The sequence below is a fragment of the Bubalus kerabau genome, chromosome 4, assembly GCF_029407905.1.
Source record: "Bubalus kerabau isolate K-KA32 ecotype Philippines breed swamp buffalo chromosome 4, PCC_UOA_SB_1v2, whole genome shotgun sequence".
Taxonomy (NCBI): domain Eukaryota; kingdom Metazoa; phylum Chordata; class Mammalia; order Artiodactyla; family Bovidae; genus Bubalus; species Bubalus kerabau.
Window position 1 is genome coordinate 182,188,526 of NC_073627.1, and position 143,397 is coordinate 182,331,922.

The 143,397-nt window shown below is 49.2% G+C and overlaps 1 protein-coding gene and 2 long non-coding RNA genes across 3 annotated transcripts; 2 read left to right on the forward strand and 1 right to left on the reverse strand.

Moving 5' to 3' along the window:
• The first annotated feature begins 26,607 nt into the window (after positions 1-26,607).
• On the forward strand, positions 26,608-32,864 carry TMEM18 (transmembrane protein 18). Its single transcript, XM_055579555.1, has 5 exons — positions 26,608-26,745; positions 27,844-27,964; positions 29,136-29,190; positions 30,343-30,436; positions 30,520-32,864. Exons 1-5 carry the CDS (start codon positions 26,689-26,691, stop codon positions 30,616-30,618), a joined length of 426 nt encoding a protein of 141 aa, XP_055435530.1. The 5' UTR covers positions 26,608-26,688; the 3' UTR covers positions 30,619-32,864.
• Positions 32,865-42,519: 9,655 nt separating this feature from the next.
• On the forward strand, positions 42,520-57,195 carry LOC129651804 (uncharacterized). The gene is made up of 3 exons (XR_008714324.1): positions 42,520-42,791; positions 56,105-56,270; positions 56,795-57,195. It is a non-coding gene; the product is annotated as an uncharacterized LOC129651804 (long non-coding RNA).
• Positions 57,196-81,381: 24,186 nt separating this feature from the next.
• On the reverse strand, positions 81,382-83,846 carry LOC129651805 (uncharacterized). The gene is made up of 3 exons (XR_008714325.1): positions 83,781-83,846; positions 82,871-83,119; positions 81,382-81,664 (listed from the first exon to the last, which is right to left on the reverse strand). It is a non-coding gene; the product is annotated as an uncharacterized LOC129651805 (long non-coding RNA).
• Positions 83,847-143,397: the final 59,551 nt, after the last annotated feature.

Below are 143,397 nucleotides of genomic sequence, written 5' to 3' on the forward strand. Positions count from 1 at the left end.
GAGGCATCGTGTTCCGATCCTCTGAAATAATTTAAGATGCGATAATATAAGCATTTTGTTTTCAAAAATATTCCCTGGTACTTATGCCCGGAATTCCCTGCCAGCGTCCTCAAGGTCCCTGTTTATTCGTTTCCCCTTCGGGGATGTGACTGGAATACAGATCATAGTTTAGACAGTCTGTGAATATGCAAGGTAATTTTCTGTTCGTTGCCACCCGGCACTGCTGAGACACACAGCCTTCCGGCTCTCACTGGAGTCCGCAGGGCCCCCAGGACCACCTCTCTCCATTGCCCGGGCGCAGATGCGAAGGGCTGGGGTCCTCCTGCTTCCAGGCCGCAGGCTCTGGGGCAGGGCGGCTCCTCCCTACCTCCGGGGTCAGCCGTCCGTGTCTGTCCCCAAGTGACCCCTCCTCAGCCCTTGTCCTGCCCGGGGTTGGGAAGCTTGGCCCCTCTGAGAACCTGCCCCCTTGGTTCCTGGTTTCTCCCTATGAGGGGCCTCCCAGGGTTTGTCCACCAGGTCCTGCTCGCGCTGCTGAGACCAGGCTTACCCTCTGCTCTGGTTAGCGGCCTCCACGACCCTCAGGGATCCTGTCCCTGCTGGAACCCCGCAGGGTCCATGGCCCGGACCTCCCAGGAGGGTGAGCCTTCGGGGTCACGCTTGGAGTCAGCGCTAGCCGCCCACCCCTCCATCACAGAGGAGCGGAGAGGCCCGGGTCTGGGCGTCTCGGCAAGGCCTTGGCCAACTCTCCCAGGAGGCTTCTCACCCCGTGGTGAGCGCGGCCGCGCGGCGGGGCGGGGGCGACGAGGCTGCTCGGAGGCCCGCGGAGCACCGGGGTTTTCAGCGCCCTCCTCCCGCACCCACCTCAGGCCTGCGCGGTGTCCGCAGCGTCCGGAGCATCGGCCGAACTTCGCGTCCCAGTCCTGCCCGGGGAACCCTGGGCATGGGCAGGACGGGGACCTCACGAGGCCCCTCAGCGAGGAGCTGACCCAGGGCGGCGGGCAGTCACTGCATGGCCGGCCTCGAGAGTCACTGGAGGACCCCTCAGGACGGGGTGAGGGCGGGGAGGACCCCTCAGGACGGGGTGAGGAGGGGGGGAACCCTCAGGACGGGGTGAGGGTGGGGAGGACCCCTCAGGATGATGTGAGGGTGGGGAGGACCTCTCAGGATGGAGTGAGGGTGGGGAGGACCCCTCAGGATGGAGTGAGGGTGGGGAGGACCCCTCAGGATGGAGTGAGGGTGGGGAGGACCCTTCAGGATGGGGTCATGGTGGGGAGGACCCTTCGGGATGGGGTGAGGGCGGGGGGAACCCTCGGGATGGGGTGAGGGCAGGAAGGACCCTTTAGGTGGGGGTGATGGCAGGGAGGACCCCTCAGGACAGGTTGAGGGTGGGAAGGACCCCTCAGGATGGAGTGAGGGTGGGGGGGGACCCCTCAGGATGGGGTGAGAGCGGGGAGGATCCCTCAGGATGGAGTGAGGGTGGAAGGACCCCTCAGGATGGAGTGAGGGCAGGGAGGACCCCTCAGGACGGGGTGAGGGCGGGGAGGACCCTTGGGGATGGGGTGAGGCCGCCAGGGGTGACTGGAGCAGCCCTCCGGGAGGACCGCGACCACTGGGAGATGAGAGGACCTGGGCACCGCGCAGGGATCGGGCCCCCATGTCCCCCACCCCAGCGGATCGCGGGTGCTCTGGAGGAGCCAGTGTTTTTAGCCTCCTGTGTCTTAGACCTAATGGATTTTAACATCAACACAGCGGATATTACTGGATTCTGCGTCTATTATGTAAAATCCATGGCTGATTATTTAGGCTACAGTTGGTGTGATTTACATTTACCCTCATAAGGCTCAGCCTCTGTGATAATTAGGTCTGAGGAGCCCTGCTGTGCTTTATTTCCGTTTTTTGTTTTCTTTTTTTTTTTAATCAGACCTCGGGGTCTGATAAACAGTGAATTTGAAGGCCCACATTCCCATCGAGAATATTCGCATCGCTCTAAGGCCTGGAGCTTTCCTGCCTCCTTCGTGATTGATTTCTGATCACCACAGCGCCGTGGGGGGGAGCCAGGCCGCAATCTGTACCCCACACGGGCTAATGTTTAGGTAGAATAGTGACTGTGTGTCCAGGGCTCAGGTGACTGGCCAGCTCAGCCTGCAGAGAGTCTGATGAAAAGCAAGGGGTGTTTGGGAAAGAGGCAGTCGGGACCACGGATGAGAAAGGCCCTGCTGATGGGGAGCTGTCCATGAGGCTGAAGGAGGCCTGGGAGGGTGGCTGGCATGAGCACCACTGACCATCGGTGCATGATGGGCACTGCCTTCCATTACGTCACCTTATCAGACGCATCCCCACTAGGGTCCCCAACTGGCTGCTGCCCCCAGACCCTCGGGGAGGGGTCACGCCTTAACAGCTCAGCAGGAAGAAGCCCCTGGGCTTGGAGGACTCGAAGCACTTGAGGCATCAGGAAAGGCTCTGTTTTTGTTATCTGGAGGCTTAAATTTGATTTCAAGGGAGATTTTCAGTGATGTGATGTTTTAGCTTGGCTTGGAAGGATAAAAAGGACTTTTCAAAGGCAAAAAAAAAGTGCGCAAGAATTTTTAAGGATGAGTGAAAGCAGGAAAACGAAAGTGGATGTTTATAAACACATCTCCCTTCCGTGTCCCCAGCCGGGGGCTCCACGCAAATGGGCTGCCAACCCCACTTCGCGCGACGCCCACCGCTCCGCTCCGTCCTGTCCCTCACGCCCCACACGCATTCTTCTGGGGCCTCTGCCCCTGCTGGTCACTCCTCCTGGTTCCCAGCGTCCCCCCACGTCCTCACCCAGCATCACGAGGAGGTCATGGGAGAAATGAGGCCTCGTTCTCACCAGAATTTCTCCAGCTCCAGCCTGGATCTGAGGCTTCCAGAAACAGCACATTGGCAGACCTGTGGATGTCGAAGCAAATATTAGGATGATAAACAAACTTATTCCCGTTGCTTTAGGTAAGTGATTTGGTAAAATGAGCCCTAAAACTGAAGCCTATTATTGTTACATGAGCCTCGACACCTGGGAAACCAGGAGGCATCCCGTGACCTGAGCCCCCTCCCAGCTCTGCTCCTGGGTGAGGCCCCAAGTTAGCCCCTCATCCCGGGATCAGCCGTGGGGCCTGCATGTCGCTGGGTAGCAGCTCGGGCTCCCCGCCCATCCTGGGATCACTCAGACAAGCCCCCACGTCCTCCTGCAGCAAAGCCTCCCCTCGGCCTGTGCCCAGGGCACCCCACATGGCCCTGCGCCCGAGACCACACCCTGCTGCCCATCTCAGCTGCCTGGGGCTGGCAGTGTGCTCAGCGCCCCCGAAATGCTGGGATGGGACCCCCACCCCCGGGGTGGAGAGGAGCCAGGACAGACCCTCCACGACTCGCAAGCAGATGTGAGCGGTCAGCGCCCAGCCTGAACCTGCGAAGCCTCCCCACCCACCCAGGGGGAGGAGAGGAGACCACACGCCTCCCCACCGTCTCTTTCTCAGTTCAAGGCTCAGCGTCAGAGCAGGTCTCAGCACCAACCTCACAGGCCGGGGCGTGGCACCCAGCCGATCTCTCTTCCCATGGTTCAGGTGAGCGTGTAAAGGGCACTCTTCCCACAGCTCAGGTGAGCGTGTAACGGGCGCTCTTCCCACGGCTCAGGTGAGCGTGTAACGGGCGCTCTTCCCACGGCTCAGGTGAGCGTGTAACGGGCGCTCTTCCCACGGCTCAGGTGAGCGTGTAACGGGCGCTCTTCCCACGGCTCAGGTGAGCGTGTAACGGGCGCTCTTCCCACGGCTCAGGTGAGCGTGTAACGGGCGCTCTTCCCACGGCTCAGGTGAGCGTGTAACGGGCGCTCTTCCCACGGCTCAGGTGAGCGTGTAACGGGTGCCCCGCACGTGTGACTGCCACTGGAGCTGTGACCAGAAATTAAGGGGCCCTCAGTTGACTCATCAATGTTCCTGGCCTAATACAGGGTCTGGTGTTTTACAAAGTCATGGTGAATACTTGTTTCATAAATAAACATCTACAAGAAAGGAGTGAATCAGTAAGAAGTTGTGCAGGAGATAGGGCTGGGCTGCAGGGGTCCCTCACCACCCCACTGTGTGTGTGGTTGGTGGCAAGCTATTCCTGCTCGCTAGGCTCCTGACCCTCCTGCTCAGCAGAGGAAGAAGGCAGGCTCAGTGTACAGGAGGCAGACCTGGCTAGACAGCACCAGGAGCCCGAGAAGAGAGGACCAACTGCCTGCGTGGGTCCGATTTTTTCTCACTTCCATTTAAAAAATCATCCAAAAACAATAAGAACCTGTGATGCATTTTCAGCTAAGTGGGTCTGTGTCAGATGGGCTGGATCATAGCCCTGACCGCATAGATGCTGTCTCTGTGCTACAGGATAGAGAAATGTAAAACTGATTTTCTTTAATGTAGAAAGAAACCTTTTTTTTTTCCCCTCAAATGAGTTTAGTTAAACATGAGAAAAAGACAAGCATGTACATTCAGGATGGCCCTGACGGCTGCCCCAGGTAGCACCCCAGTGCCCATGGAACAGGAGCAGGGCATCTCTTGGGGAGACACGGGAGGACGCCCGCAGTGGTGAACCTGGGGGGCTCTCACCTGTGAGCAGTGGACTGAGCAGGCTTCCTCGGGGGACAGGACAAGGCAGGTGAGGTAGCCCCGAGCTGACCACTGCGGCCACTGTGTCCTGGCCCCAGGAGCCACATCAGAGGATGTGGCAATGCCTGCCCATCACCATGGCAACAGGAAGACCTGACCACAGTGGGTAAAGGATGGGGAAATTCAGGTAAGATCTGGAAACATAAAAGGAACCAAATTGGATTTCTAGAGGTAAAAAAATCAAGTATCAGATATTAAAAATTCCTTGGATGGAATTAGAAAAACATTGAGCAAGAGAAAAAAGAAAATTTGTAAAAACTGAGACCTATCTGTAATCACTACCCAAGCTGAAACAGAAAAAAATGAGAAAAAGGAACAAAGCTTCAATCCCCTGTGGAAGTGACAGTGTGAACAATTCAAACATGCAGGTAACTTTAAGGTGCAGAAAAAATATCAATGAAAATCTTCAGTTCAGTTCAGTCACTCAGTCGTGTCCAACTCTTTGTGACCCCATGGACTGCAGCACGCCAGGCCTCCCTGTCCTTTACCAACTCGCAGAGCTCGCTCAAACTCATGTCCATCAAGTCAGTGATGGCACCCAATCATCTCATCCTCTGTTGTTCCCTCTCCTCCCGCCTTCGATCTTTCCCAACATCAGGGTCTTCTCAAATGAGCTCTTCACATCAGGTAGCCAAAGTACTGGAGTTTCAAGTTCAGCATCAGTCTTTCCAATGAATACTCAGGACTGATTTCCTTTAGGATGGGCTGGTAATATCTCCTTGCAGTCCAGGGGACTCTCAAGAGTCTTCTCCAACACCACAGTTCAAAAGCATCAATTCTTCGGCGCTCAGCTTTCTTCACAGTCCAACTCTCACATCCATACATGACCACTGGAAAAACCATAGCTTTGACTAGACTGACCTATGTGGGCAAAGTAATGTCTCTGCTTTTTAATATGCTGTCTAGGTTGGTCATAGCTTTTCTTCCAAGGAGCAAGTATCTTTTATTTTCATGGCTGTATTCACCATCTACGGCGATTTTGTAGCCCCCTAAAATAAAGTCTCTCACTGTTTCCATTGTTTCCCTATCTATTTTCCATGAAGTGATAGGACCAGATGCCATGGTCTTAGTTTTCTGAATGTTGAGTTTTAAGCCAACTTTTTCACTCCCCTCTTTCACTTTCATCAAGAGGCTCTTTAGTTCCTCTTCACTTTCTGCCAGAAGGGTGGTGTCATCTGCATATCTGAGGTTATTGATATTTCTCCCAGCAATCTTGATTCCAGCTTGTGCTTCATCCAGACCAGTGTTTCTCATGATGTACTCTGCATATAAGTTAAATAAGCAGGGTGACAATATACAGCCTTGACTTACTCCTTTCCCGATTTGGAACCAGTCTGTTGTTCCATGTCCGGTGTGAACTGTTGCTTCCTGACCTGCATACAGATTTCTCAGGAGGCAGGTCAGGTCAGGTGGGCTGGTATTCCCATCTCTTTAAAAATTTTCACAGTTTATTGTGATCCACACAGTCAAAGGCTTTGGCATAGTCAATAAAGCAGAAATAGATGTTTTTCTGGAGCTCTCTTGCTTTATTGATGATTCAAAGGATGTTGGCAATTTGATCTCTGGTTCCTCTGCCTCTAAATCCAGTTTGAACATCTGGAAGTTCATGGTTTACGTACTGTTGAGCCTGGCTTGGAGACTTTTGAGCATTACTTTGCCAGGATGTGAAATGAGTGCAATTGTATGGTAGTTTGAGCATTCTTTGGCATTGCCTTTCTTTGGGATTGGAATGAACGCTGACCTTTTCTAGTCCTGTGGCTACTTCTGAGTTTTCCAAATATGCTGGCATATTGAGTGCAGCACTTTCACAGCATCATCTTTTAGGATTTGAAATAGCTCAACTGGAATTCCATCACCTCCACTAGCTTTGTTCGTAGTGATGCTTCCTAAGGCCCACTTGACTTCATATTCCAGGATGTCTGGCTCTAGGTGAGTGATCACACCATCGTGATTATCTGGGTCGTGAAGATCTTTTTTGTATAGTTCTCTGTATTCTTGCCACCTCTTTTTAATATCTTCTGCTTCTGTTAGGTCCATACCATTTCTTTCCTTTATTGAGCCCATCTTTGCATGAAATGTTCCCTTGGTATCTCTAATTTTCTTGAAGAGATCTCTAGTCTTTCCCATTCTGTTGTTTTCCTCTATTTCTTTGCACTGATCCCTGAGGAAGGCTTTCTTATCTCTCCTTGCTATTCTTTGGAACTCTGCATTCAAATGGGTATATCTTTCCTTTTCTCTTTTGCCTAGGAATGGACCAAAAATATATCGGAAGCAACTATTAGCAGAATATAACCCGAATTATCTGAAACAGCAATCTGCAGATCCAGAAAGCACAGCAAACCCTGAACAGGAGAATCACAAGGAAAGCCACCCGAGGCCCCTGGAACAAGTTGCTAAAAACCAAAGATAAAAAAGCAGCCAGATGCAGAAAGAGATTTATTCCATGTCGGGAGCAATGATAAAACTCACAGAGGATATTTTGTCACAGAAATAATGATTGGCGGCAGAAGAAATTGAAGCTGAATAAAAAGTCTGCCAAATTAGGAATGCTTCTAGCAAAATCATCTTTCAAACATTAAGGATAAAGAAAGACATTTTAAGGTGAATTAAAGCTGAATAAATGTGTTCCCAGCTGATCTGCACCCTGAGGAATGATGAAGGAAGTTCTTCAGGCTGAAGAGAGATTTTATCAGAAAGAAACGTGGTGTCCAGAAGTAATAACAAACACTGGGAAGAGTAAAGATGAAGATGGATAAAAGCGGTGTTTCCCTTTCCTCTGCCTCATTCTTCACAAGTTGACTATTTAAGACAACAAAACACAAAACACGGTGAGATTACCACACGAAACTTAAGCGGAAGGGAGTAGACAAGACAGGAGAGGCTGGGGGTGGCTTTACTGTCATGAAGGTCTTTATATGACAGAGACGGATGAGACTGTGTCAGAGTAAACCATAGAAAGATAAAGATGAAAATGGTGATTTTGAGGGAAACCTCTGAAAGATAAATAATAGAGACAAAAGTCAACAGAGGAACAGGTTGGATCATGAACATTCACCCGTTCAAGCCAAAATAGAATATAGCAAAAGAAGAAAAAAGGGACCCAAAGAGGATAAATTGACAAAGACTCGTAAGATGGTACACCGAAACCCAGCCCGAGGGCGCTCACGGGAAGAGGTCAGCCGTCCGGGCTGTGCCCCAGCGGGGCCCAGGGCCGGGCTCGTCTCCGTCGCGGGCGGCGGGCCATGCTCGCCGCTTGGAGACGTCAGCGGTCTGCAGCTTGTCTGTAAGCAGGAGCGCTGCCGTGAAAGCTCTGTGCTTCTCCCTGCGGTCGTGCCGCTGCTCCTGAGGTGCGTTTCTGAGCACACGTCTATATCCACACGTGTAGACACGTGACACGGAACCGTTCTCCTCACCTCACGGAGAAGCCGCCAGCTCCCAGTTAGTTCACGTCCGTGGCTGAGCCCTAGAAGCAGTCTTTGAAGAAATTACCAATACATTTTGAAACTTGAGATATATCGTTGACTTCTTTTCTCTCTTAAAATCTATGTGTTGGAGACACTGAGACGTTGGTCTTCCAGAAGCCCCACCAGCTGGTGCTGACGACTGCATCCCTGACGTGTAAATTTGAAAGTATTTTCATCAGCTCCCAGTATTTTCTGTAAATTGATCCTTAGATCAAGATGCTTCACCAACTTCATGGTGTTGATCCACGTTTTTGGTGAGACTGTTCCCCTGGTGATACTGTGCCCCGTGACCAAGACGTATCTAGGGTCTGGTCACCGCTTTCTCTCTCTCCCTCACTAACTGGCATTAACCGTCACCACCCAGGCTTATTAATGTATTAAGGGTAGCAAAGTCATGATATTTTAACATTACCGTTCTTTTCTTATTAGCTGAAATATTTCTACACAGAGAAACCTCCCTTTATCAACTATTTGGTTACTCTGAGGTACAGTTTTTATATGAAAGGCCGGATCAATGCTTTATTCTTTCTCTTTCTTTCCATTTTCAAAATTACCAGTTGTATGTCTAGTATTTCCCAAGAGTGATCACAGATTCCTTTGATTTTCTTGTTGAGAACCATCAATAATTCATGGAATTTTATGTAATAATAGGTGCTTCCATCCCTAACAGGTATCATTTCTGATGCTAAAACTGTCCCGTCCTTTTCCAGGAAAAGCCTGTTGTGTTGTATCCTGAGTGTTTTCAAGAAAGTTCAGTAAGTGAGAGCATTATACAGACAGGTGCACGTTCCCTGGCGCAGAGAACGTTTGCAAACCTCACGGGCGCCCGGACCAGCCCGGGAGAGGGGCTCTAGCACCCCAGAATCCCCTCCCCAAGCCCTGGAATTCCAAGCAGCTGAATAATTTATAAGAATTAGTAAACAGCAAAATAGGGTGCTTTCCTTTCACCAGGCTTCTCTCCACAGCTCAGCTCTTTGGACATGGGAATAACACCAGCAGTGACTGTAAATGGGTACACACCAGGACTTAGATGTCAATTTTAAAAGCAAAATAATGCATTTTCATTAAGTATCAGAGAACTCCAGTGCTCTGGGGCTGTACACCTGCCCCATGGAGCAGGCACAGGAGCTTCCTTCCTGGTTGAACATTTCTGGTGTAACTCAGGCCTGTAGACACTCTTGGCAAATCCTACCTGTTTCCAAGGAGCCAAGGGACCTGAAAGGCACATGCCCCATCTCCAAGCAGCGTTACAAGTCACCTTTTCATCACACCCCATTTTCTTCGAGTGTTTTCTATGTTTTGTTGACTTCTAATCATTTTCTTCAAATAAAAGTCACTTCTCTTAGTGCTTTCTCATATTCTACTGAGTTGTAAACATTATCCCGTTTTCAACTGCTTTGTAGAAGACACCTGAACAGAAATAAAAACTTAAATATTATCCTTCTCATTTTCAAAATTAACAAAAGTTAATGGCGAAAGATACCAGTTGACCCGCTGCCCCCAGAACCTGCTTCTCACTTTTAAGAAAAAGGAAAAGAAGGATGTGAGGAGGAGAAGGTGAGGAGCTCAGCGCGGGCGCTGGAGGAGCGGGCCCTAAGGCCCGGTGGTTAGCGTGAGCCGGGCGCGCTCACTGGACTCCGCTGCGGGCGCTGCGCCGGGAGACGTGCCCGGAGACCCCGCCGCCCGCGGGCAGGTGAGGGGCCCAGGCCGCTGGCCCAGGGGGCCCCGCAGGACGCGTGCGGCCCCGCAGACCGGAGCCTTCAGTCACAGTTCCCTTAACCGGTTCCAAGGGAGACGCGTGTGGCTATTCCATCGGAACGAGGCCGCCGGGTCAGGTGAGTCCAGAACCGAGATCGCGCTGGGTGCGGAGTGAGGGGAGGCGGCCCAGCGCCCACTGGGCAGCAGACCCCCGTGCGGACCCCTTGGGAAGCTCCAGGTCACCAGGACCTCAGCGAGCCAGTGCTGCCGAGAAGCGCGTCCCCCTCCCCTTTCTCCAACACGGGCGCCGTTTCCAGACCAAACCTGCCCTCGGGTCAGCAGGACGACCACTGCATCTCCCAGCAGGCAGGAGGGCGCGAGGTGCTGTGTGGAATTCAGCTCACGCGGTCCCCAGCGGAGCTGCACGGGAAAGCTCTTGCTGCTTTTCGGGACCCCTTCTCGAGACGGCTGGAAGCTCTGGAACCTTCCCTGTGGCTCAGGCCCCCTGCGCAGCCTGTCAGCTGCTGCACGCGCACCCTGTCCCTGCCGCGGCACCTGCCCCGCACCCCGTCTCTCTTTGGCCCCCACTCTAATCGCTCTGAAAAGGTCCCCGCCTCTCTAACGACTAAAATCCCACATCTGGGCCCCCGTGTTCTTATTGGGGAGCCAGCACCTCTGTCTGGCGTCGTGGGAAACGCTGGCCGTGCTCACTCACGATGACAAAGGGCGGGAATGTTCCCACGGAGCAGGCTCCCAGAAGCTTGCTGCCCAGCCTGCGGCGAGGCCCGTCCTGTCTGTGTCCAGCTCCTCCTTTCCTTTCGGGTTTAGTTCTGAGAACAACTCTTTTCCAGGGAAACGCTGCAGCTGTCCGCCAGCCCTGGGGCTTTGCTCCAGGAGGAGGTGGGGGGAACCCCCGAAAGGCAGGAAGACCACCCCACGTTCATGTGGCCCCGGCTTGACCCCGGGGAGCCTCGGAGAGCCCTCCCCCGCGTCCCGGGAGCTGCGGGGACCCTTGTGGGCGAGTCCTTAGGTTGGTCCAGCAGGGCCGGGCGGGCCTCTGGTCTCCAGTCGGCTCCTGCTAGACGCTGACTGCACACGGCGGTCCCTTTTCACGCCTGGGGTTGGGGCTGAAAGATTGAGGGCAGGAGGAGAAGGGGACGACAGAGGATGGGATGGTTGGATGGCATCACCGACTCAATGGATATGAGTTTGGGTAGACTCCGGGAGTTGGTGATGGACAGGGAGGCCTGGCGTGCTGCGGTTCATGGGGTCACAAAGAGTCGGACACGACTGAGCGAGTGAACTGAACTGAACTGAGAGAGAAGGATTCCTGCCTGAAACAGCTTTGAGCTGCTTCTAAACAGCGCTGACCTGGAGCAATCATCTGGGGTGATGACTTCCAGATCCCCTTCCCAGACCAGGGCTATTTATAAAAGGCGTAAAACAAGACGGTGAGGCGGTGCGTCAGCGCCCCCGCACACCGGCTCGCGTCCCAGCGGCGTGGCTCTGTCTTCAGCCCCTCCGCACAGGCGTGCTCCGGGCGGAGGCTGGACTGCATCACCACGTGCGGACCCAGCACGGCGGGCCAAGCGCCGGACTAGGCTGTGGTAACTTAACAGACACCTAATATTTTTATCAAATGGGCCTATTTGAATAATAATCTGGCCTTGGGGTTAAATGAAGGCACAGACAGTTTCAAGTATGACTAAATGGATAATAAAAGTGCTATAAAAATTCACTTTTCCAGGAACAGAGAGGAAAAAGAGATGCAGAAGCCAGAATAGGACTCTGATTAAGGCTGAGCACCGAAGAATTGATGCTTTTGAACTGTGGCAGTACTGGAGTGGGTTGTCATTTCCTTCTCCAGGGGATCTTCCCGACCCAGGGATCAAACCCGGGTCTCCTGCATTGTAGGCGGACGCTTTACCGTCTCAGCCACCAGAGGTAACTTATTACTTTATCTTTATTGGAGAAGACTCTTGAGAGTCCCTTGGACTGCAAGGAGATCCAACCAGTCCATCCTAAAGGAAATCAGTCCTGAATATTCATTGGAAGGACTGATGCTGAAGCTGAAACTCCAAAACTTTGGCACCTGATGCGAAGAACTGACTCATTGGAAAAGACCCAGATGCTGGGAAAGACTGAAGGCGGGAGAAGGGGATGACAGAGGGTGAGATGGTTGGATGGCATCACCGACTCGATGGACATGAGTTTGAGCAAACTCTGGGAGTTGGTGATGGACAGGGAGGCATGGCGTGCTGCTGTCCATGGGGTCACTGAGAGACAACTGAACTGAACTGAACTGAACTGAACACAGACCTGCAGAAGCAAGAGGAAAGTGGGCAGGTGTCCACCTAGTGGTCACACTCGGTAATACATGCTCTCCTCTCCAGGTTTCAGCAAAGATCCCTGGTGATGCTCAGGGATCCTGACATCACTGTGAGTAATGAACAGGCCTGGTTCACTCCTGCTATTATTAAGACAGGAATAGTTAAAAAAAGATGGCTAAGTTGAAAAGAAAACACAGATGATCAAAGGGAAATCCTTTATTCCTTTGTGTTGCTGCTGCTGCTGCTAAGTCACTTCAGTCGTGTCCAACTCTGTGCAACCCCATAGATGGCAGCCCACCAGGCTCACCGTCCCTGGGATTCTCCAGGCAAGAACACTGGAGTGGGTTGCCATTTCCTTCTCCAATGCATGAAAGTGAAAAGTGAAAGTGAAGTCGCTCAGTCGTGTCAGACTCCCAGCGACCCATGGACTGCAGCCTACCAGGCTCCTCCGTCCATGGGATTTTCCAGGCAAGAGTGCTGGAGTGGGGTGCCACTGACTTCTCTGATTCCTTTGTGTTACATGCTCTTTATACAATTTTGTTGTTGCCTTTGAAATTACTGAAGGCTTCCCTGGTGGCTCAGACAGTAAAGTGTCTGCCTGCAGTGCAGGACACCCGGGTTCGATCCCTGGGTTGGGAAGATCCCTTGGAGAAGGAAATGGCAACCCACTCCGGTACTCTTGCCTGGAAAATTCCATGGACTGAGAGGCTCCTCAGAGCCTGGTAGGCTACAATCCATGGTGTTGCAAAGAGTTGGACACGACTGAGCAACTTCACTTCACTTTGAAATTACTAATGCCAGACTGGGGGGCCTTCTGCTGAGTGCGTCACATGAGTGATCACCCTGTGTTGTGTGGTGATCGGCTTACGAGTGAGCCAGCCGACAGGAGTGGGCGCCTCAAGCCCAGGTTCTGGGGTCCAGGGCCTCTCCGCCTTCACACCCTCTGCCTCCAGGCATAGCTGGCCGTCCCGCCAAGGTCTCAGGGCTCCTGAGGGGCCGTGGGCCCTTGGGCCAGGGGCTTCCTGGTGTATCAGGCAGCGCGTCTGTGCGAGCCCTTCTTACACACGTGTCACTGGAAACTGTTGCCCCTTTCCCAAGCAAAGGAAGCTGAGGCTTGAACTCATGGAGCTCACCCGGGCTCAGATGAAGGGTGACGGAGCTGGGCCTGAGCACACGCAAGGCCCTGGCTGCGTCCAGCTCTGGCATGTGATGCTTTAAGGCCGCGGTTCCCAGCCTTTTTGGCACCAGGGACTGGTTTTGTGGAAGACACCTTTTCCATGGATGGGGGTGGGGGGTTGGGGGGATGGTTTCAGGGTGATTCTCATAAGGAGCTCGCAGCCTGGACCCCTCACATGCACAGTCCACGTAGGGTCTGTGCTCCTATGAATATCTAATGCCCCCAGTGGCCTGACAGGAGGCGGGGCTCAGGTGGATATGTAAGCGATGGAGAGTGGCTATAAATACAGACGAAGCTTGTTCACGTAGCCACCACTCATTTCCTGCTGTGGATCCAGCTCCTAACAGGCTATGGACAGGTGTCGGTTGATGTGGCCTGGGGGTTGGGAACCATTGCTTTAAGAGATAAAGCAAGTTGAATTTATCTGTTTTGCTTAATGTGACTGCAAACCAAGAAGTAGGCTGGGGGCTCCTATCCTCTCGGGGCAGGAGGACAGGCACTAGTGAGGAGGGGAGCAAAGGACACAGGAAGGGGAGGAGCAAGAGTGAAGCCACACGAGAGGAAGCTTCGGGAGCTGGAGGGGGAATGTTGATCTGGGTCGAGAAAGCAACCAAGAGCAGCTATCGGACGGCGGAGGGAGGGAGTTGGTTAGAAAGCCCTGGTGGAGCTGGAGTGACTTTGCAGATTGCCTGCTGTTCTGATTCTTCAACATTTGTCCCTGATGCTCATTAGCTAGTAAATTATACAAAAGCCTGTTGGGATAAAGAGTTTTCAAGCCAGTCATCTATTGTTTCACAAAGATGAGACCGAGACACACACTAAGCAAAGTCTACAAAGAAACAAATCAGATCAAAGTTAAGCAACTGAACGTGGTCAACAGTTAGGGACCAGTTGTGGGTAAGCTGATATTCAAAAGCGGTGGTCATTCCACAAAAACTACTTAGTGAAGTCATGTTATGTGCACAGAAACTAGCATTAACAACAGTTACATTTTAGTGAGCCTTCGCTTGTCTCGAAATTAAAAAAGACGTGTGTGTCTCCTTCAAACAACAGACAGCAGAAGACTCCTTCTTTGCATGGCTACAACATGAAATGGGGAATCTTAAAAACTAAATTATATTTGGAGTTTCTTGAGCAAAACATCTGAAAAATTGCCAGGAATTGGGCAGGTTATTATAGGTTATTACCTGGTTATTACCAGGAAGGGCATCAGGTTAACGGGCCTGATGCAGCCGTCAGCACGGTGTGGCTAACGAGCTGGACTGGCTACTCTGGGCACGTGTGCTGCATGTGTGTGTGTGTGTGCTGCGTACATGTGTGCACACATTTAACACTCATGAGAACGCCAGTGGGAGATCACTGTGACAAGGACGCTTATCCTCAGAGAACCCCGTCATTTGTCCAGGATAACTTGCATTCATAAGTTGCAGGAATGAGATTCAAACCCAGGTCCGAAGATCAAATCCTGTGTTAAGACCCTAAACCAAGAGCTGAGCCTGTGGTGTCTCCTCCGCTGTTTCCCAGTAATCTGAGAGCCCGTGACCCGAGGACAGAGAGCTTTAACAGAGGCCAGCGGACAGGGGCTGCTGCAGGGGACCTCTGTGTGTATTTATTAATTACATGTATTTAAATGCATGTGCACAAACACCCTTAACTGTGATTGATTTATTGCTTCATTATCAGGTATGTAATAGATTTAGGTTATATGTTTTCATAATAATTTCATGAAGTTTATTTTATATTGTTTTTATGGTTAGGAATGAAAATGTCACACTAGCCTTTTAAAGTGCTTTGAACTGAACTGAACTGAAAGTTGCTCAGTCGTGTCCGACTCTTTGCGATCTCATGGACTATACAGTCCACGGAATTCTCCAGGCCAGAATACTGGAGTGGGTAGCCTTTCCCTTCTCCAGGGGATCTTCCCAACCCAGGGATCGAACCCAGGTTTCCCGCATTGCAGGCAGATTCTTTACCAGCTGAGCCACAAAGGAAGCCCTTTAAAGTGCTTTGGGCAACACCAAAGACAATTACTTCTGTAACCCGCCCAGGTCCTCAAGGTGCTCAGGGCGGGAAGGCCTGGGGGGTTTCCGGGTGCTCGCATCATACTGGCTCCCCCACCACAGGCGGCCTGACCTGGAGCCTGAAGCTAAAGAGCTCAATCTTTAGCTTTTCAGCAGACAACCTCCTTCAAAAGCATTTGAAGGTTCGGTGCATATTGAATTTCAGATGCTTCTCAAAACTAAGTGTTTGAAAACTAAATCTGTTTTCCCGTGATAAGATTCAGCTGGTGATTCGTAAATAGCATTCCAGGGACTGAATCCCTGGCACATCAAACACGGTGTTTGTCTATCTAGAATGCCTTTAAGGAAGTCTAGTATCAGTTTATAAATTTCTTCCTAGTGAAAGACTAGCACATTCAAAGGCCCTTCACAGTGAAGAGAGAAGCTGTCGAGTGTGATTGAGTTCAGAAGGTACTTGTCACTTCAGATCAAGTGCCTTCTCAGTAAGTATGGAAAAGTGAAAATCTGGTGGCTTGAAGGAGTTAATCTATAACAGTAATGGAAAAGAAAATTGAAAAGAATTCATATTTTCTGCATGGGGTGAAAAAAAAGTGACTTTAATTACCAAAGATGAAGACAGAGAAGGAGACAGGGACCCCTGCAGGCCCCCAGGGACCAATGGGCAGGTCCACCAGGTTGGGTGCTCCCTCTGGACCAGGAGGCAGGGGGCTGGGGGTGAGGAGGGGGCTGGGGGCAGGCTGTGTGGGGACCAACTGCCCAGAGATTGTTCCTGGAAGATGAGCAGAGGTCACGGTGACAGGAGGGGCAGCTCCTCAGATACCCAGACCTCAGCTCCTCAGTAGGGGAGCGACACCTCCCTCTCACATGCTGGTGGGGACCCACGCCTTGCTGCACTGACCGCCTCCCTGGTGGTGAGATGCCCTGGGCCACGTCGGTGCGAGGCCACAGCACGGGGCCTCAGCAGGGCCTGCTGGAGCCTGGGGTCTCTGCCGACGTGACCAGTCAAGGCGGGGTCACCGTGGGCCACTTCGGTGCGAGGCCACAGCACGGGGCCTCAGCAGGGCCTGCTGGAGCCTGGGGTTCCTGCCGACGTGACCAGTCAAGGCGGGGTCACCGTGGGCCACGTCGGTGCGAGGCCACAGCACAGGGCCTCGGGAAGGCCTGCTGGAGCCTGGGGTCCCTGCCGATGTGACCAGTCAAGGCGAGGTGACCCTGGGCCAGGTGGGCCCTAATCCAGCACAGTCGTGTCCTTATTCATAAGGAGACTGGGCCAGACACGCGCACACAGAGATCGCAGTGGCCTGGTGCTGCTTCAGGCCGAGGAACGTGAAGCCTCACCCCGCGGAGCCGGAGGGGCCTGTTCATTGATGGTTTACAATGTGAAAGAAAGGAAAGTAGAAAGTGAAGTTGCTCAGTCGTGTCCGACTCTTTGCTATCCCATGGACTGTAGCCTACCAGGCTCCTCTGTCCTTGGGATTTTTCAGGCAAGGGTACTGGAGTGGGTTGCCATTTCCTCCTCCAGGAGATCTTCCCAACCCAGGGATCGAACCCAGGTCTCCCACATTGTAGGCAGACGCTTTACTGTCTGAGCCACCGGGGAAGTTCTTTACAATGAGTCAGTTATAAATAAAACTGGCAAAAACACAGGCACCTATGCACGCATTTCTGTAGGCTGTATAGCAGTAGTAGAAATGCTGAGTTTTGTGATGTGTGTACACCCAGATTCTAAGATAAACGGCAGTTTCCCACAGTGGTTACACCAGTTGACACCAGCCAGCTCGAGGAGTTCAGCTGCTTAGTCACCAACGGTCATGGAATCAGTGACACAGAAATGAGCATTTCAAGTACACGGTGGTGGTGGTTCACGCTGTTATGTAATTGTGGTAGGACCACAGTACTGAGATCCACCCTTTGTACAGATTTCTGCTGCACAGCGGGTCTCCACAACTTACCTGCAGAACTGGCATTTAACCCTTGACCTTCCCTCTCTGCCCCCCCCACCCCTAGTCCCAGACCACCACCATCCATTCTATGCTTCTGACGACTCTAAGTATCTCCTCGTATGAGTGGACTCGTGCTGTGATGGCTTACTCCATTAACACAATGTCTCCAGTTCGTCCAGGTTGTCCAAACAGCAGGAGTGCCTTCTTCCAGGCTGAGTAATATTCCACTGTGTGTACACACTACATGCTCCTGACTCATTCAGCCATGGATGAACATTGACGGTGTTGCTGTATAGAGTGCCTGATGAACTATGGAATGAGGTTTGTGACATTGTACAGGAGACAGGGATCAAGACCATTCCGATAGAAAAGAAATGCAAAAAAGCAAAATGGCTGTCTGCGGAGGCCTTACAAATAGCTGTGAAAAGAAGAGAAGCGAAAAGCAAAGGAGAAAAGGAAAGATATAAACATCTGAATGCAGAGTTCCAAAGAATAGCAAGAAGAGATAAGAAAGCCTTCTTCAGGATCAAGGCAAAGAAATAGAGGAAAACAACAGAATAGGAAAGACTAGGGATCTCTTCAAGAAAATGAGAGATACCAAAGGAACATTTCATGCAAAGATGAGCTCGATAAAGGACAGAAATGATATGGACCTAACAGAAGCAGAAGATATTAAGAAGAGATGGCAAGAATACACAGAAAAACTGTACAAACAAGATCTTCAGGACCCAGATACTCACGCTGGTGTGATCACTCACCTAGAGCCCGACACCCTGGAATGTGAAGTCCAGTGGGCCTTAGAAAGCATCACTATGAACAAAGCTAGTGGAGGTGATGGAATTCCAGTTGAGCTATTCCAAATCCTGAAAGATGATGCTGTGAAAGTGCTGTACTCAATATGCCAGCAAATTTGGGAAACTCAGCAGTGGCCACAGGACTGGGAAAGGTAAGCTTTCATTCCAATCCCAAAGAAAGGCAATGCCAAAGAATGCTCAAACTACTGCACAATTGCACTCATCTCACACACTAGTAAAGTAATGCTCAAAATTCTCCAAGCCAGGCTTCAGCAATATGTGAACCGTGAACTTCCAGATGTTCAAGCTGGTTTTAGAAAAGGCAGAGGAACCAGAGATCAAATTGCCAACATCCTTTGAATCATCAAAAAAGCAAGAGAGTTCCAGAAAACCATCTATTTCTGCTTTATTGACTATACCAAAGCCTTTGACTGTGTGGATCACAATCAACTGTGGAAAATTCTGAAAGAGATGGGAATACCAGACCACCTGATCTGCCTCTTGAGAAATTTGTATGCAGGTCAGGAAGCAACAGTTAAAACTGGACATGGAACAACAGACTGGTTCCAAATATGAAAAGGAGTACATCAAGGCTGTATATTGTCACCCTGCTTATTTAACTTCTATGCAGAGTACATCATGAGAAACGCTGGACTGGAAGAAGCACATGCTGGAATCAAGATTGCTGGGAAAAATATCAATAACTTCAGATATGCAGATGACACCACCCTTATGGCAGAAAGGGAAGAGGAACTAAAAAGCCTCTTGATGAAAGTGACAGTGGAGAGTGAAAAAGTTGGCTTAAAGCTCAACATTCAGAAAACGAAGATCGTGGCATCTGGTCCCACCACTTCATGGGAAATAGATGGGGAAACAGTGGAAACAGTGTCAGACTTTATTTTTGGGGGCTCCAAAATCACTGCAGATGGTGACTGCAGCCATGAAATTAAAAGACGCTTACTCCTTGGAAGGAAAGTTATGACCAACCTAGATAGCATATTCAAAAGCAGAGACATTACTTTGCCAACAAAGGTTCGTCTAGTCAAGGCTGTGGTTTTTCCTGTGGTCATGTATGGATGTGAGAGTTGGACTGTGAAGAAGGCTGAGTGCCGAAGAATTGATGCTTTTGAACTGTGGTGTTGGAGAAGACTCTTGAGAGTCCCTTGGACTGCAAGGAGGTCCAACCAGTCCATTCTGAAGGAGATCAGCCCTGGGATTTCTTTGGAAGGAATGATGCTAAAGCTGAAACTCCAGTACTTTGGCCCCCTCATGCGAAGAGTTGACTTATTGGAAAAGACTCTGATGCTGGGAGGGATTGGGGGCAGGAGGAGAAGGGGACGACAGAGGATGAGATGGCTGGATGGCATCACTGACTCGATGGACGTGAGTGTGGGTGAACTCCGGGAGTTGGTGATGGACAGGGAGGCCTGGCGTGCTGCAATTCATGGGGTCACAAAGAGTCGGACACGACTGAGCGACTGATCTGATCTGAGTTGCTGTGAATAATGCTGCAATGAATGATGTAAGGTGTTCAGGCAGCTCTTCAAGATCTTGATTTTAATTCTTTTTGATACCTGTCCCCACGTGGGATTGTGGCTCTATTTTAACTTCTTGAAGAACCGCCATGCTCTTTTTCATAGTGGCGGCACCATTTATATCCCTACTGAGTGCACAGGGTTTGCTTTTCCCCACTCCCCACATTCTTGTTCACACTTAGCTTTATTTTTTATAATAGCCATCCTAGTAGGCACGAGGTGGTGTCCCATTGTGATTTTGATTTGCATTTCCCTGGTGATTAATGATGTTAAGCGATTCAGACGCCAGAGCCTCTGGAGTCTACCTTCCCACCCTCTGATGGTGTTAGAAAATGGTAAGATAAAGAATCTATAAAAATGGGTAAACTTTTGTGATAGATTTCCAAGAGAAAAATGGGAATTATATTAGAAAACTGGAGCTGACAAGAGGGAAGATCTGACAAAATTCTAAATTAACCTTCTTTTTATGCCTAAGTGAATGTAAAGTAGATACATAAACCTCAGTTCATGTATACTACTCAGTGAAAAGAAAGTATGTCAATGAAATAAGTATTACTGTTGCATAAATAATTTGATTTCCATTACAAATTAAGATATAACAGACTAGAGAAGGAAAAGAAGCTTGGTTCTTCCCTTAAAATAAACAGAGCGGTTGTGGGGAACGCGGCTCCTGTGACACAGAAGGAGCAAGTCGTCGCTCTGGCAGGAAAGGAAGATGCGACTTAAGGTTATTGCTGCAGGTAACGCTTCCATAAAACAGTTTCATGCATCGGTTTTTATAAACATGCTCTGTGGCTCTGTGCAGGAGATAGTTTCAGGACGGGCTGGACTCTTTAAAGTGATGAGACTGAGTTCAGTGTAAAGTTATAGACAATAAAGAAAATAAAAATATGTTCTCATAAGTCATATGTGACAGAGTAATTTTAAAATCAAGAGAAAGACAAACTCTTAACTTTCTCAGGTCTGAGCTGCTCAGTTTCAGACTCTCTTGGGAAAAGTGAGTATTAGAGAAGTGAAAAGCAAAGGAGAAAAGGAAAGATATAAGCATCTGAATGCAGAGTTCCAAAGAATAGCAAGAAGAGATAAGAAAGCCTTCTTCAGCAATCAATGCAAAGAAATAGAGGAAAACAACAGAATGGGAAAGACTAGAGATCTCTTCAAGAAAATTAGAGATACCAAGGGAACATTTCATGCAAAGATGGGCTCGATAAAGGACAGAAATGGTATGGACCTAACAGAAGCAGAAGATATTAAGAAGAGATGGCAAGAATACACAGAAAAACTGTACAAAAAAGATCTTCAGGACCCAGATACTCACGCTGGTGTGATCACTCACCTAGAGCCAGACATCCTGGAATGTGAAGTCAAGTGGGCCTTAGAAAGCATCACTATGAACAAAGCTAGTGGAGGTGATGGAATTCCAGTTGAGCTATTCCAAATCCTGAAAGATGATGCTGTGAAAGTGCTGCACTTACTATGCCAGCAAATTTGGGAAACTCAGCAGTGGCCACAGGACTGGAAAAGGGCAGTTTTCATTCCAATCCCAAAGAAAGGCAATGCCAAAGAATGCTCAAACTACTGCACAATTGCACTCATCTCATACGCTAGTAAAATAATGCTCAAAATTCTCCAAGCCAGGCTTCAGCAATATGTGAACCGTGAACTTCCAGATGTTCAAGCTGGTTTTAGAAAAGGCAGAGGAACCAGAGATCAAATTGCCAACATCCTTTGAATCATCAAAAAAGCAAGAGAGTTCCAGAAAAACATCTATTTCTGCTTTATTGACTATACCAAAGCCTTTGACTGTGTGGATCACAATAAACTGTGGAAAATTCTGAAAGAGATGGGAATACCAGACCACCTGATCTGCCTCTTGAGAAACCTGTATGCAGGTCAGGAAGCAACAGTTAGAACTGGACATGGAACAACAGACTGGTTCCAAATAGGAAAAGGAGTTCATCAAGGCTGTATATTGTCACCCTGCTTATTTAACTTCTATGCAGAGTACATCATGAGAAACGCTGGACTGGAAGAAGCACATGCTGGAATCAAGATTGCTGGGAAAAATATCAATAACCTCAGATATGCAGATGACACCACCCTTATGGCAGAAAGTGAAGAGGAACTAAAAAGCCTCTTGATGAAAGTGACAGTGGAGAGTGAAAAAGTTGGCTTAAAGCTCAACATTCAGAAAATGAAGATCATGGCATCCGGTCCCACCACTTCATGGGAAATAGATGGGGAAACAGTGGAAACAGTGTCAGACTTTATTTTTGGGGGCTCCAAAATCACTGCAGATGGTGACTGCAGCCATGAAATTAAAAGACGCTTACTCCTTGGAAGGAAAGTTATGACCAACCTAGATAGCATATTCAAAAGCAGAGACATTACTTTGCCAACAAAGGTTCGTCTAGTCAAGGCTGTGGTTTTTCCTGTGGTCATGTATGGATGTGAGAGTTGGACTGTGAAGAAGGCTGAGTGCCGAAGAATTGATGCTTTTGAACTGTGGTGTTGGAGAAGACTCTTGAGAGTCCCTTGGACTGCAAGGAGGTCCAACCAGTCCATTCTGAAGGAGATCAGCCCTGGGATTTCTTTGGAAGGAATGATGCTAAAGCTGAAACTCCAGTACTTTGGCCCCCTCATGTGAAGAGTTGACTCATTGGAAAAGACTCTGATGCTGGGAGGGATTGGGGGCAGGAGGAGAAGGGGACGACAGAGGATGAGATGGCTGGATGGCATCACTGACTCGATGGACGTGAGTGTGGGTGAACTCTGGGAGTTGGTGATGGACAGGGAGGCCTGGTGTGCTGCGATTCATGGGGTCGCAAAGAGTCAGACATGTCTGAGCGACTGAACTGAACTGAACTGATGTTCAACGTTTTGTAAATAAAATATTGCATGATAAAAAAGTAAAAAGACTCTACATCAGCCACTGGAAAACAGTAGATGATTTTCAAGACTGCTTAACAAAAACACTGCTTAAACTATCGTACACAATTTGGAGTAGACTTATGGACTGTTACATTTCATATAAGGGTTTTGCTGTGTTTGTTTTTGACCCTTGTTATTTTAGCAGTCTCCGGGGAGGACAACGTATCTGCCAGTTCAGAACTGAGCAGACTTGGAGCAGCATCTTCACGAGCAAAGGAACGTGGCATTTCCATTTTAATTCTATCTTTTTACCAATGAAACATTAATTGGTTTAATTCAAAGACCAAGGGGAAGTTTAATTCAAAGACCAAGAACATAGCCAGTTCTGTGTGTTTTGAGGGACAGGGCTTCACCTGTGGGCCTGTGCACGTGCCTGTGGGCGTGTCACACAGTGACAGCTAAAGAGAAGGAAGAGGCCTGTGATCGCCGCCTGCACAGTTTCTCTGGAAGGAAGTCAGTGTCTCAACTCACACAATGATTTTACCCATGTCCTTTATTTCCAAACATCTCTGTTTGCTGACATAGTTGTCTCCTGACAACTGTGGGGTTGAAAACACACCACTCTACTGTTGCTTTTCCTGGGGGACGGCAAGGAGATTCTGCCTAAATGGGCACTTGAAGGAGACAGAGACAAAGAGAGACGGACACCGACATGCAAGCACATATGTGGTCAGATGGACAGAGGTTTGGAAAATAAAATGCAGTGAAATGAGGTTTTAGGAAGATCCATGTCTATCAGGAAGGGACAGGCTGACACGCCAGGTGGTCCCTTCTGCAGAGAAGCCCCAGTGTCAGAAGACATGTAACATTAAATAATGCATTATGAAAATTCTTATATTTCTTAAAATTCACTGAAATTTAGCAACTCTAATCATTGCTTCTTGCAATGACAAGATCTTAAAGCAGTAACTGAAGAAAAGTTAAACAGAGCACGTGCAAATGTGTTAACTTGCAAGCCACTAACAGCCCCTGGAAGCTGGATGTGAGGAGGACGCCCTGAGTGGGGTCTTGGGCTCCTGACCCCTACTGGCCATCCACCCTCCCCTCCCCTCCCCTGCATGAGCCGAAGCAGGAGGAAAGGGTGACGCAGGACACCTGAAGGGGCCCAGGCAGACTCAGGGTGAGAGCCCAGGACACCGGGCCCAGGAAGCTGAAGTGCACATCAAAGGGATGACGTCAGTGAGCCCAGACTCTTCCGTCTTCCCATTCGTAGAAAGGGGCTAAATTCACTAAACTGCGATGTCTGGTTTTCTTTAATTAATAGCAATCTTTTGATGTTCTGACTACCTGGCCTTTGTGGAAAAACACCTCTATATCCTGGCTCCTCCCACACCTCTAGGGAGCAGTCCCTCAAAGCCCTCTGAGGTTGAATTCTGCGCTTAAGTCCTCAGTTTTGTCTGCCAAATAAAACACCATTCTCAGCTTTCAGGCTGTGCATTATTTTTCAGTCGACACGCACATGCCTTCTCCACCGGTTCTAGACTTAGAGAAACTCATCTGTGGCTGCTCTGAAGGCAGCTAGCGCCCTGAGGGGACAGGAGACCAGAGAGCTGACCCGGTCACTTCCTGGGGCAGGTTGTCATAGGAATCCGAGGAATGAACAGCAGCTGCTAAAGGCACGAGACCTGCCCCGCCTTAGACACTGTCAGTTACGCTACCTCTCCCTTTCTCGAGCGACGCTGCTGAAGCCAGCGTTGGCAGGAAGCCTAGAGCCTGATCTTTATGCCCTAGCATAAGAAGCCATCATTAGAAAGGAGAAATACTGCCTTTGAAGTCTTTGATTTTTCCAACCCATCTCCCTGACAGATCAGGGGAGTAAACACTGAGATTGAAACGTCCAGCATCAGAGAGAGTGGTCACTGCAGGACAGCAGATTCTTAGAGCCCCATCTCCTGACAGAGTCCTCACATGGACACATGTGAGGCTGGACAGTCACAGCCTTGCTGGTCCTCACCCCACAGCTCCAGCTCCACCTTGAGAGAAGAGCCAGATCTGCCCTCAGAGCCGATCATCAGTCATCTCAAGTCAGATCACTGGCCTGCAAAGTTGTTGGAGAAATGAATTCAGGGACTAAGTTACATTTGGGAAGAAAATCAGGCTTTGAATCCACGGCACTACTCTGGGGAGGGTGGTTGCAGCATGAAATTAAAAGACGCTTACTCCTTGGAAGGAAAGTTATGACCAACCTAGACAGCATATTCAAAAGCAGAGACATTACTTTGCCAACAAAGGTCCGTCTAGTCAAGGCTATGGTTTTTCCAGTAGTCATGTATGGATGTGAGAATTGGACTATAAAGAAAGGTGAGCGCCAAGGAATTGCTTTTAAACTGTGGTGTTGGAGAAGACTCTTGAGTCCCTTGGACTGCAAGGAGATCCAACCAGTCCACCCTAGAGATCAGTCCTGGGTGTTCATTGGAAGGGCTTATGCTGAAGCTGAAAATCCAATACTTTGATCACCTGATGCGAAGAGTTGACTCATTTGAAAACACCCTGATGTTGGGAAAGATTGAGGGCAGGAGGAGAAGGGGAGGACAGAGGATGAGATGGTTAGATGGCATCACCAACTCAATGGACATGAGTCTGGGTAAACTCCAGGAGTAGGTGATGGACAGTGAGGCCTGGTGTGCTGCAGTCCATGGAGTCGCAGAGTTGGACATGACTGAGCGACTGAACTGAACTGATCTAGAGAAGGGCTTCTCATTAGACGGGGCCCAGGAGGAGGCTTCCCTGGAGGAGGCTTCCCTGGTGGCTCAGAGGTTAAAGCATCTGCCTGGAATGTGGGAGACCCAGGTTCGATCCCTGGGTCGGGAAGATTCCCTGGAGAAGGAAATGGCAACCCACTCCAGTACTCTTGCCTGGAGAATCCCATGGAGGGAGGAGCCTGGTAGGCTACAGTCCATGGGGTCGCAAAGAGTCGGACACCACTGAGCGACTTCACTCACTCACTCACTCAGGAGGCTGGTGGGGCAGGCATATGGCAGAGTCTGTGCCATGGAACCAGCCAAGTCTCACCCACACCCTAACTCTCTCCCCCTGGGCAGGGTATTTACTTTTCTGAGTCCCTGTTTTCTCACTGTAAAGGGAGTCCATAACGTCCACCCCACCGAGTGGTCGAGGAGCACTTCATAGGTCAACACAGGATTTTCCGCTTCCCTCCTGGCTCAGACTGTGGCCTGCAATGCGGGAGACCTGGGTTCGATCCCTGGGTCGGGAAGGTCCCCTGGAGAAGGGTATGGCTGCCCAGTATTCTCGCCTGGAGAACCCCATGGACAGAGGAGCCTGGCAGGCTGGTTAAAGGGGTGGCAGAGTCAAACACGACTGAGCGACTTTCACTTTCACGCCCCCACCACTCAACCTCTTTCTGTGAAGCTTGACTGAAGCCAGTTAAGAGAAGGCCCCAAACGGAAGTTCATTTTGAGACTATGCAGGTCACTCTCCCCCGACCTCTGGTCCCCCAGGGTCCAAGTCACCGTCCTCTGCGAGCCGGGGTTCGGATCACCGTCCTGTGCCCTCAAGAGTCTGGGTCATTCCTCTGTCTCCCGGAGGCCAGAGCACTCCTGAGCGACACCCACCCCGAAGCCTAGCCGCGGGAGATGGGTAGGGAGAAGGCGGGACGCCCCCAGGCCTTCCCCTGCCAGGAGCGGTGGCGCAGCGGTAAACCGTCTGCCTGCAGTGCGGGCGCCGCAGGTTCGGTCCCTGGGTCGGGAAGACCCCCTGGAGGAGGGCCTGGCGACCGCCCCGGTGGTCCTGCCTGAAGAACCCCCGGACAGAGGGCACCTGTCCGCAGAGGCAGAGGAGGAGCACTGCGCGACCTGGCGCGCTCACACGCCACAGACCCAGAGCCCGCACCCAACCGCTGCGGAGAGAACCCCGGCGTCCGCCGGTGAGCTCCCTCCTAATACCGTAACGCCACGGAATGCCGCGAGATTTGGACCCGGTACGCGGCACTACAGATATCGCGAGATGGTGGGACGCCTGCCTGCCGGCCTGCCGGCCTCCCTCCCACGTCCAGGCACAGTAGGCCTCGCGACAAGTGGGAAATATCGCGAGAGGACGTTAAAGGACTTCCTTGTCCTATCCAGGCGGGGCGGGAAGACGGAAAGGTGGTGGTGAGGCTGGGCCTTTCTGGGGACGATGCCATCCGCATTCTCCGTCAGCAGGTTCCCCGTCAGCATCCCCGCCGTGCTCACGGTAACTCGCGGCCTTATCCGCCACTTCGGCCGCTGGCGCAGAGGGCCGCTCGGAATTTTCCAACAAGGACGCCCGCGGCGCAGGACGGGGCGTTCCGGGGCGGGGCCTGGAAGGGGCGGGGCTCGGGTAAGGGGTGGGGCCCGGTAGGGGCGTGACCCAGGTGGGCAGGGCCCGGGTTAGGGGCGGGACGTTCTGGGACGGGGCCCCTGGATGGGCTAGGTTGCTGCGAGGCGCAGGGAAGGGGTCGGATCTGGGCTTGGTTGCGAGGACTCGCAGTGGGCAAGCGGCAGGCGCGGGCCTCGCCTCCAGCCCCTTACCCGCGGGGGACCTGAGCCTCCGGGAGGGGGACCTGAGCCTCCGGGAGGGGGTCCTAGTTTAAGGGTGCGGACCAGCCACCCCTAGAGTTTAGCTGACCTGAGGTCTAGCGCTGTTTGGAGGGCAGCCCAGATTTTCCGAGGCTTTAATCACTGGTCTGCTGCTGCTAAGTCACTTCAGTCGTGTCCGACTCTGTGCGATCCCATAGACGGCAGCCCACCAGGCTCCCCCGTCCCTGGGATTCTCCAGGCAAGAACACTGGAGTGGGTTGCCATTTCCTTCTCCAATGCAATAAAAAGTGAAAAGTGAAAGTCAAGTCGCTCAGTCGTGTCCGACTCTTAGCGACCCCATGGACTGCAGCCTACCAGGCTCCTCGGTCCATGGGATTTTCCAGGCAAGGGTACTGGAGTGGGGCGCCATTGCCTTCTCCGATTACTGGTCTAGGGAGCTGGAAATAGGAGTTGTAGCCTTACCTCCGCGGGGACCCGGTGCATTCCAGAACCAGGCTTCCCTGTCCTCCCTCTCAGAATGGAAAGTCCTTAGGTTCTCCCAGCTTGAAGCTGTGCTTGGCAAACAGGGAAGCCCTCAGTGCTGTGTGGACAGTCCTCCAGGGACATGAGCGACAGCCCCTGGGCGGGGGCGCATGTTTCCCCTCCCTTCCCCTCCTGATCCCGTGTCCTGTGAAGCCTGGTGGGCGCTCTGGACATGCTCAGAGAAGACGGCATGTGAAGCCTGGCCCCTGTGCGAGTGGACCCTGACTTGTTTCTGCTGTGTGTCCTCCAGCAGACGGACTGGACGGAGCCCTGGCTCGTGGGGCTGGCTGGCTTCCACGTGCTCTGCCTGCTGCTCACCTGCTTCTCATCCCAGAGGTACAGGCTGCAGGTGGGGCACTTCCTGTGCCTGGGTGAGTAGAATCAGCAGTCCTGCAGCTTGGGGTTCAGATTGCTGATCAGGGGTGTGTGTGTGTGTGCGTGCGCGCATGCGTGCTGTGATCGGGGATGTGTGTGTGTGTGTGTGTGTGTGTGTGCGCGCGCGCGCGCGCGCGCATGCGTGCTGTGATCGGGTGTGTGTGTGTGTGTGTGTGTGTGTGAGATCTGGGGGTGGGTGGGTGTTCTCTCTGCAGCCTCATGATATGTAAAAGCATTTGTAAGGTCTCCCCATCCTCCTCTCTCTGATTTCAGGCCACTCCCATATTTCACTTTTGGTTCCTATAAAAATAAACTTCATTTTGGATATTGGACTTGAAAGGAGTCTTTCAAGTACCTCCCGTGCTCCCAGGAGGGTGCTGAATACTGGTGACACAAGCACGAGCTGTGTTTGCCGAGACGCTGACTCTGTGCATGGCCCCCTCTGTGAGCTTAGCCTCTCAGCTTGCTCTGGGAGGTGCACACAGGGCAAAAATACAAGATCCACAGTATAAGATCTGTGCATATAAGATCCATCGAGATTCAGAGAAGGGACAGAGTTGTGTGGAATCATTGAGAAGAATTTCACAGAGAAAATGAAGTCCTGGTGTGGGGCATAAAAAGAGAGAAAAATCTCTTTTTCTTTAGGTGAGACAAGGAACAGGTGTCTGGCCGGCACATGGGGCGAAGGCACCCGTGAGAGCGCCAGGGTGACAGAGTCGGCGTTGGGTCAGTTGTCAGAGAAGCACGTGTCTGATGTTGACGAGCTAGACGTGTGTTCAGATAGGAAGGGTGGGCCAGGGCCTCAGAGGCTAGGCTGGACTCTTAATCTTACAGCCGTTGGGAAGACACTGAAGATTTTGCTTGTAGTTTAACAAAATGCAAAAACTCATGTTAAAGGTGATGTTTCAGTTGGCCATGTGCAAGGCAGGAAATCCAGACAGGAGGTTATCCGGTGGCCTGTGTCTCAGTGAGAAGCAGTGCGCCAGGCCAGGGAGGACGTTCCTCCCGTCTGTGAGGGGCCCTCGTGAGGAACGCGCTGGACAGACAGGCTCCCGAGCCGCGTCGCACGGCCTTGTTCTTACGTTTGAAGCGTCTGGTTCCGAAGGACGTGTAGACTGCGGTGGTCGGCCGCCCTCTGACTTCTCACCCGGGGTTCTTTCTCCTCAGTGACCTTGGTCTACTGTGCCGAGTACATCAATGAAGTGGCGGCAATGAACTGGAGGTGAGCAGTCCTGGGCACGCGGCCTGCATCTGAAGCCACTCCAGTCAGCTGTAGGGCACCCTCAGGCGGCATGCAGCTCTTGTTTACAAAGACCCCCGCCCTGCCCCACCCCAGGCTCCTCAGCTGTGAGACGGGGTGGTCGCTGTCCAGAAGCGCTCTCGTCTGTGATGGGGAGCTCGTGGCCCGCCCAGGGTTTACTTGGTGTCCTCGGTCCTGAAAACGCTGGGTCCCGGGTTTCCAGGACCCCAGCCGCTCCCTCCTTGCCTGCGTGTCCTTCCTTGCGCACACGCCTGGGTGGCCGGGTCCCTGTCCAGGGAACACACTTCCCCTGACCCCGACACCTTGCAGATGCACTCCCCCGCCTTCTGCCCCTCGGGGGTCGCAGCTTCTCCTTCTGCCTTCTCAGGTTAGGCAGGAGGCTGACACAGGCGGGGAGGGCAGCACAGCACCCCCAACACCGCCCCTCCCTGGGGATGATGCTGCCCAGGTCGCGCCCTGCTTCTGGGTCTACCCTCGGCCTGACCCCGGGGCTCCGAGCAGTCACTGCCCCAGCCCGGCCGCTCCAGGCCCTGCTGTTGGGTACAGAGCCTGCCCTCTGCCCACACGGGTCCCATTCCTCCCCACTTTGCCTCCTGTTTCTGATCAGCATGCCTCCCGACCAGCCCTCAGTGGCCTGGGCCCCGCCCTTCAGGGCTCTGTGCCCTGTGACCCAGAGCTGCGCTGCATGACTCAATCAGTGACCTGAGTGTCCGTCATCCCTGAGACCCTGGAGGGCAGCCTGGTTTGGCCATGCTGCCCTGCCCCCCGCCCCCAGGGAGGCCCTGCGCACATTGCCCAGCCCCAGAGGCCTTGGGTGTAGGCCGCTGCTCAGCCCTCCAGAGGGGCCGGGGTCGTCCCTCTGCAGGGCAGGAAGGCTGCATCTGGCGTGGGGCTGAGAGCTCGCCCGGCGCTGGCGACTCTGACCGCCTGGCCTCCTGTTGTCAGTGGCTCCTGCTGGGGTCCCAGGTGGTGTGGGAGTCGGGGTTCTGGCGGTCCCAGGGGGGCCGTCCTGCCCACAGTGAGGGGTGGGCTTGCTGAGACACTGTGAGATAGAGAAGGTCGCAGGAATGCCGTTTGTGACAGCCGGTGACCTGTAAATCCTTCTTAAAACAGATTGTTCTCCAAACACCAGTATTTCGACTCGAGGGGCATGTTCATCTCCCTTGTGTTCTCTGCGCCGCTGCTGCTCAACGCCCTGGTCATTGTGGTACGTGCCTCACAGGCTCCCTGCGCTGTCCTCCTCTGCTGACGCAGGTCCAGTTCTGACCATGTCCGCATGGTTCTTTCCAGGTCCTGTGGGTGCGCAAGACCCTGGCAGTGATGACTGACCTGCGGAGCTTACGGGAGCAGCGGAGGGCGCGGGCGCGGGTGCGGCCCAAGGAGGAGTGACTGCCCCACTCTGACTCCGAGCAGCCTGCTGCCCACACAGGCGTCTTCTCAGCCCCCGGAACACACACACGCAGACGCTGTGAGGACAGATGCAGCCCACTGCGCCCTGGGCGCACACCGGGCCTGAGGGGCACTGGTCTCTCCAGGTAAACTGGACAAACAGCACTGCAGGGCCCTCCCGAGGCCCCGTGCGCACAGCCCCGTGCCGGTGTGAGCCATCAGACGCCCCGTCTGCCTGGAGACAGGGTCTGAGCGAGGGGCAGTGCCACCCACGCCTGGGCAGACCCGCCACCCTGCTCACCCTGGTCTGTCTGCTCGGTGGCAGCCTCTCCGGGTGTGGCCACTGGACAGAACACGAGGGGCCACCTGCCTTCCGTCCAGTTGGAGACGTCGGGGTCCATGGAGGTGGTGGTTAGATGAGCCCCTGGTGTTGCTTTCAGGAAGGACAGTTACAAGTAAACAGTTTCTGTGGCAAATACAGACGCTGACTGTCTCTGTGCTCCCCTCTTGGTGCCCTTCGGTGCCCTGGGCGGGGGCAGCAGGGCCACTGGAGCGGGCGCGCTGCTCCCCCGTGAACAGACTTCTGTGCGGGACGTCGTGGGTCCCGTCCCGTCTGGAGCTGCAGCTGCAGGCTGACCACTGAGCAGGGGCCCCCTGTCCAAGCGCAGCCCTCAGTAGGGACGATGCTTGTGGCTCCTGGTTTGGGTTGGAGAAGGTCGTTTGTGCATGGTCACCATAATTTTAACAAGTTAACTGAAACATGGCTGGATGGCCTCACCAATGCGATGGGCATGAGTTTGAGCACGCTCCGGGAGTTGGTGATGGACAGGGAGGCCTGGTGTGCTGCAATCCATGGGGTTGCAGAGTCGAACACGACTGAGCGACTGAACTGAAATACACTTTTCAAATTTCAACAAATAGTATTTGTTCATATGGAAGTATTTATATTTAGAAGTTCAAAAGGTGACACTTTGACAGATTATGAAATTACATTTTGAATCCAGATAAATAAAGTTTTTATAGATAGTTACAGACTCCGGGAGTTGGTGATGGACAGGGAGGCCTGGCGTGCTGCAATTCATGGGGTTGCAAAGAGTCGGACACGACTGAGCGACTGAACTGAACGGAACAAACTCTCAGTAGAGAAACTATTTACTGAATTTTGACATTAGTTTTAGAAGTGAATAGAACTTCCTGGAGTAGAAAATAGCAACCCACTCCAGTATTCTTGCCTTGAAAACTCCACAGACAGAGAAGCCTGCTGGGCTGCAGTCCTTGGGCTTACAAAGGGTCGGACATGACTGAGCGACTGAGTCCGTGTGCACAGAACTTCCTCAATACATCTTTGGAGCTTCTAACCTGACATTTTCTCCAGTTTCTCCTTGATCTCTTAAACTTCTGTATGGAACATTTTAAACATTGCCTTAAAAAATGTCACGTCGCTTGAAGTCGGATTTTAAACTTGTTGCAGCTGGCAGCAAGCTTCATTGTGTATTTCTGAGAATTACCAGTTGAGGCTGCTTAATGGTGTCCTGGCTTCAGAGGAGTCCGCCGCGTCCAGAGTAATCCTCTGCGCGCAGGACCGAGCCGCCGGTTCCTGTGAGCCCAGGCGATGGCTGGTCCCCTGCAGAACCTGCAGTCAGGCCGGGGCCCCTGGGACAGGACACAAGATGGGAGCATCCTGGCTTCAGCCCCACAGAAGCCAGGGAGGTTGTGGGGGCATTTTCAGCCTCTGATTATTCAGTTTGTCTTAATATGGGACTGACTGAATTGCAGTTTCCCTGTGATAATAGTGTAGTATGGTTAACTTTGGTGTTAATGACTCATCAACCTAAAGGCGTGGCATGGCCTTTTCATTCACTGGTGTGTGCAGTCTGTTTTAAAATAGTTATGTTTTGTTTTTGCAAACACAAATTTTTGCTTTTTAACTGTTTCTAGTGAGTTCATATTCAGAGGCTTAAACTGCAGTGTTAACACTGTCCTGTTTGGGGAAGTCCTACAAGCCAGAATTGTGCCAGACCCTTCAGCACTCTGTCTGAAGTGTGCGTCTGTGGCCCCCTATAGAGGGTTTGGGGTGCATGAGCTCGCTGTGCTGGGGGTCTCTCGGTCGGTGAAGGAAGGCACATCCCCAGTCATGGCTTCCTACGGCCCCGTGTCACCCCAAAGCTTGAGCAAAAGGGTGTGTACTTGGAGCCACAGAAGGGTTCCTGGTTATGTGAAATAAAGAAGCAAAACTGTTAAGATAAGATGCTGTGTCTGTGGCTGTTCTGAGCAAATTGCACTTCACTTGGCGGTCACCTGTCGTATCCCTGCAGCTCAGCAGGCATCCATGGATGGGACACCAGGGCCAGGGTCTCTTCCTGACAGGTTTGCCTGCTGAGAATCGTCATGCAAACCACGGGGAACAGAAAGAAGGCGTTGCCATGAAGCTAGTCAAGACAGGCTTTTTGCTCTTTAAATTATGCTCTGCAAGTCGTTACTGATACAGTTATTTAAACAAAATAGTAGATTAAGGGAAGTCAGATTTGAGTGTTGAAGTTACAAGCATTTAATGGTAAAAGTTGCAAAATTAAAGCTGTAAATTCAGGCCGTTTATATTTTGACAGTATAAAAGTTTATCCAAGAATCTCTGAAAACATGCTTGAAGTATTATATGAAGATTTAAAATTTTGACATAATTTAGTAGAAATTTGTGGGGGTTTTGTTCTCTTTTTGCAGCAGAACACCCAGTTGTCACCTCACTTTTGTGACCGATGGCCTGCTCAGGTTGGGCTTAGTGACCAGGGGACCCATCTGCCAGCCGAGGGGTGTGCCTGACCAGTGCACAGCACCCACCATTTACCGCCCGGAGTCTCCACCTTGACGGGAACAACCGAGACACAGGAAATGGACAGAGGTTGCAAGTTGGGGTGCGTGTGGGCTGAGCTGTCAATTCTGCCCCCAGCAAATTAAAGGACTTGCACAATTAACTCACAATCAGGAACAAGAGCCACAGGACACTTGTGGAGTTCCCTGTTACTGCACAGTGACTAAGGGGGAACACGTGTTCATCAGCAGCTGGGTGCGCTTGGAGGCGCGTGCATGTGGGACGCACGTCCGGGGGGGGCCTCCCTGTGCTGGGTCTCAGCCCCCAGGTCCCCTTGGAGTGTCTCTGCCTTGTGAGATCTCAGCCACCGCACAGGGCGTCCCCAGGGCGCAGGTCTGCTTACACGCATGCAGCGCATACCACGGCCCTCCCTGGGAAGCAAGACCCAGTGTGCAGTGGTCTTTGGGGTCAGAGGCAGGCTTGACTCCTGGATCTCTGAACTTGTCTGGGGCCGTGCATGACCAGCCAGCCCACTGACTTTTTCTGGATTTCAGTTTCCCTTGTGAGATGCCTGTCTTATTTATAAGATCACAGCAAGGGTCAAGACGTCCGACCCGTGTGAAGCTTCCCCGCCCTGCTCTCGCTCGGCTGGTGGTGCCGTGGCTTTGTCTACTCCTCAGACTCGCGTGGAGACGCGGGGCGCTCTGAATTCTCAGCCCCCCTGGGTGCCCAGCGAGGGGGAGAGAGGGCGCGGGCCTGGCGGTCTCCGCGGGTCCAGCCGCCTACGGTGGCAGGTGGAGCCGGTCCCAGGCTCCGGGCGCGTCTGCGTGAGCGTCTCCAGGGGGCGCTGCAGCACTTGGTCAGCTGGGCCCCGGGAAACGCTTGCGCGCGTTTCAGAGTCCAGTTCTCGTCTAGATACGCTCACACTTTCCCTTCTTTTTCTACAATAAAACCGGAAGGAAGGCTAGTAGTTGGAACTATTAGTGGGTGAGAAGCAGCCGTGAAGGCAGAGGACAGGCAGCAGGGACGCAGGCGCACCCGTGACGCCCACCGGGGCGCCCGGCCTCTGCCTGAATCCTGATTTATTTCAGCCAGCGGGGGTCGCGGAGAAGGGGCGCAGCCGTGGCCCAGGGGTCTAGCGAGCAGAGAAGCAGGGCCCACAGTCTCCGGAGCCCCAGACCCTCCGCCACCCACACCCCCACCGCTGTCGCCTTAGGTGCCAAACAGCTGTCACAGCAGGGAAAGACCATACGATGTATGATCCACCCTAAAAGAAAATAAGATGCGGAATTTCCCCAAGATTCAACCTCAGAAAATAGTAAAAGCTGGCTTAGTTGTTCGTGTCACAATAAAGGGGCTAGAAATTCAGAGTTTACATATAATTTGATGTGGGTAACAACCCAAACTGCAGTTCTGGGAGAAAGCGATGTTCTTCCCTGACAGCACACAACAGGTTACCTTGCCTTGCTGTTTTTCAGTCATTGGCTTGCTTGGGCACTTGGGAGTCTTAGTTGCAAACATCGTGTTTTTAAGACATCTTCACGTATTACTCGGGTGCTGAAGCTGCCCCGCCCTGGACAATGACCTGTTGCTTCTGGAAGCTCCTCCGACAGGCTTGGCTGTGCCCACCGCTCCCGCCCAGGGCGGCCTCTCCTTCAGGACGAGGGGCAGGCCCACGGCCAGCTCTCTCCCGGCAGAGGGCGAGACAGACAGCCAGACTCATGTTGAGCTGGAGGAGACAGAGTCAGGAGCAAGCCAGCGGCGCAGACGCGTCACTGCACACCCAGAGATTTAACGTCCTGTGTGCAGAACTCCTGCTGACTGGCCGAGGGGCCTCCTCTCCACCTGGGGTGCAGGCCACGTGGGCTCAGCGCCAGACTCCAGGGGTCTCGGGGGTCCTATGAGCTCAGAGTGAGACCGCGCTGACTGTCGTCCCCAGAGCCGACCCACTGGGCCAACCCAGCTCCCTTGGCCTCCCGGCCTGTGTGCCCAACACCAGCAATGGTGGGGGCTGCAGAGCATCACGGGCCTTCACAAGCAGAGCCCCACGCCCACCCCCACAGCACACACACACACACACACGCACACGGGCCTTGGTCCTCAGATGCGTCTGCACTGTGCTGTCCAGGGCCCCCCGCTTTGTCCTCATCAAGGACGGTCCCCCAGGAGAGGGCTCCTGGAGGGGGGGCACTGCCATCTCAGGAGCCACCTGCCCTCAGAGGGCTCGGCGTCCTGCTTTCATGGCCCAACTGCTTTAATGCTGCCTGTTCCAGATGCGCGACGTGAGCAGGGCTGTTGGAATTCTGCACCCCCTCTTGCCCCCTCCTCTGCCCAGTGAGTCCCTGGGCCTCATTCTCACACTGGAGCACTGAATTCTGCAGCCCTGGCCACCTCGGACCCACAGCAACCCAACTACACGGTTTGCAGTTTTCCAGTTCCCTTCATCTTGCAGTCCTGGCTGGAAAACCCACAGCCCCAGCTCCATCAGGATGAGCCATCAGAGAACCAGGAGGGTGTGGCCGAGCCAGCGATGCATTAGAGGCCTGTGCCCCGAGGGCGGCCCGGGGACAGCACGGCCACCCTGATGCTAACACACAGCCCTCATTTGTACTGCAGCGGTTGTAGAGAATTTTTCTGGGAAACGACAGCAAATACTTTAAGTTTTAGCAACTGCCTTAGTTGGGCTTCCCTGGTGGCTCAGAGGGTAAAGCGTCTGCCTGCAAAGTGGGAGACCCGGGTTTAATCCCTGGGTCAGGAAGATCCCATGGAGATGGAACTGGCAACCCACTCTGGTACTCTTGCCTGGAAAATCCCATGGACAGAGGAGCCTGGTAGGCTTCAGTCCACGGGGTCGCAAAGAGTCGGACACGACTGAGCGACTTCACTTTAGGCTTCTCTGCACAACAGACATTGCGGTGTGAGCTCCGAAAGCTGAGCCCGGGTCTCATTTCAGGCCCTGAGGCTGGGTCTCATCCAGGCCCTGGGGTCCCCTTGCTTGTGCACTGGGCTGGTGGCAGATTTGGGGTCTCCCTACCCCACCTGCTGCCTCAGGGCTTCCTGGAGTCCCACCTGATGAGTCAGGCTCACCCAGGGTATCACCCCCCACGAGGCCTTGATTCCGCAGACCCCTTCATAGGCCAGTGCAGCCTGATCCTGAGGGGGGCGCCTGCAGGCTGAAGGGTCCTGGCCCTCCCACCACTGACCCCCCTTTGACTGAAGGGGAAATCATACCTGTTATTGTATTTCACTTGCTTTTCAGAAAATTAAATGGCAATTTCCTTGGAAACACTTCTGATTTCAATGATTTACGTGCCCTGTGGTTTAGGGGTATAGCTAGCATTTTTAGTGAATTTCTGCCAGTTCAACTTTGAAGAAAAAATATCCCATTTAATGTCAAATAAGCCATAGTTTGCAATAGAATGATTGCAGGCAAATGCCCAGTCACCCTCTAGACAATGTGCCTGCACCCAGATGCTTCTTCTCTTGTTTCCTAGATGCGGACGCTTGAAGGAGTTGGCTCCTGTCTGGGGCTTGTCCCTGGTGGGAATGTCCCTGGTGCCCACTGCTCCAGCACAGCCCAGATGCTCAAGGGTCCACGTGCAGGAAGCAGAAGGACCAGGGCTCTGGCTGAAGACTCTCTGGAAGAGACGCTGCCAGGTCCATAAGAAGGTGGACGCTGGCGGGGACAGAGGTGGCGTGGGGTCTCGGGTGGGAGAAGCGGCATCAGGAAAGAGGCCACACGAGAAGGTGGTTCCCTGTGCCCAGGAGGCGGGAGGGCCACCTGCCCACGAGTCTGAGTGACCCCAGTCGAGGGCTTCTGGTGGCACAAGGCTCAGTGCGGGCATTGCCCTGTGAGGCACCTGGACACTGACTTTCGGAGCAAAGCGCTGAGCCCCCAGGGGCCTGCGGCGTGCTCAGGTCTGGCCAAGTGGACTGGGAGCCTGAACGACCCCATAACAAAAAGTGAGCCACCGGCCCACTTCCTGCCTCAGAACTGTTCCTGCTTTGTGGCCAGGTTCTCACAGGGCCATCCTGCCTCCGGTGGGGCCTCGTGGAGGACCCTGGTAGCACTGCCTTGGGTCACCCTCCTGGGACCCCAGAGGGCAACCCAGGAGCCCTGGTCACCCCTAGGTCCTGGCTCTGCACCCCACGAGCTGAGTCTGCGTCTTCAGTAGCATCTCCTCACCCGGCCTTGTTTATATCGTTTTGGATGAAATCCCTTCAACAACCAGCAAAGCCTTTCTGAGCACACATAGAAACAGTCTCACCAGGGAAGGCTCATGGAGAAGCTCCAGACTTTGGGGCCAGAGAGGGTCTCATGGTCCGTCTCCCCCGCAAAGTTCCTCTCGCTGTTCATCCTGCGCGGACACAAGTCTGAGCAGGGTCAGCAGGCCTAGTACTCGGCGGGCCCCAGGATGATTCTCGAGTTGAGACAAGTGTTGGTTCTTGTCTCGCTGGTCCTGCTGACTATGCCAGTTGTCTCCCTGTTCACACTGTTTGCTGAACAGGGAAGGCAGGCACGAGCGGGGAAGCTGGGAGAACCCTCGAGGGGCCGTGGGAGCTGCAGGCACGTTTAATCTCCAGACTGGGGCTGCAGCCGTAGCAGCAGACACACTGCGTTCCCTCCTCTCAGGGCTGACTCGGTGGACACAGACCTAACGCAGCTTCAGGGGCTTTTCAGTGGAGCTTTTATATGCTTACAGGGCAGACGTGGCCGTGGCCGAAGGGGTACACGGCAATGCACACGCAAGCGCTGTGAGTGATCCCAGCTGTTACAGAACCACATTGACAGATCGTGGGGCAAGAGAGCCCAACCATCTTGGCTAATTTGCTCTTTCCCCACAGTTATTTAGCTCAGCCCTGGTTTTCTGTCGACACTGCCAGGTTCTTTGCTGGGAGCAGTTTGAAGGGAACAGAACCAGCTCCCGTGGTCACTTGGTACCACATGGAGTGGGTGGTGGACCCCTGAGAAGCTAAACCCATTGCAGTCCCAGGGCCAAAGCATGACCGGTGTTAAATCTGGACTCTGCAGAATCATCTTTTCAACCTGGGCCCGAGGCAGGGGAAACAGGCCTCTAAGTCCCATTTGTCAAGGCTCTTTAAGAACCATGGGCTGCTCAGCGGCCCAAGCAGACCGTCATGTGGCACTGATTTAGAGCACTGCGCTCTCTAATTGACCCACACTTCATCACACGGCCTGACAACGCCCACCCCCCCGGGCGGCAGAAATTTCAGAATCCTTTCCAGAAAATCACTCCCCAGACTCTGGGCACAACTGCTATCGATTCGATTGCATTCACCCGTGTAAACAAATCGTCCGAACACTTAATGTTTCCCATGATTTGGTATCACGCGAACATCTAATGGGCTCAGAGCAGGGAAGACGGGAAAGCAGCCGTGTTGGGAAGCTGTCCTCCCTGCAGCCTCTGCGGATGGTGCCCAGAGAGGAAGACTCTCCCTGGGCTCACTGCCTGATGGCCGTCCACAGGACCTGGGGCGCCGGGTACGCCGCGCCTCCAGGCTGCGGGAGGCGGGTGCAGGGTGACACCCTCGGTGCACAGTCCAGCCTTTGGGGGTCGGCTGTCTGGTCGGCCCCCTGGACAGTCTCACAATCACGACCTAGAGGGAGAGGGCCCGCTCCCCTCCCTGTCCACGTGAGGGCCATGGACGCAGACCCTCCCTGCAGCCACAGGGGACCGAGGAGGAAACACCCGCCGTCAACGGGAAGCTGTGAGGTGTCATCACTGCTCCTGCTCCCATGGCAACAGGCTGGTCCATGAAGGGAGGCCCGTGGGGCCCGGGGGCTCCAGCTGCAGCTTCCCGAGGCCGGGCTCCCCTGGGACAGATGCCGAGATCTCTGCAGGGATGCAGGCCAGGGCACTGCAGGTGGCCAGGCCAGGGCTCGAGTCCCTCAGGCTGACCCAGGCAGCACCAAGCCAGACCTGACAGGATCCAACAGAACCCTTCCACACTCACTACATCCTGGGTCTTTAAATCTTAGGTTAAATGCCGCCTGCCTGCCCCTCTGCCTTCACCCCCCCACCAAACTGCTGATGCTCCTCCTGAAGCTGGGCCATCTCTCAGAGGTGACTTGTCTGGGCCTAAGTTTCAGCTGGGAAAAGGAATGGCTGATACCCACCCATCTTGTTTCAGCAAAAATTAGGGAACATCATGGAACACGTACATTTTATTTGGGGTGTAGCACATTGGCATTACTTACCAAACGCTAGCACATGTTATTTTGATTTTAATCATCTCTTTAAATGCTTGTATATTATCTAACCAGGTAATAATTTCCATGAAGGAATGGATCAGATTATACAAAAACTCAAATAGAAAGTGCTTTTTAGTTAAGATCCAGGACTTGTGTCATTATGTATATGTGGCATATACATACATTTCCATGGCACCTGGAGTTGTGTCCAGTAAATATTTACCAAAGAATTAAAGTAATTCTTCCAATTTGTTTTCTGGATGGTCCTATAGAAGTATGAAGTCTACAGAAAAAAAGATGTTTGCACTGAACTATACATTCAAAAGGGTATTTTAGCAAAGGCAATGGCATGAAAATTGGAGAAAATGATTTTGTTTCTACCAAGACAGATGTGCTTGGCACAAAGCCCGTATTTCGGGAATACAAAACGACCAGGGTATTGATTCCCATAACAATGTGTGGTTTCTGAGAGCTCGAGGTTGCATCTAAAGGTATGTGTTACTTCAATCGTCTGCAGGTGTGTTGTACTTAATTCATTAAAGATGCATTTCAGAGTCCTTTAGAAAATATTACCTCATCGATGTGAGCAGGGGTTGCCAGGAAGTGTGACCTGCACAGTCTCGAGCCCACTGACCAGTGAACGCAGCCCCACCTGCGGATCCTGCGGGACCTGGCAGACGGGCAGAGGAGGAGCAGCCTCACCATCAGCGCCTCTGAAGTGCCTGGGCCCCTGCTCCGCTCAGAGTTCCTCTTTTTCTTTACTTTTTTTTTATTGCAAAATCTATATTAGAAAAGAATATCAGTTATAACTTGTAGACCTGCCGTTATGCATTGTTGTCGTTCAGTCACTGAGTCGTGTCCGACTCTGAGACCCCATGGACTGCAGCACACCAGGCTCCTCTGTCTTACAATATCTCTGGAAGTTTGCTCATCGAGTCGGTGATGCCATCCAACCATCTTGTCCTCTGCTGCCCCTTCTCCTTTTGCCTGCAATCTTTCCCAGCCTCAGAGTCTTTTCCAATGAGTGTGTTTATTATACAAATATGTGCATATGTATGTCGACTGAAAAAAATGCACAGCCTTAACGCTGAGAATGATGCTTTATTCGGAGGACAAAACTGAGGACTTGAGCCCTGGACACAGCCTCTCAGATGGTTCTGAGGGATGGCTCTGAAGAGGTGAGGGGGGAGCCAGGATCTATAGGAGTTTTTGCAACAGAGACCAGCTAGTCGCAACATCAAAAGATCACTATTCACAAAAGGAAGCGAGACATCTCTAGTTAAGGAGTTTGGCCCTTTTCTATGTGTGGAAAGGTGCGAAGCCTGGGCTCACTGACACCTTTCTTTCGACCTGCACCCCGGCTGCCAGGGCCCAATGGCCTGTGTCTGCACATCCTGGGACCCCCAGGGTGACTGACGGTTGATGGGGGCATTCCCTCTCCACCCTGAGTCTCCTTAGGCCTCACCTTCGGGGGCTTTCGGGGCTCGATGTCTGCAGCCTCCTTTGTGTACTGACGCGGCAGCAGCATTTTTCATTCGCACATATAATGGTCAAGATTTCCCAGTTACCTTTACCACTGTAGGGACCTGGTGTAGCACTGTGATGTGCTAATTTCACCCCCGGGTGCCTGGCAAAGGCCCCAGTAGAGCCGGAGCCCTGCCTGGTAGTGGGAAGCCCAGGAGATGACCTGGAAGCCCAGTGGCAGCTAAGGAAGGGGGCCGTCTTGTGGCCCGAACCCTTCGCCCCCGGTTACTCTAGGCAGCCAGTGTCAGATTATGTTGATCTGCTTGCTGTGAGGAAGAGCCCTACTGCCTGGAATTTGGTGTCAGAGGGGAAAATACAGCAAGCTGTTTCATTTCATTTAGCTGTTGATGCATGTTGATGCATGCACCAGTAATCCCTACGGTGTGGTCACCGGGTCAGTGCCGCACCAGACGCTGGCTCAGAGGGTGGACAGAGCAGGCAATCCTGCCCTCAGGGAGCTGCTGCACACGGCTGCGGTCCAGTGAGAGGAAGAAAAAGACAGCTGTGTTTCTGGGGAAAAAAGAGGGCAGTGTGTGAGAAATTTAAAGCAAAGAGATTTGGTGGGGTAAAAAAAAGTTCATTGAGCTGTTTCACAATTTCATCACTGAAACTACTGTGATTCCTATCAGCACATATCTGGTAATTTACTTGAAACAACAGGAATGTCAACCATCTTGACTGGGGCCCAGACCTGGTAACCCAAGGGCCGGCAGGAAGAAACCCAGTCAACCCAGACCCCAAGCACGGCTGCTGTGCTGGGTATTGAAAGACACTGATACCTGTCTCTAGAAATGACATTTTTAAGCTCGCTTTCGCAGCAACCACACATAGGCGTAACCTCTAGTTGAGCCCTGAGCCGGGAGGCTGCAGTCAGAATGGCGGCTTCTCCCTGGCTGGACCGTCAGGGCGCAGCCCGGCCCGGCCGTGAGGTCAGCCGGAGCCGCGCAGCTCTGCGCTGGGTTGGTGCTCCAGGCTCACCGCGCTGGGTTGGTGCTCCAGGCTCATCGCGCTGGAGCTCCCTCTGCGTTTCCCCAGCTCAAGCACAGGAGGCCTGCGCTGCAAGACCCCGTGGGCCCAGGCGCACCAAGGGCTCGGTTCTGGGTTTTGAGGGATTGGCTCTCCCAGGGCCCCGCAGGGCTGCGATGCTCAGGCAGGTGTCTGGGCCGAAGCCGCTCTCGGAGCATCTTCTGAGACTCACCTGAAGGGAAGACCTGCCGACCCGGCGGGCGCCCCGCGGCTCCCGCCTTGCGGGACTTGGGCCCCGAGCCCGGCTCCTCTGCGGAAGCCAGAGCGGCGGTCGTTCGGAGCGCGGCCAGCAGGCGGCGCTGCAGGCTTCGCGTGACGCGTCCCCCGCGGGCCTGCGGGCTCGGCCCGGCTCTCGCCCCTTCCAGCCGCCCCTGCCGCGGCTGACCGGAAGGCCGTCCCCCGGCCCCCGCCTCAAGGCTCCAGGCGGGCGTCCCCACCCTAACGGGCGAGGGTGAAGTTGCAGAAACCCGGGGCAGCGTCCCACTTGCCCGGAAAAGATCGGGGAGGCCCCTGCAGGCAGCCAAGCCTGTCTCAGCCGCCACTGCTGGTGAGCGCCACGGTCTCCATCGACCACACGAGACGGTCTCCTCTGTTCACCTTGAGGTAAGGCTTTCTTCAGGGTCGAGTTCGCTTTAAAATCCCTGAGGTTGAATTTCGTGATTCAGGTCATTCCGCTCCTTCTCCTCTGTTCGGTGATTTCAGAGTCTTTCTTGGAAGGTCTTCTAGGATGAAGGGACCCGGGTTTCTGTCCCAGCAGAAAGGAGGAAAGGTGCAGCCACGAGGACGAAGTCGTGACAACACAGACACGTGGAGGGGCCGCTGGAGAGCAAGCGGGTGGGAGTCCGACGGCCAGGGGCAGATGGGGGTGCGCTGGGGAAGCCCCCCTCAGCCGACCCAGTGATCAGGCCGGGTGGACCCAGAGGGAGCACCAACCACTCCAGTCTCTACTCGGTCTCTACTCCAGTCTCTACTTCCTCTCTACTCCAGTCTCTATTCCTTTCTCTACTCCAGTCTGTACCCCAACTCTACTCCATCTCTACTCCAGACTCTACTCCAGTCTCTACTCTGTCTCTACTCCACACTCTACTCCAGTCTCTACTACAGTCTCTACTCCATCTCTACTCTGGTCTCTACTCCTGTCTCTACTCCATCTCTACTCCGGTCTCTACTCCATCTCTACTCCAGTCTCTAGTCCATCTCTACCCCAGTCTCTACACCTGTCACTACTCCAACTCTACTCTAGTCTCTACCCTGTCTCTACTCCAGTCTCTACTCCATCTCTACTCCTGTCTCTACTCCAGTCTCTACCCCAGTCTCTACCCCAGTCTATACTCCTGTCTCTACTCCAGTCTCTACCCCTGTCACTACCCCAGTCTCTACTCCTGTCTCTACTCCAGTCTCTACCCCGTCACTTCCACAGTCTCTACTCCTGTCTCTACTCCAGTCCCTATGCCATCTCTACTCTTACTCTAGTCTCTACCCCAGTCTCTACTCCATCTCTACTCCAGTCTCTACTGTAGTCTCTACCTCAGTCTCTATTCCATCTCTACTCCAGTCTCTACCCCGTCTCTACTCTGTCTCTACTCCTGTCAGTACCCCAGTCTCTACTCCTGTCTCTACTCTGTCTCTACCCCAGTCTCTACCCCTGTCACTACCCTAGTCTCTACTCCAGTCTCTACTCCATCTCTACCCCAGTCTCTACCCCGTCTCTACTCCAGTCTCTACTCCTGTCTCTACTCCAGTCTCTACCATAGTCTCTACTCCATCTCTATTCAGTCTCTACTCCTGTCTCTACTCCATCTCTACTCCAGTCTCTACCCCTGTCACTACCCATCTCTACTCCTGTCTCTACCCCAGTCTCTACCCCTGTCACTTCCACAGTCTCTACTCCTGTCTCTACTCCAGTCTCTATGCCATCTCTACTCTTACTCTAGTCTCTACCCCAGTCTCTACCCCGTCTCTACTCCAGTCTCTATTCCGTCTCTATCCCGGGGTCTACTCCTGTCTCTACTCCGTCTCTACTCCAGTCTCTACCCCTGTCACTACCCATCTCTACTCCTGTCTCTACTCCAGTCTCTACCCCAGTCTCTACCCCTGTCACTTCCACAGTCTCTACTCCTGTCTCTACTCCAGTCTCTATGCCATCTCTACTCTTACTCTAGTCTCTACCCCAGTCTCTACCCCGTCTCTACTCCAGTCTCTATTCCGTCTCTATCCCGGCCTCTACTCCTGTCTCTACTCCGTCTCTACTCCAGTCTCTACCCCTGTCACTACCCCAGTCTCTACTCCTGTCTCTACTCCAGTCTCTACTCCCTCTCTACTCCAGTCTCTACTCTGTCTCTACTCCACACTCTACTCCAGTCTCTACTACAGTCTCTACTCCATCTCTACTCCAGTCTCTACTCCAGTCTCTACTCCATCTCTACTCTGGTCTCTACTCCTGTCTCTACTCCATCTCTACTCCGGTCTCTACTCCTGTCTCTACTCCAGTCTCTACTCTGTCTCTACTCCAGTCTCTACTCCGGTCTCTACTCCGTCTCTGCTCCAGTCTCTATCCATCTCTACTCTGGTCTCTATTCCGTCTCTACTCCGGTCTCTACTCCGTCTCTACTCCAGTCTCTACTCTGTCTCTACTCCAGTCTCTACCCCATCTCTACTCCAGTCTCTACTCCGTCTCTACCCCTGTCACTACCCCAGTCTCTACTCCTGTCTCTACTCCGGTCTCTTCTCCGTCTCTACTCCCTCTCTACTCCAGTCTCTACTCCATCTCTACTCTGGTCTCTACCCCTGTCTCTACTCCGGTCTCTACTCCAGTCTCTACTCTGTCTCTACTCCAGTCTCTACTCCATCTCTACTCTGGTCTCTACTCCGTCTCTACTCCATCTCTACTCCAGTGTCTGCTCCATCTCTACTCTGGTCTCTACTCCTGTCTCTACTCCGTCGCTACTCTGGTCTCTACTCCTGTCTCTACTCCAGTCTCTACTCTGTCTCTACTCCAGTCTCTACTCCGTCCCTACTCTGGTCTCTACTCCGTCTCTACTCTGTCTCTACTCCATCTCTACTCGGTCTCTACTCCGTCTCTACTCGGGTCTCTACTCCATCTCTACTCTGGTCTCTACTCTGTCTCTACTCGAGTCTCTACTCCATCTCTACTCCAGTCTCTACTCCGTCTCTACCCTGTTACTACCCCAGTCTCTACTCTGGTCTCTACTCCGTCTGTACTCCAGTCTCTACCCCAGTCTCTACCCCTGTCACTACCCCAGTCTCTACTCCATCTCTACGCCAATCTCTACTCCATCTCTACTCCAGTCTCTACTCTGTCTCTACTCCATCTCTACTCCATCTCTACCCCAGTCTCTACCCCGGTCACTACCCCAGTCTCTACTCTCTCTCTATTCCAGTCTCTACTCCGTCTCTACCCCAGTCTCTACCCTGTCACTACTCCATCTCTATTCCAGTCTCTACCCTGTCTCTATTCCAGTCTCTACTCCATCTCTACCCCAGTCTCTACACCTGTCACTACTCCATCTCTACTCCAGTCTCTACCCCGTCTCTTTTCCAGTCGATACTCCATCTCTACTCCTGTCTCTACCCCAGTCTCTACCCCTGTCACTTCCACAGTCTCTACTCCTGTCTCTACTCCAGTCTCTATGCCATCTCTACTCTTACTCTAGTTTCTACCCCAGTCTCTACTCCAGTCTCTACCCCATCTCTACTCCAGTCTCTACTCCATCTCTACCCCAGTCTCTACCCCTGTCACTACCCCAGTCTCTACTCTGTCTCTACTCCAGTCTCTACTCCGTCTCTACCCCAGTCTCTACCCCGTCACTACTCCAGTCTCTACCCCAGTCTGTACTCCGTCTCTACTCCAGTCTCTACCCTGTCTCTACTCCAGTCTCTACCCCAGTCTCTACCCTTGTCACTACTCCAGTCTCTACTCCAGTCTCTACCCCAGTCTCTACTCCATCTCTACTCCAGTCTCTACCCTGTCTCTACTCCAGTCTCTACCCCGTCTCTACTCCAGTCTCTACCCCTGTCACTACCCCAGTTTCTACTCCTGTCTCTACTCCAGTCTCTACCCCAGTCTCTACCCTGTCTCTACTCCAGTCTCTACTCTGTCTCTACCCCAGTCTCTACCCCTGTCACTACCCCAGTGTCTACTCCTGTCTCTACTCCAGTCTCTACTCTGTCTCTACCCCAGTCTCTACTCCTGTCTCTACTCCAGTCTCTACCCCAGTCTCTACCCTGTCTCTACTCCAGTCTCTACTCTGTCTCTACCCCAGTCTCTACCCCTGTCACTTCCACAGTCTCTACTCCTGTCTCTACTCCAGTCTCTATGCCATCTCTACTCTTACTCTAGTCTCTACCCCAGTCTCTACTCTGTCTCTACCCCAGTCTCTACCCCTGTCACTACCCCAGTCTCTACTCCTGTCTCTACTCCAGTCTCTACTCTGTCTCTACCCCAGTCTCTACTCCTGTCTCTACTCCAGTCTCTACCCCAGTCTCTACCCTGTCTCTACTCCAGTCTCTACTCTGTCTCTACCCCAGTCTCTACCCCTGTCACTTCCACAGTCTCTACTCCTGTCTCTACTCCAGTCTCTATGCCATCTCTACTCTTACTCTAGTCTCTACCCCAGTCTCTACTCTGTCTCTACTCCAGTCTCTACCCCGTCTCTGCTCCTGTCTCTCCCCCAGTCTCTCCCACAGTCTCTACTCCTGTCTCTACTCCAGTCTCTACTCCGTCTCTACTCCAGTCTCTACTGGGGTCTCTACTCCAGTCTCTACCGCAGTCTCTACTCCTTTCTCTCTCACACCACTGCTCCGGCAGACGGTTCTCTCCTCTTGGGTCCAAGTTTGAAGTTTTCTGATTTCTTCCTTTGTTTCCTCTGTGAAACTCTCTCCTGCAAGCGTTCCCCCCCTCAGGCATTCCCTGGTCACTTTTCAGCTCTGTCACCACCTCCAGGTCTGGTGACCGCCACACACTCTGCTTCTTTATTTCAATCATCAGTTGTTCAGCCTCCTAGGGCTCTTTGAGTCTGGGAACCCCCACCTCCCTCAGCCCATTGGCACGAGTCCCCAGACAGCTGCCTGGTCTTTCTCACCCTCAGCCTTGGTCATAGAGTCTCCTCTAGATGAAAGGGCCTCCTGCCTAATCCTGCCTCCTTAGTGATAAAACACACAGCTCAGTTGAGTTCCCTTCTCCCCAACTCTTCTCAGAGTGATGATGCCACGGGCCTCGTGTAGAGAGAGCGGCTCCTCTCCCTCCAGAACATAAGAGCCCCCAGGTGGGCTCACCACCCGGGGATGAAGGGTCATTGGGCAGAGCTGTTTCATTTCCCTGAAACCTGGTGCTTCCTCCCGCCCCGTCGACAGCCAGCCCCTAGGAGAGACCTGCAGAGACCTGAGCGTCACGAGTCCCCGTCTTCTCTGAGGGGAGACCCCCTGTAATGAAGGTACTTCCTGAGAGATCGGGGTGGGAACGAGGCCCTGAATGTGGATGCCTGACCCTGTGGGGTCCTACAACCAGCAGTTCCTGCCACTCCTGGGCGCCTGGAAGCTCTTAGAGTCCCCAACCCAGCCAGGCGCCTGATCAGACCCCAGGTGGCCTGCACCCCCACCATCCACTTCCGAAGCCCCCACATCTGCCTGGCTTTCACTCCTGCGGGAATGGCTGCATCCTGCGGGCACATGGAAGCCTGGGGCGTGGGGGGCCAGCACCTCACCTTGGCCTCCAGGATAAAGGACTTAGGCTTTGCTGGAAAGACCATCAGCCACATTTTGTCTGACTTTCTTCTCTCAGACTCTTCATTCCAACAAGACCATTCATCCATCAGTCGGGAAAATCCTTGCCTTAATCCCAATCATAGCATTAATTGTGAAAAACACCCCACGGAGCTGAGAGGTTTGAAAACTAGTAACAGCTGCTAAGAAAAGTGTGATTTCTTTGGCTTTATTTTAAATACATGTGTACATATTACATGAAACACACAAATATCATACATGTAGTAGGAAAAGGCCAAGTGGTAGATATGAGGAAATATTTCTAAGATCTTTAATTTTGTGAAGCAAAACTACATTCATCTACAGCTAAAATTGTCATTTTAAATAGTAAGCTAAACATAGAATTTAAGAATAGGATTATAAAGCTCTTTATATTCATAAAATAATTAAAACAAATTTCATAAAGTAACAGGGATTTTAGTCATTGTGAAATACATAAATGTAAGGTTGTGATTCTTTAAAATTCAGTTTACTTACAATAGCACATTGACTGTGTCAATGACAGACGTTTAAGGTAGCAGATTTGAAGTCTTAGTAATACAAATATAATTGATTTTAAATGTAATGTTTCATGGTATTTCATCTAAACAGTTAATCTCAATCCTCTGCAGTTACTATAGTGAGGTGTTTGGTATGTATTTTGCTCTTGTTGTAATAAATGTTCAGCACCACCTCATATATCAGAGGAGACCTGGACCCTTTAGGAAGGGGTGCAGGAAAGGGGAGGGTGGGACTACTTATGACCCAGACGTGTGCGTTCAGGGCACCATTTTTCCTTAATTACGGCCTGCGTAAACCTCACACTGCATTTGCCAGAAAACAGACTCATTCACACAACACTGAGAGGGAGACAAAGGCAACTAGCTTGACATTTAATTCAGCAGGTTCTAAAAATGTGAGTAGAAACAAATAGAAAGACTCAAGACTTGGAACCAGGGACACAATACAATCCTGAGGTCAGGCAACCAAAACAGAATGGAATTAAAGTTAGCCACTGAACAGCAACAACAAAAACAAAGTAAAATATATTGAGGATATCAGTGTGAACTGTAGTGGGGGAGACAGTTTTATCAGGAAATCGCTGAGGTCGAAACCCGACTGCGGGGACTGGGCGGTAAACAGGTAAGCAGGTAAGCAGGACGGCAGGTTGCACGGGAAGTGCGCCCTTGGCTCCTGGGGATGTTCGCCTCCCACGCTCTCCGCTGCCTCCCTCCATCTCACTGGGCCTCACTCCCTCCTGGAAGGAACTGCAGGCACTCGACAGTCAAAGGCATATAAACATCCATCTGTGTCTGGGAACACGTGCCGGAGCCTCACACGAAGGGAAGCTGGTAGAACATCTTGTTGGGATTCACTTTTGAACTTTTTTGCATTTGAAATGGAAAATGAAGAAATGTAGAATTATACATATCAGTTCAGTTCACTCAGTCGTGTCCAACTCTTTGTGACCATGGACTGCAGCACGCCAGGCCTCCCTGTCCATCACCAACTCCTGGGCTTGCTCAAACTCATGTCCATTGAGTCAGTGATGCCATCCAACAATCTCATCCTCTGTCGCCCCCTTCTCCTCTTGCCTTCAATCTTTCCCAGCATCAGGGTCTTTTCTAAGGAGTCAGTTCTTTACATCAGGTGGCCAAAGTATTGGAGCTTCAGCTTTAGCATCAGTCCTTCCAATAAATATTCAGGACTGATTTCCTTTAGGATTGACTAGTTTGATCTCCTTGCAGTCCAAGGGACTTTCAAGAGTCTTCTCCAACACCACAATTCAAAGGCATCAGTTCTTCGATGCTCAGCTTTCTTTATGGTCCAACTCTCACATCCATACATGACTACTGGGAAAACCATAGCTTTGACTATATGGACCTTTGTTGGCAAAGTAATGTCTACTTTGTACTATTTTTAGATAAAAGTCCAAGAAGACAAATAAAAGCTGTAAAGATTTTAAAAAAATCCTATTACTCTTTGAAGATGATATGTTTGTTTACTCAGTAAAACCAAGAGATTATAATAAAGAAAACTACCACTTTTTATTGAGTGAAATTATAGAACAATCAGGGATTCATATATAACATTCATGGATAGGAACACCTATTAGCAACAAGATGCCTTCTGCTTACAAACGAATTACAAATTCTCTCTGGTTCTAATAAAAATTCCAACAGGTTTTCACATGGACCTTGAAAATGGCACCTAAAAACTTATAAACAAAATTAAAAAGTGGAGTGATGACATTTCCTGCTCGGTATCAAGGTGCTATGATAGTTAGAATGGTTTTGTTGTTCAGTTGCCCAGCCGTATCCAAGTCTTTGCGACCCCATGGGCCGCAGCGTGCCAGGCCTCCCTGTCCCTCACCATCTCCTGAGTTTTGCCGAGGTTCATGTCCATTGCATTGGTGATACCATCCAGCCATCTCATCCTCTGACACCCTCTTCTGCCCTCAGTCATTCCCAGCAGCAGGGATTTTTCCAGTGAGTCAGCTATTCACATTAGGTAACCAAAATACTGGAGCTTCAGCTTCAACATCAGTCCTTCCAATGAGTATAATGATAAGTATACTGAAATAAAGATAACCTCACCAGTAATCAGGATGGTGCAGAATAAAACTCTGTGATACCACTTACATTCACCAAGTGGTTAAAAAATACACAGTCTGGAAATACCACATTCTGGTCAGTGTCTAAAGTCACATGAGATCATGAAGTGTTGCGTTGAGGGTAAACGTCCCAAACACCTGTTTTTATTGTTTAGTCACTAAATCGTGTCTGACTCTTTCCAACCCCGTGGACTGTAGCCCACCAGGCTCCTCTGTTCATGGGATTTCCCAGGCAAGAATACCAGAGTGGGTTGCCATTTCCTCCTCCAGGGGATCTTCCAACCCAGGGATTGAATCCGAGTCTCCTGCTTTGCAGGCAGACTTTATTACTGAGCCTCCAGGGAAGCTTCCGCCCAACACCTGAGACAGCCGCTTAAAACTAGTGAACACGGTGAACATCTGCCCATCCCCCCCACGGCTGCACCTTGAGGAATTTATCACACAAATCCCAAGCGGACGTAGAATCATCTTCATGGCCAGGTTATTTGTAAAAGAGAAACACTGGAAATGTCAGGGACCATTACAGGAGAATGGAAAAATATATTGCATTATATCCTTTGCAGAGAGCCGTAATATTTTATTATCAGTTAGGTATTATTTTTTCTTAAAGAAACTAAGTTATCCTGATTGGATCCTTCAAGATTTCAAGATACCAAATTATCATAATTTAAAATTCCGTCCCTAACAAAAGTATTTGTTTTATGCATTTCCCTCTTAAATAAATTGATTTCCTTTTCTTCTCTCCCACAACCCCCTCCCCACTCTACAGTTAGGAAATGAAGATATTTTCTGTGCTTTCAATTTTCTTAAAATCCAAGCAAACCAAACCAATATTTCTAATCTTATAGTGTTTGAAATGAGAAAATCTAGCACCTTAAAATGTAGGTTCCCACTTGGAGTAAATAGCAGGGAATTTTTTAAAATCAGTTTTAGCAATCCTGGACCTACTGAAGGCACCCAAACTTATAAGCAATGGTTCAGCAGGTTTGCCTGTGCACATGGAAAGAGACTGCGAATGCTCACGTGATGCCTGCTTGACCTCAAAGCCTGTGATCCTGCCTTCTTCATAGATTACACCTTCTACCCAATAAAGATGCTCTTCACTGTTATTGGGAAAAAAAACAAAAACAAAATGAAAAACCCTTAACATAAACATCATGGACTACAGAAGCTGAGTTGTCTCTCCAATGTGTATATGTAAACAAGCATTTTTCCTTTGTTTTCTTTTAAGCAATACATATTCTGTACTCTTGCCTGGAAAATCCCATGGACGGAGGAGCCTGGTAGGCTGCAGTCCATGGGGTCACTAAGAGTCGGACACGACTGAGCGACTTCACTTTCACTTTTCACTTTCATGCATTGGAGGAGGAAATGGCAACCCACTCCAGTGTTCTTGCCTGGAGAATCCCAGGGACAGCGGGGCCTGGTGGGCTGCCGTCTACGGGGTCGCACAGAGTCGGACACAACTGAAGCGACTTAGCAGCATCAAGTTTTTATGATTTGTTCTGGGTTTATTTGTGTTTATTCTCTAATCATTTCTCTACATATTTTTCATACCTTAGTTTTTTTTTTAATTTTATTTTATTTTTAAACTTTACATAACTGTATTAGTTTTGCCAAATATCAAAATGAATCCGCCACAGGTATACATGTGTTCCCCATCCTGAACCCTCCTCCCTCCTCCCTCCCCATTCCATCCCTCTGGGTCATCCCAGTGCACCAGCCCCAAGCATCCAGTATCATGCATCGAACCTGGACTGGCAACTCGTTTCATACATGATATTTTACATGCCTCAATGCCATTCATACCTTAGTTTTAATGGAGTGCTATTCTAAAACATCTCTTTTAGACAAACTATTTTTTTTGCCACTTCCAAACCTGAGAGTTACAGCTCTAAATATGAAGTCATTTTGCTGAATTTTATTTGATAACCATAATACCGTATTACTTATATTTCTAATAATCAGATATTTATTTCTAGTAAAAGTTTCCAGTATGGTTTGAGGATAAATACTGTTTAATTATAAACAGTTTGATAACCATATTTGATAACCATAATACCATATTACTTATATTTCTAATAATCAGATGTTTATTTCTAGTAAAAGTTTCCAGTATGGTTTGAGGATAAATACTGTTTAATTATTAGTATAAAGACGATTTTGCATAGTCACAATCAGGTTGTATTTAGTTGCTGATGGGTTTTCCTCCTAGGAGACTGAGTTCCAGGAGTGTAAGAACTCTGCCTGTTTTCCTTATCACAGATTTCCCTCAGGCACGTAGTAGGGGAACAAGCATTCCTGGGTTTGCTTACAGCAGTTAAGTAAATTCCTACCACCGCATGTATTAGCATGGAAGCATCTCACAAGAGCCACTGAACCAGAAAACCGCTCGTCTCCCTGTCACAAGCAGCCAATCCCTATTTTATTAGGGGTTTGTGTGTGTGACACACACGAGAAGAGGCAAACATCAACCTGAGGCCGGTCATTTTAAAAACTGAGGCCATCAACTTAAAAATAGGAAAGAAAATGCTGCATTTCTTTCCTATTATTATTTATTTTGTCTGCTGGTTATTATGGAAAACAATTTGTTAATAGATGAGGGGTGTGTTGAAAAATCATCTGCTCTTGGTCAAAGAAATAATATGCTATCGGTGCAAAGCCATTACAATATTATTTTATGCTAATTCTCCAAGTCACAAATAGTCCATAAAGACATTTTAAAAGCATAAGCAGGAGGTAAGCAAGTTTTCTTAGGGAAGTTTATTGTTAAGGGGACCAGAGATGCAGAATTATAGCTACACTGAAAAATGATCTATATACATTTGTATATATAAAATATAGATTTAATAGATGAAAGATACAATATATAACCTAGTTCCTAGAATTTTAAAGCTAGTTACAAACTAAAGCATCAATAATTTGTAATTGAAGTTTTATAGAGTTTTTACTTTATTTAAGGCATGAGATAATCAGTAAACATTTCATAAAAAGAAACTTACCTTTTCTGCTTCCTGTCTCACACCTTCCTGAACATCCTGCTGGGAACACTGGACTATAAAATTTTAATCTTTTATTGTGGTTGAATTTGTAATAACTGAAAAAGTGACTCTAGGTATATATTTTTTCTGAAAATATTCTCAATATACAAATTCCAACAACTTTGAAAATCACATGGCTTTGTAACCTTGGGAGATTAGAATTATTTTAAAATTTGCACATGAATTAAAGATTTTAAAATATATTTATAGTCTCAACATTTTACAGTCAGCTAATTCAAATGAAATGCCCTATAACTGCACTTGATTTCAAAATTCTTTTGAGGCGTCTACTTTTTTATTCCTGGTGGCTTGGGTAACCCCACTGCCTGATCGGGTGACAGTCCCGGGAGGCCTGCAGCGACCGTATCCCGTGCGAGGGTGGGATACCCTGGCTCCATCTCCCCGTGGAAGCGTGAACTCTGGTGAACCCGCCCGGTTCCTGCCATCTCTAATCCCCTTGGCGCTCACCTGACGGGCCGCTTTGGCGTCGGCTCTCAGAAGACCCTCTGGTGCTGGCGATGGTCCAGCCTCATCACACCTGCGGGGACTTTCTGACACTCCTGGCTGCAACCCGGCTGGAGCCCTCCAGACACCCCGGGCCCTTCTGCCTCCTCCCCTTCAGTTTGCTCAGCTTTCCAGTGCAGAAGCCACAGTCTGGGGTCAGACAAGCCTGTGTGAGGGGTTTTGTCTTAATTTCAACAAGGAGCGAGCCATAGGCTGCCAAGGTCAATCAGGCCTGAATTCCTTCACGCATGAGGCGCATGGCACAGGGCTGAGGCACTTTCTCACACAGCGACTCAAGTCAACACAACACCATCTTTTGTCTTCTCAATGGGTCCTTTATTTAGTGTATTTATTGAACGTCTCCTACTTGAAGGAGTTTGAAAGACAGTGATAGAGAAGCGATCAAAGCTTCCAGAGGCAATTGTGGTTGTTTGCAGTTATTGATGGGATTTCCTCTGAGTATGATTCCAGTGGTGGATTTTAGACGGCTTTCTGTCAGGAATAGGTGTACGGTGTGATTCTATTTGGAACCCTGGAGACGATCAGATAAATCCCACTATCCTGAATGTGGCCCCGGAGCACCCTGTTGGCTTCCTGGTACTGAGCCTCCTGGTAGAGCAGAGGGCTCTGCTCCGGGTTCTCTGAAGACGTCCTGTGGTGGGTTTGTCCTTCTGACACACCTCCTGATGGTTGTGGTCAGTCCTGTGCTGACTTCACAGGGCAAGGTGGGGGCGCGGGTGAGTCAGTCCTGGAGCAGGATCCGGAACTTTTATGTGGGTTTCCCCTGGTGGCTCAGACAGTAAAGCATCTGCCTGCAATGCGGGAGACCCAGATTCGATTCCTGGGTCAGGAAGATCCCCTGGAGAAGGAAATGGCAATCCACTCCAGCACTCTTGCCTGGAAAATCCCATGGACGGAGGAGCCTGATAGGCTACAGTCCATGGGGTCCCAAAGAGTCGGACACAACTGAGTGACTTCACTTTCCCAGGGTTAAGTCTTGAAATCTTGAAAGAACTCATGAGCATAACTTTCTAACTCCTGAACCATTGGCGATTATTCATTACTTTAAATTTTTCTACATTAGATATTTATATTGTCTTTAAAAATGAGCTTCTCTAGTGGCTCAGTTGATGAAGAATCTTCCTGCAGTGCAAGAGATTCAGTTTTTTTTTTTTTTTTTTTTTTATTTTTATTTTTATTTTTTTTAATTTTATTTTATTTTTAAACTTTACATAACTGTATTAGATTTGCCAAATATCAAAATGAATCCGCCACAGGTATACATGTGTTCCCCATCCTGAACCCTCCTCCCTCCTCCCTGGGTTCAATCCCTGGGTCGGGAAGATCTCCTGGAGAAGGGAATGGCAACACACCCCAATATTCTTGCCTGGAAAATCCCTTGGATGGAGGAACCTGGTAGGCTAGAGTCCATGGGGGTCTCAAAGAATCGGACATGACTGAGCAACTTCACTTTCACTTTATATATTATAGATATCAGCTTGGGGCTGGTGCACTGGGACGACCCAGAGGGATGGAATGGAAAGAGATTCAGTTTTGATCCCTGGGTCGGGAAGATCCCCTGGAGAGTGGGATGGCAGTCCACTCCAGTATTCTTGCCTGAGAATTCCAGGGACAGGGGAGCCTTACAGGCTACAGTCCATAGGGCTGCAAAGAGTCAGACATGCCTGAGCGACTAACTAAAAATGTTAAATGAACTTTGGCCAGTTGTGTTTTTTCATAAATTTATCCATTTTACTGATATTTTCAAGATGATTACTCCTCAGCTGTGTCTAGTATATGTCAGCCATCCCCAAACCTGCCAGCATCCCCTGCAGACACAATCCCAGGTGTCTGCTCAGACCTCAGAGGGAAACACCTTTCAGCCAGTGGGTGGGGCTTTTTCCTCCAACCCACTGGTTGTGAGTTCAGCCAAAACCCTGGTGCATTTGCTAATCATTGCCTTGATTACTCATAATCTTCCTCTTGTTTATTTGCAGACATCTTTATATATATGGACTTCCCTGGTGGCTCAGACGGTAAAGCGTCTGCTTACAATGCAGGAGACCCGGGTTCAATCCCTGGGTCGGGAAGATCTCCTGGAGAAGGGAATGGCAACACACCCCAATATTCTTGCCTGGAAAATCCCTTGGATGGAGGAACCTGGTAGGCTAGAGTCCATGGGGGTCTCAAAGAATCGGACATGACTGAGCAACTTCACTTTCACTTTATATATTATAGATATTAATCTTCTCGTATTTATGATTGTTAAGTAAATTCTCTGTATCAGTATTCGCAAAAGTAATCTATGCTCAGCATTTATATGGTGGGTAACAAAAAACTTTCAAGTTGTTTCAAAACATAATATGTGGTTAAATTATCCCGTTGCTCTGGATTTTTCTGCTATAAAGAAATACCTCGAAGACCCATTTGGATAATTCTCAGTGAACAGTTGGATTATTCACAGCTGCACACATAAAAACAGTTTAGGCTCATGAATTCTATTGCATTGTGTCCCACTAACAAAAGGCCTTAAAAAGCTTGTATTTATTTATTTTTAATGCCTCATAAGAAAGCACCAGTAAGTAATAAAGCAGGCCATGAAGATTCTGGAATTATCTGTTCCCATCACACGTTCTCTTGCCTTTTGGGATTCATGTCTGCTTTGTTTGTTTTTCACCAAAACCCAGGAGCAGGGGTTGCGAGTCGGGACGTTCTGAATGTTTGACCCTCACGATTATTGCTGCTGGGACACGGTCATCTTCTCTGGAACCGCTTATTAAAACAGCTTGCAGACCTCCCAGACCTTCATTGCCAGGAAACATCAGGCTCAGCTCTGCGGATCAGCTGAGACTTCGGGACTGACGGCTGAAACATAAACAGCAGAGCCTCACTCGGGCGGGTGGCATGAGGGCTGGTGCCCCAGGCAGACTCGGGGGTCACCTGCTTCCTCCCTGAAGCCCCCGCTGCCCCCACCACAGGGACCCCCATCCAGATGTGCTGTCAGGCCTCCTGGGAAGTAGTCAATGTGACAAGGTTTTTTCCATCAAGAATTCAAAACTCAGAATAAAACCTCTGCTGTGTTAGTTAATAAACCTGAAAGAAAGAAAGTGAAGTTGCTCAGTTTTGTCCGACTCTTTGCGATCCCATGGACTGTAGCCCACCAGGTTCCTCCGTCCATGGGATTCTCCAGGCAAGAATACTGGAGTGGGTTGCCATGTCCTCCTCAGGGGATCTTCCCGACCCAGGGATCAAACCCAGGTCTCCCACATTGTAGGAAGACGCTTAACCGTCTGAGCCACCAGGGAAGTTCAGTTAATAAACCTAAACACTCAAAATCATAGTGTTTACACACTCCATGCTTACTAGGAAAGTGTAATAATAGTTACTTAATAATCATTAATAGTCTATTTCTGAGTATGATATAAACTATACTAGAGGGTCAGCAAGGTGTAATTAATACAAGTGGGTCGATTTCAAGACATGACGGTCACCAGAGAAATCTTGCCTGGAGTGTGTGTCTGGCGCTTGCGGCTTCTTGCTGAGTTGCCCAGTTCCCAGGGGCCACGGCTTCCTGGTCAGAGGTGGAAGTTCCCTAATCTGACAAAGTGGTGACAAGCATGGAACAAGACAGCCACCTGCCAGCACAGTTTGCTTTCACTTATTTTTGGGCCGAAAGCCAAAAAAATTACATTAGTTATCCTCTCAAGAGCAGGAAAAGGAAGTCTTCTGAGAGTTACAGTGTCTGCGTTCCACAGGAGCAGGAGCAGCGGGCAAGGGGGCAACTCTGCCCAAGAGGAGTTGTTCAGACGTTAGCAGACGCTGTTGCAGGCTTCAAAGTCCTCACAGCCTCACAGCGTGATTCTGGGAGTTTAGAGACAGATTCACGGTGCTGTCCTACAAGGCTGCGGGCTTTCTTAGGGGCTGAAATGATTTATGACTATTTCCTCGGAGGCCACATTTCCTCCTGAGCTCCAGTTTTCTTACCTGCAAAATTAAAATTTTATTTAGATGATATTAAAATTCTATTCCTCCTTTAATATTTTATTAAAGTCCTTCTCGAGTCTTTTGCTCCAGGTCACACAAACAAAAATTGGTTCAAGGAAACAAAACATCTGTGTCAACCACATCTGTACTCTTCCTATATCTAAACACTTAGTGAAAACTTAATTGATAATGATAGTAAATGCCATGTCTGAGTGAAGTGGTTTAAACCAGAGTAAAACCAGCCTTGAGGAGGCACAGTTCTCAAGAACAGGTGGTTCTCTGGTCGTTCACAGGGACGTGCCCGACACGTGGACGCTGGTCTTCACCCAATACCCTTCAGTCTTAATAAACTTTATTTTGAGTTAACTTTACTATGACTGTACTATAAAATAAGTATATTTTTCTGTGGAATCAGTTCAGTCTCTCAGTCGTGTTCAACTCTGCGACTCCACAGACGGCAGCGCGCCAGGCCTCCCCGTCCCTCACCAGCTCCCGAGTCCACCCAAACCCACGTCCATCGGGTCGGTGATGCCATCCAACCATCCCATCCTCTGTCGTCCCCTCCTCCTCCTGCCTTCAGTCTTTCCCAGCATCAGGGTCTTTTCAAATAAGTCAGTTCTTTGCATCAGGTGGCCAAAGTATTGGAGTTTCAGCTTTCGCATCTGTCCTTGCAATGAACATTCAGGATTGATTTCCTTTAGAATTGACTGGTTTGATCTCCTTGCAGTCCAAGGGACTCTCAAGAGTCTTCTCCAACACCACAGTTCAAAAGCATCTGTTCTTCGGTGCTCAGCTTTCTTTATGGTCAATTCACATCTTTATGATCAATTCACATGACTACTGGAAAAACCATAGCTTTGACTAGACAGACTTTGTCAGCAAAGTAAAGTCTCTGCTTTTTAATATGCTGTCAAGGTTGATCATAGCTTTTCTTCCAAGAAGAAAGTGTCTTTTAATTGCATGGCTGTGTCTTTTAATTTCAAAGTGTCTTTTAATTTCCACAATCTGCAGTGATGTTGGAGCCCAGGAAAATAAAGTCTGTCACTGTTTCCATTGTTTTGCCATCTATTTGCCATGAAGTGATGAGAACAGGTACCATGATCTTCATTTTCTGAATGTTGAGTTTTAAGCCAGCTTTTTCACTCTCCTCTTTCACTTTCATCAAGAAACTCTTTAGTTCCTCTTCACTTTCTTCCATAAGGGTATTGTCATCTACATATCTGAGGTTATTGATATTTCTTCTGGCAATCTTGATTTCAGCTTGGGCTTCATATTATTGTGTGGAATAATAAAATTCAAAATGGATTGATTTTAAGACTAGCTCACATGCACACGCATATCTTGCTTGGAGACACACACAGGCCTGGTGGTGATGGTGAGTTTGGGGGGCAGAGTGGTGGTGTCCACAGACACACAGATGGAGACGACCATCCCTCACCGCAGGTACTGGGGTCCAGCGGCCCACATGGCAGCCCGAGGCTTTTGAAGAAGCCAACTGAGGGCGGTGAGCTGCTCCACGGGTCACAGTCCCCAGGCCCCGTGAGGACAGTGTTGGGGGTCACAGGGGCCACTCCGAAGGCCCTTGCTGTTGCTGGGAGATGCCTGCCGGCACTCCTCCTGCAGCACGTCCACCTCAGAGCCTCTGCCCAAGGGTGCTCACCACCTGCTGAAGGCGTCTCTCCTCCTGGAAATGGGACAGACTCTGGAAATCCACAGAACTCGCCAAATTCACTCACCTGGTTTGTTTTTTGCATGGACCTGCACGTGCTGAGCACAGAGGCAATTTGCAGGTATTTACACACACAGGCACACACATATATTAGTGTCTGGCCCCTAGTGAGTGCTAACAAGGACTATAAGATACAGAAAATTATATAATGTACAGTATATATGGTACAAAAGTTATTTTGTATGCTGCATATTAAATATAAAACACATAAAATCAAATATAAATTTCTTCTAAGAATCAGAAAGGACACAAAGAGATAAGGAAGAAAGACATGAGGTGGTGGGAACAGCCTCGGAGAACCGAGCTTGCTGCCCTCACTCCTGGGCTCTGTGCTCGAAGCACAGGTCAGGACCCCTCGGCCTGGGGCTCCCGTTCTCATCTCCACACCCAGCCTTTTCCTTGGTAATTTTTCATTAAGCAAGTTCTCATTAAGTGCCCACTCTGTGCACCAAGGTTTCAGAGGCGAGCAAGGCCGTGGCCATCTTCTTCTGTACAGGAAGCTCTGTTGTCACCTGGACTCTGATCTGCGAGTGAGCACAGGTGTGACCAAGGTCCAGTGGTCCTGGACTTAGAGAAGCACCTGCGAGCGTGCTCCTGGGTGGTCGGGAAAGTCCCTTCTGATGACGCAGCCCTTGACCGAGCACTGCGGGCTGGGGATCCGCAAGTCTAGGAGGACTTCCTGGCAGAAGAAGTGAGAAATAGAAGAGCCTCAAAGGGGCGAAGACCCCCAAGTCTGGCACAGAGGCTGGCCGTGGGGCTGGGCTGGGCTGGAGGGGATGGGGCAGCAAGGGGGAGGAACCCCTCAGGGAGCAGCTCAGGCAGGGCCTGCGGGCTGAGGGAAAAAGGGCAGCTCTGGATTATCTTCCGTGGTCAGCAGACACCATGTGGAGAGTCTGAGCTGTGAATGGTATAACCTAGACTGCGTTCTGGGTGGAGAGTAGAGTGTGGACTGGCAAGGGCCCCCTCTGGAGCTCTGCGGGCTTCCCTCGGGTCCTATGGCGACAGGATCCTGGGAGGCAGTGGAGGGAGGCGTGGGTCTGGGTTGGTCCAGGGAGGAGCTCCTAGGAGGCGAGGAAGCTCCGACCGGGAGGAGGAGAGAGGAGGAGGAACGTGGCGTCCTCAGCGTGGGCATCAGAGGGTGGAGGGTCAAGGCATGAAGCGCGGTGGCTTCTGGAAGGAAACGTGGGGTGGTGGGGGCCAAGAGCTCTCAGGGGGACACGTCTGAAGGGTGAGGGGCTGCTTGGCACGCGTGGAGCTTGTGGCGGGCGTCGGGGGCGCTGAGACCCGGCGCTGGCAGACAAACAGGGATGGGAGTGCCCGCTTCCGGGGCCTCTGGTCCTCCCCTCCGTCTGTGCCGTCCTCCCAGACAAGCTGCCGGGGCTGAGCTGCCGGCTCCTGTGAGGTGTAACCCTGTTACTGCTGCACAATTAGCAGGGCCTCTGACAGCGCAATTAGTCTCGCCCATCACTGATCCACCCTCAGCATCTAGCTGGTAAATAACTGAATCTAATTAATACTCTGGGGGGCTGGGAAAACTCGATTTCCACTGTTTTCTGTACTTCTGTGCAAACGCAATTCTGTGTCCTGTGCTATTTAGGCTTCGTGGTAACGTGTAAAGTCACCAAATGAAATTAGGAAATAAACACAGTGAATTGTGAAAGTCTCGTGGTGGGGTTTGCTGTCTAAGTCCTAGGACTCATCCACCGACCCCAGGCTAACCGGACAACGTGAATCGGGTACCTCTGCTTAGAGGACAGAGAGCTGAGGCTCAGCCGCACCTCCGCCCCCCGCCCCGCCCTCCCGCAGGCGAGGGTGCCAGAGGGGGTCCAGGCGCCTGGAGGGCGCGCCTGCCGCTGGTCCAGGGAAGGGCGCCCCTCCGCCTGAAGGCCCGCCAGCCTCTTTCTTCAGGAGGGTGGGGGCTGCCTCTCCCCCGGTGACCGTGCTGGGGAGAAACAGCCACATGAAGCAGCTGAAAATGTCACTTCCTGGGAAGAGGAAGCAAACAGGGAATTTAGCCTCAGCGGACCTGGCAGGATTCCTGAGTTTCCAACCTCAGGTGACTCAGCCGCCCCGAGATCTACAGGAGGAGGGCTGCCCTTGGCTGAAGAAGCCCCTGGATGTCAGCAGCAGCCCCCTCCTCGTCTGAGGTTAACCCCCCCACCCCAGGCCGCCTGTCACCAGGGTTTGGCCATGACGCGCGGGGGTGGGCCCCAGCCACCAGCCGAGGGACAGGCCGAGGTGCCGCCTCTGCCATGGCCCTGGCTGCCTGTGGAGGGGCCCGTCATCATGAGAATCCCAGGAGGCTGGGGGATTTCTCCACGAAATGCAGCCCGTTCCTGGAGCAGAGACCAACATGCTTCCTACTCTCTCCTGCCCAGTGAGGGCCTGGGAGGGGCTGCAGGGAGGCCCGTGGCCCCCTGGGAACCCGGCTTCCTGCATCACAGGGCCTCGTCCTCCCTGCAGAGCTGGCAGTCCAGCACGTGTGTGCTGGGGCAGTGGGCAGCACTGTCCAGCCTGCATCTCCTCCACTGGAAGGACATGGCGTCTGCACCGCCATCATGGCTTGTCAGCAAGGCCACACAGGCACAGCTCAGAGGAGCTCTCCCACACCGTCGTCACGGCTTTAAATATATATATATATATATATATATATTTTTTTTTTTTTCATATCCAAGGGATGTTCTTACTACCAAGTCTACCCATATTAGAGCAAGGCAAAATACAGTCTTCAGCTTTAAATTGTGACTTAGCACAAATTTGAAAAGATATTATTTTATCAAATATTCCTGTTGGGTATTTTACAATATGTCTCTATTGAGTTATTGTCATTTGACCTTTATAAACGAGTAGACTCTGTATAAATGAATAAAATACCATCCAAGATTGATCTTATTATGTAACATTGTTAAAGAATCAAAATGCATTTCCCCTACCAACTTATTTCTAGTTTGTTTTCGTCTGAAACAAGGAAAATAAGCAATGATCACCAGGAATAGAAAATGACCTTTCATGGGGCCATAAATGCAAATCCTGGATCTAATAAAGACAGAATTCAGACGGAGCAGACCAAAAGAAATACAGATTTGATTTCCATTTTAGCCTCAGATGTTTGTGGGCCCCCAAGTCCCTAACACTCGTGTGTGTGGCTGGTGAGGGTGGGAAGGGCCAGGGCTGGGGGGCCCTGTGCCCACAGGAAGCTGTGCCTCCTACCGCCCAGCTGGGGAGACTGAACCTTAAGCCCCAAACCCATGTGCGTGCTCCGTCGCTCAGGCGTGTCCGACTCTTTGGGACCCTAAGGACTGTAGTCCAACAGGTTCCTCTGTCCATGGGATTCTCTAGGCAAGAATACTGGAGGGGGTTGCCATGCCCTCAGACCCTTGAGTGCTCCTTAAAAGGTACAAATCAAAATAAATCAAAACTTGAACCACCTTCCTAGTAACCTCCAGGGCCATGGAGCTATTCTGCTTGTAACCATTCAGTGACAAGAAGAACACATAAGTAGCGTTGAAGACATTGTGATCTTCATTCTGGTGAAAGAGGAAAATTAACTTTGTGAGACTTGTAGAGAAGCCAAGCGAATCGAGGTTTCATTTGCATCTGACACTGCCCTTTGTGTTGAAGTGATGAAGTGGCTTTCACAATCTTGCTGTACTTTAATAGCTAATAAAAGACATCCAGCTTTTTAAAATGTGTACCATCTCTTCAAGGTGCGGGGTTAGCTCTGCTGTACTCAGTGCATCCGGGCTGTGGAAATGGACATTCTTGCACCTGGAAGGATTTGAGAAAAGTCCATAAATACACGATGTTGGTGCCTGGGGATGCCCCACGGCATGTTTACATTAAGTCTATGGTCATTCACAATAAAACACAACGGTTGGTTTAATGGAACGGTGGTCAGGGAGCATGAGGAAATGGCCTGTGTCCTACGTGCGCAGAGCCGTGGAATGAGGACCTGGAGCCTGCAGGCTCTCCGGGCAGAAGCTGGCTCTCTTGCAGTGATGCCCCGGGCATCCAGGGAGCCCCCTCTGCCCTCTGCCCTGCACTCCGTGTGGCTGCCGGCGTCCCCCGGGCTCGTCTGGCTTGGCGAGCAGACGGTGTGAAAGCTGGACGCCTGCTTGTCCTTAGGGACCATTTTTCTCTCTCCCCAGACACCTCTGAACAAAGCAACAAATAAGATTTTTAGGAGACTGCATTCCCCACAGGTGTTGCCCTGCTGACGTGGGGAATGTGTCCTGCAGGATGTAGACATCAAGGTTCCTTCAGGTACTGGTGACAGAATAATGACGGGGCTTGGTCATTTGCTGGAAAGGAAAGGGTCCATTCAAGGACTCTGCCGTCTCAGTCTGCTCTGGCCCAGCTCTCTCCCCACAAAAGGCTTTATCAGGAGGAGGGCCCCCGGCAGAAACGGGCCCGGGCTGGTTTGCTCCTGGGACAAGAGCAGCTGCAGGGCTCTCCTTGCACAGAGCAACGGCAGGAGGTGTGTGTTGTGGATCCCACAGCCGGAGGTCTCGTGCTGGCCAGTTTATCAGGCGGGAAAGACACAGGGGGCCACCCCCACCCCTCACCCCATGTTATACACCATGCAGGTGGAAGAACCAGGGGCTGGTGCAGCGTCCAGGCCCTTAACCTTAACTCCTGAATTAATACAATTTCTACTCAAATCAACGCGCCTAAAGAGTTAATTAGGACCCTAGTAATAGTTACACTGGGTTCAATCCCTGGGTTGGGAAGACCCCCTGGAGGAGAGCATGGCAACCCACTCCAGTGTTTTTGCCTAGAGAACCCCATGGACAGAGGAGTCCGGTGGGCTGTAGCCCACGGGATCACAGACCCGGACGTGACTCAGTGACTAAGCACCGCACAGCACAATAGCTACATTGGGTGGTTGCTGTTGTTTAGTCACCATGGACCACAGGGTAAATCCAGGCAAACTGGTCCCACCTCCAGTCGAAATGGTGCTTTTCTGCATGTTTAGGGAACTGTGAGCCTGGGCATCTGCTTGGTCCCCGGGATACTGGCCAGTGAGGCCTGCATCCCAAAGAGCCGGAGGCCAGGATGTCTGCACCTGGATGTCTGCACCCGAAAGCCTCCAGGCAGGCAGTCTAGCCCCACACCACTAACTTGTAGAAAAGATAATCAACAACAGTGTTCATTTTTCTCTGAGTCAGGAGGGAAAACAGAGCGGCTCATGTGTGTTTGCTTGTTTGTTTTCCTCTTATAAACACACATGCTGAGATCTCTGATGATGATCACGGTTTCCAAGATAAATTAGCACTTCATTCTGTAAGTTGACTAGAGCTATTTATTTTAAAATGAGCTCCTGTTTTCTTTTCACAGGGTTCTCTGTAATTTCTCGTTGAAGATTATACTTTCCTGAACCATTTACCTCCTCACCCTTCTCGAGGGTGAGTGACCCCTCTGAAGGTCAGCTCTGCTGAAATGACATTAATCAGCTGATTACCACCTTTTTCAGATCATTACTAACTCTATTAAGACTATTCAGAGGGCCCAAAACCAAGTCCAGGGGCAAATGTCCGCGACTCAGACGTCTCCATTTGTCGCCTCTCCACTTCTGGTCTTCCAGAGAATTCTCTCCCTCCAGGGAGCGGACAGCTTTGCGGTCAGGTGCCCAGACACACACGCTTCTTTCCTGCGGTAGCCCCCACCGAGCAGAGAAACTGCATAATTTTATTCTCTTTTGCTTTCAATTTGTAGGTAGGAAGAAAGTTTGCTAACGACAAGGGCTGCATCTCTGCAGCCTCAGCTCTGTCTGACTTCCTGTGGTCAGGAATGGGAGCTGCCTTTCCTCCGGGACAGTCACCTTCTGAGTCCGTCTTGGAGGGTGGAGTGCTGGTGGTGGGGCGTCTGGAGGCGGCCTGGGGAGCGGTGAGGCGTCAGCTCCTCGAACTCTGAGCTCCTCTCAAACCAGCAGAGCCCACCACTCAGCTGTCAGCACAGCTCCTCTGATAAATACCTGGTGTTTGTCTGGAGTGGAGGGTCCCCCAAAGCAGGGGTCCCTAACCTCTGAGGTCTAACACCTGCTGATCTGAGGTGGAGCTGATGTAATGACAATAGAAATATAGTCACAGTGAAAGCAACGTGACCGAATCTCCCCCAAACCAGCCCCGACCCTGGTCTCCGGGAAAATCCTGTTCTGTGAAAAGGGTCCCTGGTGGCCCCAAAGGACCAGCCCACCAGTGCGTGGCTGGCTTTTGCTTGGTCTTGGTTTTGTTTCTCTATCAGTGTGAATATCAACACAGTAGGAAAAATGTACTCGAGTACTATTTTAAAAATAGTTCAGCCTCAAGAATCCCTTAAAAGTCTCAGGGATCTCAGGACCCTTGGGTGTAGCCCTGCAGTTTAGGGACCACTCTCTGCAAAGTTAGTGTTAAAGAAGAATCACATTTTAGTGTGTCGTTTTACACTTTTGCAAATCTTTTATTTTTTGTATCATTATTACTAAATGAAAGTGATTTATACTCGTTTTGTTTCACTCTTTGCTTCTGGAATCAATATTTTACTGCTAATAAAGGTAATTTGGAGGTTTTCCTTTTTTCCTGTACTCCAAAATAATTCAGATAGCAGTGCTATAATGAAATCTATAGTTTTCTGAAATTTGCCCATTAGATTATCTGGATGTTTTTCTTTCTCTAGGAGAGTTCTTTATTGGCTCCATTTCTTTTGAGGATATTGATGTTAACGTTAGGACTCTACTATGGTCAAATGTATAAAACTGTAAAGTGGAATCTTTAGCTTATTTGGGTGTTTATTTTATTTTATTTAGTTTATTTTACGTGTATAAAATTGCACCAAGTGTTGTTATCTTGGATTTTTAAATTTTCTTCTGATTTATGGTTATTTTTCTCTTGTCGTTTCTAATTTAATTTATTTGTCTTTCTCCTATTTTCTTGATTAAGTTAGCTTGTAATTTTCGCATATTTTGTTGACTTTTCACAAACATGTGTTTCTGGTTTAGTCTGCTCTCTGTGTTGTAGTTAATTTCTTCTTTACTCTTTACTTAACCATGTCTTGTGCTTTCTTTTTTATTTTAGGATAGAAAATGTAATTTAAGGAATTGGCTAAATCATATTAGACAAGCAGAAAAGAGATCAGTGAGTTATCAGAGGAAGTAGCCTCGGAAGCAGACGCACCCCTAGGGATGGGAGGATGGGAGAAGTGGGGCTCTGGAAACGAGGACCCAGGCCCCGAAGCAGAGCAGGGCCGCAGCAGATGCTGGTGTGTCTGGGGGCTGTGATGAGCTGGTCCTGGTGATGTGGAAAACCCTGGAAGTTGGGAACAGCTGTCATGACGCCAGCCTGCTCTATTCCAACCCTTCCTTCAGTTGTTTCTTTTTGAATCTTTTGGTTTAAGAGTGTCTCTTACATACAAAGTCACATTGAAGTTTTCCCTGTTAGCCAAGTTAAAGGATTTCAATAGGTACACTGAGCACGTTTACATTTACTGATGTAGGCAAATTAGTCTCAGTTTTGTCCTCTGTTTTGCGTTATATTTGGCTTCCCTGATAACTCAGTTGGTAAAGAATCCGCCTGCAATGCAGGAGACCCTGGTTCAATTCTTGGGTTGGAAAGATCCACTGCAGAAGGGACAGGATGCCCACTCCAGTATTCTGGCCTGGAGAATACTGTGGACTGTAGACTCCATGGGGTCACAAAGAGTCGGACACGACTGAGCGACTTTCACTCGCCTGTGTTGTATTTATGTGTCCACCAGGCTTTGAGATGGTCACTGGCTCATCTCTTTCTCTCTCGGTTCTGTCCATGTAAGACTGTCATTTGGTTTGCAGAGAGATTTGTATTGCTGTTGCACTGTTAGCTTTATCCAAACACTTCTTTTTAACACACTCTGATCGTCTCTACTTTGAATGCTGATTCTCTGTAGTAAGTAATCTCCCATCTTCCTTCCCAGAATTTAACTCAAAGTAACCTCCTTTCTCACACTCTAGTAAAGCAATGCTCAAAATTCTCCAAGCCAGGCTTCAACAGTACGTGAACCGTGAACTTCCATATGTTTTAGAAAAGGCAGAGGAACCACAGATCAAACTGCCAACATCTGCTGGATCATCAAAAAAGCAAGAGAGTTCCAGAAAAACATCTATTTCTGCTTTATTGACTATGCCAAAGCCTTTGACTGTGTGGATCACAATCAACTGTGTAAAATTCTGAAAGACATGGGAATACCAGACCACCTGACCTGCCTCCTGAGAAATCTGTATGCAGGTCAGGAAGCATCAGTTAGAACTGGACATGGAACAACAGACTGTTCTAAATAGGAAAAGGAGTACTTCAAGGGTGTATATTGTCACCCTGCTTATTTAACTCATATGCAGAGTACATCATGAGAAATGCTGGGCTGGAAGAAGCACACACTGGAATCAAGATTGCCGGGAAAAATATCAATAACCTCAGATACGCAGATGACACCACCCTGATGGCAGAAAGTGAAGAACTAAAGAGCCTCTTGATGAAAGTGAAAGAGGAGAGTGAAAAAGCTAGCTTAAAACTCAACATTCAGAAAATGAAGATCATGATATCTGGTCCCATCACTTCATGTCAAATAGATGTGGAAACAGTGGAAACAGTGACAGATTTTATTTCTTGGGGCTCCAAAATCACTGCAGATGGTGACTGCAGCCATGAAATTAAAAGACGCTTACTCCTTGGAAGGAAAATTATGACCAACATAGACAGCATATTCAAAAGCAGAGACATTACTTTGCCAACAAAGGTCCATCTAGTCAAGGCTATGGTTTTTGTAGTAGTCATGTATGGATGTGAGAGTTGGACTATAAAGAAAGAATTGATGCTTTTGAACTGTGGTGTTGGAGAAGACTCTTGAGAGTCCCTTGGATAGCAAAGAGATCAAACCAGTCAATCCTAAAGGAGATCAGTCCTGAATATTTATTGGAAGGACTGATGTTCAAGCTGAAGCTCCAATACTTTGACCACCTGATGCAAAGAACTGACTCATTGGAAAAGACCCTGTTGCTGGGAAAGATTGAAGGCAGGAGGAGAAGGGGATGACAGAGGATGAGATGGCTGGATGGCATCACTGGTCAATGGACATGAGTTTGGATAAACTCCAGGAGTTGGTGGTGGACAGGGAGGCCTGGCATGCTGCAGTCCACGGGGTCGTGAAGAGTTGGACACGACTGAGCAACTGAACTGAACCTCCTTTTACTGGAATTCAGTGTCTCTCTGGCAACGGACAAGTCTTTTCTAACTTTTTGTACTCTCTTTCAATTCCTCCCTCTATTTTTAAATAACCTTTCTATGTTGCCTTTATTTCAGAAACGTATATCCACATGGCCTATAGGATTTTCACCCGTATTTATCTGATTTTTGAGGACTGTCTTCTAGCTTCTATTAAAAAGTTAACTCTCAGTTTCAGTTTCTGCTTTTATAAAATGGAAAAGGTCTTTTCTTTCCAAGACCAATTTTAAGATTTTCTGCTTGACTTTTCATCTTTGATTTTTGGAATATTATTTTGATGTGCCCTCTTTATTGTTTATTCTTGTATGCTTATTCTGACTGGGGTTTATGGGATTCTTGAATCTGTGGTTTGATGTCTTTCATCAGTTTTGAGTAATTTTCATCTTTTAAATACTCACTCCTCTACATCCATTCTTCCTGGGCTTCCAGAGCCCGGATTACAAATACAAGTGGCCTCGTACTTGCTCCATGACTGCTTTTGCTTTTTATTCTTATGAGTCTCTCCTGGGTTCTCTCTGTGCTTTGCTTGGAGTGTTACCTCTTAGACGTCTGTTTTATTGTCTCTTCTAGCTAGTTTATTGAGTTACTGATTTCAGATATTGAATTTTTAGTGGTAGAATTTCCAATAGTCATTTCAAGCTTCCAATCCACTTCTAAATTTTTTGTTTTATAATTTCTAGCACAAACTAATCAAAAATATTTAAAGCTGTATTAATTCCTACTCTGATACCCGGGCCTCTTTCGGGAGGTAGCAGGTGGTCAGCCAGCACCCCTGCACCCTTGCCGTGCAGAGTCCTGAGCAACTGTCTGGCATGAAGCAGCCCCTTCATGATCATGTGTTGGATTTATGAATGCTTGCTGTGCATCTGTCTCTGAAAGATCTAGGCCAGTTACTGGGGTCAACAACCAGTAGGGCCCTTCCCATCCCTGAGGAGCTTGGAGGAGTGACCCTGGCTCCCCAGATTCTGGGAGGATTGTGGCATCAGGTGACTCATGTACTTCACTGTGAGGGGACCCACCTCCGTGACCTCACTGTGAGGGGACCCACCTCCGTGACCTCACCGTGAGAAGACCCACCTTCGTGAACCTCTGTGCTCCCAGGCTATGTGCTGCCCTGGATGGATGCCTGGTGAGGAGTGAAGAGCATGGCATGTGGAAGACAGCTTGGCCTCTCCTGCTCAGGACAGCGGTGATGGGGCCCAGCATCTCCCTGGAGAAATCAGGGGCCAGAAAACCACTGACTCGCAGCAGAGCAACAGCAACTCTGTCAAGCTCCGTTTAGAACATTCTGTTGTTGGCTGCTCCTGCTAATGCTTGAAGGGGGCACTGCCATTACATATCAGGGGGTCGTTTATGAGTCCAGTGACCCCTAGAGGTCCACACCCCTGGTCACACTGCCACCTGGACTCTTCCTGGCCGAGTCAGGGACCTGCCTCCTTCCTGGTCACCTGTGAGGAGCTATGGATGCAGGCACCCTTGAGGCTGCCCACTTGCCTCAGACCCCAGCCTTCCTGTGTCTGAAGAACACATTTTTGCATTTGTACAACCTTTTAGAGAAGGTCTTTTTTAGAAGACTCATTTCCCCTTATTTAGATGTGTCTGCAGCTAGTTCCATAATTAAACTTTGAAAGCCCCCTCATTTCCATGGACTTAAATGTCTTAAGAGGATGCAGCTGTGTGGTTCTTGGCGTCTTTCAAAGAAAATACACAGATTAGGAAGCGCAGAAAGAAGGGCTCTCTGCTTTCAGCAGTTGCTCCGAGACCCCGCCTCCTGCTTCCCCCCAGCGTGAGTCAGAGATGTGCCTGCCTTCCCAGCACTGGGGGGCCCGCCTGTCCTGCCAGAGTCCATGAAATTATCCAGGGCCCAGGGATGAGGAAGACGCAAACTCCTTGCTTTGACTTGTTAGTAGCTTGGCTTTGGCAGTTCTCATTTATTCTTCACGAAGGGATAAACCCGTGGGTGTGGATGAGGTCACTTCCATTGGCACAACCCTAACCCTAATAAGAGGCGGTTTTCTGTCTCTTCAGTCCATATGCCCCAGGGCTCATGCGGCCACTGGAGCTGGGAATAAAACAGAGTTGCAATAAATAAAACAACCTTCATTTCTCTGTATCCCTGTGAGGGAGCAAACATTCTTACCTAGCTAACCCATAGAGTTTATATTTAATATTTCTCCCAGTGAACCAGGAGTGTTACTTTTAACTAGAACAGCAAACGCAGACACTCAGGCCCTCATGAAGGTGCTGTGTGGACACATCCCGTCTGAGACAGGTTCTTGATTCCTGCCTTTTTCACTTGGGGCTTCTCCATTATTTCAAAGACAAAAGCAATATTGAAGCTCTTATAAAAGAGTGAAGGAAACCGATCCTTAACAGGTAGAGGGGACGGCAGGGCCCTAGCCTCAGAGGTTGCCTGCTGTGCCAGCCAGGCCTGCCAACTGCCCCTCGGCTGGCACCACGTCCCCTGAGACAGCTTGGCTGGAAAAATTTCTGCCATCGCGAACGTGCCATGAACACCAAGCTTCTCCATGTCCTCAACCTGTATGCCAGCTAATGGCCATCTTCTCAGAGGAGTATCCTGACGCAACAACCGGCCCACCCAAACAACTTTCAAAATACTAAAAAAAAAGGAAAGAAAGAAAAACAAAACAGAAGTAGCCCACAGGGAGCTCAGTGGCTTTTGCTTGTCTTGGTAACCTTTCCAGTAGTTTTGCAAGAAATGCACACTTTGCCAAACATTTTAGAAATTTGGTTTTTACATATCTGCATGTCTTCCAAAATTGAGCACAAAACAAGCGAAATCTTGTGGAGGCAGAATGGGGAGTGAGCAACCATTTGTTTCTTGAGAGTTTTTCGATGAGGCTCCCAATTAAAGGCTTGTTTCTGTCCCCAGGCAGCCCCTCTGTCAGAACCAGGCCCAGGGAGCAAAGTCTAGGAACGACATTTTGTTTATTATGTTAAAGCACAGAGCCACCCCCTTCCTCACCTCTCAGCCTCCATCTGCTTGCGCTGGAGCCACAAAATACTGAAAAATCTCGAAAACTAGAAGATTCTGAATTCCTCTTCTGTTTAAAAGAAGGAAGAATATTCTATAAAACCAAAAAGCTCATATTCTTTCCAAGTTCTATCCATAATTTACAAGGAAGTTTCCACTCCTAAATATTATGTGAATTAAAACCCTTCCATTTAAAGTGACTTTTTAAACTTTTCATCAAATGCAAAATTTCTAATAGTTTTCACGAAAGGGAACATAACAGGCTTGATGAAGTGCAGACCCTAAAAGTGCAGATGGTGATTATTTCCAGAACCACAAGTTCTAGTTTTCTTGGCGCAGAGGGAAAAGCGTCTCTTTAAGAAAAAAAAAAAAAAGAGAGAGAGAAGAAAAGAATCGGCAGCCGTCCCCCACTGTTGGTGGGGTCCCACTGGCCCCCTGCCCCCTGGGGTCACGGCTGAGTCTCAGACCCCAGGCCTGAGGCTGAGTGTCCCCTTGACCTCATGGGCTGGAGGCACACAGAGAGGAGTCGGACGCCCACCTCTGGGCAGCACCTCTCTTCTGAGACTTGGGTCCCTCGAACACGGGGCCCTTGGTGCAGCACCTTCCCCGACCCTGTGGACACCCCTAGACACCTCGCTCCCGCTCCTCGGCTCCTGGCAGGTGTAGGAATTCTCCCCTGGACCCCATACCAATTACGGAACACAGTCGCAGGACTTGTTAGTATCTGGCTTCCTCTCCAGGCCCCGAGCTGCCCCTGTGACAGGACTGTCTGTCTAGCTCCTCTGCTGCGTGTGGCCTCATCCTACACTTGACAATACTCAAGAAATGACCACTGACAGGACGTGAGTGAACCCTGCAGACACCCCGCTGTCGACTGAAAAAGCACAGGATGTGAGAGCTGTGAGTAAAGTTTTATTGGGGAAAAATGAGGACGATAGCCTGGGAGACAGCACTTCAGAAAGCTCTGAGGAACTGCCCCAGAGAGGCAGGGCAGGGGTCAGTATATACATGATTTTGGTGAAGTGGGAAATACACACAGTCAAACACATTGTTTTTTTCAGAAGGCTGCTGCTAGTCACAGGGAGCAGACATCACCGTGCAGGAGTTTAGTGCTTTTCTAGATACGCGGAGATGCGAGAATTAGGCTCGTTCCACCTTCTGGGAATATCTATCAATCTGAAGGACTGTTCTGCCAGTTTTTCCCAGAGCACAGAGGGCCTCATTCCGATCTTCACCCTGAACTCCTCTCAGGGGGTTGAAGGTCAGTGGTCAGGGAAGCTTGTTATTTAACCCTAACCTTCTGTTGGTACACTGACTGAAGGAAGGCAAGACAAGGCAGAATGATTTCTCTGCAAAGCTCAAGCTTTGTGTGTTACAGCTGGAGATTTTGGGGGTGATGCTGCAAACTGATTCCAAAATTCTGTAAAGCAATTGTCCTTCAATTAAAAAAATACATTTTTTAAAAGCAATTAAACTTGAGAGCCCAAAATCCTGATTTCTGTCAAATTCAAATCCCTAGGGAGACTGAAGAAATAGAAGAAATATACTATGACATTCTGAACCCAAATTGCAAATATGAAAGGAAGTTGTGAGTTAATTTACATTGGCCTGTCCTAAAATGTGACCCTTAAACTTTTATTCCTTTACACAAAATAGGAGAAAATTATGATATTGAAGGGAGGACTCGGGTTATTTTAATATTTGTTCTAATGTTAGAAAAATTGATACAGTGTATCAAAATTAATGTACCATGCTACAATATATGTTTATATTTTTAAGAGAAATATAATTTTTTTCTTTTTTCTTTTTTTAAATTAAGTAATTAATTTATTTTTTGGAGGCTAATTACTTTACAATACTGTATTGGTTTTGCCATACATTGACATGAATCCGCCAGGGGTGTACATGTGTTCCCCATCCTGAACCCCCCTCCCATCTCCCTCCGCATCCCATCCCTCTGGGTCATCCCAGTGCCCCAGCCCCGAGCATCCTGTATCATGCATCGAACCTAGACTGGCAATTCATTTCACATATGGTAATATACATGTTTCAATGCCATTCTCCCAAATCATCCCACCCTCGCCCTCTCCCACAGAGTACAAAAGACTGTTCTATACATCTGTGTCTCTTTTGCTGTCTTGCATATAGGGTCCTCATTACCATCTTTATAAATTCCGTATATATGTGTTAGTATACTATATTGGTGTTTTTTTTTCTGGCTTACTTCACTCTGTATAATAGGCTCCAGTTTCATCCACCTCATTAGAACTGATTCAAATGTATTCTTTTTAATGGCTGAGTAATACTCCATTGTGTGTATGTACCACAGCTTTCTTATCCATTCATCTGCTGATGGACATCTAGGTTGCTTCCATGTCCTGGCTATTATAAACAGTGCTGCGATGAACATCGGGGTACACATGTCTCTTTCAATTCTGGTTTCCTTGGTGTGTATACCCAGCAGTGGGATTGCTGGATCATAAGGCAGTTCTATTTCCAGTTTTTTAAGGAATCTCCACACTGTTATCCATAGTGGCTGTACTAGTTTGCATTTCCACCAAAAGTGTAAGAGGGTTCCCTTTTCTCCACACCCTCTCCAGCATTTATTGCTTATAGACTTTTGGATCGCAGCCATTCTGATTGGTGTGAAATGGTACCTCATTGTGGTTTTGATTTGCATTTCTCTAATAAGGAGTGATGTTGAGCATCTTTTCATGTGTTTGTTAGCAATCTATATGTCTTCTTTGGAGAAATGTCTGTTTAGTTCTTTGGCCCATTTTTTGATTGGGTCATTTATTTTTCTGGAATTGAGCTGCAGGAGCTGCTTATATATTTTCGAGATTAACTCTTTGTCAGTTGCTTCATTTGCATTATTTTCTCCCATTCTGAAGGCTGTCTTTTCACCTTGCTTATAGTTTCCTTTGTTGTGCAGGAGCTTTTAATTTTAATTAGGTGCCATTTATTTATTTTTGCTTTTATTTCCATTACTCTGGGAGGTGGGTCATAGAGGATCCTGCTGTGATTTATGTTGGAGTGTGTTTTGCCTATGTCTTCCTCTAGGAGTTTTATAGTTTCTGACCTTACATTTAGATCTTTAATCCATTTTGAGTTTATTTTTGTGTATGGTGTTAGAAAGTGTTCTAGTTTCATTTTTTTACAAGTCGTTGACCAGTTTTCCCAGCACCACTTGTTAAAGAGATTGTCTTTTCTCCATTGTATATTCTTGCCTCCTTTGTTGAAGATTAGGTATCCATAGGTGTGTGGATTTATCTCTGGGCTTTCTATTTTGTTCCATTGATCTATATTTTTGTCTTTGTGCCAGTACCATACTGTCTTGATGACTGTGGCTTTGTAGTAGAGCCTGAAATCAGGCAGGTTGATTCCTCCAGTTCCATTCTTCTTTCTCAAGATTGCTTTGGCTATTCAATGTTTTTTGTATTTCCATACAAATTGTGAAATTATTTGTAGAAAGGCAATGCCAAAGAATGCTCAAACTACCGCACAATTGCACTCATCTCACATGCTAGTAAAGTAATGCTCAAAATTCTCCAAGCCAGGCTTCAGCAATATGTGAACTGTGAGCTTCCCGATGTTCAAGCTGGTTTTAGAAAAGGCAGAGGAACCAGAGATCAAATTGCCAACATCCGCTGGATCATCAAAAAAGCAAGAGAGTTCCAGAAAAACATCTATTTATGCTTTATTGACTATGCCAAAGCCTTTGACTGTGTGGATCACAATCAACTGTGGAAAATTCTGAAAGAGATGGGAATACCAGACCACCTGACCTGCCTCTTGAGAAACCTATATGCAGGTCAGAAGGCAACAGTTAGAACTGGACATGGAACAACAGACTGGTTCCAAATAGGAAAAGGAGTTCATCAAGGCTGTATATTGTCACCCTGTTTATTTAACTTCTATGCAGAGTACATCATGAGAAACGCTGGACTGGAAGAAGCACAAGCTGGAATCAAGATTGCCAGGAGAAATATCAATAACCTGAGATATGCAGATGACACCACCCTTATGGCAGAAAGTGAAGAGGAACTAAAAAGCCTCTTGATGAAAGTGAAAGTGGAGAGTGAAAAAGTTGGCTTAAAGCTCAACATTCAGAAAACGAAGATCATGGCATTGGGTCCCATCACTTCATGGGAAATAGATGGGGAAACAGTGGAAACAGTGTCAGACTTTATTTTTCTGGGCTCCAAAATCACTGCAGATGGTGACTGCAGCCATGAAATTAAAAGACGCTTACTCCTTGGAAGGAAAGTTATGACCAACCTAGATAGCATATTGAAAAGCAGAGACATTACTTTGCCAACAAAGGTTCGTCTAGTCAAGGCTATGGTTTTTCCTGTGGTCACGTATGGATGTGAGAGTTGGACTGTGAAGAAGGCTGAGCACCAAAGAATTGATGCTTTTGAACTGTGGTGTTGGAGAAGACTCTTGAGAGTCCCTTGGACTGCAAGGAGATCCAACCAGTCCATTCTGAAGGAGATCAACCCTGGGATTTCTTTGGAAGGAATGATGCTAAAGCTGAAACTCCAGTACTTTGGCCACCTCACGCAAAGAGTTGACTCATTGGAAAAGACTCTGATGCTGGGAGGGAATGGGGGCAAGAGGAGAAGGGGCGACAGAGGATGAGATGGCTGGATGGCATCACTGACTCAATGGATGTGAGTCTGAGTGAACTCTGGGAGTTGGTGATGGACAGGGAGGCCTGGCGTGCTGTGATTCATGGAGTCTCAAAGAGTCGGACATGACTGAGTGACTGATCTGATCTGATCTGATCTGTGAAAAATACCGTTGGTAGCTTGATAGGGATTGCATTGAATGTATAGATTGCTTTGGGTAGTATACTCATTTTCACTATATTGATTCTTCTGATCCATGAACGTGGTATATTTCTCCATCTATTAGTGTCCTCTTTGATTTCTTTCACCAGTGTTTTATAGTTTTCTATATATAGGTCTTTTGTTTCTTTAGGTAGATACATTCCTAAATATTTTATTCTTTTTGTTGCAATGGTGAATGGAATTGTTTCCTTAATTTTTCTTTCTGTTTTCTCATTGTTAGTATATAGGAATGCAAGGGATTTCTGTGGGTTGATTTTTTATCCTGCAACTTTACTATATTCATTGATTAGCTCTAGTATTTTCTGGTGGAGTCTTTAGGGTTTTCTATGTAGAGGATTATGTCATCTGCAAACAGTGAGAGTTTTACTTCTTCTTTTCCAATCTGGATTCCTTTTATTTCTTTTTGTTCTCTGATTGCTGTGGCCAAAACTTCCAAAACTATGTTGAATAGTAGTGGTGAGAGTGGGCACCCTGTCTTGTTCCTGACTTTATGGGAAATGCTTTCAATTTTTCACCATTGAGGATAATGCTTGCTGTGGGTTTGTCATATATAGCTTTTATTATGTTGAGCTATGTTCCTTCTATTCCTGCTTTCTGGAGGGCTTTTTTTTTTATCATAAACGGATGTTGAATTTTGTCAAAGGCTTTCTCTGCATCTATTGAGATACTCATATGGTTTTTATTTTTCAATTTGTTAATGTGGTGTATTACATTGATTAACTTGCAGATATTGAAGAACACTTGTTTCCCTGGGATAAATCCCACTTGGTCTTGATGTATGATCTTTTTAATATGTTGTTGGATTCTGTTTGCTAGAATCATACTTTTTTTTTTCTTGTAGAGGTAATTTATATTTATTATTGACTATTAAGAATAAATAAAAGTAAACTAAACTGAAATTAAATTATCCATATCTCATCACTCAGAAATAATTATTTTTAACATTTTAGTGGGTGTTCTTCCAGATTCTGTCAATGTGTGTATGCATTATAGTTTCCAAAAGTAGGGTTATATTATATTTCCTCTTTTGTAAACTTTTTTCACCTAACAGTATATTGTTGGCATTTTTCCAAGTCAAACTCTAATTATGATTTTCAGTGCCAGTAGAATTCTACTGTGTGGATTTATCGTAGTTCACTTAGTTACTCTTTTACTAATTGCAATTTATTTTGTTTCCAGGTTTTTTTTTTTATTAAACACTTCTGTAAAAATTATTATTTAAGCATACACATTTGCTTGCTTCTTATTTTTTTTTTCCTTACAAAAGTTTTCTGGCACTGTTGTACATATTTTTTAAATTATCAGCACACATTCTTAAAGGTCCTTCTGAAAGCTCATCCTGACATCCCACTGAGGCTCACAGAGAACAGTGGCTTTCCCATCTCCACAGCCCAGGAACAGCTCTCTCTTCTGTTTCAGCCATTTTGGCTGCAAAGGAAGAGCAGCCGATTGTTGTTTGAACTCTCATTAGGAAAGCGCTATAAGGGCCACTTGGAATAGAGGATGAAGGTGTGGGGGTCCATTGCTGGCTGGGGCTTAGAGATCAAGATGACAGTTACATGCTTAGAATAAGAAAAGGGATGATGCTTGTTTTTTGCATCTGAGAAGGGAAGGCAATGGTGTGCTGTGGTCTGAGGCAGGGGTAAAGCGCTGAGGAAATCCCCTGTCTTGTGGTCATTTTTCACAAACAAGGCTGTTTTGTGCTGTAAGACACGTGTGTGTGTGTGTGTGTGTGTGTGTGTGTGTGTGTGAGATCACCTTCACTCATCTCTCACTGTGAGGAATGGGAAATGTGTCCACCCAGTTCCTGATTCTGAGGCAGAAATCATAGAAACCCGGCACAGTTCAATTCTCCCCTGAGGTCAGCCTGATCCTGAGATCAGTCTCCGGGTGTGAGAATATTTCTTGTCAGTGGTGATTACTGCGTATTTGTCACCATGCCCCTAGATCAAATGAGCTAGAAACAGAAGTAAAACCCAAGCAATCAAAAAACACATGTACCAGGAAGGTGAGCTGTTTGTCAAGGATGCTGAAATAGATGAACAAAGATGTGGGCAAGCCCACACCCTGACTCAGCTGCAGAGTCTCCTGTCCCCAGGCCTCAAGAAGGGGGCTCCCACATGGGCAGAAGCCCCCTGGCTTCCGTCTCCCTCTAGATGGTGGCAACCGCCGCCTGGTTTCACCTCCTCTGCACCCTGACCTCAGAAAGATGAGCCTGCGGAGGCCGTGGCTTGTGCACAAGTCCTCCCTGGGCTGAGCTGCGTCCACAGGCCCCAGATCCAGGGTGGCTCAGCTCCCTGCACTCCTCTGGCCCAGCGTGGTCTTCACAGGTAGCATTTCTTTCCTCGGACTGCTCTCAGCCAAGGCTTCGGGGAGTGAGGAGCTGATCCACGTAGCCGGGGTGTATTTTTGCTTTGCCAGCTGGGCTCCTGTGAATAAAGAGCCAGCTGCACGAGGACAATGTGTGCAAACAATGTGCAAATGCCCAGAGTGGCATCAGGACAGCGCGAGGCTCTGGATCAGCACACGTGACGCGGATGACGGCGCCAGAAATGCAGACAGGCCCGGGGGGTAGGCCCCACACTGCGTCCGAGCTGGGAGTGGCAGGCCTGGGCCCGGTTCACTTCTGCACCTGGGAACACTTCCTCACATCCTGGGATAAGGTTGACAAGAACTGAGCTGTACTTTTTTGAGGAAAACATAACTATGGCTCTTTCTGTCTCTAAACAGATGTGGGGCGTGTAGCTGCAGCGCTGAAGATGAAGGCTCTCACAGCGTGGTTAGCTATTCAGCATGTAGTTTCACTTCTTAGCCTGCGCATCAGCTCATCTGTGTGTGTGTCTGTGTGTCTGTGTAATGATGTGTATTTGCAGAATTATAAAGTACATAGAATATATGCACTTGCAGTGACGTATGAAATGCTCTGTTCTCATGCAGCAGACCTTTATTTTAGACTTTAGTTTTATAGTAGTTTGGATTCACAGAAACTGAAGAGAAAGGTACAGAGAGCTCAGATGCAGCTCCTGCCCCCCCCACGCACAGCCTCCCCTACTGCCGCTGTCTCCCCCAGAAGCTGCATTTCCTACAGCGGATGAACCACAAGGACGTCTCACCGTCAGCCTTGGTGCTGGCATTCTGTAGATGTGGACAAGTGTATAATGACACGTGTCCACTGGTACCATGGAGTAGAGTCCTGCCCTGAACATCCTCTGTGTCCCACCCATTTCCCCTCAAACCTTTGGCACCCACTGATCTTTCTGTTGTCTTCATGGTTCTGTCTTTTCTAGAATGTCATACTGTTGGAATTATGCAGTGTGTAGGTCTTTCAGAATGCCTCTTTCACTTAGTAATGTACATTTAAAGTTCCTCCATGTCTTTTCATGGTAGATAACTCATTTCTTATTCAGTTCAGTTCAGTTCAGTCACTCAGTTGTGTTCAACTATTTGCGACCCCGTGGACCACAGCATGCCAGGCCGCCCTGTCCATCACCAACTCCCAGAGCTTACCCAAACTCATGTCCATTGAGTTGGTGATGCCATCTAACCATCTCATCCTCTGTCGTCCCCTTCTCTTCCTGCCCTCAATCTTTCCCAGCATCAGGGTCTTTTCCAATGAGTCAGCTATTTGCATTATGTGGCCAAAGTATTGGAGCTTCAGCTTCAACATCAGGACACCCAGGATTGATCTCCCCTAGGATGGACTGGTTAGATCTCGGCAATCCAAGGGACTCTCAAGAGTCTTTTCCAATACCACAGTTCAAAAGCATCAATTATTTGGTGCTCAGCTTTCTTTATTATTAGCATTGAATAATATTCCATTATTGTGTCTGGACGTATGAGTTTGTTTTTTTTTTTCACCTTCTGAAGGACATCTTGGTTGCATCCAAGTTCTGAAGTTATGGATAAAACTGCAATAAACGTCTGCGTGCAGGTTCTTGTGTGAACATCTCTTTGCAGCATCTCTTTTCCCTGGGTAAGTACCAGGGAGCACGAGTGTTGGGCTGTGTGGTAAGAGCATGTTTACTGTGTAAGAAACCATCCAGTTGTCTTCCGAAGTGGCTGCACCATTTGCGAGAGTCCCTGTTGCTACACACCCTTCTCAAAACATGCTGCTGACAGGGCTCTGGACTGTGGCTTCTAATAGGCGTGTGGTGCGACCTCGCTGTTGAAACAGTGTGCTTAAGCGTAGTACTGACCCTGACAGGGCTAAGAACGGGAGCACAGAAGTACTAACCCTGACAGCACCAAGAACGGGAGCACAGAAGGTGAGTCAGAACTGCCCAGTGTAAGTCAGGACCCACAGAAGCCGAGCTCTCAGGTGCTGCTGCTGCTGCTGCTAAGTCTCTGCAGTCGTGTCCGACTCTGTGCAACCCCATAGATGGCAGCCCACCAGGCTCCCCCGTCCCTGGGGTTCTCCAGGCAAGAACACTGGCATGGGTTGCCATTTCCTTCTCCAATGCACGAAAGTGAAAAGTGAAAGTGAAGTCGCTGAGTTGTGTCTGACTCTTAGCGACCCCATGGACTGTGGCCCACCAGGCTCCTCCGTCCATGGGATTTTCCAGGCAAGAGTACTGGAGTGGGGGGCCATTGCCTTCTCCGTCTCACATGCCACTCAACTGTATAGGCTGCACTGAAATCGACCGAGCTGCCTGAGCCTGTGTTCAGCAGTTGGAGGCGCGGGCCGTGATGACGCCGCCTCCTGGCTGAACAGTAAGCATCAGCTGTCACCGTCATGCCAGACGCACTGGCCACAGAATGGACACCAGCTGGAATAAGAACATAGAAGAGAGAAGTTAGATAAATCAGTAACTTGACACCCCAACAGGACACTGACAATATGCCAATTCATGCATTAGTTTATTTCCAAATAATTATTAAACATTTATATCATACTTGGACCTCAGGACACAATTCCATCAAGGCAGGTATGACCTTTGTCCTCATGAAAGTGAAAGTGAAGTTGCTCAGTCGTGTCCGACTCTTTGCGACCCCATGGACTGTAGCCTATCAGGCTCCTCCGTCCATGGGATTTTCCAGGCAAGAGTGCTGGAGTGGATTGCCATTTCCTTCTCCAGGGGATCTTCCCGACCCAGGAATCGAAACCGGGTCTCCCGCATTGCGGGCAGACGCTTTACCGTCTGAGCCACCAGGGAAGTCCTTTGTCCTCACTGAGGTGGGTTTAAATGATCATAGCAGAAATTAAGGGACAAATGCTGTTATTCACCAGATAATTTAAATTGCTAGTAGCAAGCCTCTTGATGAGGATGAAAGAGGAGAATGAAAATGCTGGCTTGAAATTCAATATTAAAAAAACTAAGGTCATGGCATCTGGTCCCATCACCTCATGGCAATTAGATGGAGGAAAGGGGAAGCGGGGACAGATTTCACTTTCTTAGGCTCCCAATCACTGTGTACAGTGACCGCAGTCATGAGATTAAAAGATGCTGCTCTTTGGGAGGAAACTATGTCACTTCACTGACAAAGGTCCCTAGAGACAAAGTTATGGTTTTTCCAGTTGTCGTGTATGGATGTGAGAGTTGGACCACAAAGAAGACTGAGCGTCAAAGATGCGTCTAAATTGTGATGCTGGAGAAAACGAGAGTCCCTTGTGCAGCAAGGAGATCAAACCAGTCAATCCTAAAGGCAATCAATCCTGAATTCATTGGAAGGACTGATGCTGAAGCTCCAATACTTTGGTTACTTATCCTGAAGAGCTGACTCTTTGGAAAAGACCCTGATTCTGGGAAACATTGAAGGCAAAAGAAGAAGATGACAGAGATTGAGATGGTTCGATAGCATCACTGACTCAGTGGATATGAATTTGAGCAAACTCTGGGAGGTAGTGGAGGACAGAGGAGCCTGATGTGCTGCAGTCAAGGGTCACAAAGAGTCGGAGAGGACTTGGCACCGAGAAAGCCAGAGCATCCTGGGCTCTGTGATTAAAATGACAACCCAGCTCCCAGCCGCCTCACCTCGAGCACCCGACCTCTTTCCATCAGACATCAGCGCTCGAGAGTGGAGCCTCACTTTCACCTCTGTCACCTTTACTGACGACGTGGACAGGTTTTCTCTCTACCGGACATGCTATCCTGAGAACTGCTTCCGGAGGGGTGGCCATGACTCAGCGCAGCTGGATGACTCAGAGTCGTGTGCTCGGATCTCTGGGCTCAGAAGAAGGATGTGGTCATTCGGCATCATGCAAATGATCCAATTTCTTACTCCTTTGTAAGCCCAGTGTAGTCAGAGTCAAAAGAGAGTGCATCTATTTATTCCTCAGCAAACAAGAGCAAGTAAGCACATCTTTCTAACTTTGCTGTTTCTTCTTAAAGCAACAGTGGAACCTGCTTGAGCAGAACCTAGCTTCTTCCCAAGCCTTTGGTTCACTCAGGTATGAAGTGACTTCTCAGTGAGCTTTGATGAAACCTCACCCCATAACTTTTCAAGTCGAAGATGTTACTCTATTTTATAAGGGAATATACTTTTGAGTAGATGCTGGATCAGCCCATGCTTTCCCTGGCGTGTGTGACGCTGCTTCCTACACAGGTCAGGAGGACCCAGCTGTCTGGGGCAGGGACCGTTGAGCCCTGACGGGTTGGTTTGCATCTCCTCGTACTCCAGCAGGGAGCTGCACACGTGACCGCAGGGCCTTCGGTTGGGCAGAGTTGGGGCGATTTTCCTCCGGTTTTCGGCTTTAGGGTGTCTACACTGTCTAGCCTGCACCTGACCCTCCTGGTGCTTCCACACTGACGTCCAGAGGGTTCCTTCCAAAGGGAGCCTCAGGCCCTGAACGTGATGGGACCAAGACTTACATAAACTCCCAACCACAGACCCACAACCAGAACTTTTTTTTTTAACCTCCAATCCCCTTGTATCAACACTCACCTCTTCTAGAAACTTAATTGATCAGAGCATCCAAATGAAAGAAGTCAGCTGATGCACCAAACTGCCTATTGGCCTGTCTCCTAGCCCATCTTCTGTGGTTCTCACTCACCTCTGGTTCTCACTCGCCTTTTCTGGTCCTCACTCACCTTCTCTGGTCCTCACTCCCCTTCCATGGTCCTCATTCACCTTCTCTGACTCTAACTCACCTTCTCTGGTCCTCACTCACCTTTTCTGGGCCTCTCTCACCTTCTCTGGTCCTCACTCATCTTCTCTGGTCCTCACTCACCTTCTCTGGTCCTCACTCATCTTCTCTGGGCCTCTCTCACCTTCTCCGGTCCTCACTCATCTTCTCTGGTCCTCACTCACCTTCTCTGGTCCTCACTCATCTTCTCTGGGCCTCTCTCACCTTCTCCGGTCCTCATTCATCTTCTCTGGTCCTCACTCACCTTCTCTGATCCTTACTCCCCTTCTCTGGTCCTCACTTACCTTCTCTGGGTTCGGGTTCACCTACAGCCTTCCCATCATGCGGTGTTTCTCAGTGATGACTGACTACATGTACACCTGGCCCGTGCTGAGACTGTGGCTGCTGGAGGTGAGCTGACCAAGTTACTAAATTTCTTGGGCTTTCATGTAACCCATTGCAAACCAGGGTGATAACACCCTCCCCGGAAGAGGTGAGAGCCCTCTTTCCACAGGGACAGGGATGTCCGTGTCTCCTCTGTTTTCTGGGTGGCAAGGAGACCCTGGGAGGTACAGCTAAAGCTGGATCTGCAATTGACTCGCTGTGGAAAGGGTTTTAGCTCCAAAGAGAAAACGTCTGCATTCCTTAAACTTGTGTTACAGCCTTGCAACGTACTCCACGCGCACTAAGTGAACATAAGGAAAAGTATCAGCATTTCAGAGGAAATAGAAACTGATTTGGATTTTTCTATTCTGTTAACCAGCCTGAGGATCTCTTATATGGCATCAAACATTTTGCAAGGCTTTTCTGAGTGAGCCCCTCTGCACTTTTAAAGGGGGCTGCCTCTCCAGATTTTGTGCACACGTTGCCTAAACTTGTAATTTCATTTTGGGGAAGAATTAACATGGGGAGAAAAAATTCTGTGTTTGGCATCTACCCGGGTCCCTCTCCTTGTGTGCCCTGACCCCTCACTTGGAGACGAGGGACTGGCCCCACCTGGCCACGTGGGGACCCAGTGCTCCTTGCGCTGTGAGCACTTGGCAACCACAGGATGTTACCAGGTCAAGGGCAGTTGTTTCAGTTGGCACATCTGAGCACAGCATTTCCATGCACGTCAGGTCCGTGCAGAGTGAGCTGCTCCACTGAGACTCGCCGTGGTCTCAACCTCTTGGCCTTTGTGAGGTTGCTGCCTGAGTCAGGAAAGGGAAGGCTGCTGCGGATGAACATTAAAAGAGTTTGTCTAAAAGAGAAACCAATGGGTTTTATGAAAGTTTGAATTAAAGGGAAAAGGATTTGAGCAGATAAGCATCTCTAAAACCTGGCTCTTGCTCATGCTTCAGTTGCAGCACTTCTTGGGGCATCACAGGTCCAGTCAGTCAGTTCAGTCGCTCAGTCGTGTCCAGCTCTCTGTGACCCCCTGGACTGCAGCACGCCAGGCCTCCCTGTCCATTGCCAACTCCCAGAGTTTACTCAGACTCATGTCCCCCGGTGCCTCAGAAACAAACCTTCAGATAGGTCCCCGTCTCTGCATAAGCCAGCTCTGGAGAGTTCCGCTCCTGGTCACCAAGCATGCCACCAATGGGAAGACCTCCGTGCCGACCTTGCTAGAATTACCTGCGATAAGTTGGTGCTGACCAGCGGTGAAGCCGTGGTTTAGCCGATCTCCTAGGTCAGACCTAGAGTCACCACTCCCCTCCCGAGCGGAGAAGTTCAGAGGACCGGCCTGTGTTTCCTGTTGCTGAGCGGATTGTGCCAGAGCTGCTCACTCTCATCGCTAAGGCTGCGAGGGCTGCGACCCTGGCGTGTGCCCTGGGGTGGTGTGTTGCACCCAGCACAGCCCCCGTGCTGGTCTGAGGTCCCTGATGCGGGCCTCACCCCTGTACCCCTGGGAGACCAGCCGGCCCAGGACACAGCTCCCGCCCCCTTCCCCCAGCTGAAACGTTCCAGCCAGGATTCCTCAAACCTGGGGTCTCACCACCCCCAAGGCCTCATCAGGGTTTCACGTGCGGCCACAGCTTCCCGGGATCAGCCCACACCTGCCCAAGAAGGTGATGAACGACCCTGTCATCTCCGTTTGTACAGATTTTGAGGAGACTTTTCATAGGTCAGATATTAGCAAAAAGAAGTGACCTTATTTTAGAAAGCACAATGTCTCAGGACTTCAAAGGGTTTCCATCAATATTCAAGCATGATTCTTCCAGGATATAACAGAATTAAGAAGGTGAGGAGACACAGTGAATCACTGGGCTGACTCATCTATTGACTTCAAGCAAAAGTTGGAAATTGTACTTTAATGCAATATAGGTGAGGCAATTTGCTCAGTGGCCAAAGGGTGAATCTCAAACCCAATCATGAACTTCAGCAGAAGAAGGGCCAGCACTGTGCCCCCTGCCCCTCTGACCCGAGCCGGCCTGGGTCCCTGGGTGAGCAATGGTGCCCTTCCTGAGCCAGTTGACTCAGGGCTCTTGGAGTCAGACCCGGCCGTCTGGGTGGGGGCCCAGAGCCAGCCACCACCTCCTTGCAAATGAGATTCAGGAAAAACCGTGCCTTTCGTTAGAGATTGCTTCTGAACCAGCCTGAGCCGCGAGTCACTGCCCTTGACAATGCATCTGAAAATGAAATGCATTTTTTGAAGTCTCTGACAATTTGCAAAAACTAAGTTCCTTTGTTTCAGACAAAAATATATACACCATGTCAGCTCACAGCAGTTCTGAGGTCTTGAATTATTATGGTAATAAACACAGTGATTCTGCGGCACAAACTCTTAAAGTCAAAAGCTAGATTGAAGGAGATTGCAGCCCGCTCCCATCAAAGAGAAGACAAACTGCTCCCTGCGGTCGGCTCCAGCCCGATGCCCACCTCCGTCCAGCCCAGCCTGTCTACACTGAGGCCCACTCAGCCATCGCCCTGGTCCCAGTGACCTTGAGGGCTTTAGGGGAAGGTCCTAACCCCATCACGCCCCTGTAGGCCCTCATCTCTGGCTCCACATGGGATGGTACTTCTCCTTCTCGGTTTCCTGATTTTTCTCAAGAATTCATGTGCTATTAAGCGCTATTCAATTCGTGCATTCAGGACAGTGTCCAACAGACAGCTGAGTGACTGACGGAAGCCCTGCTCAAGGCACGTTTAAACGAAATGTTATCAGAGCCCAAATCTCTCGCATCATGATGCGCCTGCCTCCCTAAACTATCATCTTGGCTTCCGTCGTCATCATCGTGGGTTAGTTTTGTGTATTTTTGAACCTTGTAAAGATGAATCACACACTCGTGATGTCGTCATCCGGGCTCAGCTGTGCCGGGGGCGGGGGGGAGAGCGGCCTCCTGCCGAGGCTCAGTGGCCATGTCCTTGCTGAACCCACACTCCGTCCTCCGCTCACAAAGGTCCTTTAGGCCGCCAGGCCAGCACCATCGCACCGTGTCCGTGGAGAGCCCGTCTTACTGTTGCACGAGAGTTCTCGCTAGAATACGGACAGGAGTTTGGCAGATATCTGCTCCCACACTGTCTTGCCTGTCTTTTCTGACAGTGCTTTTGTGGACAGACTTTCATGATTTCAATATGGCCCCTTCATTGCTCCTTCCCTTGGTGGCTGCTTCTTTTTCTGTTTGTTAATAGAGGTTCCTCCTCGAGGTAGCCCAGACGTCTGACTGTCACCTTCCAGGGGGCCCTTGTTTGCCTCCACGTTTATATCTACTCTCCGCTGGGGGGTTTTGCTGATGCTGAGAGCTAGGGCCACGTTATAATTCTTCACAGCAGCCCGTTCTCCAGGAAGGCTGTGCTTTACTCTTTCTCTGAGATGTCCACTGGCCTCAGCTGAGTGTCCAGCTGCTGTGGGCTTCTCTGTCCATTCTGCTCCTGGGTCTATCATCCATGCTGTGACAGTTCCTCGGTTTTTAATTATTGCAGCTTTGTAAGTCTACGATTATTCCAAACTTGTTCCTCCACAAGATTTTCTTAGCCTTATAGATTATGCTAAGATTTTATATTAAACCTATAAAACCCTGCAAAAAGTGACATATTTAAAATGATTGAGCCTTTCAATTCAATTAGGTCTTTTTAATTTGTTCTATAATGCTTTCTGGATTTTGTTATAAAGGTCTTAGGTATCTTTTGTTGGATGTGTTGCTAATATTTGACCCTTTATGTCCCTAAAACGTTATCTTTTAAATTGTGTTTTCTAATCCTTTATTGCGGATATGTAGAGGTAAATGAAATAAAAAGACGTTTACTCCTTGGAAGAAAAGTTATGACCAACCTAGACAGCATATTAAAAAGCAGAGACATTACTTTGCCCACAAAGGTCTGTCTAGTCAAGGCTATGGTTTTTCCAGTAGTCATGTATGGATGTGAGAGTTGGACTATAAAGAAAGCTGAGCAGCGAAGAATTGATGCTTTTGAACTATGCTGTTGGAGAAGACTCTTGAGAGTCCCTTGGACTGCAAGAAGATCCAACCAGTCCATCCTAGAGGAGATCAGTCCTGAATATTCATTGCAAGGACTGATGCTGAAGCTGAAACTCCAATACTTTGGCCACCTGATGGGAAGAACTGACTCATTGGAAAAGACCCTAATGCTGGGAAAGACTGAGGGCAGGAGGAGAGGGGAATGACAGAGGATGAGATGGTTGGATGGCATCACTGACTCAATGGACATGAGTTTGAGTAAACCCCAGGAGTTGGTGATGGACAAGGAGGCCTGGCATGCTGCAGTCCATGGGGTCGCAAAGAATCAGACACAACTGAGCAACTGAACTGAACTGAACTGAGAGGTAAAATGTTTTGTATGTTGATCTTTATCCAATGTCTTGCTAAATTTAGTTATCAATTTTTAAGTTTATCTGTTTACTTTATTGGATTTTCTGCATACATAATCAGGTTATTTACATAGAAGGGTAGCTGTGTTTTTCCTTTCCAGTTCTCATGTATTATTTCTTAATCTTGCTTGTTTTTTTCCCATGCTAGTTAAACATCAGTAGTGATGGTGAATTTCTGGTCTCCTTACCGACTTGAAAGAGAAGAGTTTCATCTGCTCAGCCAACTGTGCCTTTGCTGCAGGTTTTTACCTGTCCTTTTGTTCCCGGTTGCCACATCCTTCTCGTCGATGCTGTTGATCGTGTGTGTACGATATATACACATATCAAATGTATCAAATGTTTTAATATTTATATATATATGGTATTTTATCAGATGCTTTTTCCTGCATCAGCTGGTGTAATTTCTCTTTGCCCTTTCACGTCGCGGGTTATGAGAATGTGACCCATAGCACATCAGCTGCTTCATTCCTTGCTGACTCCTTGCATGCCTTTTCTATTAGTTACTGACGATGTATTTTTAAGCCAAACAGTACAATGAGGATTCATACACCACTTTTTTGTTGGTTTGCTTTCCCCAGCCTCACTGAGGTACAACTGACAAGAATGGTGTCTTTCTGAGGCGATGCTTCAATTCCCACACACATCTTGGAATGATCAGCACAATCAAGCTATTCAACATGCCTATCGCCTCATGTGGTCACCATTATACTTTTTTCACTTGTTGGTGTGGCGGGAAAGATTTATTCCCTCATGAATTTCAGGTACACCGAGCGGTGCTGTTTGCTGCAGTCTGCGTGCTGTGCGTCAGACCCCAAAACTCCTTCACTCAGAGTTTGTACCAAGATCGCCCTTCCCCAGCCCAGCCCCAGCCCAGGGAGCCTCCCGTATCACAGCCTCCGATGTCCTGTCGGAGCTCTCCCTTCAGTGTACTTCCTGTGCTTGCCGTCAGCGTTCCCACAGAGCCCACATCGGATATCCCAACCTGGGTTCCCTGTGGGTCTGACCTGTTGTTCTCCTGGATTTTATGATAATCTAAGGTTCTGGATGAGTTATTCCTTCACAGACTTGCTTCTGATACCCTCAGTCTGAAGGGACAGAGGACTTGAATACAATCAGGGAACAGAATAATTAGGGACTTTCTCTATTTCTTGTTTTTCCTTATCTCCAGGATGAGACATTCAGACATGGATCCCACAGCAATGCCCAGACTGTTTCTGGTGTCCCTGCTCTGAGATGAGAGCGATGTCCTTTGAGACCCTAGGACCTCTCCTATGGGTTTCAGGTTCTCTTCATCTACCTGGGGTGAAAAGTCTCCCTCTGAAGCCAGCTCCTGCCTCCTGGCTTCGTCCTCCGGGTCCCGGTCCTGGCACATCCTGAGCCCTCAGGCCTTTAGCCACATTTGAGAAGACGTGTGTCCGGCTCCTCTAAGAGTGCCTACTCAGCGGCCTGGCCTGCAGCCGCCACCGGACATGGAGTCCGACAGACCTGGTCTAGACACGGCACCTCCTCCTCCTCCAGGCTGGCTTCCTGGGCTGTCCACGGGCTGGGCCTCACCCTGGCACGTCCAGGAAAACATGGAGCCAGAGCTTGGTCATCCACTCTCCTCTCGGATTTAAGGGTCTGTCATCAAAAAGGCACCAAGGTCTTGGGAGAGGGTGCTCCTGAGAGGAGCCGGGGCAGGGAGGTGGCTCCGTCTGTAACAGGGGCCTTCCTGCCTTTCCTGGTTTGCTCTTACCTCGTTCTGCTGCTAGTTCCTCATCACATTTACAAAAGGAAAACTTCTGTATTCATTGAGAGAAAGCAGCCAGCAAGGCCTGCCTTGACGGTGCTCGCCATGGAGTGGGGTTGTCTGTCACTTCAGCTCCCAGGTCAGAGCCCCTGTCTGTGAATGGGGGGCAGGCCAGAATGCTGGGCCTCCATCCCCCACCTTGCCGAGCCCTCGAGAGTAGTTTATCCTTGATAACGGTGGACATTTTATTTCTAAAGACTTTAATTTATTCTGAACCTTTACAGAGATGGGATTGGGCCATGTTTTGCCCGGCTCGGTGCTCAGAACAAATCCCGTTGCTTATCTAATTAGCAAGTGAGTCATACCTGAGGGGCCTCACCCGGGGTAATTAAAACTTAATTGGGCTGTTCATCCAGCTAATGTCACCGTGGAGTCGCGGTTAGCAGCGGCTGGAAGGAAGGCTGTACTTGGAGCGGAAGGGAGCTGGGCTCCATCTGTGCCGTAGCGGCTCTGCTGCAGCTGAGGGGCCACGGGCCGCAAGGTCGTCTGTGATCTCCAGCTCCCTGCTCTGTGCTCCAGCCGCAGGGCAGCGTAGGCTGAGTGGTGGGAGGTGCTGTGGACCCGGGGCCCAGCTTCGTCACCCACCACCCTGAGCTTCTCCTAGGCGCAGGTCACCGGGGTGACGGGGCAGCTCAGGGAAGTCTGCAAGAGCACACGGCATCCGCGGAGGTGACGGGGCGCAGAGCGTCCTGTGGGCTTGTGATTCCAGCGGTTCCCCAAGCGCCGTGAGCTGGAGACGGTCGTGCAGGAAGAAACCGTCTGGGGGGAAGGCGGAGGGTGGGGCGCCCCAGGGCCCCGCCGACCCCACCAGGAGCACGCGTGTGCCCCCCAGGATGCGGCCTGCTGTCCAGGGCAGAGTCACAGGGGCCCAGGTGTGAGGCAGGGGGTCACCCCTCTCACAGATGCCTTCAGAAGTGGTTTGCATTCCCCGGAAGAATTACGGTTTAGCCCAGAACTGTGAGACCATCTCAGCCTGCCCCGGCGCAGTCCGAGTCCAGCCGGGACGCCCACAGGCACCCAGCCCGGACAGGCTGGTCGGAGGCCCAGCGGGGCTGGACCAGGAGGGGCGCGTGAACCGGAGGCGAGGGGGTGAAGCTTCACCGTCGGTGACTAGTGCCGGTAGGCGTCTCCTACTCGGTGCCGGATTTTCAAATCACCAAACACAGTAACAGCTTAGACTCTTCTTCTCCTATGAAGGTTAAGATCATTTCTTTATCAGTACTTTTTTTTTTGCAAAAAATGTGAGAATGTGAATTGCTGGTTTGTGCCCTAGCTTCCCAGGGCTGGCTTACGACGCAGGCAGCTCTGAGATCCACAAACTGCCTTTACTTCCTGTGCCCATGACCAGACCTCTAGGAACCCAGCCGGGTGGGCAGGTTGCATCCCAGGGCAGTGGGCAGGGTTGCGGCACCAGGACACAGACCCCCTGGGAATGAGCAACTCGGCTCCCGGATGGTGGGCGGTGCGACCAAGTTCTCCATTCTGCAGACCCTCACCGAGAGGCGGGCAGAGGAGCGGCAGACATCCGTGTGACCTCACTGGTACAGCCCTGCTGTGGCTCACAGTGCCTTGGACACGGTGCCAGGGGGCAGGACTCGGGAATGAGAACGCGTTCACCTCTCCCCTGCATGCCCAGCACCTAACACAACAGGGGCTCGTGGCGGGTCCTGGATTTTCTGCCTGAAGGCACACTAGGCTTCTGTCTACTTCCTGCGTCCCTCCCCTAGCAGAGCAGCGTCCTGCAGACCGCCCGCCTGGCCGTCCTCCTGAACAGCCCCCGAGCCCCCGCCCTACCCCGGGCCCCGCCTGGACCCCGAGCGGCCTCAACCACAGTCGCCCAGCGCTGCCCTGCCCACGAGGGCAGGGGACCCGAATCAGTTCAGCTCCATTCATCACAGGAAACTTTGATTGCCAGTTTAAAACAAAGTTTAAGAAAAAGTACCAGCATCACCCCTTGTGACTTGCCAAGTGCGCTCACTCCAGACCTCTCTGAAAGCTCGTGTGGGCTGCGTGATTAATGAGCTGTTGGTAGTAAATTGCAAGCACATTCACACCTCCGAGTCATATGGTTTAACCTTTAACTTATCGACTGGTAAAAGCTTAGAAACAAAGTGTAAGTTTACGTGTCAGATAGACGCAGCTAAACTTGAGAATGTAGAATTTTAGACGAGAAACTTCAGATTTCTCTTTGTCAAACATTCACGTGGAAATGATCGCTCTTCACTCAGGTTTCTCAGTTTTCTTCAGGGGAAAGGGGGTGATCATTTTCAGGCTCTCAACCAATCCTTTGCTTTTTCCAGCCCAGGCCATCTGCCAAATCAGATAAATTAGGGCAGAAACACAGGAGACGCCAGCAGGCACAGGGAGGCCCCAAGGGCCGGAGCCCCCGGAGTCGCCCCGAGAGCCCTTCAGTAGGGCCGGTGGGTTAGAGAGGAGGGACTCCAGCTCAGAGACAAGTCGGTGCGAGGCTGACCTGGTGCCCTGAGTGGACACAGACCCGGGCTGAGGCCTCGTTCCTGCTGCCCGGAGAAGCCCTGCCATGGTCTCGGTCAGGACGGCCAGCCCTGGCCCTCACACAGGCCGGGCCCGGGGAAGTGCTCCCTGAAACGACCCCCACGGGCAGGCCTGCCTTCTGGACAAAGTCTCCCAATGACCCCTCGCCAGAGCCGCTGCTGAAAGCCTGGCACCTCTGTAGATGCCAACGGAGCCCCTTGCTTCTTGTCTGTTTCTGCCCGAACCTCTTCATCCGTTTCATCCTTTCATTTTTCTAAACAGCCCCTCCCCACTGACGAAAAGTCAAGACAAACAGACAAAGTCAACAGTTCCCTCTGTCTTCAGGGTCTGTCTGAAGCCAGAGCGTTCTCCAGTCGCCCGTGAGACCACCCCCTTCCCATCAGCACGGCCTAGGTTCCCACCAGGGGGCAGTCACCTCCTGCCTGACGCACCCCTGAGCCCAGGGCCACCGGGAACCCCTCAGAGTCCCCAGAGTCCTTCCAGGCTTATCCCAGAGAGGCTCAGTGTCCCCCTGGGCCTGGCGAGACCCCAGGGGTCCCTCAAGGTCTAGCCCGTGAGGCCTGAACCTCCCCACCCCACCCCTGTGCTTTGCCAACACGAACCACACGGTCTAACTTAGGATGCTCTCACCTCTGTCTCTCTGAACGTGTGGCCCTGGGGGCTGACCCCCGAGTCCTCGTATTTGCAGGATGGGCGCCGGCCAGAGCCCCCATCCACTCCAGACCCTCTGGGCTGCAGCTTCCCCATGGCCAGCCTCTCGAAACTGTCTGACTTTTCCAAAATGCATTTGTATTTTATCAAGAGAATCTTCGGACACATATATATATATGAATCAAAACCGAGAACAAGCAAGATGGAACTTACTGTCAAGAACACCACGGCCGAGTCACACCCGCCCTGGTCTTGTGAGCTTCTTTCTAGAAAATGCTGTCCAGTCTCCTAAATCAGGAAGGTTATTTACTCCTGGCACAGACCTGCGGGGAAAGAGAGGTTTTTATTTTGCAGAATAAATCATGGAGAGGCTCCAAGCAGCTGTAACTTGGAAACCTCCGTAATTAAACAATCAATTAGAAGGTTCGTGGCCCCATTCCAGGAGCCCAGAGGGAGGGAGGCCTAACTGTCCTGAGGCTGAACTTGACCCAAAATGGCCAATGCAACACAAACAAACACAAAGCGCTGGTTTTGGCTAAATGGCTACGCTTTTTAACTTAATCTCACAGTTAATCTCACACAGGCTGAACGTGCCTGCAGAGGCTCCGGATAAGATCTGTGCTTCCCTGTTCTCCCTTTCAGCACCCTCTGCCCCCCACTGCCAACATTTTCCATTAGAATCAAGAAAACGGAATGTTCAGTGAGTACCCCAGTGTCAGCAAAGCACTCAGGGAAGCGTGAGTTTGGCACAAAAGCCAGTACAAATCCTGGTTGACCAGGGGCTAGAACCCTCTGGGCTTTGTTGAAACTTAGCAAAGGATGCAAGCACTCTCAGTTCTGTGACACGGTTCTGCGACGTCCAAGGGGCACCCTTGGTGACTTGGACGCAGCTGATCACCAGGGCTGACACTGAAGTGTGCACAGCCTGAACGCCCAGTTGTGACACGTCCCAGGAGACGGGATTCCCCTTCGGTTAAGCCTCTGAAGCTCCAGACGGGAAGTGGGCACACACTGCTGCCCACGAAACACAGTGGCTCTGCAGGCTCACTCACTCTCCCCATGAACTAGGAGCCCTGCGCCCTGCCCCCTGTGCCCTGTCCCCTGTCCCCTGTGCCCTGCAGCAAAGCTGGGCTTGGAGCCACATATTCAGATTCCTGTGACCCCCCCTGCATGGATGGCTGTCTTCAACCATTCCTGAGTGAGTTTAGGGCCACACTGCTGTTGCGGAAAACAGCTTGTGAAGATGGCCTCTGACCTGCTCTGGTCACAGCTGAGGCGCAGCAGTTATCCAGCTGTGCTCCTGAGGCTGGACAAGCAGAGTGACGTGGAGCAGCCCTGATGCAGGCACAGGAGGCCGGATCTGCACAAAGTGAGGCCCAGCACGCTGACCTACCAGTGGGCCATGGCCAGCAGTGAGGTCTCTGGACGCCTGTCTGGTTGACCCCTGACAGAGCTGGGTTGCCAGGGGCCCCCCGAGCGGCCAAGCCCAGGGGTGCTGGGGAATCAGCAAAGGAGGAGACAGCTCTAAGCTCAGCGACGCCAGAGGCAGGACCAAGAGGAGGAGGAGGAGGCTGGACTGCAGGACAGGCTGGTGAGCAGGGTGGACGGGACCATCACGTGGTTTGGCAGAAGCCCAGACCTCAGGAGGGTTGGGGGGACTGTAAGCTGACGCCCCGGTGCTTGGTCCATGCCTGCTTTCAATTATGCTGATTCTGTCCACAGAGTTATTCACAGCATCTACACATCAAACTCTATCCAGTCGCCTTCAGCCTCAAAGAAGATGGTCTTGCGCCAGCCTCTGTTTCCATTTCTAAAGGAATGAAAATACATCTGGCCTCCACTTACACGGGTCGCCCAGATGTAGCCGAAGCTGTGCGTTGAGGAACTGCCCCTCACAGAGCAGATCCACGCGGAGAGCAAGGGCTGTGTGCAGGGAGGCGGGGGTGTGGGGGGCACAAAGTATGGACCCCCAGTCCGGGACCCCGGAGGCAGGAGGGAAAGGGGAGTGCTTCTCCACTGTGCTGGCCCCTCTGCCTGTCAGAAGTGAGAAAGCACAGAATCAAGGGCACCCACTGGTGATTCTCTGAAGGTCATTGACCGAGGCGTTTGCACGCGCAATCATCTGTGTTAACAGACATGAGAGTCGCAACAGAACCCGGAGCAAAGAGTGAGTGGCAGACACAGGGGAGACTCGCTCCAGATTGAATTTTTGGCCCAAAGGCCATGCTCCTAAACGTTCCCGCAGCTAATTCTCATGGCTACACGTGCTCAGAGAAGCGCTTTCCCTGCGCTGTGGCCTGAAGCTTGTGGAAAATACGATGTGTGTGGCGTGTGCGTTTACATTTTTGGCACTACTTTCCTGCTTCCGCAGGTTTAAGGAGTATCTTTTCTTACATGATGGGACTTTAGTTAGGTGGTCAGAATGCAAACATCCGTGGTTTATGAATCCAGAAACTTTGTGTGTGACCACCGGCCACGTCCACCCCAAGGCAGTGGATGCCCTGCTGAGCAGCTCTGAGCTCATTCTCACCTCTCGCCTTTGGATCCTGTTATTTCAGAGCTGAGCCACACTCTACCCAATACCTGCATGTATTTGTAAACAGTTCTCTTGATCCGACTGTGACCTTCACTTTGCCCCTCAAGAGCGTTGGTTTTTGTTTTTCATTTCATTGCAAAACAATCTAGTCCCTCCACTAGTCCTCAGAGGACAGGCTTTGAGGACACTTGTCTCCTGTTGCTTTATTCAGGGCGTACTCTAGTTTCACACTTCTCTTGTAAAACGTGTTGCCCCACATGGAACAAAATGCCGCAGGTGTGACTTGCTTCCAGGATGGCTGCCATGATCAACATAGGTGGCTTGCTGCTGACTCAGGATAAATCGATAACTGCCAACCGAGCCCCCATCCTGTACATGATCTTCTCACTGGCTGCATGCCAGAACGTCCACATTCCCTGTGATTCCAGAGGCCCTGTGCCTCCCCTTCCCTCGTGGGCGTCTAGGAATCCACCGCACATGACTTTCCCGGTGTGAGAAGACTCCACCCATCACATCCTCCGCCCAGTTCAGGGGCCCATGAGGCAGGTACGTGAGGTCCCTCCTTCCTCTGGGAAAGGGCTCAGAACTCATGCTGTGTCAAGATCAATGTCAAGGTCTTTTGAACTGATCTTCCCATGTGAAGTCCCCAAAATCAATCGGAAATAAAAATGATGCTAAGAAGCACCTGACTGGCAAGATCTTTCCCATTGCTCTTTTGATGTCAGTGGCCAAGCACCCCTGCAAAACCTCACGTAAAATCACATGGCCTCCAGACATGCTCCTGAAGCACAGCCCAGTGAGGGAGGGGACACGGCCTCAGGAGCCCCTGAGCTCGTCCACTCAGCAGCCCTGGTCTAAGGCAGCGAACTGCCGTTTCAGATGACAGCTCACGGCCAAGAGGGAAGTCCCTTCCTGGAAGATGCGGACTTCCAGGGGTCGTGACACGTGGCTCAGCGGCGAGTGGCCAGGACCCACCCTCACGTCCATCGGGAGGCATCCTTTCCATCAAGTTCAAATATTTGGGTCCCAGGCATTTCACTGCCTTGAAACCTGACAGTCCTTCCACAAATGCCGGCCACCTACCGAGGGTACTGGAGCGTCCAGGAGGCTCTGCGGCAGAGCCAGCGTGAGCTGAGCAAGGAGACGGGAGTGTTTCAGGGGTGGGAAGGGGTTTAGGGATAAACCCCAGTGTACCAACAGAAGTGGTTTCCTGACCGAGCTGGATGAAGTTTCACCTTTAGAACAAAACAGTTCAGAGAAATGACTCCTATCTTGGAGACAAGTCTCCGCAGTCAGGAGTCCTGATCGCCGGGGGTCAGGAGGTGCTGCCGGTCCCCGCAGCTGAGCGCATGGGCTCGGCCGCCTGCACAGAGACGCAGGTGAGGAGCGACACCCCCCAGGTCTCTGAATCTCCAGGTGTGCGTTCAGCCGGGAGGAGGCGAAGCTTCCTTCTGAGCAGGAGCTGATCTGAGTGCTAGCAGCTTCCCTGTCCCCTGCCTCCCGTCCTCAGAGGAAACCCCACAGGTCCTGGACCTCAGCTGCTGCCCCGGCCCCCACAAGACCCGGCCCTCCCCCTGGCCTGTGCACAGATCCTCCGAGCCTCCTGTGAAGCTGGCTCAGCTCCAGAAAAGGTATTGACCACACAGTCCCTTCGCTTTGGATTTTTCTTGCCGGTTCACAGCTGCTCACAGCAGGGCGGCGTTGACCCTCCACTAACCAGCCCTCGACCCACTGCCGGTGCCTTTACCCCTGAGTGACATCCTGGGGCTTGCCACACATGCCTTGTGGTGCCAAACACGTCTAGTGAGTCAGCTCTTGTGCACAGGGGTGCTGTTACCTCCATTGTACAAATGACAGGAGGCCGGGGAAGTGTGTGTGTGTGTGTGTGTGTGCATGTGCAGAGCAGACACCCCTTCACCCCCATCCATCCCCACCCACGCCCCACCTCCACCCCCAACCTAACGCCCTCCTCAGGTGGACTTGGATCTGGATCCGGGCAGCACAGAGCCTGCTTCCGCTCACACTGAGCATCCTTCTCCCAGGAGGATTCCCTGCTGACTCCTGTGGACTGTGCCCTTTTCAGGGGCCACATGGCATTGTCCCTGCATGACCGCTGTTGGAGAAGATGAGTTAAAACCTGGCCACACTGTGAGCCCCTGGGCGCAGCGGTGCGTCCACACCAGCCTGGACAAACCTCGGCAGGTCCTTCCTCCGAGAAGAGCTCAGGGTACAGCTCGCCCCTCACATAGCACGGCTGACGTCACCCTAGAGCAGAACGGCACAGACCCCCAGAACATGCGCGTGTCCTTCGCCCCTGTCCCCCCTGCTGACGGCCACGTTGGAACAGCACCAAGTTCCTTGTGTTTCTCGCCAAGCTTGGCTCCCTGGCCACCCCGAAACACTGCTGATGAGGAAAGGCAGACTTTGCTACAGGCGCCTGGAACCACTTCCCACTGCTCATTTACATGGAAGCTCAGTGATCTGTGTATCACTTGGAGTGACTGGTAGCGGTTACATCGAGACTGGGTTTTTGTTTTTCATTGATCTCCGTCATGTGGCCCCAGGTCTCTGAGCCTCTCAGGGACAGAGACAGAGAGTTGGATGCTTGGGAGGTGCTAATTAGAATCAGAAGTAGTCCGTGTTGCTTTCCTTGCATGTGTTGAGAGCCCAGTGGCGCGTGCCTGGCGCCAGGGTTGGAGCCGTGGGTGACAGAGATGCTCTGCGGTGTCTCCACTTCCCTCTCACCAGACCGTCTCATCCTCCCATAACCCTGGGCTCGTTCGCAGCCCACAGACACTTTGTGTAGACCAGGGCTGATTCAGACAGAGATGGTCATGGTAAACGGATTGCTTTCTTATTGAACACCAGGGGAATTCCTTACAATCTTCCTCTAAGTAACTTTTATATTTAGCATTTCTTATAACAATCTTGGTTACAATAATGAGTTTGTGGGGCCAACACCCTGTTTCTAAGCCCCACCTTCCACTTACAAGAAGGGTCCAAGGGCAGCTCCTTAACCTCTGCATCCCGTTTTTTTCTGCAAACAGGACAGAACAGCAAAGAACATGCACCTCCCCGACTCCTAGAGTCCCTAGAGTCCACACTCCCTAGAGTCCATGCGACTCTAGGACTCCAGGAGCTAACCCCAAAGCCACGCGGTGCTCAGCCAAAGTCTGGTTAATGAGTTAGGAGGGAATGTAAATAAGCATGAATGTGGGAAAGTGCTGTTTCATAGAACAAAGCAGAACACATGTGTTTGCGATGGAATCAGCCCTTTACCCTCTTTCTTATCAAATTAAACACTGTGCGTGTCAATGACAACGCCGCCAGTCACTGGGCTTTGAGAGTAGTCATGAAGAACACAGCCTCGCTGAGCAGGGCTCAGGGATGCGTGTAAGCGTGCAAACAGCAGCACAGACAGCAGCCGGGATGCACACGAGCTTCCAGCCGGTGTCCTGGTTTACCGGGCAGGTACCCTGCTTGCGGCCCTCACCTGGCGTCCGCGGGGCTGCCCGCGGCCTGGCCCGGGCCCTGACCCGACTCGCTGCTCCCGGCCCCAGGGTAGGCTCTCAGAGGCCGCTCCCAGCAACAGCTCTTCTCTGCCTCCCCTGGACCCCCTGCTCCGCCTCCGGGCTGTGACGCTGGATTCCGGCCAGCAGGGCGGGAGGGGTGGCGTCCTCTGGAAACACCGCCAAGTGCCGGGCTCCCTCCTTTCCCTGCCCACCTGTGACACCGGCCCCAGCCTGCACCCCGGTCGGCTGCGACAGTGACACCCTAAAACCTGGTTTGAAATGAGGCTCCTCATCCGTCGGCAGCTGCGACTCCAAGGAAAAGTCGGTCTTGTGTTTCTGGCACAAAAAGCACTTGGTAAGGAGAACGCAGGTGTGCTCCCCAGAAACGCTAACGGCTGAGAATTGGTTTAGAGACTGAGGCCGCCCAGCTCCACTTGCATCCTCAGTTCAGTTTGGCTGAGGGGAGAATCACGTGTTTGGAGATCTCTCCAAGAAGAAAGAAGACAGGGAGGGGGGCGGGAGACTGCGTCCTTGAAAACACCAAACGCAACGTCAGAAGAATTTCACCTGGATGAGAGGACCACAGTCCCCTCCCGCTCCTTCCCTCTCTGACTTTCTGTCACAGGAATCTGTGGGTCCTTCCTCGGGGACCCACCTGAAGCTGAGCTGCCCCAGGGAGCAAACAAGCCTGCAGGCACTGAAGCCCAGCCTAGTCTCTGTTCATTTCAGCTCAGTCGCTCAGTCGTGTTCGACTCTTGAGACCCCATGGACTGCAGCACACCAGGCCTCTCTGTCCATCACCAACTCCCAGAGTTTACTCAAACTCATGTCCATCAAGTCGGTGATGCCATCCAACCATCTCATCCTCTGTCATCCCCTTCTCCTCCTGCCTTCAATCTTTCCCAGCATCAGGGTCTTTTCAAGTGAGTCAGCCCTTTGCATCAGGTGGCCAAAGTATTCGAGTTTCAGCTTCAGCATCAGCCCTTCCAATGAATGTTCAGGACTGATTTCCTTTAGGATGGAACTCAGTCTCTAGAACTTAACAAAATCATCTCCCAGTCCTGGGAGTGAGCCTGGCAGGCCCCAGGCAGCACATCCAGTCAAGGGAGCTGGGAGGTTCGGGATGAGGCTGCTTGAGGCAAGGACCTCTCTGTGTACAGCCCTCAGCACTGAGCGTGACGGAGACTGTGGAACAGCTGTCGGGGGTCCTGGGGCCCGTGGACAGCTTGAGGATGACCTTGTGGCCCAGCGTGCCCGAGAGGCCCCCACTCTCCACATAGAGACGTGGAGCTGCAGGGTGTCAGGGGCTGCCCCCCGCCCCTTGCCGGGGGGACAGCATTTACCTGTAGAGATGCTGCTCCTGTAAGAGCCATGAGGCCTGGTCCCCTCTGGTCCAGAGCGGGATGAAGACAGCGTCCGGACCCCGAGAAGCCAGGGCTAGCTTCCCGCAGCGCCTGTCACCCAGGCTCAGAGGCCAGAGGCCATCAAGGGAAGCGTTTACACAAAGTAAAAAGATACCAAAAAGAAAACCAAAAAAACCTACAATTCTTCACCATTCAAAGGGAGGCGGGGAAAGTACATTTTTAGATAACAAAAGATGAGAGAATGTTCCTACCAGACCCAAACCACAATAAATGCTTTGGGAAGCTGTTCAGGCTGGAGGAAAATGATAAAAGTCAGACCTAAGAAAAGACTGAAGGGTGCAAAAATAATAACTCTGTGTGTGGAGGTGTTACTGTTCTTTTCTTTCTGGTATTTATAAAAGGCAGTTGGCTGTTTGAAATAAAAATTCTAACAGCATCCTCTGGGAATCACAACATATGTAGAAATAAAGTCTATGACAACGGCAGTCAGAGAGGAGAAGCAGCTGATGCGGCTGCATCTGCAAAGTGCCGCTACATTCCCGTGACATAAATAAGTTTCTGCAAAGAGGAAGAATAAGAAAGATATTTTAGAAAATATACATATAGTCATTTATATAAAAATTGAATGGAAAATATAAACTTTATTCTAGACAGAACCAAAAAAGAGTTCCATAATTAGAAGATCTTTACATTCGAGGAGACTTTTCAGAACGTGGAACAGAGAGACGGGGGGAGCAGGAAGGAGAAGTTAGGGGCTAGTGAGGATTCAGTGACAGGTCCTGTCTCTTCATCGAATATGTGCTGGAGGGGTCGCAGGGGTGGGGTGGACCCTGCTGCTTGGCATCCAGAGGAGGAAAGACACTATTGAAGGACCACACGAAGTCCTGCACAATATATAAAACAAACCCCATACCTAAGACTGCGTAGGAACATTTCAGAATCTCCAAGGCAAAGTGAAAATTGCGACCAGAACTGGAGGGTCGGGTCAGTTCAGTCGCTCAGTCTGTCTGAATCTTCACAACCCCATGGACCGCAGCATGCCAGGCTTCCCTGTCCATCACCATCTCCCAGAGTTTGTTCAAACTTGTGTCTATCGAGTTGGTGATGCCGTCCAACCATCTCATCCTCTATCATCCCCTTTTCCTCCTGCCTTCAATCTTTCCCAGCATCAGGGTCTTTTCCAATGAGTCAGTTCTTTGCATCAGGTGGCCTAGATGTGAACTAGAGGGTAAATACAGCTTATTTATGCCTCTCTTTGAAACAACACTTAAGCTAACAGTAGAATTTCCTTAGCAGCCATAGAGACCAGAAGGCAACACAGCAATGTCCTGTAAGTTGTGAAGGAAAGGAAACACTGAGCTGTGATTCTATGCATGGCTAAGCTGTGATCCAAAGGTGACTGTAAGATAAACACATTTTAAGACAACTTAATGCTCCCTAATGACCACCCAAAGAACTGCAGAAGGAGTGGAGTTGACCACTGAGAGCACGCATGGGGTAAGGATGGTCTCTTCAATAAATGGTGTTGGGAAAACTGGGCACCCACTTAAAAAGAATGAAATTGAGCCGCACATCACACACAGAGTCAGCTCAAATGCATGAGAGACTTAAGACCTGAAGCTGTGAAGCTTCTAGAAGAAAGCAAAGGGAAAATGTTTTTCCCTTGAAATCATCTTGAAAATGATTTTTTGTATATGGCACCCAAATCACAGGCAACAAAGTCAAAATAAACAAGTGGGACTATATTAAATGAAAAAGCTCTTCACAGCAAAGGGAACAAGGTGAAAAGGTAGTCTATGGGACGGGATGAAATATTCGCAAACTGAGTATCTGATAAGCTGTTAATAGAAAAATATATAAGAAACTCATACAACTCAACAGCAAAAAAAAAAAAAAAAAAAAAAAGCCATGGGCAAAGGACCTGCAGAGATGCTTTTCCAAAGAAGACATCCAAATGGCCATAAAGTACATGAAAATGTGCTCAACGTAACTAATCATCAGTTCAGTTTAGTTCAGTTCAGTCGCTCAGTCGTGTCCGACTCTTTACAACCCCATGAATTGCAGCACGCCAGGCCTCCCTGTCCATCACCAACTCCCGGAGTTCACTGAGACTCAAGTCCATCGAGTCAGTGATGCCATCCAGCCATCTCATCCTCTGTCGTCCCCTTCTCCTCCTGCCCCCAATCCCTCCCAGCATCAGAGTCTTTTCCAATGAGTCATGAGGTGGCCAAAGTATTGGAGTTTCAGCTTTAGCATCAGTCCTTCCAATGAACACCCAGGACTGATTTCCTTTAGGATGGACTGGTTGGATCTTCTTGCAGTCCAAGGGACTCTCAAGAGTCTTCTCCAACACCACAGTTCAAAAGCACCAATTCTTCAGCACTCAGCTTTCTTCACAGTCCAACTCTCACATCCATACATGACCACTGGAAAAACCACAGCCTTGACTAGATGGACCTTTGTTGGCAATGTAATGCCTCTGCTTTTCAATATGCTGTCTAGGCATCAGCGAAATGCAAATCAAACCCACAGTGAGATATCAGCTCACACCTGTTAGGATGGCTATTGTCAAAAACGAGACGAGTGTTGGCGAGGACGTGGAGAAGAGGGAGCCCTCACGCACTGCTGATGGGAAGCTAAACCGCTGCAGCCACGATGAGAACAGTGTGGAGATGCCTCAGAAACTTGGGAGTTTAACCGTCATATAATTCACAAGCCCAGTCCTGGGAGCACGTTCAAAGGAAGTGAGACCGAATCGTGAGGACACCCCTGCACGGCCGTGCTCACCACAGCGTTGTTTCACAATAATCACGACGTGGGAACAACCTGAGTGTCCCCAACAGGAGAATCAATCTAGAAATGCGACTTGCAGGCCGTTATTACAAGCTCAGCGGTGGAAAGAGAATATGAAAATAGTTTACTTTGTTAGAAATTAGTAATTAATATTAATCAGTTCATTGAAATCTACCTTTGTGGATATAATAAATTATTCCACTTTATTCTCCACTGACTTTAGATTCTAATTTCTAAAATTATCTCTTGCCCACACCACTTCCTTCAAATCTCCAAAGTAACGCTGCTATTTTTCTCCTTATAAATTTTCCCATCTCTCTTTTTTTTCCAAATTACTGATTGTTTTGTACAACTCTGAGGGAATCATGTTTTGACTCTTAATAAAATGACTTCATTATACCAACACTTTAACAGCTAAGTCCCCAACAAGACGACTACCCACAGGACACTCAGACCACAGGGCTTCCCTCTACTGAATTTGACTAAGGCTGCCTGACAACTATGTTTGAATTATGAGTTGTTTAATAACAAGAAAAAAAAACACCTTTGTTGAAAAAGGATTTTAAAACCATGAGTTAAAAACACGTATTAGCATTTCTATAATTTGTTGCCTCTTCTCAGATTCTCATGAACAGTTGTTTTTAAAGAGCATCAGTTTCCTTATTCTGCCCTCTCTCCATGGTCTCCAGGCAGCCACGCCCAGCGTGATCCAGCAGAAGCCTCCAAACATGAAGTATTTAATGGAAAAGGGCATCATAGGAAACAGGTGGACAGAGGGGACTGTTTTCCTGTTGCTGCCTGATGCGTTTCTGCTTTTCTGTCCCTACTATGGATTAAACATTCAAGCCAACCAATGACTTGCAACCTCAAAGAAACCCTTAGAAGAGTTATTACTGTTGTTATCTTAAGTTTTGAGGTGAATAAAGAGTCTTATCTCCATTAAGGGTTAGGTGGCTTCCCCAGGTTTCCTCGGTGGGAGGTGCAGGGCCAGCAGTCAGTCAACCATCCACACTGAAGTCCAGACCTCAGTCTCTCCTGCGAGCTGCCCACCCTCCGCCAGCCTGAAACTGGGATCCACGGAAATGGATTGCTGCCATTTACACAAGGTCTGAGCCCTGCGTCCTCTGACCTGGAGAGGCTTAGGGACTTTCTTGTTCAGTTGGTTTGAGCAGACAAGGAAGCGCGCCTGTTCCCAGCGCTCATGCAGCTCATGAAGGAGTGAAATGACCACGTGAGATGAGGCAGAGGTCGTCGAAGGAGGAGCCTTCAGAGCAGGAGCCGGCATGGGGTCTGTGCTTCCGGGGGGATCATGGCAGGGAGACGGGGCGAATGAGAGCTCAGCCTCTGCTTTGGGATCACTGTGGCGTCTGTGTGGTGAGCAGGGAGGGCTGAGGTGCCGGACCACCCGGAAGTGACCATGTGGGCTGCTGTCCTTGGGGCAGTCTGCCTCTCCTTGTTGCTAGTTCTACTTCATAAACCATTGCAGTGTTTGAAGGAGAAGTGGTATTCATGCTTAGTTATAGCCAAGCGAATCTTGAGTGATGAAAAATGTGGAGATCGCTTTTGGAGGGCAGGTCAGCAGACCATGATGCCAACCAGCTCTCCCAACATTTCCCATGTGAGCCCACCAGGCTCGTGTTTTTCGAGCGGCTTCCAGGCTGAGAGGTCTGGACAGAAGGCAGGCATCACCCACAAACATGTTCAGTGATAGACAACAACCATTGGGAAAAACAGATTATAGCAGCTGAGAACCAAGCAATCGTTTCCTGAATCACTGCCTAAAAGACAGGCCTGGGCCGGTCCCTGGGGGGACCTCGACTCAGGGCCTCCCAAAATGCACTGGGATAGCAGCAATCTCCACACGGACTATTGACTCAGCACCGAGCCTGACTCCTAATCAATCACTGATTAAATCATTAATGCCAGGGTCCAATATTTAGGCAAATGGACCGTATCACATTATGGAATAGGACTGTGCAGTGGGTTTTGGCTTCCTAGTCACTGAACAGGAAAAAGACGCAGGTCCGACTTTGCCTGTGTTCAGTAGAGTTTTACAGAGTAGTTTTTAGCTAATCTGCAGCAATAGCCAAAGTCATGTGATCTATATTTAAGGACGTGTGAGCAACTTTCTAAGAGATGAAACCAAAGACATCTTATAAGATGGAAGTTTTAAGCCGCCATCATTTTAAGGAGAAAAGGGGCAGGGAAGGAGGTGAAAAGGGCTTTGTTTTAAACACACGGTCAAGTGAGGCCTGACGGGAGAGGAAAGACTGCCCATTTCAATTCCAGGTATTCTGCCTACCGTTTCATCTTCTTTCTTCTCCACAGTTATGACTGGGTTTTACTTTAGCCTCTGCTTCAGTGGGGTTTGGAGGAAGTCACAGCACCAGCAGGTCAGAGGCCCATTCTGACAGTGCTGCTCTTTCTCCAGATAAAGGATTTTTAAATAAAATGTTTGGCGAAACCTGTGCCAGTGTTGCGTTTTCTTTTCTTCTGCTGTTGCTGCCTTCCCCTTGGATCGCTAGTGAAACCCCGTGAACTTCTTCTAGTTTGATGCCTTCCCTGCGTTAAAACCTGCGGTGTGGCCGCCTTCATGACTGACGACCAAGCAGGACAGTGAGCACACGTGAGTGCCCCTGTGGACACACTGTCAGCCTGATTCAAGACGCCCCTGGGCCCCGCAGACCGTGATGTGGAAGGTCCTCTCGTTTCTGGAGGGGGAGCTTCCAGGAGCAGAGACCTCATGTCCCCAAAGGTCACCCTAGCTGCACAAGTAGCCTCTATTTCAAGTCTACCACAGGCTCAACATGCCCCAGTTTAATGCGCAAATCCACTGTGAACATTAGAAGCGAGGGCCCGTTGGCCCCTTTACTTGCTGCCTTATTCACTTACTCGACGCTTGGCAGTGGTCGTTGTGTTAGGTGCAGAGTACGTGGCAGGAATAAGCAGAAGTGTCAGAAGCTTCTGCCTCCTGGAGCAGAGTCACGTGGGGAAGACAGATGTCAGGCAAAGGAACACATGATCCTGATGTGTGTGCGATTCACAGGCCCCTGGTGTGTGCATCTCTGTGTGTGTGCACGTGTGTGTGCACATGTGTGAAAGACAGAGAGGTTTGTGATTGATTTGGAAGAAAAGTGAATTTGTGAGACATTATGACTTCCGGCTTAAAGATACAATCTTCAGAAATCACACTGTTTGTAGATTTCTGTTAATGGAAGCTCTTTCCAGAAATTTGACTTACAAACACCTTCCAGAGGTGGAGGGAAGTTTGACCTCAATTTCCCAAATATAAACATTCCCAAGAGTCCAAATACAATGGTGAACTGTTGTTGATTCTTTAAATTTGAGTCCTTGTAAACAAGAGTAGACTCCACCAAACTCACATGTGAATAAGATTCAAAGAAAACAGCCTCACAAAGCAGGGCGAGAGCTCGGACCCGTGGAGGGGCCCCATGAGCGTGGGGTCAGTGACCCTCGAAGGGGCAGCTCCTTTCGACTCCAGGCCGAGCCACTGGAAGCCCAGGCTCCTCCCCAGCCTGTCCTCCCTCTCCCGCGGACCCGAGGACCCTGCTGCTGTGGGTGGTGGAGCCCCCAGCCCATCCGAGGACCTGCAGAGCAGAGCCCATGTGACCCCACTGCAGGTGCTGAGGGTGGCCTGCAGAACGCCCGGCAATGGGATGGAAGGGCCGTGGGCAGAGGCCCCATGCAGCTGGCAGGAGCTTGGTTTTGTGTGAGTTGTCTTGGTCATCAAGCAGGTGCGTGGACCCACAGGGTGAAGCTTGGAAGTGCATGAGCTTGGCAGATAAAATGACTGTTTTTAGTTTAAAAGCTTGTTCTCTAAAAAACAGTCCATAGAATAAAGTTAACATGGGGGAAGCTTTTCAAATTAAAATGAGAAACACTGTGATTCTATGAGACTGTACTTCTCTATCCTGATGACAGCCTTTGTGCACTGGTCCCTTCAGAAAAGCGCTGGGCCTCTTGAATCCGCTGAGGCTCCCCCAGGACCCTGCTTCACACAGGGTCATAAATCGACAGCACCAGAAGCTAAGGTCTCTGGGACGAGGGCACGGGAGCCCCTTCTGCTTGGCAGATTTACAGTCCCAGCCTCCCTTCTGAAGGGTGTTTCATTTCCAACAGCCACCTGGATAAATAATTCATTCTCTTCAAATACGCTGAAAAGGACAGTTGAGCCATGACAACTTCTGGAGGAAGGAGAAGTACACGCATGTTAGGAAGAGGCCGTGCTTCCTGCAAGCTGTCACCTCTGAGGATTTGTGTGATGCGGAATAGGGGTCTAAGTCAACTAGAAAGCCTACCTTGAGGATCTCGGAAAATTCCAAAATAACATTTCTTTCATGTAAATTTCAACAGCGATGAAATTTATAAATGGGATGCTTAGAATTTTATCAGAGTTTGGGTCTGGAAAAGTAACACATGTAACATGCTATGTGAGGAGATCCCTCCGATGCCATTTCTGGTTCCGTGTATATTACCTGTCTGTGTGATTGTCAGTCATGCGTGTTGGGATTCTTCAGGAAGGGCATGCAGTTGCGCGCCGGGTTGGAGCTTCCCGAGAGCTGCTGGGAGTCAGGACGCCTTTCTCCTGCCGTGGCCTCGTCATGCTTGTAGAGATGATAGTCCAGGCTCCACAAGCCAGCTGGTTTGCTAGTAACGGACTCAGAGCTCTGTGGCTTCCTGACTCACCCACCCTTCTCGACAGCCAGCAAGCTCCTCAAAGGCAAGGACGTCCTTCAGTCCTGGGCATCTCCAGTCCTCCGAGCAGCAGCTGAGCTTGTAGAGGTGAGGCCCCACAAACGTGTGTGGGCAAAACGAGTGAGTGAGCACAGAAACGTTGGAGAGAAACAGAGCACTAGGCAGATGGGTGGATGTGTGGATAGATAGATCACGGATGTGCACGTGTGCTCAGTCACCTGGTCGTGTCCGACTGTTTGTGACCCCAGGGGTGCCTCTGTCCATGGGATTTTCCCGGCAAGAATACTGGAAGGGGTTGCCATTTCCTCCTTCAAGGGAGCTTCCCAACACAGCGATTGATCCTGTATCTCCTGCGTCTCCTGCATTGGCAGGTAGATTCTTTACCACTGAGCCAGCTGGGAGGCCCAGATGATGATAGATGGACAGACAGATAGATTCATGGATAGATGGATGGATAGGTGGATAGACGGATTCTTAGGGCTTCCCTGGTGGCACTAGCGGTAAAGAACCCGCCTGCCACTGCAGGAGACATAAGAGATGCAGGTTAGATCCCTGGGTCAGGAAGATCCCCTGGAAGAGGGCACAGCAACCCACTCCAGTGTTCTTGCCTAGAGAATCCCATGCACTGAGGAGCCTGGCGGGCTACAGTGCCTAGGGTCACAGTCAGACACGACTGAGGCGACTTCACACACCCAGAAGCACAGATAGGCGGACAGACAGACAGACAGACATGCCCTGGCTAAATCCCCGGCCTAGATCCTGGCTGAAGGCACATGGAGTCTGCATGGAGGACGTGAGGAGGCTCCTCCAGGTCACTCAGTGGGGGCACCACCGCCCTCTGGATGCGGCCTCTGAATGATGTTCTGTCCAGAAGCACAGGCTGGATTGCGGTTCATGGACGGCGCTTCTACAGGGAGCCAAGTTAATGCCGTCCAGAGCATGTTTCCTTCTGATGATTTAAGTGGATCTCGGCTTGAACTCAAAGAAGCCAGAGAGGTGAAGGATTAGCCTGTCCCCAGGGCCCTGGCTGAAAAGCCCTGTCTCAGATGGTCTTTTGACAAGAGATGAATAGTATTTTCTCAAGACACACAGCCTGGCAAGAGCCTCAGGAAGCACCCAGTCCTTGCTGAGAAACAGGCACCATATGCTTTAGTGATCACGAGGCCAGCCTGACACGGAGCGTTCACTGTACAGAGAGAGCCAAGTGTAAGTCATGGCCTTATTTGTAGATTTGATTTTTTAGATGGAATAAGGGCTTCAGATTTCCTTTCCACATTTTAAATAATTTCTTATTTTATTAACAAACCAAAGAGGATGACTGAGTGGTTTCCGTCCTCATGTGATGCCGTGTAAAGTTGTGTGATGCTGTGTGAAACTGTGCCCCCGACACACGAGGGCAGGAGCCTGTTGCTTTGGCTGTATCAGCATCGGCAGGAGGCCAGCATTTTTGCTTGTTTAGAGTCAACTAGAAAACTTTCCTTGAAGATCTCAGCAAATTCCAAAATAACATTTCTTTCATGTAAATTTCAACAGCAATGAAATTTATAAATTGGAAGCTTAGAATTTTATCAGAGTTTTGTTCTGGAAAAGTAGCACATGTAACTTACGATGTGAGGAGGTCACTCCAACACCATCTTTCTGGCTTCATGTGTATTAATTATCTGTGGACGGGCTCGGAGATCAGAATGCAGTGGTAGGAAGGTGGGGACATTGGGTGAATTTACAGGGAGAAGTGGTCTGACCGCATATGTGTGTAAAAAGACAGTGGTAACTCTGAGGTTAGAAAGGAGACAGACTGCGGCAGGAGCACTCGGCCGGCTCTTGGAATGACTCAGGCAAAGGAAAATATGGGCCCCAGAGCAGCAGCGCTGAAGGTTTGAAGACATTTTACTGCTTTGTCACTGACTGGGTCTTCTGGATAAGAATCTCCATGTTCACATTTCTTTTAAATCTTTTCCCTTTGTTAAACTGTGTTTGTGTCCTAGTAGCTCAATGGTAAAAAGAGTCTGCCTGCAATGCAGGATATGCCAGAGATGCGCCTTCGATTCCTGGGTTGGGAAGATCCCTGGAGGAGGGCATGGCAACCCACTCCAGTATTCTTGCCTGGAGAATCCCACGGACAGGGGAGCCTGGTGGGCTACAGTCTATGGGGTCACAAAAGAGTTGGACATGATTTAGCTACTGAAAGTGAAGTCACTCAGTCGTGTCCGACTCTGCGACCCCATGGACTGTAGCCTATCAGGGGCTCCTCAGTCCATGGAATTTTCCAGGCAAGAGTGCTGGAGTGGGTTGCCATTTCCTTCTCCACGGGATCTTCCCGACCCTGGGATCAAACCCAGGTTTCCTGCATTGCAGGCAGACGCTTTACCGTCTGAGCCACCAGGGAAGCTCAGCAGCAAACAACATATTCATGTTACATGTATTTTTAAAATTATTTTAACTGGAGTCTAATTACTATACAATATTGTAGTGGTTTTTGCCATACATTGACATGAATCAGCCATGGGTTTACATGTGTTCCCCATCCTGATCTCCCCTCCCACCTCCCTCCCCATCCCATCCCTCTGGGTTGTTTCAATGTTACATGTGTTTTAAATACAAACCATCTCCTATACCTTTTTGGAAGTAGGTGTGATGCAGTTAATGAATTTTATATAAATAGCATTTCTTTCCTCTTATCACAGTAGTTTTCCAGAACAAGTCGCTGGAAGGCACGTTCATCTAACGGGATGGAAATCAGAAGAGGCCAGGCCTGTCACCGACTCAAGTCTGTGTCCCCAGCACACACACAGAATCAGAGCATGACATCGATGCTGTTTAAGCAAGGCACGCCGACGGTGTGGAGGCGTCTACTTCGCATCCCTGTGAGGCTCTCAAGTCCTCCAAGATGCTCCTGTTCGTGTCCCTGAGACGGACAAGGACGGGAGAGCTGCTCGCCCTGCAGAGCCGGGTCCCCTCCACCCTCCTGCCAGCGGACGCTGGCCCTGAAGTTGTCTCTTGTTGTCTCCTGGGCTGCGGGGACCAGGGGTGGGGAGGTGGAAGCCCGTGAGGACAGCGGTCCCCTCCCTCCAGGGCTGGTCCCAGCGCTTCCGTCTCTCCCAAGAGCCATCTTTGTTTTTAAAAATAGAAACAAGGTGGGAGCTAGCTTCCAGAAAATGACTTTTTGGACATTTTCCCAGCATAGAGCGTTTCCCCTCTCCTTCTCCAAAGCGTTTCTAGCTGCAGAGATGCTTCCAGGAAGGGCTGACCCGCTGCCGGAAGAGCGGGTGTCGGGTTCAGTGGTGTGATGTGGGGCCAGGCCTGGCGGCTCCGCTGCCGGGGCTCCCCAGCACCCCGACACCCTGCAGCCCCACCCTCAAGCTCCTTCCCACCCCCGCCCACCCCCAAACACCCCCTCCTCCGCCGCAAGGAGACCTGCCCCCGCCAGCTGTGTGAGGAGCAGCAGGAGGGCGGCGCTCCTGAGGCGGCTGGTGAAACACTAGCAGCCGTGTCCCCCTCCCTCCAGTTTTATGCGAGTGACTGACATACATCACCTTGTCAGTTTAAGGGCACAGAGTGATGGTTTCACTCATATTTGTGAAACGATCAGCACAGTCATCTTGTAATCGTGGACCAAAAAGAAATTTTAAGTTCCAGCCCTGAGAACTCTTAGGAACCCTTCATCCTTTTTCTCTCAACACATCCATGGAGGTTGATTTTTTTCAGCCAGTTTTTGAGATGGAGAATCAGAAGGCTGGTAAGGGAGGCCCCGGAAAGGGGACGCGGGGCCCAGGGCGGGGGTGTGGACTGGAGGCCCCCAGGATTCGCTGGTTCGAGGCCCCCGAGGAGCCGCCCCGCCACGGGCCAGGGTCAGCCCCAGAGTGAAAGCCGCTGGTCCCCCCACGAGTGGCGGGCAGGCGGCCGGGAAGCGCCGGGGAGGAAACGGTCCCAGCGGAGACAGAAGCGTCGAGCAGCGCTGGTGACAAGTGCGGGGCCCATGGGCCAGGGTGACAGGCCTGACTCCTCCGCCTCCTCCACCGGCCCCCAAAGCCCAGGCCTCCCGGGATCGCTCTGGCCTTCTCTGCAAGCGGCCTCAGAGCTGCTGAGACTCCCTAAGGCCTCAGCTGAAGTCGTGGGCCGGGCCCCGTGCCCCTAAGTCGCTCTGGAACCTCTGGGTCCCGCTTCAGGCTCGGCAAGCAAGCCCAGTACCAGCCTGGAGGGCCCAGGGGTGCCAGCCCCTCCCCCGCAGCTGCCCTGCAGGAACTGGCCCTGCCTGCCTGTCCCGTCGCAGGACCCAGGCCAAGCCTGCCGCCTGCAAACACCAGCGCAGGACGGACACAGACGCCTCCCGCCTCAGGGGTCCACCCTGTTTCCAGGGGCCCTCAGGGAGGCCAGGGCAGGCGAAGCTCTCAGCCTTCATCCCAGCCAGAACATCACAGGCATGTCACACCGAGTGGAGTGTGACACGCAAGGCGTCCGCCTGGGGACCACCCGCTGCGGGGAGCCCTCCACCTCGGGCCCCAGGGGAGGGCGGCCATCCTGCTCGCCAGAGGAGGCACCTCCAAGACAGCACAGTCTCCCCTTCGGGGACTCGTGGACTCTGCTGCAGACGTGTGACACAGAGCAGCAAATCCTACACCAGAAATCCGTGTGAGTGGGGCTGCTTCCAAACAATGCGGTCAGGGAGGCGGTACTCCACAGAGACTTGTTTTCTAAGTTATAAAAACCTCGTCTTACTCTGTGAGTCACAATTTTAAAATGTAAAAAAAAAAAAATCATTTAAGGGCGCAAACTATATAAATCCTTGAAAAACTGCTTTACTTAACAATAGTACTTGGAAAAGCTATTAAAAACATTTTTCTGTTACTTTTTATGTACATCTAAGTGTATATGTGTTTTAATTCTCCATGATACATCTGTTTCTCAATGCCTCCTTTTGGTGACTACCCCCCCAGCAGTTCATGGGGATTGCTTCTGTGTATCAATCTCTTTGGACTTCTGAGGGCAGCATATTTTAAAATGACTTGGGACCCACTGACGACCCTGAGCGATGGGGTGGGAGGGGGGCTCAGAATGGGGGACACTTGGACACCCGTGGCTGATTCATGTCAATGGATGGAAAAACCCACTGCAATATTGTAAAGTAATCAGCCTCCAATTAAAAAAAAAAACGCTTTAGGATTGTGAACCCAATTACAGGGAAGGAGAAAAAAATGATAAAATTTAAAAGAAAGCTTGAAAAGAAGAAGCAGGGTTCATTTATGTCATAATTATTTTCCCACCTTCTCATTTTCATTCTTTCACTTTTTTGGCAACCATAAATTTATGTTTTCTCTCAGTAAATTCTTTTCTTTTTTCTTGATTTCTACCAAGAATTTTCTCTTTTGTGGCTAAAACAGATAGGACTACTCATGATTTCTTTTCAAAATACACACGATTTTGACTTTTAAAGGTAAACAGGCTGGAAAGAAAGCCTTTCCACCATCAGGCAGCTGAGCGGAACCGAGGCGCTTGTGGTCCCCTGGGACCCCTGACTCTTTCAAGCTGGGGGTGCGTGTGCACTGGAATCTGCTCCAGGAAATGTCACTCGACTTGCTCACAGTGTCCTTTAACCACCACCGAGTTATTTCTGTACATTTTTAATGCCATTGCCTTGGGGACCACTCTAACAGCAGCTCAGAGCTCCGTGGGCCCAGGGGGCTGAAGCACCGGGTTCACTCACTCAACCCATTTCCCACCAGCCAAACCCCAAAGAAATAAGGCCACACTGGACCGGCTCCTGGAGCTGGGACACCTGCTCTGTCCACGCTGTAAGAACAAGTCCCTGCCAACTCACCGTCCTCAAGTTCAGGGGGAAACTTGGGGCTGGGAGGGCTCCTCCACAAGAGTCAGTTGTGGTGCCCCAGTTCACTCACTCACTCACTCAATCGTTAATTCACTCACTCACTCACTCATTCACTCACTCACTCACTCAATCGTTAATTCACTCACTCACTGGATCATTAATTCACTCACTCACTCACTCAATCGTTAATTCACTCACTCACTGGATCATTCATTCACTCACTCACTCACTCAATCGTTAATTCACTCACTCACTGGATCATTAATTCACTCACTCACTCAATCGTTAATTCACTCACTCATTCATTCACTCACTCACTCACTCATTCACTCACTCAATCAATCGTTAATTCACTCAATCACTCACTCAATCATTAATTCACTCACTCACTCACGCAATCATTAATTCACTCAATCACTCAATCATTAATTCACTCACTCACTCACTTGTTCACTCACTCAATCAATCGTTAATTCACTCACTCACTCAATCGTTAATTCACTCACTCACACTCAATCCTTAATTCACTCACTCACTCAATCATTAATTCACTCACTCAATCATTAATTCACTCACTCACTCACTCATTCACTCACTCACTCAATCGTTAATTCACTCACTCACTCAATCATTAATTCACTCACTCACACTCAATCCTTAATTCACTCACTCACTCACTCATTAATTCACTCACTCAATCATTCATTCACTCACTCAATCATTCATTCACTCAATCATTCATTCACTCACTCAATCATTCATTCACTCAATCATTCATTCACTCACTCACTCACTCAATCGTTAATTCACTTACTCACTCACTCAATCGTTAATTCACTCACTCACTCAATCATTAATTCACTCACTCACTCCCTCATTAATTCACTCCCTCCCTCACTCAATCATTAATTCACTCATTCACTCACTCATTCACTCACTCACCCAATCATTAATTCACTCACTCACCCAATCATTAATTCACTAACTCACTCAATCATTAATTCACTCACTCACTCATTTATTCACTCATTCACTCATTCATTCACTCACTCACTCACTCATTCAGTCACTCACTCATTATCTTTCACTCATTCATTCATTCATTCATTCACACACCCATTCATACATTCACACACCCATTCATTCACTCACCAACTCATTCATTCTAAGCATGTGTCAAACCCTACTTGGTTTAAGCTGTTGTAAATTCTGACTAGAAAACATTTTTCTTATCCTCCTAAGAGCTTAAATTCATTCAATAACTCTTAAGAGAACTTTTTTCTGGGGTGAGAATAAACATGTTGCAGGACCAAGGAGAACATATTTTGTAATGATTGAGGTTTTCTCTCTCCGTTGCTTTGTGGTCTGCCCACGTAGATACCTGTAGCTCTAGTTCATTCACTAGCAGCCGAACGCTGCAAGTTCAGCACCGTTTAGGTTATTTCTGTTATCTCACTGCAATCAGCTGCGTAAGTACTGACTGGGGAGTGCATGAAAAGTGCACTGTTAATAAAAATGATCACATTCTCTTAATTAGGAGCAACCCATGAGCAAAGCAAGTAGCTGGAAGATGTGCAGCGGCAAGAACGTCGCAGGAGGAGCCGGATGAAGCCCCGCAGCCCTGGGCAGCGCGAGAGGCATGGACGCCGGCCCAGGGGGCTCACCTGTCTCCCTGCACGAGCCGGGCAGTGATGCTGTTCATCAGGGAGGGGCCCGCAGCACAGACCCTGAGGGTGTGGGGTGAGGTCGGCTCAGAAGGAGGGCAGGAGCCCCTCGACCCTGAATGCAGAGTGTGGATCGGGCCCCAGTGTCACAGGCTTTCTTGGGAGAGAACGTGCTCGTCAAGATAAAGCGCCTACTGAGCTGTTTCCATTGTTATTCCACCCGGGGAGAAGTCAGGTTACTCACCCACATCACGTGGATACACACGTGGGTGGCGGTAGCCCGTGCAGGGATGGGCTGGACGTTGGCAATGGGCCACAGGATGAAGGCCTCGTCACAGTCTCGTGCAGGTAAACCGCATGGTCTGATGGGGGGTCTGTGCCCGAAGAACGCAGAGCAGACATCAGAGAGGACGTAATGTTGCTTCAGCCCCATTTTCAGAACCGTGTTTGGTGTCAGGAGAAACAGACTGGGCGACGGCAGAAGAGCCAAAATGGGATCATCTCCTCACTGAGGCCACAAAGCTGCATGTGTTTTGTGCCTGGAGAGTTAGGATTAATGGGATTCTCATGAGAGTGGCTGATTCTCGCTGAGAACTTGGCAGCTGATGCAAAGTCTTTCTACAGTCAGTTCCTTCCTTTGTGTAGGTCTGTGGGGTGAGACCTGTAGGAATTGCTGATTTGGGCTCCAGTTTGATAACTAAGCAGGTAACTTGAAGGAATACCCCTAATTCACTGAGGCCTCTGGCTTTCATCCAAATTCTGAGTATCATCTGCTGTGTAACAAATATTTCATTTCCCGTTTCTTCTTCCCATTGAAAGAAAACTCAGAAATTACATTAATTCATTGTGACAATTTTTTAATGAAAGGAAAAAAGCCTTTAGTAGAAAATAAAATTATTCATATAATCGAGGCTGGTATGACCTGGGAAAATAAGCTAAAGAATTAGCCAGACAGATGCCTTCCAAAAACTCATGCACTTTCCCTGAGAGTGAGCCATCAGCTGGAAGCAGCATAGACACAGAGGGGCGGGGTGGCCTCCTGCTGGTCCTGGGGCTCGTGGAGGCGGCTGACCCACAGAGACGCCCCTATTTACAGGGCAAACACCCCACACAGGGGCCAGACAACCCAAACTGCAGAACCAGGCAGGTTTCAGGAGAAGACTTTTTTAAAAGGTTTTTAAAATATATTTTTGGCCATGCTGGGTCTTTGTTGCTGTGTGCGGGCTTTCTCTAGTTGTGGTAAGTGGGCTTCTCATTGCGATGGCTTCTGCTGCTGCAGAGCACAGGCCCCAGACCACAGGCTTCAGCAGTTGGAGCTCAGGCTCAGTAGTCATGGCTCCCAGGCTCTAAAGCACAGGTTCAGCAGTGTGGTGCATGGTCTTAGCTGCCCCATGCACATGGAATCTTCCTAGACCAGGAGTCAAACTGGTGTCCCCTGCATCAGCAGGTGGATTTTTAACCACTGGGCCACCAGAGAAGTCCCAGGAGGAGATTTTAAACTTGACTCTGAGGAATCCCTCTGCGTAACTTCAGTGCAAATGTGTGTGTGTCAACTGTTATATTTGGAAAGACCCCTCCAGGTGGGAGAATGACATGTTTGGGCACCCCAGCATCATTACTTTAAGAAAATCAGGACAAACACTAAGGCAAGCTGATGGCAGCGTGTGTTGGACAAAGCAGATGTGCAGTCAAAATGCGCTGCTGTGACTGGCTGAAAACATGGTGTCCAGTAAGTAACGTGACCTGTGCGAAACAGAAATGTGACTGAGTCCATACTAGAAGGCAGAATTTGGGCAGAAACAGGAACAAGGCAAAAATGTAGGAAATTAGCATGAACAGGTTTTGCTAGGAAATAAGCCACACTGTGCACTCCGGGAAGTGCCTGCCCCTAAATCTACGCCAAGCCCTGCTCCCCAGCCACTCAGGATATCCCCCACCCCGAGTGTGTTTCACACAATCACACAGAGACATGTCTTCTCCCCTCCCCCGCCTTTTTTTTTTTTTTAACACATTTTGGCCCACTTAGTGACACTCCCTTTCTGTCTCACAACTCAGAGTATCCTCCTATGTGGGCACAGCAATTTGTTGGACTTGCCTCCGACATGCGGGGACACTCAGGTTACTGTCAGTATTATGTGGATTCAGCAAGACAGTCAGTAACTCCACGTGTTTGCATTCTCTGTCATTGGAGAGTCATCCTCAGGGGAAGTTCCCGAAAGAGGGATTGTCCAATCAGAACACAAATGCACATGTAATGTTGACAAATGTTGCTGAACACTACTTCAAAAGGGGGTAGCAGCTTTCTTTCCGTGGGTCTCTTCCCCAAAGCCTCACACATCAGGGCAGCTGAGACTAGGAGACCAGCGGCAGCCCCCCTCACACGACCCTCATTTCTCAGTGATGAGCAAGCCTCGTATCCTGTATCTTCAGTGCCACGTCCTCTTGTTAATAGCAGCTTTGTTGAGATACAACCCACACACCACGAAATCCACCCTTCGGGCTGCCCGATCCAGCTGTGGAGTTCTGTTTGCTTTGAGTGTGCTCACGGCTGTGCCTCCCTCACTGGTGAGGGTGCCTCCATCACCCCGGCAGGCACTCCTTTCCCCTCCCCGCCAAGGCCCAGCCGCACCGAGGCGCCTCTCTCTCTACGGAGGGGCCTGATCTGATGGTTAACATCAGTGGGCTCATACACCTGAGACACATACATCCCTGAGACAGGCCTCTGTGCGTGGTTCATCCATGCTGTAGCTGGCAGGAGCACTCCGTGCTTTGTATTGTGGGATGATGCCCCCGTGGACAGAATAACGCAGGAGCACTCCGTGCTTTGTATTGTGGGATGATGCCCCCGTGGACAGAATAACGCAGGAGCACTCCGTGCTTTGTATTGTGGGATGATGCCCCCGTGGACAGAATAGTGCAGGAGCACTCCGTGCTTTGTATTGTGGGATGATGCCCCCGTGGACAGAATGGCGCAGGAGCACTCCGTGCTTTGTATTGTGGGATGATGCCCCCGTGGACAGAATGGCGCAGGAGCACTCCGTGCTTTGTATTGTGGGATGATGCCCCCGTGGACAGAATAACGCAGGAGCACTCCGTGCTTTGTATTGTGGGATGATGCCCCCGTGGACAGAATAGCGCAGGAGCACTCCGTGCTTTGTATTGTGGGATGATGCCCCCGTGGACAGAATAACGCGTGTTGCTGGCCGTTAGTCGTCTGTTGAGCATTTAGGCTGTTTTCCCGTTTTAGGTGCTCTGAATAATGCTTGTGCGCTTTTGTGGACATGTGATTTTAATTCTCTTGAACATACACCTAGGAACAGAATTATTGAATCATACAGCAACAAGTTGATGGTTTTTAGAAAAAGCCAAAGCTGAGCTGTTTTTCCAAAATGCCTGCATCTTACATTCTCACAAGCAGGGATGAGGAGCCCAGTCTCTCTGCATCTTTGCCGGTGGGCACTTTCGCTTTTTGTTTTAGCCTCCTAGTGTTCTGATGTGCATTCCCGTGACGCCTGATAACACTGAGCAGCTCTTCATATGTTCACTGAATAGTTATACATCATCTTTGGAGCAATGTCCCCTCACATCCTTTGCCCATTTTAAAGAAAATGTACTACTTGTTTTTTTCATTTTTATTTGCAGCTGTTATTCATGTATCCTGGATAAAATCCCCTTATTAAATATGTACTCTGCAAATATGTTGTCTCATTCTCTAAATTTTTACTTTTTTAGGTGAAGAACAGATTTTAAGTTTTTTAAAATTAATTAATTTTAATTGGAGGCTAATTACTTTACACCGTTGTAGTGGTTTTGCCATACACTGACATGAATCCGCCATGGGTGTCCATATGTCCCCAGTCCTGAACCCCCTCCCACCTCCCTCCCCATCCCATCCCTCAGGTCGTCCCAGTGCACCAGCCCTGAGCACCCTGTCTCATGCATCAGCCCTGGACTGGCAATTCGTTTCACAAATGATAATATACATGTTTCAATGCTATTCTCCCAAATCATCCCACCCTCACCTTCTCCCACAGAGTCCAGAAGTCTGTTCTTTACTTCTGTGTCTCTTTTGCTATCTCGCATACAGGTCAATGTTACCATCTTTCTAAATTCCATGTATATGCATTATTATACTGTATTGGTGTTTTTCTTTCTGGCTTACTTCACTCTGTATAATAGGCTCCAGTTTCATCCACCTCATTAGAACTGATTCATATGTATTTTTTTTAATGGCTGAGTAATGCTCCATTGTGTATATGTACCATAGCTTTCTTATCCATTCATCTGTTGATGACATCTAGGTTGCTTCCATGTCCTGGCTATTATAAACAGTGCTGTGATGAACATTGGGGTACACGTGTCTCTTTCCCTTCTGGTTTCCTCAGTGTGTATGCCCAGCAGTGGGATTGCTGGGTCGTATGGCAGCTCTATTTCCAGTTTTTTAAGGATTCTCCACACTGTTCTCCATAGTGGCTATACTAGTTTGCATTCCCACCAACAGTGTAAGAGGGTACCCTTTTCTCCACACCCTCTCCAGCATTTATTGTTTGTAGACTTTTGGATAGCAGCCATTCTGACCTGCGTGAGATGGTACCTCATAGTGGTTTTGATTTGCATTTCTCTGATAATGAGTGATGTTGAGCATCTTTTCATGTGTCTGTTAGCCATCTGTATGTCTTCTTTGGAGAAATCTCTGTTTAGTTCTTTGGCCCATTTTTTGATTGGGTCGTTTATTTTTCTGGAATTGAGCTGCAGGAGCTGCTTATATATTTTTGAGATTAATTCTTTGTCAGTTGCTTCATTTGCTATTATTTTCTCCCATTCTGAAAGCTGTCTTTTCACCTTGCTTATAGTTCCCTTTATTGTGCAAAAGCTTTTAAGTTTAATTAGGTCCCATTTGTTTATTTTTGCTTTTATTTCCATTACTCTGGGAGGTGGGTCATAGAGGATACTGCTATGATTTATGTCAGAGAGTGTTTTGCCTATGTTTTCCTCTAGGAGTTTTAGATTTTAAGTTTTTAATGAAATTCTGTTTAAAGGCCACAAAAGCCACTCAGCCTTTTAAATCTTTTATTTGTGTTATATACGGTATATTATACATTGTTATTGCTTAGTTCCTAAGTTGTGCCCAAGTCTTTGTGACCCCATGGATGGTAGCCTACCAGGTCCCTCTGTCCGTGGGATTCTCCAGGCAAGAATACTGGAGTGGGTTGTCATTTCCTTCTCCAGGGGACCTTCCTGACCCAGGGATGGAACCTGAGTCCTCTGCATTGGCAGGAGGATTCTTTGCCACTGAACCACCAGGGAAGCCCTATATTATATATTATATTATCATATACATATCTGTGGCCTTCCCTGGTGGCTCAGATGGTAAAGCGCCTGCCTACAATGTGGGAGACCTGGGTTCGATCCCTGGGTCGGGAAGATCCCTTGGAGAAGGTAATGGCAACCCACTCCAGTATTCTTGCCTGGAAAATCCCATGGATGGAGGAGCTTGGTTGGCTACTGTCCATGGGGTTGCAAAGAGTTGGACACGACTGAGCAACTTCACTGTACATATCTGTGCGTGGATTCTGGTTTTTTAGTCAGCTCACAGTGCAGACCTCTTCCTCCTTCTTCCGTGTGCCCAGGTTTCATGCCCTTCCCTTCCTTCCTCCTTCCTTCCTTCTTTCTTTCATGTTATGAGGGGTACTCTGGGGACACAGTCTCCAGTCTTCTCACATTTCTAGGACTCGTCCCCTCAGATATCAGCATGTTCAGGGTGAGGGGCCTTCTTGTTGGCGATTGCTGTTTATCTGGGTTTAAGGGAAACAGATGTGAGCCAGGTGTGAGTCACCTGTTTGCTGTGCCCCTGCCGCCACGGGCGTTTCCCTCTCCCCCGAGGCTCCCGTCTGCACTGGTGGCAGAGGCATCGCGTCTGGAGGGACCCAGTAGACGCTGCTGTTAGTGCGAATGTCTGCTGGCATAAGGGTGGCATTTGCTCGCCCTCACTGAGCAGCCCCTGACGGGCTGTGGGTGCACGGGCTGCCAGCCTTGTCCCTGGACGCTCCGGAACCGGGTTCAGCATCTCTGGAGACAGCCAATGGCCACAGACCAACAGCTGCTCCTGCGAGCAGCTTCGATCACCACACACCCTGAATCCAAGCAAGGAGATCCACCTTGAGCCCCACACACATGGCCCAAGGCTCCTTTGAGGGAGACTCCAACCCCAGTCCATAAATGCAGTTACTGAAATTCATGGCACAGGCAGTTAAGTCTGCAGCAGAGTCTCAGGAAGGCTCAGCAAGTGCAGCATTAAGGGGGCTCTCCTGCAGCAGCAGCAAAGCTGGAGAGGCTTTGTTTTTCGTCCACTGAAAAGACCATGTCTTCTGTACTGTACTCAGCCCCTACAGTATGCTATGCTGATTGAGTCTGGGGTGTTAAACCAAACTTGCATTCCTGGAATAAATCCCACTTAGATATTGTGTTTAATTATTTTCATATAACTTATTAAATTGCAATACAAATTGCATATTTTTAGTTGTAAAAAATTGTCAAAGAGATAAAGAGACCCTTCATCAAAGAAGAAATACAAATAACCAGCATTATCATAAGTAATCTCTGATATCAGATACAATGGCAGACCATTATACATATTTATAAAGTTCTTAAAAAATACATATAATCATTGTTGATCAATGGCTGTTGGTAGAGGCAGTCCTAGGTACACTGCTGAAAGTTTTAATATATATTACAAATGTAAAAATATTCTCATTTTTCATTAATAAATTATACAATATATGTAGCATCAGTTCAGTTCAGTCACTCAGTCATGTTCGACTCTTTGCAACCCCATGAATCACAGCACGCCAGGCCTCCCTGTCGATCACCAGCTTCCGGAGTCCACCCAAACCCATGTCCATCAAGTCGGTGATACCATCCAGCCATCTTATCCTCTGTCATCCCCTTCTCCTCCTGCCCCCAATCCTTCCCAGCATCAGGGTCTTTTCAGATGAGTCAGTTCTCATCAGGTGGCCAAAGTATTGCAGTTTCAGCTTCAGCATCAGTTCTTCCAATGAACACCCTGGACTGATCTCCTTAAGGATGGACTGGTTGAATCTCCTTGCAGTCCAAGGGACTCTCAAGAGTCTTATCCAACACCACAGTTCAAAAGCATCGATTCTTCTGTGCTCAGCTTTCTTTATAGTCCAAGTCTCACATCCATACATGACCACTGGAAAGACCATAGCCTTGACAAGACGGACCTTTGTTGTCAAAGTGATGTCTCTGCTTTTTAATATGCTCTCTAGGTTGGTCATAGCTTTTCTTCCAAGGAGCAAGCATCTTTTAATGTGTAATACTGAATAATAATAATGACTGAGTAATAAATGATAAACAAAGATTTATCTATAACAATGCTCTGAAATATTGTGTTTATTTGAAAAACATAGTTGGAAATAATAAGAGTTGGTTAAATCCATTATGTTTCATACACAGCAACACCAGGTAGTCACTACAAATGATATGGTTTCATGACATGCAGCCATCCACTCCAGCACTCTCGCCTGGAAAATCCCATGGACAGAGGAGCCTGGTAGGCTGCAGTCCATGGGGTCGCAAAGAGCTGGACACGACTGAGAGACTTCTTTCATTTTTCACTTTCATACATTGGAGAAGGAAATGGTGGCCCACTCCAGCGTTCTTGCCTGGAGAATCCCAGGAATGGCGGAGCCTGGTGAGCTGCCGTCTATGGGGTCTCACGGAGTCAGACACAACTGAAGTGACTTAGCAGCAGCAGCAGCAGCAGCAACAGTGTCATTCACATTATACTGCTAAGGCATCACTTATAAAACAGTATGTATAACATTGTAGAGTGGATGTGACCCCAAACCCTTTGTTGAAGCCTTGACCCCCAGGTCCCTGAACGTGCATGGGGGCCCATGAGCAGGCGGTGAAGGTTAAGTGAGGTCACAAGGGCAGAGGAGACCCAGCTGCCCTCACCCGTGTGAGGACACGGCGAGAAGATGGAAACCGCCGCCCTGCCTGACGGGGAACCAGCCTGGCTGGCACCTTGATCTTGGGCATCCAGTCTCCAGAACTGGGAGAAGTGAGTGTTGCTTGGTCTGTGGAGTTTCGTTAAGGAAGCCCAAGTGGATTGACCATATGGTGCCTTCCACATTCCATCTTTCTAAAGTGAAATCTGTGTGTAGGAGAGGGAACAAGTGCTACCTGAAATTTTCTCACAGTTGTGGGATTCTTGCTAAGTTTTGTTTCAATGTCTCTCTTTATTTTAAATTGGATGCACAAATTTTTCAATGAAAGCACAATAGTTTTTAAACTAGAAGCATGGAATAAAAAGAAATAAAAACGTGGCCAGTCATGAGTTCTGAATAAAAGAATCAAAGAATGCTCCTTCACAGTGTTCCTCAGTTCAGTTCAGTTCAGTCGCTCAGTTGTGTCCAACTCTTTGTGACCCCATGAATCGCAGCACGCCAGGCCTCCCTGTCCGTTACCAACTCCTGGAGTTCACTCAGACTCACATCCATCGAGTCAGTGATGCCATCCAGCCATCCCATCCTCTGTCGTCCCCTCCTCCTCCTGCCCCCAACCCCTCCCAGCATCAGAGTCTTTTTCAATGAGTCAACTCTTCACCAAAGGTGAAGCCAAAGTACTGGAGTTTAGTGCTCCTAGGGGACCGTATAAATCAGTTTCTGGGCCTCTGCAATCTAAATATTATAAAAGTAAATGTAATATTAATTTATTGGTGCCAGAATAAATATTAGAAAATTTAAATTTTATAGTATTTTATTTTTTTAAGACATATACACAAATATAGACATAGTTAATAGAGGATTCTGAGAAAGTGTTTTGTGAAGAGCAACAAAGAAATAAAACACTATTAGAATCAGATTCTTAAAACATCTGATAAATCACTTACATGTAAATTTCATCTGGTGAATTTCATTCTGGTGAATGGTGATACTGTAACTGAAAGGAAACATGAAAACACAGGGTTACAACCAAGAAAAATCTTCTGCTGCAATATTATAACTGCTGCTAAGTCGCTTCAGCCGTGTCTGACTCTGTGTGACCCCACAGACGGCAGCCCACTAGGCTCCCCTGTCCCTGGGATTCTCCAGGCAAGAACACTGGAGTGGGCTGCCATTGCCTTCTCCATATATTATAAGCACAGATATGTATTTACACGTATGCTTTTAAAGGGCTTCCCAGGCTGTGCTAGTGCTAAAGAACCCTCGTGCCAAAGCCGGAGACGTGGAAACAGAAGTTCAGTCCCTGGGTCCGGGAGATCCTCTGGAGGAGGGTGTGGCAACCACCCCAGTATTCCTGCCTGGAGAATCCCGTGGACAGAGGGGCCTGGTGCGCTGCAGTCCATGGGGCTGCAAAGAGGCGGACACGACTGAAGCGACTTAGCATGTACACATGTGCATTTAAAACTTACACGTACATTTCTATTTAGTGTTATTGCACAACATTAACCCTTCAGAAACAGCAGGACCGATGTTGCCGGTGACCCCAGAGGTGCCCCCAGGACAGAGGCCACACACACAGGGCCGTTGCGCTGGGGTCTCTCTTTCAACAGAGAAACACGGGTCATCAGCCGGAGCGAGATGCAAACGGCCATGAGAAAGTTGCGTGTCCTTCAAGCTGCAGTGACTTTCAGTGTGTAGTCGTGTTTCAATTGAAAAAGCTTTCTGGTGGGCTCTTCCATTGATTTTTCAGGCAGAACAATGCAGATAATAACTGAGTTTTCACTTTTGTATTTTTAGCCAGGAAGTCCATACAGCAATCTCACAGCATTTAAAAGTAATTTCCACATATTTCTGTAAAGTGGCAGGTAGATGTGACGCAAGTCGTGCCTGCAGCCCGTCAACGGTTCTGCGCTGATTTCTGTCATTTTAGTCACAACATTTGCGCAAAAATCTCTTAAGCTGCACAAACCACATGCTTCTGATGAATAAAGGCATCTTTGCCAAAACGCAAGTGAACTAATTAGACATTCTTTACGTCCTGCTTTTCAAACCCAGCAGAGCCTACGCATCACCTGTGGATCTTTTCAAACCGCATCCCAGTGCCCCGAGCCTCCTGAGGCCCTCGGGCTGTGTTTTATGCTCTTCACCCACTCCCTGTCCCGGGCTCACCTCGCCACCTCTGCTGAGGGGCGCCCTCCCCGTAGCTGCCGAGAGTCTGGACCTCTGCTCATGCCTGCTCGGCCTGGTGGGGTTCTCCGGGGCTGGGACGGCCCCACCTGCACAACAGCGCTTCCAGAAGCTTCCTTCTGTCTTCTGGAATTGGGGACTGACTTGCTGAGCCCTCACTCTGGGGCTGAGCCGGTTCCCCATCCTCATCGCCCTGCTTTCTAGGTCCCTGCGGTGTGGCCTTCCCGGTTACAGAAATCAGACTTTACTGGAGCAGCTTAGGGGGTGTGCACCCGCCCAAGTCCCCCTCAGCCTGCGTCCGTCCATCCATCTGTTTGTCTGCACTTCCCTGTTTTAGCCCGGCTCCTGCCTCAGGGTGCTGGTGGCCTCAGGCTGTTCCATTAGACTCACCCTGTGCTCACCTAGAGCCTGCTCCCTCCTGCCTCTGTGTGACCTTGTTTTGTGTGTTGGCAGGGATTTCAGCGCCTGAGCACAGGTAGGACTTTTCAAAAGGCATAAACTTGGCCAGTTAGCAGGAGGGGCACATGCAAATTCAGAATAAAGTAAAATATATCAGTTAGACAAGCGTAGAGCTGCTGGAAGAAACTAGACGATCCCTCTATACCTAGAACACTGCTGCTGCTAAGTCACTTCAGTCGTGTCCGACTCTGTGCAACCCCATAGACGGCAGCCCACCAGGCTCCCCCATCCCTGGGATTCTCCAAGCAAGAACACTGGAGTGGGTGGCCATTTCCTTCTCCAATGCATGAAAGTGGAAAGTGAAAGTGAAAATGAAGTCGCTCAGTTGTGTCCAACCCTCAGCGACCCCATGGACTGCAGCTTTCCAGGCTCCTCCATCCATGGGATTTTCCAGGCAAGAGTACTGGAGTGGGGTGCCATTGCCTTCTCCACTGTACATCTATTTTCTCTGCTCAGGGGTTTATTACCACTCCGAAGAGTACAGGAAATAAATTGATACTCAAATGTCACTTCTTAGAAAAAGTCAGTAGCCAATGTAAAAAAATTCTAACACATTCTCTCAGATGCAGGAAGGAGTGTGGCCCTGAGTACGGCTGCCCTGCCACCGTGGCCTCCTGGGGTTCCCCACGTCAGCTCAGCCCAGTCCGCAGCATCCTGTGCAGCTTTCCCTTCACTTTCTCTATGGCTTAGTTCCATCATCTGCAAAATAATAACAACAGTATTTACCGCCCTGGAATTCTGGAAGAATTAAGCATCCCTGTGTGCCTGGAACAGAGACTGCGCTGAATGCCCGTCACCATCTCTGCTCACCGCCCCCCTCAGACCCCTGACCCGGCTGCCCCCTGAACTCTCCGCCATCCTCTCAGTGGACAGTCTGCCTCCTCACTTGCAGACTAATCGGCCAGGTACCTTGGTGACCGGCTCTAGGCCTCCCACCCTTCCCAGGTGAGGGGCCGCCTGGTCCAGGTGAGGGACCGCTTAAGCTGAGTCTCATTGCCGTGGCTTTGCCTGCAGTTTTGCTCCGTCGGGCCCATGTCTGTTTTCTGTACGCCCCACTCTGTGGACAGACGCTCCTCCACGGCTGCAGGTCTGACCACAGCTATTCTCCATGTTTCCTTCTCTGGACTCAGCACAGCCCCCTGAGTATGTGGGGACCACGTGTCTCTTCGTCTCCGGCTCCCAGGAGGATGAAGTGCAGGTTCTTTGTGGGACATCCCACGTCTTTTCAGTGTGTTCCCGACACTTAGGCCTGCAACGCTTTTGTCGTCAGAACTCTCAAAAGTCACACCACTAACTTAGAGAAAATCTACCAGCTCTCGCCACGTGTCTTTAGGGATTAACAGAAATTCTATGTTACTTACCCGTGCATCAGTTCAGTTCAGTTTAGTCGCTCAGTCGTGTCCAACTCTTTGTGACTCTGGGAACCGCAGCAAGCCCGGCCTCCCTGTCCATCACCAACTCCCGGAGTTTACACAAACTCATGTCCATTGAGTCGATGCCATCCAGCCTCTGGCGTCCCCTTCTCCTCCTGCCCCCAATCCCTCCCAGCATCAGGGTCTTTTCCAATGAGTCAACTCTTCACTTGAGGCGGCCAAAGTACTGGAGTTTCAGCTTTAGCATCATTCTTTCTGATGAACACCCAGGACTGGTCTCCTTTAGGATGGACTGGTTGGACTTCCTTGTATAACAGACAGCAAAACTGATACAGAGAAAGAAACACAGACTGCATGTCAACCAGCAATGAAACGGGGGCAGCTGCAGACCCGGGTCGGGGCAGCCTTCATCTCCCACTGTGCCAGTGGGCTGTCCACTGGCTTGTCCCTGCTCTGGGCTCCTGAGCTAGGGCCTGTGTGCCTGGCGGCAACCAGTGGACAATCCTGAGACATTTAGTCTGGGATCTTCCTGTCAGGGGTGTTATTTGCTTGAGAATATCCTTCGTTTGTTTGGTAGTGTCAATTCAGGCAATGCCAACTTTGGGACAAAATGGTAGTTTTCACATTGGTTTTAAAACTGCAGCTGCCGCCTTTACTGGACAGTACTCAGTTAGTAAGCTGAGGGTTACCAGCTTGCGGGCTTTGTCTCCCTTACTTTGCTGAAGCAGCAGCGGGTGGTGTGGAGTAGCAGCTGCACTGTGCTTCCAAGAGTCCAGGCGTGGTGCCGGGGAGAAGCCCAGAAGGAAGGGGACACGCAGGACATGCTCCAGGTTACAGCCAGCGAATGAAAGTACACTGCAGTTACTCAAGCATTTTATTTTGACCAAAACTGTCTTCTCCTAAGGTAAGAAAACAGGGAAAATAATTTAGGATAATTTTGTATTAAAAATGCTTAATACAAGAAGGTGATTATACTTCGAGTATTGCAATCATTCGAAGATTCTGCCCACCAGAAGCACCTTATCATGAATGATACGAAGTCAAGGCCTTGCTGTCCTTGGGCGCCTATTTTCAGAAGTGGGAGGCCAGTGGGCAGGTTCTATTCCAAGCAAATCTTTCTCTGCTTGCAAGACAAGTCATTCCTTTCAAATGCGCTTGGTGACTGTCATGTATTTTCACAAAGAAACACAAAATTCTTTGAGAACTGGAAGAGTGTGCATCTATTCACAGCCGCATGCCCATAGAACCAAAAATACCCACAGTATCAACTTGATTAAGAAAGTGGAGCAGAAGCAAAACAACTTTAAACAAAATCATTTGACGCAGGAAGTCCCAGCTCGTGAGGCCTCTAATCAGGCTCCTGATTGAGCTTCTGCGTCGAGGCTCCAAGCTGCAACAGGAGCCAGAGTTAGACGTGGCACCTGCTCCCGCTACACTCCATTCACGGGAAACCACACTTGGGCTGATTGTTGCTCTCAGTAACTGTGAGATCACTGTGGAGCCAGCTTGAAAAAAATAGCAAAGGGAAATTTAGAAAAACTGCGCAGTAGCTATGGTATGCATTTTGGAGAAATTGTATACTATAACTAGAAATTTCACTATACCTATTAATAAGCCAAAAGCTAGAGATGCAAGCATAGCTTTTAATAGACATTTAAATCCTGAAAGATGGACTACCGCTTTATTTTCTATTCTTTTAACTTCTTGAAAGATTTTGGAAACTATTCATGCTTCTTATAAAAAGGAAAGAAAGTTAGAGTTTTTAGAAATCAAGTTTGAAATAGGACAAATGGGGTAATTAAAGACAGAGAAGAGAGTAATATTGATGTGGACTCATCACACAGAACGGAGGAGGCAATGGCACCCCACTCCAGTACTCTTGCCTGGAAAATCCCATGGACGGAGGAGCCTGGTAGGCTGCAGTCCATGGGGTCGCTAAGAGTTGGACACGACTGAGCGACTTCACTTTCACTTTTCACTTTCATGCATTGGAGAAGGAAATGGCAACCCACTCCAGTGTTCTTGCCTGGAGAATCCCAGGACGGGGGAGCCTGGTGGGCTGCCGTCTATGGGGTCGCACAGAGTCAGACACGAGTGAAGCGACTTGGCAGCAGAAGCAGCAGCATCACACAGAAAAACGATAATTATGTGTGGACATGACAAGATGATTAGCTTGACTGTTGTAACTATCTCTCCATGTGTATCAAATCTTCATATTGTACACCTTAAATACACACAATTTTTATTCAAAAACATGCAAATACATTTTTTAAAGTAAAAGAAGAGTGAACGTGTCAGAGAAAGACTGGGATTCATATCTGTCTACCCTAAACAATTCACTTCTCTTGTGGTCAGATTCATTTCCTAATAAGAAAAATTTCACTCAGTAAATATATTAGCCATAGAATAAACATAGAGCAAAGCCATCTATTTCTTACAGAGAATTCACTAAACACATTTTGAATATGTTATCCATTGACTATTTGGTACCGTTCTAATAAAGAGCACAGACATTACTTTGCAAACAAAGGTCCGTCTAGTCAAGGCTGTAGTTTTCCCAGTGGTCAGGTATGGATGTGAGAGTTGGACCATAAGAAAGCTGAGCACCAAAGAATTGATGCTTTTGAACTGTGGTGTTGGAGAAGACTCTTGAGAGTCCCTTGGACTGCAAGGAGATCAAACCAGTCCATCCTAAAGGAGATCAATCCTGAATATTCATTGGTAGGACTGATGCTGAAACTGAAACTCCAATACTTTGGCCACCTGATGTGATGAGCTGACTCACTAGAAAAGACCCTGATGCTGGGAAAGATTGAGGGCGGGAGGAGAAGGGGATGACAGAGGATGAGATGGTTGGATAGCATCATTGACTCAATGGACATGAGTTTGAGCAAGCTCCAGGAGTTGGTGATGGACAGGGAGGCCTGGTGTGCTGCAGTCCATGGGGTCACAAAGAGTCGGACCCGACTGAGCAACTGAACAACAATAACCATACTAACATAAAACTGATACAGTTTATTAGTATCAGCAGGGTTCTCCAGAGAAACAGAATCAATAGGCTATATGCACATACCTGTGTGTGCACGTGTGTGTGCACACGTATGTAAATGCATGTGGTATGGAGTCTGAGCGTCCCCAGGTATTCAGTCTGCAGGCCTGAGAACCAGGAGAGTCGTGTTGGCTGCTGCCCAAGCCTGGAGCCGGAGAAGACCGAGTTGCAGCTCAGAGAGCATCGGGCCTCAGCACAGCATATCCTCACTTGCTCGTCTTCTGTCCCGTCAGGCAGCCATGAGGCTGGGGGATACCCCGGACAGTGGATGGCAGCAAGCCCTACTCAGTCCACTGATGACGCCCTCCCAGATGCGCCCACGGTAGTATTGACCAAGTATCTTGGTGCCCTGGAGCCCAGTCAAGTTGACACGTAAATCCTAACCATCACAGTCAACATGTAAGTTAGTACCTTCAACCGAAATTGCTAGTAAGTAATTTCCTTGGCTTTCCAAGCCTGCCGCTCTCTGCTCCATCACCCAGGCTGCTGCCCACCGAGCCCCGACCTCCGGCAACACAGGCCACAGCAGGACTCAGAGCACAGCTCCAGATGTGGCCGGTCAGACCCGAGGCCCTGCACTGGGCGCAGGCGCCCTCCCAGGAGGCAGAGGCTGGGAGGAGGAGCCGCCAGCCCGCAGAGGGTGCGCCCCGGCGGGCCAAAGCTGGGTGCTCTTCCCATCACAAATTCCTCACTTGCGTTGGGGTGGTAATAAGATGACCCCTAGGTTCCTTAAAACTTCACTATTTTAGTTCATTGTCTTTCTCATTACAGTCCTGGAATTGGGATCTTTTGTTATTTATACGGAAGGTCTTTTCCTCCTAGAGGGACCTTGATTGACAGGCCATTCTTCTTCATGCTGGAGAATCACCAGGTGTCAGAAATCATACTTACACTATTCCAAGATAGTGTGTTCCTTGAAGGCCACAGACAGATTCTACTCATCTCCACATGTCCCGCTCTTACATAGGTTCCTGGAAAGTAATGCATGTTTATCACATTTATTGCACTTATTACAAGTAATACATGTTTATTACATATATTATATTAATATAAATATAACATTTATATTGAGTTAATATGTGCTCCTTTCTCATTGAAGCATTTTATATGTTTCAATATTTTCTAAATAGATATCAAGTTTTTATTCAATGCAAATTAAATGTCAATATTTTCATAGAAGGTACATACTTTTGTCTTTCTTTGGGAGTATCTACAAGAGAGTCATGAAAAAGAATATTTGAAATAGATAATCTGGCTTCTACAGATGTGGGAAGGACTGCTCAAAGAGAATGAGTCCAACTTTTATCCTCTTCATTATTATTAGACTCAAAAGTCAGATTACTGTGTGAAGATGCTTTTAGATGTTTGGGACTTCCCTGGTGGTCCAGTGGTTAAGAATCCACCTTTGGGCTTCCCTCGTGGCTCAGATGGTAAAGAGTCTGCCTGCAATACTGGGGACCTGGGTTTGATCCCCAGATAGGGAAGATCCCCTGGAGGAGGAAATGGCAATCCACTCCAGTAATCTTGCCTAGGAAATCCCATGGGCAGAGGAGCCTGATGGGCTACAGTCCACGAGGTCGCAAAGAGTCAGACACGACTGGGTAACTTAGACTAGAAATGTTTGGCAATATTAAGATTGTCACTTTAGGTTAAAACAAACAAAGCAAAACATAGTAAAGATACATGAAAATGGTTATGATCTCAGTTCAGTTCAGTTCAGTCACTCAGTCGTGTCCAACTCTTTGTGACCCCATGGACTGCAATACACTAGGTCTCCCTGTTCAACGCCAACTCCCGGAGCTTACTCAAACTCATGTCCATTGAGTCAGTGATGACAACCAACCCTCTCATCCTCTGTTGTCCCCTTCTCCTCCTGCCTTCAATCTTTCCCAACATCAGGGTCTTTTCCATTGAGTCAGTTCTTCTCATCAGGTGGCCAAAGTATTGGAGTTTCAGCTTTAGCATCAGTCCTTCCAATGAATATTCAGGACTGAATTCCTTTAGGATGGACTGGTTTGATCTCCTTGCAGTCCAAGGGACTCTCAAGAGTCTTCTCTACAGTTCAAAAGCATCAATTCTTTGGTGCTCAGCTTTCTTTATAGTCCAGCTCTCATATCCATACATGACTACTGGAAAAACCATAGCTTTGACTAGATGGACCTTTGTTGGCAAAGCAATGTCTGTTTTTTAATATGCCATCTAGGTTGGTCATAACTTTCCTTCCAAGGAGTAAGCATCTTTTAATTTCATGGCTGCAATCACCATCTGCAGTGATTTTGGAGCCCCCAAAACTAAAGTCTGTCACTGTTTCCACTGTTTCCCCATCTATTTGCCATGAAGTGGTGGGACCGGATGCCATGATCTTAGTTTTCTGAATGTTGAGTTTTAAGCCAACTTTTTCACTCTTTTTTTTCACTTTCATCAAGAGGCTCTTTAGTTCTTCTTCGCTTTCTGCCATAAGGGTGGTGTCATCTGCATATCTGAGGTTATTGATATTTCTCACAGCAATCTTGATTCCAGCTTATGCTTCCTCCAGCCCAGTGTTTCTCATGATGTACTCTGCATATAAGTTAAACAGGCAGAGTGACAATATACAGCCTTGACGTACTCCTTTCCTTATTTGGAACCAGTCTGTTGTTCCATGTGCAGTTCTAACTGTTGCTTCCTGACCTGCATACAGATTTCTCAAGAGGCAGGTCATGTGGTCTGATATTTCCATGTCTTTCAGAATTTTCCACAGTTTGTTGTGATCCACATAGTCAAAGACTTTGACATAGTCAATAAAGCAAAAGTAGATGTTTTTCTGGGACTATCTTGCTTTTTCGATGATCCAACAGATGTTGGCAATTTGATCTCTGGTTCCTCTGCCTTTTCTAAATCCAGCTTGATCTTTAGGATAATGCAAGTATTTATAAAAATAATGTCTATACAAGAAAACTATTATTTATTACAAAGCAAAGGTCAACAATGAACGAAACCATTTAAAATATCTTTAAAAATTGGGAAGTGGATAGACTAGTACTAGGAAATTTTGAAATGCTGGCCCTAGAGGAAAAGAAAATGGCATATCCTGGTGTCGAGCTAAACATGTGAAGAGCTTGGCCATTATTAGTCCCATTCTCACAGTAAGAAAACAGCTGAATAATTTGAAAATCAACAACTATTTAGACTCATTGGAGAATTGAGGTTGCAGGGCAAACAGTCACCCTGAAACCTGAAGAGACAGATAGGTGAGTGCCGAGAATCACAGTGTAAACAGAAGCCTTGGAGCCATCAGCCCGCAGCAACACTTAACAGTTGGCTGAGTAATTTCTGGAGCTTGAGTGTGGACACACTTGAGAGACAAAAAAAGGTTCTTTTGGGCCAAGCCATTGGAAAGTCCCCAACTTTTGTGAGTTTTACCACCAGGAACTCTACCAGGTCCTTAGAGTGAAGATCAGAGAATATCCCCTCATGCTTTGGGGAAAGCAGCCGTTTTGAAATGTGCCCAGAGTACTCCGTCCTACTCAGGAGACTTGCCTTCAGGGGAAACCGTGTTACCAGAGACTAACCATCTGAGGGTTTATCAGAGCCTAACTCAACAAAATTATTCTTCAGAAGTGAAGGAAAAGTAAAGACTTTCTCGGGCAAAGAAAAAGAGATTTGTAGCCAGTAGATCTGCCTTGTGAAAAATATTAAAAGAATTTCTGCACAGAGAAGGAAGGATATACAGGCCTGAGACTCAGACCTACATAGAGAAAGGAAGACTATCAGAGAAGGAATAAATGAAGATAGATTGAGGGTCTTGAAACTGATCTGCACGACACTGTAATGATGGATACATGACACTGGGTGTATGCCAAAACTCATAAAACTACACGGCACAAAGAGTGACCATAATAGAAACCATGGACTTTGCTTAATAAAAATGTGTCAACAAAGATTCATCAACTGCAACAAATGTGCCTCACTAACTCAAGATATAGCTGATGGGGAAACAGTCGGTGGGGGTGGGGGGTGCACTGGGGTCTCTTCTTACCTTCTGCTCAATTTTTCTGTGAACATAACAGTGTTTTAAAAAATAAAGTCCCTTATTTAAAGGAAAAAAAAAGGACACATAAATGGCAACAAATAAAGGGCATCTCCACAATCCCCAGCCTAATTTTTCTCAGATTTATCCGCCCAGCAATTACCATCCCAGACAATACAAATACAATTGCAGCCTCAGGAGAATGAGCTTATGTTGCCACCCTGCCTGTTAGTACTCGTCATGCACCTGCAGGTCTCTGTGTCTAGGCTGCATGTAGACATGCAAATGTGTGCATTGGATGCAAAGTCAGCATACTGGGGGAAAGTGAATTGTGTGATCTTTAAGTGATCTCGCTAGAGGATGAAGAGAGAGAGAGGACTGATTTTACGGCTGTGAAACCCTCGTCTTTCTCAGCTGAATTACACTTGCATGTTTCTGTCGTCAGGGGACTTGCCAAGGGGGTCTGGTGGAACATTTGGAGATTATTAGACTTTAGAAACTAAACTATAAATTTGGCCTCATCACTTGCTGAGATGACAGATGGGGCTCAGACACACACGTCATTCTCCCTGCATCAGACTACTGCTGCCCCTCTTTATAATTCTATGAACTTCAAAAAGTGCTTTTAAGAGCATGAAGCCTGGTTACACTCACAAAAGCCTCCAAGCCGCTTCATCGTTGACTTTGAGCCAAGGGCAAGTGAGGATAGAGAATCTCTCTGTGTGGAAACAAGCAAAGTCTGAGTTGGGGGCCTGTTAAGACTGTGAGGTGATCCCTCACAGGAAAGGGAAGAACTTGAAGCACAGTGACACTTTCACAGCATTCCCTCCATTCATGCAAACAACTCCCAGGCATTTCAGGAGCATGCCCACAAGTACCGCAGGCTGTAACGGCCGCACAGAGCAGCACGAGGGCCTCCAGCCCAAAGAAAGGTCAAAGGTTCACTCATCATAGTTGATCTTTTCAGACTAAACTGGAAGAAAGGCAGTAGTAGTCTCTGACATACGGTTCTTTGTTGCCAAGACATCAAGCTTTATTACAGAAGCACGTGGACCACAGAACCACACGAACCACAGGACCCAAGGGCAACATGGACCACAGGCTGCAGGACCACAGAGACCGCAAGACCATAGCTCTCTGCCTGTGACCAGGAGTGAGACAGGGGGATTCAGCTATTTCAATTTTTCTTTCTATCTCTATTCTTGTTGTTTAATTTTTAAGTGTGACATTCCAGTATCTTTCTAGTAATGAGTTTCCCAGGATGAAATGGACTGCCTTGTGCTATTTTTCGCTTATCTTTGGGCCACAGAAGACTCTCCTGATTAGATGCTGATGATCAAGTGTCCAAGTTAGTGGAACAGGGGTGCAGACGTAGAATGTGTGTTTTGACAAGATCACAGGGGACCCTCAAGCAGGTGGGTCAAGGGTCCTGTGTTGAGAAAGTCTCCATGGGAAGCATCCAGATTTCACGCAGATGCCCAGCCTCAGGGTGAGGCCGGCTGTCCATACCGTCCCTTCTATCACCAGATTCTAGGGTTCATTGCTCAAATCTCTTCTTTGGGAAGATGAATCTGTAATACAGGTGCAAAATAGAGAGGGTCAGAACTCACAGGAAATGGAAAGACGACTTAGAAATCTTTGAACTCTTCCAAGTAAAACATCATGTGCCCCTGGGCTGGTCCAGGGGGATAAAACTATGCTTGTCTCCTCCCTTTCAGCCGCGTCTGAACTCATCACACCAAATGTTAAGTAATTGACATTATTGTCAAGCCTTGTCCAGACTTCCCACAATTACTAGATTGTCACATGGTGTTCTTTGCTATAATTACCCAGGAAAAAATTTAAGTCACATTGACAAAATAATTAGTCTATTATTTTTCCCCAGAAATTAATCAAAGCTCAGTGATAAAATAATGAAACACAGGATTGTAGGACTTGGACTGAAACTCAGTGACATAGAAAAAATTAACAACTCACTCTCGAGTGCTTAGATGACCAGCGACATATCCACTGTAACCCCGCTCAGATGGAATGCCTGTTGAAATTATAAAGTATAATAAGGAAGACAGAGTAGGCTCCATGCTATTTGGGAAGAGCCTGAGGGTGGTCCCGGGCTGCGGGGCTGCTCTGATGGAGGTGGCTCAGCTTTCCAGCCACTCTGCCTCCTTGGAGGAGGAAGTCCTTACTTGTTGCTCTTTCCAGGAAAGCAGCGCAGCCCAACCGGAAGCATCCTGTCCTCACTCCCAGCCCGCCCCCCACCCAGAACCAAGTTGTTATGACATAAAGAGTCAACAAATTTGATCATGTTAGGTCGTCAGTATATTTTTGGAATGTCCAACTATGCTTACCGCTGGCTTGGTCTCCCAGGAGAGCTTCATGGCTGCTCACTTTGAGCCTGGACGACTCAGAGCATCACCTGTGAGCACGGCACACCTGTGGGCATGGCAGTGCCCGCTGCCAGCATGCCCGCTGCCTGTCTGCACTCATGCGCCTCTCCAGGGTCTCCAGCAAAGACCGAGCTTCTCGGCTTCAGTTTCGAAGCACCATGTGGTCCTGTGCTGGCCCCAGGGGAATTCCTGCTGGGAAACTCCTTTAATTTTCCAGGGTCAGTCTTGTCCCCTGGACATTGGCCACAGGTCATCTCAACTATTCCAAAGAGTCTAAAAATTGGAGGCTTCTTGAGAGAGTCAAGACCTTCCAATCATATCCTGACTCTAATTGCTCTGGAAAATCTCCCATTTCCCTACAAAGACAGCATGTGGAATGTGGATGATCTGCCATCCCTTCGAGCAAAACTGGAATTAAACAGCAGATTTATCTTTGCCATTTTCTAAAGTATCATATTAAGCTTATGAAAATCGACATTGAAAAATGACACATGTTCAGTAAACATGCTAAGAGCAGAGACAGAAATACGGGTGTGCAATCGTACAGCCGACGGTGCAAGGGGCGAGCTGGGCACCGGCCTTTCCAGCCGGAAGGAGGTCAGGGCTGTGGGAAGTCATTTTGATCTTCTGGCCGTTAAAATAAAACACAACAAAACTTCTCCTAACATTTCTTTCTTCAGCTCATGCCAGTGACCTGACCTACTAATGTGGTTTTTGCTCAGAGTGGTTGAGACAGTGCTCATTTTGCAATTGTTCTGGGGACTGCTGTGTGTCAGGCATTGCACTGAATGCTGGAGAAATGAGAAACATCATTAACCTCAGAAACTTGCTTTCCTCTTGAGGAGACTGAAGGTTAGTCCAGAGTTGAGAGCACCTATGGGTGATGCCATGAAAATGATTCACACCATCTATCATAATGGCAAAATTTAGACATCTATTAATATTAATTCAGTTCAGTCGATCAGTCGTGTCTGAGTCTTTTCGACCCCATGGACTGCAGCATGCCAGGATTCCCGGTCCATCACCAACTCCTGGAGTTTACTCAAACTCATGTCCATTGAGTCGGTGATGCCATCCAACCATCTCATCCTCTGTCGTCCCCTTCTCCTCCTGCCTTCAATCTTTCCCAACATCAGCGTCTTTTCCAATGAATCAGTTCTTCACATAAGGTGGCCAAAGCTTCCATAAGCCTCTTATCCTTCTCCATCAGAGGGCAGACAGAATGAAAACTACAATAACAGAAAACTAACCAAACTGATCACATGGATGGCAGTCTTGTCTAACTCAATGAAACTAAGAGCCATGCTGTGTAGGGCCTCCCAAGATAGACGGTTCATGGTGGAGAGGTTTGACAAAACGTGGTCGATTGGAGAAGGGAATGGCAAACCATTTCAGTATTCTTGCCTTGAGAACCTTAAGAACAGTATTAATATTAATAAATAGGCCTATTAATATTTTTCTTAATTTGTTTTTTTTATTTCATAAGTGTCAGTTCAGTTCAGTCGCTCAGTCGTGTCCGACTCTTTGCGACCCCATGAATCGTAGCACGCCAGGCCTCCCTGTCCATCACCAACTCCCGGAGCTCACTCAGACTCACGTCCATCAAGTCGGTGATGCCATCCAGCCATCTCATCCTCTGGCATCCCCTTCTCCTCCTGCCCCCAATCCCTCCCAGCATCAGAGTCTTTTCCAATGAGTCAACTCTTTGCATGAGGTGGCCAAAGTACTGGAGTTTCAGCTTTAGCATCATTCCTTCCAAAGAAATCCCAGGGCTGATCTCCTTCAGAATGGACTGGTTGGATCTCCTTGCAGTCCAAGGGACTCTCAAGAGTCTTCTCCAACACCACAGTTCAAAAGCATCAATTCTTTGGCGCTCAGCTTTCTTCACAGTCCAACTCTCACATCCATACATGACCACTGGAAAAACCATAGCCTTTACTAGACGGACCTTTGTTGGCAAAGTAGTCTCTGCTTTTCAATATGCTATCTAGGTTGGTCATAACTTTTCTTCCAAGGAGTAAGCGTCTTTTAATTTCATGGCTGCAGTCACCATCTGCAGTGATTTTGGAGCCCCCAAAATAAAGTCTGACACTGTTTCCACTGTTTGCCCATCTATTTCCCATGAAGTGATGGGACCGGATGCCATGATCTTCGTTTTCTGAATGTTGAGCTTTCAGCCAGATTTTTCACTCCCCTCTTTCACTTTCATCAAGAGGCTTTTTAGTTCCTCTTCACTTTCTGCCTTAAGGGTGGTGTCATCTGCATATCTGAGGTTATTGATATTTCTCCCGGCAATCTTGATTCCAGCTTGTGCTTCTTTCAGCCCAGCGTTTCTCATGATGTACTCTGCATATAAGTTAAATAAGCAGGGTGACAATATACATCCTTGACGTGCTCCTTTTCCTATTTGGAACCAGTCTGTTGTTCCACGTCCAGTTCTAACTGTTGCTTCCAGATCTGCATATAGGTTTCTCAAGAGGCAGGTCAGGTGGTCTGGTATTCCCATCTCTTTCAAAATTTTTCAGTGTATTTATTCTACATAACAGCAAATTACAAAGATCTGATTTCAAAAGGTGTTTGGAGTTACTGAATATGACTCAACCCAATGTTCTTCATGTTCCATTAATCTTAACTAGGATGTGTTTTCTTATATAGAAATTGTGGGAAACATACAACTACATTTAGAATGACGTCTAAAACAGCATCATTATGACAGTGGCTTCTACTACTAATATTTAAGAAGCTTCCATGCAAAATAACACGACATTAAAGAATCAGTTCAGTTCAGTCACTCAGTCGTGTCCCACTCTTTGTGACCCCATGGATGCAGCACACCAGGCCTCCTTGTCCATCACCAACTCCTGGACTTTGCTCAAACTCATGTCCATTGAGTCGGTGATGCCATCGAACCATCTCATCCTCTGTCAACCCCTTCTCCTCCTGCCTTCATTCTTCCCCAGCATCAGGATCTTTTCCAATGAGTCAGTTCTTCCCATCAGGTGGCCAAAGTATTAGAGCTTCAGCTTCAACATCAATCCTTCCAATGAACATTCACGACTGATTTCCTTTAGGATTGACTGGATGGATCTCCTTGCAGTCCAAGAAACTCACAAGAGTCTTCTCTAACACCACATTTCAAAAACATCAATTCTTCGATGCTAATCCTTCTTTATAGTCCAACTCTTACATTCATACATGACTACTGGAAAAACCATAGCTTTGACTAGATGGACCTTGGTTGGCAAAGTAACATCTCTGCTTATTAACATGCTGTCTAGGTTGGTCATAGCTTTTCTCCCAAGGAGCAAGCATCTTTTAATTTCATGGCTGCAGTCACCATCTGCAGTGATTTTGGAGCCCAAGAAAATAAAGTCTCTTACTATTTCCATTGTTTCCCCATCTATTTGCCATGAAGTGATAGAATCAGATGCCATGATGTTCTTCTTTTGAATGTTGATTTTTAAGCCAACTTTTTCACTCTCCTATTTCACTTTCATAAAGAGCCTTTTTAGTTCCTCTTCATTTTCTGCCATAAGATTGGTATCTTCAGTATATCTGAGGTTAATGATATTTCTCCCAGCAATCTTGATTCCAGCTTGTGCTTCATCCAGCCTGGCATTTTGCATGGTGTACTCTGCATAGAAGTTAAATAAGCAGGTTGACAATATACAGCCTTGGCATACTCCTTTCCTAATCTGGAACTAGTCTGTTGTTCCATGTCCATTTCTAACTGTTGCTTCTTGACCTGCATACAGATTTCTCAGGAGGCAGAGCTGGTGGTCTGGTATTCCCAGGTCTTGAAGAATTTTCCACAGTTTGTTGTGATCCACACAGTCAAAGGCTTTAGCATAGTCAGTAAAGTAGAAGTAGATGTTTTTCTGAAACTCTCTTGGTTTTACTCTGACCCAACAGATGTTGGCAGTTTGATCTCTGGTTCCTCGTCCTTTTCTAAATCCACCTTGAACATCTGGAAAATCTTGGTTCACATGCTGTTGAAGTCTGGCTTGGAGAATTTTGAGCATTACTTTGCTAGTGTGTAAAATGAATGCAATTGTGTGTTAGTTTGAACATTCTTTGGCATTGCCTTTCTTTGGTATTGGAATGAAAATGGACCTTTTCCAGTCATGTGGCCACTGCTGAGTTTTCCAAATTTGCTGGCATATTGAGTGTATCAGTTTCACAGCATCATCTTTTAAGATTTGAAGTAGCTCAATTGGAATTCCATCACCTCCACTAGCTTTGTTTGTAGTGATGCTTCCTAAGACCCACTTGATTTTGGACTCCAGCATGTCTGGTTCTAGGTGAGTGATCACATCATCATGGTTATCTGAGTCATGAAGATCTTTTTTAATAGTTCTTCTGTGTATTCTTGCTACCTCTTCTTAATATTTTCTGCTTCTGTTAGGTCCATACTATTTTTGTCCTTTTCTAGCCCATCTTTGCAAGAAATATTCCCTTGGTATCTCTAGTCTTCTTGAAGAGATCTCTAGTCTTTCTGATTCTATTGCTTTCCTCTGTTTCTTTGCATTGATCCCTGAGGAAGGCTTTCTTATCTCTCCTTGCTATTCTTTGGAACTCTGCATTCATGTGGGCATATCCTTCCTTTTCTCCTTAGCTTTTCACCTCTCATCTTTTCACGGCTACTTGTGAGGCCTCCTCAGACAACCTTTTTGCCTTTTTGCATTTCTTTTTCTTGGGGATGGTCTTGATCACTGCCTCCTGTACAATGTCATGACCCTCTACATGGTGTATAAATAAAAGTGTTGGGTTTAACAACTGTCTTATATTACCCATACCAGATGATCATTATGAGTAAGTTGTTGCCGTGGAGAGAAGGATGGGAGAAAGCCCCTTGTCTCCCGACCAAGGACTTTACCTGGTGAGTGTGTACATTGTCACACCCTTTGCTCACGTAAGCGGGAGGCGGGGGTCAAGGATCACTGGGTCACAGGAAACCAGGCTGCCCTGGCATGACCGTTGTGTGTTACTAAGGGCCCCTCTCTTTAGTGAAGCCCAGAGTGTCCTGACTTCAGATCAGGAGACATAATATTCATTAGGCACAATTTTAAATTATTTCATGGAAATCATGACTTTTGACCTGAAAATAAATTGAGGAATTTAGAGGCAAAAGAGTGAGCTCAGAACTCTCGGTCCTCATTGCTCTGTGGGGTCTTGGCTGTCATGCACCTGCGCTGTGGCTGCACCAGTCCTGCTGTTTCTTTCTGTGGTTGCAGACGCCTTCGGCAGTAACCACGGGGGGACTTTGAGAACAGAGGTTCTCTACCAACAGGACCTGAAAATTACGCAGCAGACCTGGTCACACTGCAAGACCAGGGTAGCCGGCAGAGAGAGGGGACCTGGGGTCCTGTTTTCTCTGAGGTGGGAAGGGGCTTGGGTTTCCAGGGATCCCTCTTTTTTGGTGAATTTAAACACAAGAAAAGGAACTTAAAGCTCAGGAAGAGCAAAAATAAGTGGCCCAAATGATCAGTTACTGAAATCAACCCAGATCTCTCAAACATCGGAGCCGGCGAGGGTTGGGTGTAGGGGGTTCCTGGCTCTGTCTCATGGTGGACGACAGAGTGTTGCTACAAGCTGGGCCCCTCAGAGGGGGTCCTGGGTGAGCAGAGCCAAAATCAGGCACTTGCATTAAAGAAAAGACAGCTGTGAGCGTTCACACTGCAAGCATGAGCGTTAATAGAGCCCGACGGCACGGCGCACTCGATGCCGGTAGCACTCCACACATCACCCCGAACCTGTGGAGAACGCTGTGAGGCTCCTGCACGGCAAGGTTTGCAAATCCTTAATAGAAGAAGTTGGCTTAGGAAGCTG

What these genes read in the sequence shown, in the direction of transcription:
- TMEM18 (XM_055579555.1), top strand. Translation starts at nt 26,689, where the DNA reads ATGCCATCCGCATTCTCCGTCAGCAGGTTCCCCGTCAGCATCCCCGCC. An exon ending in GGGGCACTTCCTGTGCCTGG is followed by an intron (nt 27,965 to 29,135) that starts GTGAGTAGAATC and finishes CTTTCTCCTCAG; the next exon opens with TGACCTTGGTCTACTGTGCC. An exon ending in GTGGCGGCAATGAACTGGAG is followed by an intron (nt 29,191 to 30,342) that starts GTGAGCAGTCCT and finishes TTCTTAAAACAG; the next exon opens with ATTGTTCTCCAAACACCAGT.